Here is a 121,896-nt window from a genome sequence, read left to right as displayed (position 1 = left end):
ATTTATGGAATGCCCTAAACTGAGCTGTCATCATTTTCAGCTTGGAGAAAGGTATTTGGGAGCAGCTCAGCAGCAACAAAAGCATAATGTTAAGATTCCACTACAGTAAACAAAGAGTCCTTTATCTTTCATGACCAACACATGATTGAGATGCCAAGATAAAGAGTATATTTGCAACCACAGTGCTGCATAACTTAGAATATCATCCCACTGCACTGAAATTGAAATTCATAAGTCTTGTTAGCGACCCACACGCCCACCCTCTCTGCTCCCAATTAACTCTTCCTCTGTGTTTTCCATATGGCTGCTGCTGAGTTTCATGTTCACTACAGGCTCATCAACTATTCTGACTGCGGTTGGGAATCATTTGTTTGCCATTGGCCTGTTCCCCTTGGCAACATGCTTCAAAAAAACTCATCACCTTGGAGACTATTCAAAAGAGGCAACGTGAACAAAGAAAGGAGGCGACAAGTCAGTCAAACAAAGTGGCATGGTTACCTTTCCACCTCAGAAACTCACATCTGATAGAGTACCTCCAAAGTATGTCTCCTCTCTTTCAAACAGCTATGAAAGAGGATCTATTCACTTCCAGCATATTCAAATTTTACAGGCCTATTAAGTGCCAGAGTCAGTGAGAAAGAAGCAGCTGCAACATGTGGTCCAATCGCATGTTTATCTGGGCTTGCTTTTAATGGACAGGATGCGTGGACTGTTAACTCGGCCATTAGAGCAGACTGAGAATTGATTGTCCATTGCACTGTGGCTGACCCCATAAGTCACTGCAGGAACACTTTTCAATGTGTTTGTGTGCATGAATGTGTATCGCAAAGATACAGGGACCAATTATAGAAAAAAAAGTAGAGTTAATATTAATATTTTTTTCTCGCAGTTTCACTTAATTTCCAATATTTTAAGTTTCTTCTTGAGGTACATAAACACATACAAATAGATCTGTTTTGTATACCACACACGGCTTTGCCTAACTCACCTAAAATGTGAGTTTGACACCACCATTGTATGAGACTGTATATTTAAACTGTATAATTTTTGTACATGCACAATACAATATAACTGTTTATCTGCCCTACCTTTGATATAAAGCTCCTTTGGAATCCCCTCAATATTAGCAAAATGTCAATAGTTTGATTGGATGATACTGAAAGTTTGACTTTATTCTCAACCTTTCAGTTTAATTCTATAAATGTTATTAAAATGCAAAAACGTATAGACATTTTCATTTTATTCCTTCCCCTTATATGACTCTAAAGCTCAGGCTTGGCTATTGAATAATGTAATAGCCATATCATTAAAAAACGAACTACATAATGTATTTTAAAATGCAAAGGCAGAGGACCTGAAGTATGCATGCCTAGATTATTGAAAAGCTAAAAGTAAAGGCTTTGCAGAATCATGCTGCAGGCTCTGTTGTGTCTGACCACAGGTAAATATAATGGAACTGGACAGAGAGGAGTCCGTTCTTTTGAGAGGAAAGAGCTGAGTCAAGTCAGAATAGTGAGATCAACGCGAAGTGAATCTGACATTCAAAATAAAAGTCACTTTGGAAAAGACTCACATTTAGTGGATGGACATAAAAATCTAAGAATGGGTATACATTTATTTTTACATTCAATACATTATAACTCATTTTAATATCCTGATCATCCTTGTCTTTACAGATGCATGGTAACTAAAGTTCAAGCTCTCCGATTGTGGAAGCACAATTAGTCCACCTACATTTCAGTATCGATTCATTTAACAAATTAAAAAAAAAAATCAGTTAGATGAGATTAGAAAGAATGAGATAAGATTGCACAACACCAGAATTTTAAATTTGACTCAACTGGCGGTATGAGTAAAAACAAACAATATTGATCGCCTACCTTTTTCTATGTCACAGCAGCAGCAGCAACAACAACAACAACAACAACAACAACAAAGACGCGCTAAGATAGATAGATAGATAGATACTTTATTGATCCCAAGGGAAATTCAAGTAAGCACCCAAATGTGTCAACTTTTTTTGTTTGTTTAAAAATGCCTTCGTCATAACCTCACTTAATAATATCAGGGAACGTTTCTTCCTAAATAATGAAGGCCTTTATTTTGAAATGTTCACCGGGCCTTTCCCTCTGTGTCTTCGTCAGCTTCACAGATTGATTCTCTCCTAAAAGTTTGCAGCAGGCGGATATGTGTGTGTCCGCGGGATGTCGACTTGTGTTTGGTGCTTTCACACAGTGAAGTTGTTTTCTGCTGAACAGCGTGGGTGAGTTAACATTTCTGACGTTGTGCATACAAATTCAGGCGGTCAGTGTTGTTTTTATCTGTTTCAGAAGAGTTGACAGTTTGTAGATTTTCGTAAAAAGGCAGAAAAAGAAGCGAGAAGACGAAGCTTGAAGTGTTATTAACGCGATAACTTGCAACAAATCATGTGAATGTATCAGCTCACTTGTTGTTTTGGACATTTCGTCTGGTCCGTAATTCACAAAATATGATTAAACGTACAGCCTACAGTCATGTGAAACATTTAGTCAATGTCAATCCAGGTGAGAGAGCCCATCCTCCCGACAGGTGGAGGCTGTTGAGGCTGCATTAAGCGACATCACCTCAAGCACAAAAGTAAAAGTTGCACCAGGACTCTACGTTTAACTTGTGAAACTAGAGAACACCAAGAACCACAACAGACTCAATAATTGTCTCTGAAAACAGGCCACGGCGCCACATCTATTATGTTACACTGTACACGACTGACATCCAATACTGCTGAGAGGAGAAGAGGAGAGGACGTGAAGGCGTCTGAACGCGAAGGCGTCTCTCTCAGTGTGGAGAGAGCACGTACCGCCGAACTGCGTTCAAAATCCTCTCATTGAAAGTCTTCGTGCTTTTCTGAAAATGCGCTTTGTGAAAATATTTAATTGAAGGTCTTGCATGACTCTCTCCAATCTTCTTTCTTCGGCATGTATCTTACACACCATACAATTATGACTGAGGAAAACTAATGAATAATAGACTTTGAGGCTATCACAACGTGTTTTGACCTTTAGGTTACAGACTGTATTTTGGGGTTGGGCTGTCACAAGCAGCTCCCCAAAAGCTTAAAAACACGGATATTCAAAAATAAGTTCAGCTTTGAGGTTTATTTGACTGCCGAATTTACTGTAAGCTAGTTAAGACGTATTATGAGTATATAAATAATACATATGAATTAACTGCTGCTTTTGATATTGTTGTTGACGAACAATACAACTTAAAAAATGTCGTTTTCCAAATGGTGTTTTTCTTGTTGAATGAAAAAACGTTGTATTTGAAGAAATCTGCTTATTGGCATCGAAGAAAAGTTGAGAAAATGCCAATATTTTTTAAATGTATCTGAAACTGTCTTACCCACACACAAGCAAGCTCATTCATAGTGCATTGTCCAAGGGCTTTTTTTTTCATTTCGTATTTGGCAGGTTGTCTGGTGAATCATCTGCCAATAGAAATAACAAGTGGGTCATTTTGACTGCTACTTGTGTCTAAGCTCCACACTTGGAGGTGCATAGGGAAGCTAATGAGCGACCATTCCCCTCTGCCAAGCCTTCCAGTTGAAAGGTCAACGAACCAAGAGGGATTGTGACAACACTTGAGTTCCTTGTGCTTGATCATTCTTATAATTCTAATTGCAAAAGAGTGGAATGACAGATTTGCTCAGCTTATTCTCTTGAATTTTGCTTCTTTTTTCACTCTGGTTTGTAGCTCATGCCTATGACTCCAATCACAAAGTTACGCCAACTATTGTTTCTTTTCTCCTGGCACATTGTAAACACTGATCTGCTGAGGATGCTGATGTTTTTAAACAACTTTCAAGTGTTCTCACGGGTCTCATCAGGAAACCTTTCCCATTGTCTCTGCTCCTTTAGATGATGTTACTCAAGTTATATCCATCAAGGGAAATTTCTAATTTTTCCACCTGAGTTTCGAAAGTTGTGCGTTTAAAGCTTATGTGCCTTCATGTGATATTTTTTTAATTTTATTTTTTTTTCTGCCTTCCCAACGTCTTAATGAAAACACCACTCTGCCGTCTTCATACAAAGTTCAGTCTAAGTCTTCATGGTGAAGGTCGACTTATCAGCCTGGCCTTTATGTCTGCATAACCTGAGCCAACAAAACACGGAACAGCATTCTCAAACATTCCTCCCTGAGCGAGAACTCTATTCATTGTCTTTTGACGTCAGTGTCCGGTGATGTTCTGGAGGTGGCTATTAGTGTTAACATCTCTTTTGGAAAGAAAATGAAGGAATGTTCCCAGTGAAGTTTAATGAAAATGTCTCCAACCTGTCTGCTGTCTTTGTGCTGGTTATCTTTGGAGAGATTGACTTAAGCTGCAGCTTAACATTGTTTCTACTCCAGCAAACCGCTTGCTTCTCTGGAAATAAGACATCTTATTTCCACTTAAGAAGGTTCATTCTTGTGTGTGTTCGATGACGGTGGTACATTTATTAAAAAAAAAAGATCTTTGGCAACACCAACCTGTAAATTCATTAAAGGGAAAGATAAGGAATGTTAGCATCAGTAGCAACATGTTAAGTGTTTGAAGGCTACTACAAATCCATATCACTGAAGTTCAGATGTCATGGAATAATAATTTACTTTCTAAGGATTGATCAGTATTTGATATTGCTATAACTCTTTATAAAGTACACACTCTAAAAGTCATGGATGAGGAGCAGCCTTCATTCACAATAATATTGATTTATCATCTATGATAATCATTTTTCCAGGCTAGTAACAGATTTTAGTAACAGTCTTTTTTTTCTCATACAGTCGGTAATGTTCCAATACCTAGACTTAAAGTACAGTGTGTAAACTACCACCAGGGGGCTCTCAATCAAAACAATAACAAAAGATTACCTTGAAGCTGGGGAATCATGGGAGTGATTCTCTTTGCTTTAAATGTGTTAAAAGTACTCTGAAGGAAAGAAATGACCGTCTCAAACCAGTGTTAGTTTGGAGCGTATTGTAAATAATATAAATTGTTTATGGTGTGGACCCTCAGCAAGCAGTGGGCCAGTTAAGCGTTACTAGCCAGCAGCTAACAGTCATATCAGCGTTTCCTGTTTCGTGCACTTATGGTGATGAACCTGTTTAATTATAGTTTGACAATATAAGAATAAGTAACAATCTGGTTTTGGCAACTTTTAGATGGGAGCAAAAATCAGCTTTTAAATTTGAAAGAATCCATGATTAAACATTTGTCGTGATAATTATCGATATCAGCTGATATGAAATATTGTGATGACATTTTTAGTTGCCCAGGCCTAACTGTAAACAAGGCAAACGGGCAAAACACACCTGAGTAAGAGAATATGTCTTACCAACAAACTAATGTATCCAAGCATGTTTTTTTTATAATCAAAGCAGCACATACAGCAACAGCATCACGATTGTTTCCATGACAGATACCATGATAGACATTATCATGGTATCTGTCATTGGTAGCAGCGACTACAAGACACTTCCTGTTACAACTATAACATTACAGGTTTTTCTGGCTTAATTTTTGATGAGATTAGATATTCTTGTTTAAGATTCTACCTATTGTACCTTTTAGTGTTTATTGACCCTACTAAGCCCTAAAATCCTAGTTCATTATACATAATATTGGCAACACTTGTACTGTTGACATGTTTGACGTTACATGATTCCTGAAACAGATGTTGCCTATTGATTATAGTATTGTATGATTGGATCAGCTTGCACACTAGAAAAAGCTCTCACAGTGACACGTAGTTAGTCTGTGCTGTCATCTATCCCCCCGCCCAAAAAAAAGAAAGAGATAACAACTCCATACATCTGGACACATAGAATCAAAAGGTATACATTCATGATAGAGGTGATGGTTTTTTCCCCACCCTACAATGTGAACCATCCACTGTGTCGTTGCATGTATTCAGTGCATGTTTGTGTGCACACTCTGAACTGCAGTTCAGTGTACTTGTATGTTGCAAATGTTCCCAGGGTCTCCACCTTCAGTATGTCGGAGTGAGAAACTGCCAGTAGAGGTTAGTTACGTAAGCCTGTTGGGTGTTACATCATTGTTTTGGGGGGCCCGCGGTCTGGAGAGCTTGTTCTGGCTGTAGATGGATCCGATGGGTGCGCTTGCCTCCCACAGACCCCCTCAGCGGAGAAAGTGGTGGGGGAAATTAAGGTGGGTGATGCAGGGAGGCTATTGGAAGCAGATGGTTCTTGAGACTCTCCAGCTGAGAGACGAGGCTCCACCTGTAACACAGTCTTTGCATGTTGTCTATCTTTATCTATCTCTATTTGCTGATTAGCTGACCTGTGTTGGAAGTGTGGTTTGGGTGGGCTTGGTTGCCATGACATTGAAGGAAAACATGCAAAGCAGGAATGATTTATGGGTCTATAATCATCTAAACAACCCCACCTCTTTTGTTCACTGCCAGAAATTAATCTCAATAAAACCCAAAAATATTCATAAAGCACGCTGTGTTAAATACACGTTACAGTAAAACGTGATATAGTTGGAAAAAGAATCTTCCACATTTCTAAGGTCTTGCAGTTTTTTACACTTGAATACATCTGTGTTCTTTAAAAACGGTGACACCATGCAATATAAAGCCCAACAGCCTGGAACAGCATGCTTTTTTAGTGGCTATCTGACCTTCTCCACACAAATGTTTTGTTCCAGATCACTAGTTTGTGAAATGAGGCTCTTGTATTACCCTCCAGTTCTGTTTCCTCTACAATAAGATTCCACAAAGTACTTTTTTAAGAGCGTCTTTGAGGCTCAGTGGTGAAAGGTGTTTACCATCTAAATCAACAGTCTGGCCTCGGATGTGACAGACTCCGTGGCTTTAGGCTCTGGCCCAATCTCGACATCTACCCTCACACACTCATTGAGTGCGTTCCCGTTACGTTTGTGAGGGCTTAGGGCTGACCCACTGTCAAATTGTCAAGTTCTTGGGGATGTCTTGCAAACTTTTTGAGCCCTTCATGCACCCCGTCTGTAATTGGGCATATCCGCAGACTTGCCCACAATTTCAACATGCTCCGAACGCACCGCCACGCAGTAAGTCATTTGTTCCTCCAATGCCGGCGCCATGGTCTGTCTCCGGAGCATGCCAGCAGTGCTCTGCTTCATTTCAAATACGCTAAAAGTTTTTTGGTTTTTTTTCTGACTGGGAACACTGCAGGCACGCATCAAGCTGTACAAAAATGATTTGGACAGGAATCGGAAAGGAAAACGCAAAGAGCATCCAGTCACTTTTAAAAGAAAACATAATATACAGAGTCACGATTGTATTTTTTATCACTTCATCAACTTAAGGTCAAAACAGGCACAAAAAAAAAACTGCAATGCAAATACAGAAAGACAAAGCAACATTTGTCATGTGGTGTATGCACATCTGATCATGGCTGTGCTCATGTTCCAATGGGGGCAGGTCCACGCTGTCCGATGGAGCGAAATCCTAGTGCTGACGGGCCGCTGCACACAAAGAGTACGTGGACCCTGAAGGGGTTAGCGAGAGGGAATTACCTGTAGTTCATGGCAATGTAACGTGAAACATAGGATCCACAGTTTAGGGAGGAAATAGAGATTCAGACTGTCTTTATTTTTTCCAGATTTGTCCTCTTCGAATTGTCTGATAAAGATAATTTAAGATGACACATAGCTTTAGTCGGCCTCTGCTGTTACTTAAAAGGAACTGCACCAAAATGCAGGTACCCATTTATTGAACACTGAAATGAGAAGGGTTTTAAGAAAGCGTTATAGTCGATTTTCAAGCTAAAAGTAAGTGTATAGAGGACCACATATGCCTGTGGTAGATTATTATCAATAAAAAAAAAAAAAAAAAGGAACTAGTAATGTTTTACAGTTTATTTTCATCCCGGGCAATGCACGTAGTGCGCTAACAAAAACAAGTTTGCCAAAAATGAACCAGATTTTGTTCAGATTCCTAGAAATGTTTACAGTGTGCATATTATCGCAATCTGACTCCTACGATTATTAAAAAAAATAATAACGCCCAGTCACAGATCAAAATAACAGATGAGAGTCAAAAAGTATCAAACAGGTTGACTACCAGACTGGAAACAAATGTGTAATAATGGTGGGTTTATGTAAATAAATAATGAACAAAATAGTTGCAGATAAATGTGAATTCGATTTTCTTTTTTGCCAACTATATGAATGCTTGTATTTTCATGACTATTTGAAATACTTAGACATGCTTTTGTATCCTATACAAATGGGCAGTATTTATGTGATGCTGCACAAATAATAAATCCTACATAAGCCAGAACATCGATACGTACCAGAAAGGCAAAGCTGATGTTTGATTAAAGGTAAATTATCGTATCACTGACTGAGGGTTTGTCTGTATTTCTGTGATGTATTGAAGTAACTGTTTGTTACAACAGGGCCTCTTGGTTCACGGACCGTCCTCGCACTAATATGGTCTCATATAGGTCACACACACAATGCTGCAGTGTTGCCCACTAATTGATGGGCCTTTGATTTCTTAATAGCTGAAGTGAAGGTTTGGTCCACTCACTTTTATTCATAGTTTTTACCAGTACGATGCATTTTTGCAGCTGCTGGTGGAAGCAGTCCACTGCAGTTATTTCAAAACAGTTTTTTTCCTTTTTAGTTAATAAGACTGTAAAGGTAGAGTGTTATTAGCACAACATTTAAACAGGGCTCCTCCTCCTGAGCTCATCGCCCCCAGACACACACGCTCGCTGCAGGATGTCGTTCGTACATTTACTGCATGTTGCTACACTGCAAGCTCCAAAAAATCAAGCCAACCACTGGTGTTTGGTACCTTACTGTCTAGAAAGCCAAACAAGGGTTCACCCTTATTTTAAAACCAATTTTATCTGCTTGGCATTTTGACTCCCTATGATTTTATTTTCTCTTATGCTGCTACGTATGTGTCCATCATGCTCACTGGTTTGAATTGCGTCCAGTCATTGAATTGTGTCCCCTCTCTAAACTCTATGCCCTGTCTTTGGCTGAGAAAAACACCCTACTCCCCGCCTAGAAATGTCCCGAGTCAATAAAAAAAAAAACAAGAAAGACATCCAGGCAGAGGACAGGGTCTCTGCAGACAGTCACCACCACACATGTATGGAGACTGATGATTGAATGGCATTACTTTTGTACAAGAAGTCTATAGCTTTTTTTAGTTTGTTTGTTTTTTGGAAAAAGCTACTGACTCGATCTTTAATGCGGATTACAATCAGCCTCAGGTTTATAAATGATGACATTCCCCTTGAGTTCATCCGCCAGATGTTACCCATGTTTGTCAATGTGAAGGGAAAGATGCAGCTCGATGTCCAGCATGCTGATCTCTGCGCTTTGACAACAGAAGGGTTTTGTTGATTTATTATTGTCAAAGAACACAAATGTTAAATGATGCATTTGGATGTCTTTGCACCCTTCCAAGCAATTTCTAAAATCAAATGCAAATAGAATAGAAAGATCTGCCACAGCTTGAATATTAAGCTGAAATAACGAACGGGCCTCAGTGACTCAGTAAATCATTTGTTTTTTAGGATTACGTGGCTTTCAGGGACCAGGAAACTGAAGCAACAAAAGCTTAAACTCTCCTGTCTCAATGGCCGTCTTGTAAGTACATCAGCATAATCCATTTCTTCCTATTGTGAAAAAAGACTCCGCTCTCAAACTTTCTGAATGTTTCATTGGACAGAAAAGAAATCACCTGTAGCCAACAGGACATTGTGTACATTTCTGAGCTGCACGGCACAATGATCGGAGCAGAGGAGAGGATATGAGCTTTTCCTTTCAGGGGTCACCCGGACATGTGGCGACCTTTTATAAGGCCTCTCATCAGACAACAAGGCGATTTAACTACAAGCAACACAACTGAAGTTTGTGCATGTGTGTCTTAATAGACATTATAGAGTTTTGTTTTTTTACATCAGTGGTTACTTTTAAGTGCATTTGGACTCTCTTGATTTCATTTTATGACTAGTTTTTAGTGTGTTTTTATTACTTCTCCAAATGTTTGCTTAAAGTAATGACTTCTTTCTAGTTTAAGTCTTTTTAGAAGGGGTCGTATTATTTTATGATATAATAAAACAACAACCTCAGACCATAAAAACTTTAAAAATAGCTTAATCCCCTCAAATTCCACGTTTAGCAAGTAGTTTCCTATCCTAATGATGTCTGCATCATTACGTCACAAATTTTACCCTGCCAAAAAAACAAAAAAGCAGTTGATGTACATAAGCATTGAACACGTGTTAGTCCTAAAAACTAGCTAGGTTATACATTTAATAGCAGCTAGCTGCTCAAAGCTTCTATTTTCACTGAAAAGGCTCCAAAATGAATAACATTTGTCTTCCAAACACCCTGTAGGAAGAAAAATGCTCAAACTGTGTTTTTTTTTTGTCATTCAGTCGAGTTTGTAGTAAGAATATGAGTGCGACGTAAGAATATCTAAATCTAACCCTATTTACTTAAAGGTCACGTCTTATGCTAACTACACTTTACCCAGGTTTTCTAACACTACTATGTAACATCACTGTTTCTAGTCTGTCTACAAACCTCCAAATGATGAGAAGAGTCCATCCTCTCCATCTTTTGGCTGCTTCACTTTTTAGAAAATGTGTTCTCAAACAAGCTGTTTGGAGATGTTCCCTTTGTGACATCACAAAGGGCAGTAACCACTCCCACATCCAGGTGTTTGTTCAGCCCTCTGAGTCTGCCTCTTCACTGTAAACAATCAGGCATGGTGCAAAAAAAAAAAAATCCAAGCCACCAAAGCTTTTCTGGAGGGGCGTTGTGGAACACAGCTTACTTTCATTTCAAGCTGCAGACGCACAAACAGCCTGTTGTAAGCAGGGCTGAAGGAAAGGGGTTTAAAGGCATGATCAAATACAAGGTCAGAGTCGATTCTGAGCAACAAAACTTCACAGACATGTTTTTGGGCCTGTGCTGTGCTTTCACAATGCGAATACGTAGTGTAAATCCACAGACTGGGATAAGAATATTCTGCAGTTGCAGAATCAATACAAGTACGCAATGGTGGCTGAGCTTAATGGGGCACTGCTGCGAGAAAAGCAGACTGAAAAGGACATATGACAACACTATCTTTTGAAGCTAGTTGAAGACCACCCGTAATGTTTACCATTCATTGTTGCCCATTGTCTATTCAACTACGTCTGCTTCTTCACCCCCTGATGGAGCCCTGAGCTGCACACAGACAGAAACCTCCTCCACTTTATAGCCGGAGCTATTTTCAGCAAGTTTGCAACCATTATACCTGCATTTCTTTTTTGTAACTTTTGTCTCACAACAGAGGCCTTGATGTGGGCAAACTCACTCTGATAACTTTATCTTCTAATATTATAAACAAACCTCTTCACCGGACCTGATGGACACACTTTCTGCTGTTAGTGTCAGATTTCTGTGTGCGTATTACAAACATTAGACCTTAACAGCTGCTGTGTTGACACAATAGGCAGTGTGTTGCCAAGTGTACATAAACACACACACTTTGCACACATACACACACAAATACAAAGGCTTGAGTGGCCTAATTGTGGCAGTGAATGAGAGCCTGAGTGCTTTAGCGGAGATCCTGATGGACTTTGATCTATTCAGCAACATGTTTACTTCACCGACTCCGGATCTCTCACACTGAGAAGCTATGGAGGGTTCTTCATCAATGTTCTTTGTGCTCATCTGAGTATCCAGGCAGTCTACTACACAGTATCTCATGTAGCATTTAGCGTGACTCAAAACAAGGAGTACCTGTACCTGTGGCCTGAGAAATTAAAGTTCTATAGGTTATAAAGCGTGTGTGCGCTGTATGAGGCTATTTATTGTCTCTTTACGTTTGACATGTGAGTATGCTGGATTGTCTTTCATAGCTTTACTTTTTAAATGTAATTTAATCCTGAGCCCCCCCTGAAATCTTCTAGTCTCTATACATATGCAGACACACCTTTAACACACTCAAACGCCCCATACTCAAATCCACCCACATAGATGAATCACATGTGTGCCGTGTGTCTACAGTGCATCCCTTTAAACCAACAATTTCCTGCAATTATCAATAAATCGCTCACTTCGGTGTGTTCGTCACGCTCCTCTGTATGTCACAGCTGGCCCCGGATGAAGCATGTTGCTGTCAGTATATCATTGACATGACTCATACTGAAATGAGATACTCAGAGAGCAGAGTGACATCAAGGTTTTAAAAAGGATTCGCCTGTTCCAAACGTTTCACATTGATTTTATTAGTCATTTCAGATTGACAGATGTCTGGCTTTTAGTCTTGCACTGGGAAACCCCATACATGTTATTCACATGAGTTTAACCTTCCAATAACAAGCTCCACAGCATACCGTTAACCCTATGTGTAATTCCAATAACAGACCCTGATGCAACAGGGCGCATGAGGTCATAATGTCAGACGTTATCAGGTGATCCAGGTGCTGTCATTCTCCTTCATGTCTCTCAGCACTGCACAGAGGTGGCTGATGACTTGGCGCGTAGTCATACTAGAAGGCTGAAGTCTGGCTGTGTCAAGCTGACGGATGAACACACACACACACACACACACACACACACACACACACACACACACACACACACACACACACACACACACACACACACACACACACACACACACACACACACACACACACACACACACACACACACCTGGTGCTGCTCATCATTGTTCTGCTCTGATGCCGCGCTGCACCTTAGAGTTTGCCTTTTATAGAGAAGCATTTTCACAGAATGCCTTGGATGGTTGGAGTGTGTGTGTGTGAGAGAGCATGCACAAGTGTTTGTGTATACAGCCAGCCATGCACTGTTTACTCGTGAGATGACTAAAATGCACAGTCACAAAGCTTCTATATACTACTTTTATTTTATCTAAAATATATCTTATTAGCGTGATGATACATTTCCTTCTGCATGGACTCAACCTGTGATTATCCACAAACACTTAAGACAAGTAAGGCTGGGATCGTTTAAATGCCTCCTAACTAGTCATTGGCCCTTTTTGCTTTTGATGGGTTTTTTGTGTGTATTTTTAAAATGTCGGCCGGCATGATCCCAGTCGTTGTCTTTCTAAGATGTGCTCGCTGTGAAGTTGAGGGTCCCGTGGAGTCGCAGCATTGTACTTAACATTCATCATGGATGCAAATGCTGCTGCATCAGCGCTCTGTGGGGTAAGCTGTTCAGTCAATAACTTGTGAGGCTGAAGGCAGGTTTGATGCCCCCTCTGAACGCTTGGTGTGGCTTTTTATACACTGCTTTAGTTAATTAAAGACTTTCAGTTGTTTTTACACATATTTTCAGCATGTTGGATCTGTTTCAAAGTCATGCTATGTGATGTGTCTCTACATTTTGGCCTCAGATAAATCTGTACATGAAGGTATTTAAAAACCAAGCCTTAAAGTCTGAGTTATATCGCAGCACAAGTTCAGAGTGTTTAACCTCTGACCTTTTGGGAAAACTACCCCTCAAACTGTCACAGGAGCTCTGGCGCACGCTCACTTATCTCCGGCTGGACCTTGACAAATATTTGTCTCTATTTGTCGGTTGCAGCCGTTGGTTTTCTGCCATGTGGGAAAGTAGTTCCCTCTGTCTCTGAGGCCGTTTCTTTTTATGGTTTACTGTCTCTCTGTTTGACTCATTAGGACCTGCGGAAGGAATAAAAAGGAATTCCTCTCTGCTATCTTTGCTGGGTGACTCTCCCCAACCTCCCCCTCCCGTCCTTTCGTCCTCGGCATCATCGTGAGGATTTGCTCCCATTTCTCTTCTCTGCTGTCATAATGTCCGTTAGTGCTGTTACAAACACTCCAGGTGTAATGCTTTTCTCTCTCCCTGATGAATGTTTGGCTCAGATCCTGGTAACCCCCTCCCAGGTGCCAGGATAACTCTCTGAACTGTGCCTGCCTTAACGGGCCAACGCTTGTGTCACCGCCAAGCCCACCCTGTGGATTTGTGGGTCGTGGTTCCTGCTGAGCCACCAGTCCCTTCCAGTCCTCCCCTCCGACAGTTCTCACTCTTCCTCTGCCCTGTTCCTCTGCTATCTCTCTTCATTCCTGCCGTTTTGCAGTGACCGCAGATTCTAACTTTTACTGGAGATCATCTGTTTTACAAACAACAACAGGAAGCGGAGGAGCCATGAAAGGTACAGCCTTTGATCATCCTCATCTCATCTGTGTTTTCATTCTTGTTGTCTGGCTTCAGCTGTGTGATTGCTCTCAGCGGTGGAAGTATCCGCTCTTTAATGTGCTCTGAAAGCCTCTTTATCTGCCCAGGCGCCTGGGTGGCATCCTCTGGTGGGAAAGCTCTGGTTTGTGTAGACGTAAATTAGCCTCCGCTGAGTCGACATGTACTTTATGGAAAAGGTGAAATGTGGAGACAGGAGGACTGAACAGGCTGATAGCCTCAGCCCCTGTACTCCCTCCGTGCTGCTGTCATTGATGGGAGCTGTCAAGATAAGGACCTTGCTATTTCGACAGTGCGTCCATTTAAAAAAAAAAAAAAAGAAGAAAAAAATTAACCTTTTAATGTCTTTTTCTCTTTTTTTACTCTTGTTATCGCTCTTCTACCCACATTTCTTTTTTACTTCTTTCACCCACTAACCTCTTTATCTACCCTCCCCGAAGTCCTTATCTGCTCTCACTCTATTTGTGGCTGCAGAATGACACCTTGAAATGTTGTTTTGCGAGGGCCCGATGAAGTGACGAGAGGAGATATGAGACTTTCAGACGCTTTGATCAAACCACCGTGGCACATCTGGATTCTTACCATTCAGTCTGGGAGAGACGGACTCTGTTTAGGGTACGGACGGGGTGAACATGAATGAAATGTCAAATAGCTCTCATGTCAAGATGTGATTAACAGAACAAACTGGCTTTCACTCTAAGAGAGAACTGCTGGTGTCATACAATGAAACCTCAACCAAATGCCATTTGACTGGTGAATAAATCGAATATGTCGGCGCATCCCTGTGAGAAAATAAGCCGATACCGATAAGCTAATATCTGCCGATATTATCAGATGGCTGTTTAATCGTTAAGGCTCCAATGTGTTGTACAATCCGGACTTCAACTACATGTAAGTTCAAGTTATCACAACTGGCTTATTCAAATAGTCCGGAAGAAGCTAAACAGCCAAATTTATGCCTGTAAAAAGTCCAATCAGTCATGTAAATAGTTTCTGATAAAGTTTAGTTTATTGCTAATTAATTAATTGATTAATTGTTTTGCTGAATTAAACAAAAAAAAAAAAAAAAGAGGGAGCATAAAGTGTGAACCATCTCCTGCACCAAATCGTTAGTATTCAAGTAATGAGATTTACAATTTAAATGAACTCTGTTCAGGCATGGTGCCTTCTGTTTGTCTTTTAACAAACAGAAGGCACGACTTTATGCAACTGAGAGGAAAAAAAAAACAGCAACTTCCAAAGACTCCTGGGAGATTTAAAGATGGATGTACAAACAACATTAATCAGTCATGAAACTGTAAAACTTTACATTAAAACTTGAATATTTCTGCACCAACCACTTTGGAGTTTGCTCTTGTAAAGTTATGATGTTTTCTAAATGGGCATCAATGTGAATATATGTATGTATGATTTATTTAAAAAAAGACAAATAGTTGTCTGTCTCCCGTGTGGCTGCTTCTCACTGTCACGTCTTCTTAAACAGACTTTACTTGTGTCTCTGTTTAATGCTCTGTGTGAATAGCATCTCGTGCTGCTGGAAGCTCTCAGGCCTGAGCGCTCAGTCTGCTCTCTGCTCTGTTTGTCTCAGTAGTTGTTCTAACCCGTGCTTGTTGATGTCAAAGGCTCTGCATGATACGCAGAATATTCCTTTATTAACCAGAGCAGCTGAGTGTGAGTTTGCCTGCGTGGCTGACTCTCTTTTAAGCAGGCACCAACAGAGCGGAGTTAATAGAACACATATTTCCAGTTTTTCTGCATCCTGGGACATTGTTGTGGTCTATCTGCAAGTGTTTATGGAAAAACAGGAGGCGACTTCTTTTGCCCTCACTTCTCTGTGTTGTGCTGACAGTACAGCTCAATCCGGGCGTGTTAGCGTTCAACATTCAGCTAACAGGGAGGCTTAAACGAATTCACATTTGCCCGAACATTTTCCCCTCTGCTAGCTTTGGAAGAGCGAATGTTTCTCCGCTGCTAATTAACTCTGAAGTGGCAGATCCCTGTTGCTTTTTAAAGCGTATTCAAAGTACAAAGACCCCACGCTGGGGGACCCTCAGAGCTTGGCCCAGTCCTGCTTCCTCCAACGTCTAAAGAACAACATCAATCAGTTGTTTTAGGGTTGAACCTTTTCACGCTGCCGTAAACAAATCAGCTGGTGCAATATAGAAAAGAATAAGGTTGTTGAAAAGCAGAACACTGAGGCCAGGGTGAATACAGTGGTTGTGTCTTTGATGCAACACTAGATGGTGCTCTTTCCTATGAACCTGCAAACTAAAGTGGAAGTTAGTGTTTGTCTATTGTGATAGGTTATATTGAGAACAGGCCGAATGATTCTCTAACTCCCTCTAATTCTGTCTCTATCATTCCTTTTGAAACTTAAACAATAATCAACATCATGAGTGAGGCGATTGTTCGTCTGTGTACTTACAACAACTCCGCAATTATGAGCGGTGATATCTTCATTTGATGTCTTACGTGAAAGGATGCACTAAATCCACTACTTTCCTTGAGGTAGACCCTAAACTACCAACAAACCAGTATTTCAAAGTGACTTTGTTGGACTTGATGGCCGTCCTGCATTACGATTATCTTGTCAATGATATGATATGATTTGATTGGAGATAACGATAGGATGCATACTGATTTTTCTTTTCTTTTTTAAATGTTTATTGTTGTTTTCATGAAAATGGAATACAGAACGAATAGAAAAAAAAGGAATCCTCCCAACCCCAAAAACATATAATAAAAAAGAACAGCACATCTAGTAGAAGATTAAAAATACATTTAAAAGAGACTAATAATCAAGTACACAATCTGTATAGTGTAAGAAATAAAATGTGAAATATACAAAGCAAGGTGTGTCACAGAGACCAAGATATTAATCACTTTGTTGAAGCAGTTGAAGTACAGGGCCCCACATTTTTTAAACACATCTACCCTGTCCCCATTATGGAACCTCAGTCTCTCGTATTAGTTGGCATGAGACAAAGGGGGTTGTAGCTCCGAGTATAGTTACAAGTGGATCCGGTGTGCAACATTTCCCATAAGCCATAGAGAAGCAGTGAAAAATACCTTTCAGTATGTGTACAGTTTACTACAAGACCAAAAAGAATGTATTAGGATACCAGTCATGGATTTACACCTGTTACACATAGGTGAAACATCAGGATAGATTTTCTATAGAGTAATAAAGTATGTAAAGTCTGTAAAACTGTATAAGGTAATGTCTAACATTCACAGAGCAATCATGTATACTTTTCAAACATACGTCCCATATCATCTTCCAATTCTGCATTCAGCTTATCTTTCCATGCCTGCTTGACACTTGTTGGATTCAATTGAGTGTTGTTTCGCACAATCCGAAAGAAAAATGAAATTGCCCCTTTAAGAGCGGGGTTAAATTTGTTCATTGTCTCAAGAGCCTGATGGTCTATCTAGATTTCAAAGTTGGGTAAATGTGTCCTGGCATCCTGAATTTTGGATATTTACTCCACATATATATTTTTTTCATCAGTGAAGACAAACAGCAAACAAGTGAATGGAACCTTTAGTGAGACAGACAGACAGATAGATACTTTATTGATCCTGAGGGAAATTCAAGGCATCCAATAGCAGTATACAAGATATTTAACATACAGCAATGCCGGTATGTACATAGTGTAATAGTGCAAAATAAATAAGTGTCAAAAAACTCACAATGTGACACATGATGCTTGAATGCAACAGCCTGTTGATGATCCAAATGGACTGCTTATTGTTTGATATAATTCACCAGAGACACAAGCCTGTAAACTTGATTGGGAATGATTGCATTTATTTATTACATTACCTGCCTGCTTAGAGCGTACAGAGGTTTATTGGTACACACAGATGTACACTAAAGCAGTGTGCTGCTGTCTATGTTTTAAATTACATTACAGATCTGATGTGAACTTCCTCCCCCAGGTTCAAATGAGTGTTTGAACTTAGAATAAATAATGACAGCTCTTCTACCAATGATCAATTATGTTCTGTCATTGCATCGATGCAGAATCATCCACGAGCCCGTCCTAAAGCATTATAGAAAGGATTAAATTCGACAATCCTACTGTCCTTCTTTATCTCGGCTTTCTTTAACCCCTGGGATAATTGGCTCTGATGGCTTTTTATCACTTTGGTCACTGGATTGATCTGGCTCTGACTGATGAAGTGGGAAAGCACCGTTCTAAATTTAACACCAACCCACCCCCCTCAGGTTCATGCCTGCTGTGGATCTCTACAACACATGTGCCTCTAAAGGATGGTTGTAGATAGAAAGCTGGTGGGTGGGGGTGAGCTGGCAGGAGCTGTGGACCTGTCAGTCTATCTTTGTGTCCCAGCAGTCTGTCCCACAAGCCTCCTCAGCTCTGACCTTTTCAGGGACTCGGGAACAAGCAGACTCTGAACAACACGGTTCGGGGTTTTAGAAAAACTTTAAATTGTGTGTACCAACTTGAAACCATTTCAAGACATAGTGCTCATCAGAGGAGAATAAAAGATCTAAAAAGGTATGTTACTTTCATTTAACAATTAGTTTTGTCAGTGAATGACTTTGATAACTTTGGTGACGTTTCTGGGGTTGTTTAGCTGAGATTCAAAGTTTGATTGATTAAGAATTCAAGCTAAAACAGATAACATTCTGATGTTATTAAAAATGTTTATTGGTGTTTTGAGAAACAGCCATTATTTATAACATGGTCATATTTAAATCACAGTCTGATTTATTTTAAAATGTCTAAATTGATACCAAATTTAACTTTATGTTGGATTGTGTATTTTTGCTCTAAACATTGAAATCCATCAAAGCAAACTCCATGTGCCTGTTCTTTGTTGCATGATGAGATATTTACATTTTAAAAAGTATGTTCTAATCACTCGACCAGAGTTGACCCACTGGATAATTGTACCTCCTCCAGTGCATTTATCTGTTTTAACTAGAGTCGGCGAAAGGAATGGTTACAGTGAGATTTTATTTTTGTGCTGCAGAACCCCTCGATGTGTGCTTCATTCAGTGCTGAGTGACGGGGGGGGGGGCGGGGGGGGGGGCGGGGGGTTACAGTTGTTCATTGTGCTGCACCTGCTCTCTCTCAGTCAGGACGCACAGACAGAAATAGAGACTGCCTAACAGGGCGACGCACACAGACACGAAACAAGTTTTTCCATTGATTCAAGCGCTGCACTTAGTAATTACCCAGATCAATGGAGGTTTTAGTCAAATGACAATCTTTACATGATGAAAAATGAAGCCGGAAGTGCAAAATCCTGCAGTTCATCAAGTGTCCACTTGAGGCAGAATCCTCGAAATCCACATACACACCCATTCGTAAAAGATGTTTACAGCCTGGTTAAAAAAACGAACACATGTCATGTGAAGTACATGTCAATCAGCACACACTGGAAGGGAATACAGTTTTGACTGTTTTTTTTTTTGCTTCATTTCAATCTGTTTAACTTTTATGAAGGATAAGTGTTTTTCACAATAAGGCGCAAAGCTGACCTGATTTTCAGATGGGCACAATGTAACGCTTTGTCAATGCTCGAAGTTCAAAACGCTCCTCACCTCCAGCTCTTAGCCTGTCGTTCAGTTGACTGAAGGTTAGGTGACAGATCATTTCCAGCATGGACCAGACCATCCATGGGACTCCAATGCCCCCTATTGTCACAGATGGGTTTGAGTTATTTCCGCTGAAAGATTAAGTGGCCACCATGGACACTTATTTTCTGCAAGATGAAGTGACCTCTGGACCCAAAAAGATATAATACGTAGGAACTCATTTACAAATACCCCTACAACCCTTTCATTTTTGAAGACTACTATCAACAATTTCTGACTGTTATTGATCAATTCCAGGGGGAAAAAACCCTAAATATAATGTCACTGCTTTTTCTTATTACACAGGATAAGTCATTGGTGCATGTACTCTACTACATCATCTAATAATGATGCTCTGAGTGATGGTTTTATTTTTACCAGCTGCTCCAAATATGCATGAGTCCTAGTTCACAGTTGCCTCATTGGCTGAAGTCTGATCTGATTTCCGGCGGTGGTTAGGATTGGCAGTCGAGCAGTGATGTCATTACTGTCTTCTGTTTCATGTTGTCTACTGTCACTACGACTGTGTCACTGTCACTTTTCTCAGCTGTTTGCCATGGTGTCAACTGTCTGTGTCAGGCAGTATCACTGAGATTTAATTGGCTCATATCCAGAGTAAATAATCCCTTCCTGGGGTTGAGAGGAAGTGCACTGTGTTCATGTTTCAGGGGACAGATGTATCTGTGTTGTGTCTGGGTCCAGGTAATCATTTGGAGAACTACAGTCAAGATTGTTTGATTTTCCTTTCGGGGAGTTGCGATGATGCTCTGATGGCTTATTCACCTGTCAAGATGGAGAGTTAGTTTGCTACCAGCTGCTTCTTCAAGGGACCGGTCTCTATGAAAAAGACCTACAGAAGTGTGGTCGCAGCTTTCGGACAGCAAAGATTACATAGGGGAATGGTTGGGCAGCTAATAATGTCCCAGTGATAGCAGCAGGATGACATGAACATGCCTCATGCTGCAGATCAAAGCATTATTTTTAGCAGGACGTCCTCTTGTCAACAGTCATGGTGGACCAAACAAGTTTAATTGGGCTTTGACTGTTGATCGTTCTGCTACTATAGCTGCCCACGCAGTGTCTCATATCAGTTTAACATCGTTCACACTCACTTCTTTTTAATCAAAGTGAGGCATGATGTTTTCCTTTTGCTTGTATCCAAAAAGCCAATATGAAAAGTAAAAGTGGGCGGCTGCATCGGACCATGTAGTAGCAAGATCTAAATGTGTAACTTACTGTATATGTATTTCTGTCCGTTACATTTCATTGTGCATATCCTCACACAGACAATAATAACTAAACATCTTGGCAAAGAATGACATTTTTTGGACAAGCATCATACAACCTTTTCATGCATCTCAAGTTTTCCTTGGACACATGTGAGTCCAGCTCTACTCTTATTTCTCCACCAAGAGAAATACCAAGCCAATTGGCTGCTGATGTAAAACACTGTGTTAAGCTGAGGGGACCTGCAGAGTTAGTGGATTTTTCTCTTTGGCTTCTCACCACTTGTGCTTCACTTTCAAATTAAATCTAATATTTTCTCCGATTGTTAAAATATTAATGAATAATTGCAGCTAATAGCGATGTGTTTGGCTTACTGACCCTAAGGGAGAATGGTTTGAGAACCGATTGGTTTCTGGGTCTTTTTGGAAACGGAATGAAGCTGTGTGGTCGTGGTTCACTTCATACATCATCTGAAAGTAAGGCAACAGGTTTCTTAAAACCATGCAGAAGAACTGAGATCATTTGGCAGCCAATAGGGGCCTCGAGTTTATATTCCAACCTGGCCATATGATAGGTTGTTTTGGCCCAGCTACAGTTCAATCCCAAAGATATTCAGCTTAGAGATATCCTGTTTAACAAAGAGAGCAGCCACATTGGTCAAATTATAACGGAATGTGTTGTTTCCCGATGAATGACAGAAACTAAACAAATGTTAACGCAGGGTAATTAGATCCTTGAAGTCAGCCTGTCTGAAACCCAAATGAGACTTAAGTGTCACCGTCTGCAGCCCACCATGAACTTGCTCCAAGGCTTTATGTACAGTAGTACTCATTGTATAGTAGGAGGCTTAGTCCTTTTGGTCTTACGTGGTGATGGGTCTTAAGTCTATATTTACTCCTCCATGACAGCTTTCCCTTTATTTTAAACCACCAGCCCACGTTTAAAATCTAATTAAAGGTGATTTATGATGAGCCACTAAAAGCACAGAGGACATTCAGCTGCTGTCTCTGCCCTTGCCTCTGACCTTGGACTTGAGCTCTGACACAGTCTCCTTCCAGTACGAATATTCCGCTGATTTCTGCGCTCTTTCTCTGGAAAAAAAAAAAAAAAAAAGTCAACTCCACCAGGAACTGATCTTTGCAGCTACATTTGTTTCAGTTCACCGATGGCAGCCTCTGGTCTGCTGGCTCTCCCTGCACAGTTTTGACTCTTGAGGGAGTGAAATCTTTCCACTTTTTCTGTATCCACTTTAGCTTTCCTTTCCTCCAGGATGACAGTTCTTGGGAAGGTGTCTGCAGCAGGCAGTGACGGAAAAAAAGTTCCCTGGCAAGCGGGAAAGGATGAAGAATTCTGTTGCAGAGGTTTTCTCTCCTGACCAGATGTACTGTGTGTATCATGCTGAAGCACACCCATATGTGTTTATTTAACAGCTGGAGACTCTGTACGAGTGTGCACTGACTTTGGTATATAGCTTTCCCCTGGGATGCATTGGAATCAGATAGTGTAGACGTGTGTTTTAGTATTTTAAGGTGCATCACATGCCTCAAAGGTAACATCACCCTTGAAGAGCAGATGGTGATGAGTTGATTTATATACAAATGAATGCATTTATGTCACTAAAGAGTATACCTGTTCACTCACTCTTAGTTTCTTTAATATTCAGGGGTAGGAAAAGAACAAGTTGTAAACTCAGATATAAAATGGTTAGAACGCAGACAGGTTTAACCCATGCAGAGCTGGCTAAACACTGAAGCTTCTGTGTCATGTCATGGAAACCTGTCTTCACATCAACTCTAGAGAGGAGGGGGTGAGGGGGAGCTTTTGCCCAATGTTTTCAGTTTGGACTGCAGTAACAATTTTAAACCATTAATTTTCAGTGACATGTTGCTCCTTTGACTTTGAAGAAAAACAGGACAAAGTCGTTGACACCACCAACTACACCATGAAACCACAAAGCAGTCATTCATTTGCTTTCTTAAGTTTGAATCGGACTGTGTGAATAATTTTAATGGTAGCATTGGAGCCTTTGACTTCCCAGATTTTTCACTTGTAATACATTTAAAATATTTGATCATGGAATAACTCTTAAAGGTGAGATGTTAAGTTGTTGCACAAAGTTGGCCTCCATCTTTGAATTGGTCTCGCTGAGGTTTCGCTGATTCCAAGGGGCCAAATTTAAACTCTGTGATAGGCCTCGAGCTGCACAGCTGAACCTCTTGGAGTAATGAGTCCCCAACTTAAGACCCCTTCTCTCTGTTTTATTTTGGGAAAGCCATGCTGAGGTATGTGTGTGTTTGATGGTGTTAATGCACTGGACAATGGTCAGAAAAGGTCAGTGTTGTCTCTGTGTATCTATTTGCAGTGGGGCTTTAAAGTTTCAAAGACTAGTCGTAGTTATGAAAGGAAGTTGATAAAGAGGTCTTCAGTTTGAAATCTCTGACCTCCGAGGCCCTGCAGAGGTCAGGGTGCTGCTGATGGCACGTAACCCAAGGATATTTAAGGCAGGGAACTTACTTTAACTTCCACTTTACATTTATAGAAATGAAGATGGACTATTTTATTTTCAGTTCTATTTGAATCTGGTTCCAGGTTACCAACTGAATTTGACATACTGTAACTATGTAGGAGAGTATATTTTGACTCAATGGCAATGACATAGATTGATTAAACAGCACAGCTTTGAATACTAAATCAAACATCTGCTGCCACACAATTCTGCACTTCATCCACTGTGGATCTTCTTGTGCAGTGTTTTGTAGGTGTTTGGATAAAAGGAAAGTAATATTAGCACAGATCGGTTAATACCAAAGTTCAAATATTGACAAGTTAAACCTTAAGGTGCTATATTTACTTAAAAAAATACTGCGTTTGTAGTGATACCACATGGCTGTAGGGTGAACCGTGCCAGTAAGCTGTTGCGAGCTCTCCCTTTTGTGCTCCTCATGCGTGCTCGTACTAACACAAACAAGCATCAACATCGCCCCTGAAACGCTGGATATTTACCAGCATGGTGTTTCCAGAGGAGGTAAGTGGTCAGATGAGAGAGTCTGTGAATGAATCTGTGCGTCTCATTCTCCGTCCTACAAATGACAGTCTCTGCAGGCGCACTGCCTGAGAGCAGGAGTGTGTGCTGAGTTTGTCCGCCTGTGAGAGCTCCTAGGATGGATAGAAGTGTGTGGAAGGCGGCCTCTGGCTGTGCAGGTGAAGACTGGGAGTGTGTGATGAGTTTGTAGTTTGTACTGAGGGGCAGACCTTGATCTTTGAATCGGACCCACTTTATTTTTTATACAGGCAATACAGACGGACAGTGAACATCTACTTTTTCACATCATGTAAACGTTTGCTTATTAGTGGGCAATAAAAATTAAAAAAAATTAAAAATTTATACATTTTAAAAATTACATATATATTTCACTTGTAGCTATATATAAATAATTTGGCCATTAGGTAGTTTGCCTGATGCTGTATCGCTATATACGCAGCAATTTTGAAAGTTAAATATAGCACCTTCAATAGTAGAGCCAGGCGGATTAATCGACCAGCCAATAATATCTGCTGTTAGCATCTAACTAACATTTTTCTTTTTTAACTGTCAGTGTGCTTTATGGATTAAAACAAGCATGATCACTTCCAGACTATCAGGCGGAGATGGTGTTACTTTTTACTGTTGGGAGACGATCTTGTCCTACTTGTACTGTATGCATTTTATCTATACCTAGTTATCCAGCTCTACACGTCAAAGACAGATTCAAGAAAGATGTTGGACAATATGTCTGTATCGGATTTTTGCTCTCCCTAATAGTCAATGTTGGCCAGGCCTTACTTCATAGATTTCCAAATGAATTGGATGGACTGGATTCTGTTGGATCAAATTCTAGTTAAGAGACAGACGTCCAGAAAGTTGTCACGGACATGTTTTTAAGAACATTTTGCTTCTCAACACATCATTTTTACCATTTCAATGTTAAAGGCCACATGAAGAATTTGTTAGCTTCATACTAAAATCCCATTATGCCTTGTAAAAGACATCAAACAACACTGCACATGGAGTTTAATCCTCAGATTTCCTTCCTCCAAACTCCCTTAATGTGTGCATATGAATATCTTTACCTTTCATTCTCTACCCCCCACCCATTTGAATTTATGACCGTGCTGCAGAGGCTCCGGCTCTGTTATGTGTCTGCAGAGACGACACGGCCATGCACACAGGATCTCTGTTGCCAGACTACACAGATATTTTTCCTATGGGACGCCATAAATCTGGACTTTATTTCTAGGATGGCTGTGAAAGAGTGTAGAGCAGGAGACAAGCCCTGCTAATACTTATCTCTCTCAGTCTTTCTTAATATTCTTCTTTATCTCAAAGGTTTTCTGACCAGGAAGGTGAAGCAGCCATTGGGCTCCCTTCTCCCAGCAGACCTGTCGGGATGCCTCTCAGCACTCGAGGTCATTTCAAGGGCAAACATGGACTGTCTGGAAGTGTTTATCTAATTATGACCCACTGACTGGCTGCACATGTGAGCCTGTCCAGCCTGAAAAAGTATCCACTCAGAGTGTGGCTGTGTGAACATCTGGGGGGATGATTAGTGGAGAGGTGTGGCTCTGTTATTATTATTATATGAAACGCACGGGGTCTTGCTCTATAATATTTACATTTCAAATTAATTAATTTTTACAACCGTGTTGGATAATTATTTTTAAAAGTAACTTGGCCAGCGCCATTAAAAGATCAGCGCCATTAAAAAGTTTCAATTTGTTCAACTTGATCTGTAACTCTCGCCCATCTCACAGGGAAACATTTCACATTTTCAACATTTCCTGCAAAGCTTTGATAAATCACCTATACAAATGTTTATCACCAAGAAACATAGATCTGTTCCCTTTATTCTTGATGTGCAAAATCTAAATGTAATATCTGATTGCTGACCAGAACCTGAGCGTCAGACAAACATCAACGGTTGGTGTTTTTTGGCATAATAATGTCATAATTAAAGCTTTTGCTTTCACACCAGCACAAACTATTCTCAACTTTAATCCAAAATTGTTTGTACAGTAATGGTATTTGAAACCTATGTGGACGTCAGTTTAGTTTCCTGGAATGCTCTCCTTCATGGCATAACGCTTCCAGGGACGTGTCCATTTCACCACTGTGTCGAGGTTCACAGTGTGGCAGCAGAGATGGCTTCAATTTCATTCTCACTGACCTTTGATCCAGTTTCTGCTCTCTGTGCTGTCATCCTATTAACCATTTAATGCTGCTTTATGATCAATGTGAAAGTATTTACAGAGGCTGACTTAAATCATCCTCACAGAGTAGATGGTTCCCTTATGGGACAGCTTGTCTCTGTAATAAATTTAAAGACTAAAAGGATAAAAAGCAGTAAGAAATAGATGGTTTGAAACGTGTTTTCTATAGTCAAACTCTTACAAGTTAGATGTGAACGTAAGGCATTAAAGTCCTTAATTATACAATTACTACCAGTACTAACTCTTTTAGTGGGGCGTCCTGCTTGACTCTTTGGCCATGATTTGTAATCACTCTCTATGCAGCACAGCACATGCTCACATTCCTAGTGCATGCTGCAGAACACTTTAATACTCACTCACTATGTAAGCACATGTCTTAGCGTTAAATAAATACCATGTGTAAGTCCCAACTGAAGTTTTTGTGTGCTTTTTTACATGCTTCTCTGTTTACAAGCTCATCTTCTCTGAGGGGCCCAGCATTATTGTCTGAATAAATCCCACAATCCACCTCAGAGATTAGAGAACAGGCACAGTGTTACATCATCACAGGGTCCTGTTGGGTCTTGTCCGTCCGCAGCAGTAAAGACTCATTGCGTTGCTAATAACAGAGTAGAAACTGTCGGGTGGTTTTGTAGGTCTGATGTCATCCCTGCAGAAGATGAGACAAAGAAACAAACATTACACACCGTTCAGACAGCCAGGTGGTGGATGATGGTCGGTGGTGAGGTACAGAGGTGATGATGATGGATTGGATAGTGAGACATGTTGCACTTTGTATCTGATCTAAATTCCTCAGTGTTTGCATTGTACACCTTAAAAGGTGCTTCCCAGAGCTTTTAGCACTACAGCAACACATGTCTAAACATTCAGTGAGTTTGATATGGATTCTGCTTATACCGTTATTAGAATAACTCACTTCAATGCATATGTAACAACATTTAATGGACTGGATTGACATACTAAACTCTCTCTCCAACTGACCTAGAAGACCAGTCCAACATGAGTGTGCTCTGAAAGTTTAATATTTAGGTTAGTCAAGCTTAGGGCCTCACCGATATTGAGATATTAGGAAGCGAAAAAATCAGATACTGATATATTGGCCAATATCTTTGTAAGATCCATCTGTGATCTGTAAAGATAGATTGATATACATTATTATTTATTTTTTATATCTAAAACAAGGAAAAGTGGAAAAACTTAACACAAACAAGATGGTCTGTCAACTGGGAAGTAACTGCATGTACATGCATCACCGCTTGACACTCTGGAGAGTGAGAATGCTTGTAATCCATAAAACACACTGCGGGTTAAACAATAACTGCTAGTTCAATACAATGAAACTCAAATTAAATGCTATTTGGTGAAAAAATCTAGTATGGTCACAGATCTAGCCAGTACCAATAGTCACTAGTGCTAATATTGGCTGATTAAAGGTCTACTCAAATTGTACCTTATGCCTTTAACATCACAACTTCACAGCAGCTCAGGCCTCACTCCTGACAAACTATAAGAGTCTAAGCTAAGGTTATCTAAAATACGTTTTTCCTTGTGTGAGTCTGACAACTTTGAAGTTGAAGTAACAGCACTTTCAGGTTTAAAAAATCACCAAGAAGCCTTCATAAACTAAAAGACCAGATTTGTACAGATGCCTCACATTATCTTTTAATGACACTTAGAATAGCCATCTGACCCTTTCAGATGCACTTCTAATAACTTTCAGCAACTCCAACACTCTTAGTTTAGTTTTTGAGTCCCAGATAAGTAAAAAAATGGGGACGTTAGAAAAAGCCCAGAGATATCCAGTAGATGTCACATAGTCTCGCAAACCAAAACAAAGCTGCCCCTTTAGCGCATTGCTTCGCCTTCTCAGTGTTCTAACTGGTTGCAGCTGTTTCTACAACTTCTCAGTTTAGACTCATGGCCCCCCAAAGTTAAATTAACTCTGATGTAATTTAAGTGTTTTTAAAGAAGAACGTGATTTCTTCAGTTCAGATAGTTGATTGGTTCTCCTTTAGTTGTACTCTTACATCAAAACTCCAACATTATGCCTCTAGATACAGCGTTCTTGAGGGGGCGGGGCCGTTTCTCTTTCCCAGTGTGGTGGCAAGGCTATTGGTTGGACAGGGAGGGGTTGACATGAATGAAACATAAACGAGCTCTGTGAACACAGGGCTGAGAACAACAAACCCAGAGGGACTTTACTCTTTTTTTCTGTTCTGCTTTATTTCCAAGACGGATTCACTTTATATGTAAATGTACTTGGCAATAAAAAAGTTTCTGATTATGGAAAGACAATACTCACCCATATATTTAGTTCATGTCTTCTATATTAATGTTTATATTGTTTCACATTAAACCTTTACCTTTGTAAGTGATGACAGCAAAGTAGTGTAGGAGTTGTTGAAAACATTGAGAGATGAGGGTTGAAAGGATGTTTGAACAATGTATGATTATTGACACATAAATGAGATAAAGGAACTCTTTGTTGTATATTTTGCCTCCTGAACAACTTATTTCTGTTCCTTTGCTGTCAGACTGGCAGCAGCTTGATGAATTAGAGTTCTACCCTTGAAGACTGCTGCTTAAAATAACTCGCTTGAAAGAGTTGCGTGCAGGTAGCGCTCTTCCCATCAAGCCGCCCCAAATGGGAATTGGCAGGTTTGTGATGTATGTGTGTGGTTCACATGCTGTGCAGAATGAGCTCATCTCAGAGAAAGATCCAAACTTGACACCTCCAAAGTTTACACACAGCCCAGACTTCGAATCAGGCTGCATGTGAAGTTTGTGAACACACCTGTGTTGCCCTGTGTTGATATGAGGCTGGACAGATTTACGAGATTTGACAATTATTATGATGTGATAAGCCTGGTCTGTTTTTGAAACAGTCCAACAACCTGGCTTACATTTACAGTATAATAACTTTCAGGGAAGTGCACTGAGATGCATGTAAATCAGGAAAGAATACAAAGCTTCTTCTGATCGTTGTTCCGGTTCTTCTGTAGCCACTAAATTGAGAAATTTGTGACTGCTTCCATCTAATACATCTGTTTAATGTTTCAGAACGGGTGTTTGCCGATGACAGCCTTTGCTCTGGAGGAAGATAAGAAACGCTTGCTGTTTTCCCAACAGTGTCTGAAAAGCAGCGCAGGCTCTTGGCCAGCCTTTCTGCTTCCCCTATCAGTGCAACGACAAGCATGTCATCATCATATAAATCCATAGTTGAGGTGTGCATATTCGTTTTTTTCGTTTAGTTCTTTTTGGCATTCACTTACAGATCAGTCCAACTGGGAAAAAGTTTTATATGCACCGTGACTCACAGGGACTATTGCTGCTTGTTTGCATTGGATGCACACACACTTCTGATGAGTGTGTTAAAAATGGAATAGAGAGGCTGTCAGTAAATCAACGGGTTTTTCCTCGCTCTCCCTACCAGCTGTTTAAGGAGGAAGCAACGTTTGAGCAGATTTTTTTGTTTTTTTGTTCCCCTTGTTACTATTTGCATGCTCTGCCTGTCTTTCTTTTCGTTACTTTATATTACTGTTACTCTCTTGCTTTGTCCCTCCCACCTCCACCCCCAACCCCCCCCCCCCCCCCTCTCTCTCTCTCTCTCCCTCTCTGCATGCTGCTCCTTTCATTTAGTCCCTGCTGAGGGATGACTGGAATTTCTCATCTGGCCGAGAGGGTCATTTTGGCTTTCGCTTCTTCTCCTGCTCACTTCTTTATTTCCACTTTCATGCACTCTTTCTGTGCACGTTCTCTCTCTCTCTCTCTCTCTCTCTCTCTCTCTCTCTCTCTCTCTCTCTCTCTCTCTCTCTCCGTCCCTCCCTCCCTTCCCCCCCTCCTTTTTGTACGCTATGCACCGGTTTCTTTGGCATCCAGTTCATGTGTGTGAGCCAAGGGAAGGAAGCATTCTCCTGGGATTCTCCTAACTATCTCTGTCTCTCTCAAGCACACACGCACACTTCCACTGTTTTTCTTCTCCGCTCTGCCTGCCAGGCTCATTCTTAAGCATGCAGGACACTTTGCTACAGTCTGTAGTAGGGATGGGGCCTAATTTGCATGCTTTTCCTAATGAGCTTAGTGCACGCTGAGCAGCTTTCAACCCTGCAGGTTGCTGTAGTGGGCTCTGGTTAGCCCATAGCGGTTAGCAAGAGGAACTGTAGAAGAGGAGTTAACATCAGAAGGGGCAGAGCTGCAGCCACAGAATCACAGCTCCTCTTATTGCCTACCAGGACCACTTCTACTTCTACCGGCACTGCGGCTGGGACGTTTCTCTCTACTCCCACCCCTCCCTCCCTTTGCCTCTTAAACACTACCTTACTCCCCTCTCTTTCTCTCTGTCTCTCTGTCTCGCAGCACTGACAAATTGCTTTTTGTCAGCTGCATCCTCTTCTAGCCAGCTGACTCTCTTTTTGAAGCCTTCCCTTCCATCTCTGTTGTCTTTTATCTGTCTTTACTATCTATTGACTTTTTTTTTTTTTTGACAAAATGTATCGGAACCCGTGGATCTCGAATTACCTGACTCACGTCAAGTTTTGCAGCCAAGGTAAGAACAGTGACTTGAGGCAGAGCTGTGATTTTGGGTGCAGACTGACTTTATAGGTTACTCTCGGTTGTGGATTTGGGGATCTAAGCTCTTGGAAGTGAGCAGGACACTAACTGCAGACTCCCGTCCTCTCTGCTCACTGTCCTGCTTTGAGGCCAGCTGTCCTTGTGCTGCAGCTGTAGCCTCCAAGGACACTACGCAGCAGAGATAAGGGACTCTAATAGCGCAGTGATCTCTGCTGTTGAGGCAGTTATTTCAAAAGATTCACAGCAACTTGGACTCAGATTTAGGAACATGTTTTGATATACTTCTCAGGCTGCATACTGGACCATAACTTTGATCAAAATACTGGATTTTTTTTATTGACCAACATTTTCTCTTATCCCCATTAACCAGTTAAAACTCAAAACATAACTTTAAGTGTTTGTTTTTTTTAAATACGATTTGAAACTCAGTCAATGTTAAGCCACATGAATTTACAGCATAGTCTTTTTATTTCAACAGAATTGCTGCAATCCATGAAGTTAACCTGTAATGTTGAATTTTATCATCTCTCTCAAATTAGATTTACCCATAGCGAGTTGTTTAACAGTGATAACCTTTTGACAATTAGAAATAGCCAGAGAAGCTAATCTAGCATGTTAGCCTTGTTTTTGATTACTTCTTCTGACAGAGTTGGAACTCCTTCTTGAAACAACAATTCTTGAACACAAAAGAAAGGTGAATGTGATGATCATATGTCCTTATTCTCCCATCATCTAACTGGCTGACAAACAGAGCAGGTCGTCTAACTTTTTCAGAAAGCTAGCTAAAATGTGTAAACGTGCTATTTTGGAGTTTCATACATTGTCAGTTAATAAATACTTCTGGAGATAGCTAAAAATCCTCAGAACAAAACCAGAGTATGTGGAAACAGCTCAGTACAGAGACTTTAAACAGATAGCATGTTTGAGAAGGTACTGTGACTGAGCATATTTGTGTTATGCTAGCTAGCAGTAACAGCTGCAGCACTTTGAGTAGATATAAAGTCAATTAACGTCTAGAAATCCTTTTTTTGTGTAATTGGCTAAAACCCTTCCTTTCCATTTTTTTGTTAGGATGTGGCGTTGTAATTTGGAAGACAATAATATATCACCATGTTATGTTTTTTTGGTACTTTATTGATCCTCAAAGATATATATATATATATTTCATAGTAACTTGCCATTTAGATTATTTTTTGATATATGCCGATGTATATTCATTGGCTAAAATTGCACAATGTATTAGTAACTCATATATTATGTTGAAATATATGCATAAGGGGATCTTTCTGTACTCACAGCATACAAATGTAAATTATTTCAGGTTCATGTTATGCTCATTCCTGTTTTTTAAGTCTTTAATGTCTTTAAAAAAAACCGTATGTAATTAAAATACATCAATAGTTTGCTATGCCTGAAGTGCTATGTTGAATTGTAAAAGCAGATTCAAGCTATTGCATAGCCCTAATGGGATAAATCTTGCAATGATGTAACAGAAGTTACTCATATTTGTATTACTGTTTCAGTGAATGGATCGTCTCATCCAGCACAACCTGTGTATTTAAGGATGATTAAACCCCCCCCCCTGGCTTACGACAGATCCATATCTGTGTCTCAGAATGCCTCTCGTTCCCAAACTGCTTTGTAATATTCCCTGATGAAGAGCTGAGTGTTGAGATACATCTCATCTCAACAGGCTTGGAATCTACAACAGGTGTCTCCCAGTTACAGGCTTTGACACGAGAAGCGAGACCAGTTAAGGATGGACCTTTGTTTGATGGGTTTATTGTGTCAGTGTACTTGTCCTTTGCACCTTGTTTACCCAGAATGGAATTTAAGACTGAGCTGATTCATTGTTAATAGTGTTAAAGGCGTAATTGGCTTATTGTCACATCATTTTGTTAAATCAACTGTTTGTAGACATCTCTTTACATCTCTGATTCTCCATCTGTTTTTTAATGCTTAACTTCTTAAGCCTCTCTCTGTGAGGCTTTGGTTGAGTCAGGGGGAAGGGAGAGTAGGTGGGCAACTGTTGGGTGGGGATGATGAGACTAACACAAGCACGCACACACATGCACATCTAGTGTGATGTAATGCAGATGGTTAAAGAGTTGACACATTTCCTATTGGGCTCACTAATCCCAGGAATTGAAGCTAATCCTTTGTCTCAACTTGGACATATGCTCAGCTCCTGATGCCTTTTTGCTTACCACACTGGCTGTTTTTGTGTGTTAAGACATGGACTAAGTATTCCAGTTTGATAGACAGCCACGCTGGTCTTCTGGCAATGTTTAAGTGTGGTGAGCTCAGCACTCAGTCAATGTCTGATTTGTCAGAGTTGAGGATTCTCAACGACAATTTGTGACTGCCTTCCATTAATTAGATTTTCAAGACATTTGACATTTCAACAAAATCACATTATCTTGTTAGTTTTAAGGTGATCAAGAAAGGCAATGACTTTGTTAACCTATTGATGCGCTTACTCTAGCATCAGCCAGGATCAACAAATTGGGCTGTGTGCTAAACTTGTGGCACACCCTCTGAGGCTAAACAGTAATACATATTTCTATAGTGATTATAATTTAATTTTTTAGTTGCTTGCTTAAAATGATGTTGGTGTTGTAGATAGCTCTGATATAAATTGGAAGAACAAAGAAACAAATGTCTTGCATAATGTTACCAGGCTGGCATATTTACCTCAATCACCTCAAAAACCTCTGCAAAACTCAAGGGAAGTGTTTGGTGAAAGCTGTTGTCTTTTCCATTGTTTGTTCTATTTGTTCCAGTGAATGATTGGATATAATTGCAACAGAGATCTATTTTTACTTATGTACATAAAAGGTCTTAAGATGTGTCAAACTTGAGTTTTAAATGTCCTTTCAAGTCACCTGGTGTATGATCTAGTGTATTGACAGTGTTGTGCATCAAACCTTTGATACCTTCACATGAAAGCTTTTCCTCACTTTAGAGGTTGAATGACACTTCACTGAATCATGAAGTCATTTTATCTTCATGTTTTATCAGTGTAAAGCCGCTTTTTACAGCCTCATCCACACACACAGAGAGCTGAGGAATGCCTGACCCGTTCCCTCCCGGCTATAGCAGCCACAGTGTTTCTGTAGATGACAGCCAGCATCAAAGGCTCTGCCACATCTGTGATCATTGTACAGATTTTAATGCCTGTGTCAGGAATGACAAATGTATTGAGGCACTTTTTGCTTTTAAAGGGGGTCCACCTTGATGGCCCACATGCCACTACGTATAGAGTGTATGAAGTTTAAAAGGAGCACAGGTCTGGGTTTGGTAAATTCTATATCTTGGACCTGAAAATAGCTTCGTACAGCTGTCCCTGAGGGATGATGCCTTTTGCTATGTTCACATTAGCAGCTTTTTAAGCATTTCTTGGACATCTGGTTTTGTTTCACACTCTGACTCACAGCGAAATTCTGGTATTTGTCAACCTGGGTGTTTTTACCTTTATGCATGTGGATGATATACTCATCACCTGTGTTTTAAGAATCTGTAAAACAGACTTCCAAAAAATGTTAGCCTCCTGAGCCTTCAATACCGATGACTTACCCTTTATACTTAAATTGTCCTGGAGTTTGGACAACATTTAACACATCAAATAATCTTTAGTAAATCCTTTGATAGTTGGACATTAAACTACAACAGGTACAGTATATCAGCTGGTAAATGGATCCCCTTTGCTATGCACTTGGCAACAGTAGCTATGTGTTCCAGGGTAAGTAAAAGATTATCATGATCAATGGAAACAAAGGCCAAATAAATGTTACTTAGAAAAATCCCTTTAAATCATATTATATACAAACCTGAACAATTACTATGCCAGACTAAATAAAACTTCTTTTTAGAATTCATAGTGTCGTCTGTGTGGTCATGACCAAGTTGGCCTTAAAATCAAAAGAGACACAATCTCGTTACGCAGCAGATTTGCCAGAATTGTAAATTTACAGGCTGAAACTTAAGACTCATGTCATATATCTTTTCAGTGATTACAGTAACTATATACAGACTGATATAATCCCTCCAAAACATGCTTTGCACCAATTGCAAGACAAACAAACCTAATGTGGAACTAGGTTACATGGAAAGTCTAACCATGACGTACCTAAAGGCAGTAAAACTAAGCCAAGTAGTAGAAGGTTAAAATGAACATTACATGGTTAGTTATGTGTTGAGTTGGTTATCTTTAGTGCATGTAAGGCTCTTTCAAAAACAAGTCAAGTGTTTTTAGTTGCACAAGCGTGGAAGTGTAAATGGGGAAAATGTGCAACCAATCTGAACTGATTTGACCTATTCTTCTGCTCTGAACTTATACAAGTTATCTGAGAGTGCAGAATGAGGATGTGATACTATTTCAGTTAGTTAAGGATCTGTGTTTGCTGGATGAATCTGTGTGCTGATAATATCTGTGTTGTGCTAATCCTTGGATTTCTGTCCAAAGGAAACTCGTTCCGCTCAGATCACCAGGATTATCATTTAAGGCTTGTAAGGAGTAAGTTGTGTTTACCAGTGTATTCCACCCAGCTGAAAAAATACACCACTATCCCCAAACACATTCAGGCACACCGCCCTCTTCAAATAAGCCTTCTTTCTTCTCAAATGATGTTTTGCTTAAGAAGGAGGGACTTAAAGCATCAACCCAAACATCTTTAATCAAAACTAACAGAGCTAGAATAGGCGGTTCGGGGTGGGCCGCCTCAGGGGAGAGGTTAGGTTTTCGGGTGGAGTGGAGGGGGAGTTGGGTGTGGGGTGTCACGCGGCCCTGGGGTGAACTCGTAGAGGATGGAAGTGGGACCACATGTTTGTCCTGAAATTGCACAGCTCTGGCCGCTTGGAGGTCCGAGGGCAGCCAAAACCGCACGTTTGAGGTTTGGAGTCAATGACTGCGGCAGAGGCAATAACACACACATTCCTTTAAGGGATGTTCTGCAGAACTCACATTCCTCACAACACTGTTTACTAAGCTCCATCCCAGTCTCATTTTCTTGATAATGAAGCTGTATTTCTCTTTAGGCAGGTGTTTATGTCACATGTTGCTCTCATTTACTGACCAGCCTTATTCCTAATAAACTACAGGCTTCATAAGGCTGTTTTGTTAGGGCTTGTGTAAATTATTGGATTTACCAAATGGCTTCATGATAGTGTGTTAGCATAGTTTGGAGAATTTAATTAAGTCACATGGCGGCTGATGTCACTCTCAGGGTGAAAAGCTAAAATGCTGAAATCGAACCGATGGTGCTGTATTGCTGTAGTCCAATTTTTAGGTTAATAAAAAGTAGAAATATTACAAATGTGTTGCACCTCATGAGTGAAAGTAAATGTAAAGATAAAGATCTGTGAAAATCCAGATTTAAAAAAATCCAGATGTACATTTGGCTTTATGTCAAAACCACAGCTATTTTTTAGCATTCATCTATCCCTACCTAATCTTGCTATTTGTTTGTCTTTTAGGTAACAATGGGAAAGGTGTGAATTTTTAAAAGCTGTTACAATTTAAGCATCTCTGGGTTTTCCCCATGCACAAATAGTTTCAGACTGTATCAGTAATGAGTAACCATAGCAATGATTACACAATGGAGGCATCCATTTGAACTCATTTCTCCAGGCTGCTGCAAACATTAAACTGCTAAAAAAAACGTAATCTTTGTACGGACATCAATACAGCTGACTTGTCTATAATGTGTTGTTAAACATTTAAGTAAAATTATATTTAGTGTTGCCAACCTGTCACGATATTGTTAGCTTTCAATCTTATTTAAGTATCTTATTGAATTAGATATCTAACCATGCTAGCATCAGGTTTCATGAGCTTTGATCAGATATACCGTAAATTCCGGACTATAAGCCGCTACTTTTTTCTCACACTTCGAGCACTGCGGCTTCTACTCCGGTGCGGCTAATGCATGGATTTTTTATGGGGGACAATGAGCTTCTGCCGCAAAAACATTTGACATCGTCACGTCGGATCTTAATATCAGTCATTTTGCGCTTCATGCACGCACCCTCATGATGGAAAACACACGGAGAAATACATATGATGTAGCTTTCAAGTTAAAGGCGATCGACCTGGCTGTCAAAGAAGCTAACAGAGCTGCTGCACGTTAAGATGACACTGACAGCGACAACAGAGACTGAGGAAGTGAGTAATGAAGTCATTCTGAGGCAGTGAATGGATGGACTTTTTCTTGTGAAATATATTACGGTCATCTTTTTCATCAGCCGTGTTACAGACACCGTCGGCTAGGCTTCGTATTGTAACGGTTCATTTTGTAAAGTCAGTAGTTGATAATGTGTTCATAATTCCGATTATGTGGAGAGTCAGTGAATGCACCAGCGAGAACGTGTTGAGTGGCTGTATGAGAGAACGCTGGGGGAGAGAGTTGGATTGTTACGGCAAGTTATGGTTTTGTTCTCTGCTGTAAACGGCGTGGTCACGGCCGACAGTGATCGGGTTATTAAAAGTTATTATTTGAACGCTCTCGTCGTCCTTTAACGTCCGTACGGACGCTACAGTATTTGCGGATGTTACCGGTAGCCTACGTCTGTGTAAATAGCTCTTGTTATAGCGTGGACACCTGCGGCTTATAATCAAGTGCGGCTTATATATGTACAAATACATTTATTTACTTATTTTTAGCCGGTGCGGCTTATATCCAGGTGCGCTCAATAGTACGGAATTTACGGTATATATTTTTACATCACCAGTTGCCAAGTTGTATCTAATCTTTATTAAACTGGACCAGGGATCTTTTCTATTTGCCAGAGGAACTTATAGGAGTGCGATTAGTACCTCTTTTTATCCAGTATGTTTTTAGTGTGTATGTGATAGTTTTAAATGCAATGTAATGCTTTGGAGTGTACATACTTTGTATGTTAACAACAGCCTGCCCAGGGACTGAAGGTGGAAATTAGCACAAGTTCTACAACCTGGTACAATGCATCTCTCCTTTCTGAGGTTAATGTATATTGTACACTGCCCCTGTTCAAATAAATAAATGAAATGAAATGATTAGATAAAACAGTTCATAAACCAAAGGCATTAACTGAGCTGGGGCCAGTTCAAACTTTAGATTTTTAGAATCAAAGCACATGCTCTTATTTTTACTTTACCAAATGTCCTTGGTATTATTGGTATATCAAAAAAGGAAAAGGTTTGCAAACTGTTCAGCTCCCAATGGGCAAAGTTACTTAACCAGATCAATGTTTTAGATTTTCCCGAGATCTTCAAGATCTTCCTCAGGCCTACTGGAATATGACCCTTCATTATGTCTATCATTGGGAATTATTGTAACCATAATTTCCTGGTTATGTACACATTTGTCAGGATCTTCCAGTTTTCTCGCGTTCTCCTTTTAATAACAGTGCCTGAGCCTCGTACCCTGTCTTTTGTTGGAGGATAATGGTTTCTATGTAAATATGGTTTAGTGATTATGGTTTGTCTGCCTCATCATGCTGTATCTGTATTCATGGAGAGTATAAAAGTGGTTGTCCTGGCATCCTTCCAGCTGCACTGCAACCTTGATGTGTGATCAGACTTCACAGCGCCTGTCTCAGTGACACACACATACAGTCACTCATCTATCAAGCCCTTTAAATATGACCTCATGCACAACACCACAGGCTGATACTTAAGATGGAGACAGCCACTCTCTGGATGGAAGCAGAGTAATGTGCTATGTTTTTGTGGGGGCCTGCAGGGGTGGGAGTTGGAGGGGAGCCAGACTTTAAACTACAGGGGTCCTCTAGTATATGATGTGATTCAGTCTGACAGGCTGATTATTGTTTTCCACATCATTTGTTTTCTCTTTGGAAGTCCACTTAATGAACGTGGTTCTGTGCCAAGGACCTGCACGGGCTGGTAGCGGGCTGGTTAACGTCAAGGTGTTCACTGTGATCTTTGTTTGTTCTAATCTGAAGGTTCTGCTATTCAAGGGTAAAATTAGTTTGTGTAAAATGACTTAATGTTACATTATTTTGTTTCCTCTACAGGACTCGGGAGTGAGACACCCATTAAACTGAGCAATCCCAGATTGCTAAAAAAGAGAGCTTTAAGGTAAGATGTTCTTCTTCTTTTTTTTATGCTAATCTTAATCGATCTCCTGGGGAAGAAAACTCAGAAACAACTTTCACAGTAGTTGTTAAAGCAACAAGCTTAGCCAGTACTGAAAAAATCATGTTAAAGACTGATCCTTTACAGTTTTGTGAATGGATTCTCGGGCTCTGAAGAGAGAGATGTTATGGTCATTTCTGGCAAAGCATCATTGACAATATTACAAAAAAGTTCCCTTTAGTTAAAGCAGACACGTGGAATAATATTCTCACCTGTCAGGCTGTAAGAACACAGGCTGTTTTCTGTTCTTAAAACTTTTTGGTTTTCTATCTCTCTTTCAGTCTTCGGTTGATTTGAGTCAGGTATTAAATTTCTCCTTGCAAAAAAAAAAGAAAAAAAAAAGCAAAGGAATAGTTTTTCTTTTTTGATAGTGTGTATCAATCCCAGGGAATTCAATTACAGCCATTATAGCTTTCGTTTTAGGATGATGTCTGAACATATGTACTCAACCAATTCTTAAAGATATTAGTTACACAGTCAGGGTGTGCCTCAGCTGATCAGTCACACTCAACCAGAAGTTTGGGGTTTTGATCCCCAGGTCCTGCAACCCCATTTTCAAGTTATCGTTGAGCAGGACACTTAACCCTGAGTGGCTCCCACTGCTTTGTCATATGAATGTGCAGGAGTGGAATTACTTACTTCAGATCCGTCACTTTACTTAGCGGCCACAGCCATCAGTGTGTGTATGTATGTGTATATGTGAGCTGCTGTGTAAAAGCACTTAGTCAGAAAAAGCATAAAATAAGCTCAAGTCCATTTAACATTTACATACCAGAATATATACCGTATATATATATATATATATATATATATATATATATATATATAGGAACTTGAGACATTTTTTGATGACCCTTCAGACTTATGGAGTTCCTTAGTGTGTATACAAACAGATATCACGGTATCAGATAAAGCTGTGGTGCCGAAGAGATAAGCACACTTTGCTGCTTGGTAGAGTGAAACTCCCCTGCTGCGGTCTTTGCAGGATTTCTCAGCATCATGCTTTTGGCTGTGTGTCAAATACATCACCAGGTCTCCTTGTTAGCCTCCATTTTCGAAAGGTCACTTTATGGCAGTAAGGATGAAGGTCACTCTGTGAGACTGTGTGAGCGTGGCTATGACTTGAAAATATTGTTTTTTTAAACTAGATTTTTTTGCAGATTTCAGTCACGAGAACAAATGATGTGATGATAGAGAAGGCTGTACAATGTGCAATATTGTTTTCAGAACTTGGATTGTCGGAATGAACTAAACCTCAAAGTCATGTTTTCCCAATTCCTAACATTCAAAATCTTCTTCCAGCTCTCCTCTAGTCTTATTGTTAGTGTGGTTTTTGAATCAAATCCAGAAATGACTCCAGTTAGCCCAGGAGAGAGCAATTTGCTGTAAATCTGTGTGAGGCAGAGGGTGAGGCGGGGTGAAACCTTCTTAGAATTTCTAGATAAATATTTGGGGATTTAAGATTTACAGGTTGAAAACCAAATGTTTTGTTCAGATGAATAATAGCTTGTTGTTCTTAGCATCATCAATAATCCATTTGCTGATTGACCAGATTCTTTGAACATCAGTCAAAGCAGTCAAACTTCCAGCAACATTTTGATTAATTTGGATGATTGTTTGATCAGATTCAGATTCATTCTCTGAGCCTTTTGCAACTGCTTGCATTATAGGCATATAAACAAATCCTGTTTCCCACAGCTCAGACCAGTTTCGATAACAGTTTGCGTTTTTCCTGCAATCCTCAGCTTCCAGAAAGAATTCACCTTTGACGAAAAAGACGACCCAGCCAAAAACACTAAGGATATAGATGTTAGTCTCTTGGCCCATCTTCCGAAAGGTGAGTAAGGGTTTTTTTTCTGCCTCCTCGCAAATGGCCCCTAAAAGAATGTCAAGCTTCCCTGCGTTTTTGAAAGTCACAGTTGTGCAATAGCAGAACTCTTTGCCAGGTGGATCAAAGTCAAGAATTTCATTTAAACCTGTTTTTCTACAACCACAATCCTTGTATATTTTACGACTTGAACAGCTGCAAGGATTCCTTAAAGGTTCCATCTGCTGCAACATGTAGATCAAATAAAAAGATAAGGTCATAGAGAGGTTTTTGGGTCTCTCGAGCCCCACTGAATGGTGAATATAGTAGATTGATGAGCTGTTGAAGTACGTTTTAGATTAGATTATTACGATTTGCAATTATAGCAAAAAGGGAATCTGTGATTGTGAAATTAACCTTGCACGACGACCTCAGATAAATCGGATTGGCTGGATCCATTTTGACTTGGTTTCATTTTCCCCACAAAATTAGATTAGCTAACCTCACACACTTGTCTCTTAAAACCAATATTGTCTCATATCATGATAATTACTTCCTCTTTTAGTCTCTGAATTGAGGAAACGATTTGAAGGAGGAATAACCACAAGCGCAAGTGACTGGGAAATGAACAGGTGAGAAGGGGATGTTTCGAGTATGAAAATACTGTAGGTGTTTTTCATAGGGATAATTCTGATAATAATCATATTCAGAGGTGAAGTACCTTTTGCTTTCTGCTTTGTGTACGTAGAAAGGAACGTATCGCTCGGAGGTTGGAGGGCATAGAGGGCGAGGTGCACCCGTCTCTGCTGCCTAGCTTAGTGGCCAATCGTCTTCTGGAGGAGGACACGCCTCGATACACTCGGGCATCTGACCCCTTTGAGCCCTGTGGTGGTGAGACATTTACAATTTGACTTATTTTTTTATCAAGTCTGTCTTGTACTTCTTAAAGTAAAAATTACGTTTTCTCTTTGTCCTGTAAGTTACAGTACAGCGGTATGGCATGGAGGGATTTGAACCCCAAGAAGTGCAGCTGACTGCTCCAGAGCGACAGTCCAGAGCCCGAGGCAGGCCGGACCCTCAGTCCTCCATCCTCACAGAGCCCGTCTATAACTCAGGCTCCACCAATAACACCCCGGAGCTGGAGTCCAAGGCTGAACGCATCGCCCGCTATAAAGCAGAGCGGCGACGGCAACTGGCTGAGCGCTATGGCATCTCTTTGGATCACGAACCAGACTTGGACGGTCCCTCTCGCTACACTCGCACCCGCAAGGATTCCGACGGGTCAGAGATGAGGGGCAGAGGAGGGTCACTGGGGGAGGAAGGGAGGGATGTCACACTGAGTACTTACACCAGTACTTCTGCCACCAGTCCGAGGGCTGGGCGCACAGCACCACAGCATGTCCAGCCAGACCAGGGTTCTGAGATGGGTCGGACCAGGGTGGACTCGTTCTCAGAGAGGGAGAGATTGATGAATCTGGAGAATCAACGCCGAGCAGCCCCTCCTGAGCCACCATCCTCTTCCTCATACATGGATGTGACAGCAATGTCATCAGCTGTTAGGGTCCCCACCAAGGACTTTCCAGTCACTGGGATACCACCCAGTTCTCCTAAGATGAGCAGGCACCATTCGCTCACCTCACCTAAACATGTTGCATCTCCTGGTGACCTCTTCATTGAGCAGCAGTCCCACAACATCCTCAGCAGACAAGGGTGAGTTGTTTGGATCGTTGTTCATTTTTGGTCTCATCTTGTTCTATCCCTAAAGATGCTCTTGGTATATTGTCAGACTTTTTTTTTTTTTAATTAAAGAAATTGAGTCGATGATGTCTCAAAAAAAAGCTGGCAACATCTTTAAAGGAAGCCATTTCCTTCCAGGTGTTTGGACTTGCTTCCTTTGATATTCATTTAAAGCAGGGTTTGAACGCAGTTTCTATACTGTGTCATTCCCTCGAGTAGATGGAATCACTGTGACAGCATTATTCATCCCACTGACCCTCCCTCCCTCCAGCTCAGTCTCTGTGTCTCTTCACACATCCACATATGTCCAAGGTCGTCCTGTTGGCAGGAGTGTGGTATCATACCAGGTCAGGCAACCTGATCATGTTCTAAAACAATCTCTAAGCATAGACCAACTCCCACTGAGACCTACAACTGGGTTTGCAAAATGCATGAGCAGATAGATACAAAATGTGTTTTTTCTGAATCTATTCTGAAACTTCAGGTGCATCTGTTGAGAATAACACATTGCTGTACTTTCTAAATTCCCAGAGGAAGTCTTGTTGGCCAAGCTGTTGTTATTCTCCTCTTTACGAGGCTGCTTGGCTCAGTGGAAGATCCCACATTCTTAAATATAATTCATCCTCTTTGAGAATTTTACAAATGCTGATCAGAAAACCAAATGCTAAAGTTCCTGAAAGGAAATTCACATTTCATAAAATTGGGTTTATTTTTCCACTATTGACCAAGGTTTCTATGGTTATTTACAACATTGAACTCCCTAAAATGTTTTTTAAGGTGTCCATGGTTGCCGCTTGCACATTGTGAGATTACCAGGCCTTTAGCATTTGTTTACTCATATGTGATTCTATTTACTTAACAAACATGACTGAGGTTAAAAATACCCTTGCGATGGGTTCATTTGGTGGTAGACATAGATAATTTTTTTGCAACACATGGATTAAATCACCCAGAGCTGTTGTCTGTTAAGTATGCAGGTTTAAACTACTTCCTATACACAGTTTCTGATGTAGATCAAGGGTTTCACTCTGTGTACTGTAATGTTGGACACTAAGTATGATCTATTGTTAGGTGAGCAGATCCAGCCATTTATTAGCATCCTTTATAACATCTCTATATAGAATCATGTCTTATGTAATTGGGTGATATCTGAAACGATGATGAGCAACACAAATGAGACCTTAGTTCTTATAGATATATTATTAGGGAACTGTCCTTAAGTTTGCATGGTCCAGTCTGAAATCCAGTTTGAGTGCATTGTGAATTAGGCACTGCTGCAGAGTTAAAGAACTATTGATAGCACAGGTAGAATCAGTGATTAATGTTGTCCTTATATGGGAAAAACGGCTCGTTGGCCCAGTTCTGGTCTTGATCAGGCTTTGGTCCTGTAGCTAATGTTGAAAACAAATGAATGCCTATAACAACGAGACTGCCATAGTGTTCCTGTCTGCATCATTCTCTCTGTGTCCCTCAATAACTCTCTCAGACAGTAAAAGTTTGTGTCCATGAATCAAGAAGGTTGTTTCGTAACTGGGCAGCTCAGTATGACTCTGGGATCAGACCCCTGACCACAGCTGGACTTGATCAGGACCAATAAGGCCTCATGGGGAAAACAAGTACTAAGGAAAGGGTTTTCTTTCTCCAGATGATCTTGACTAAATGTAGAAAATACAGTTTCTACTAAGAGTATTTGTGTATGAATTTGGAGAGCAGTTGAGTTCAAATCTGAACCAAATAAAAATGAGCTGGCTATGAATGCCTGCACAAAAAAACAGATATTTCCATGTTGGCCTTGACCCAATACCAACTATAGGATAACCTGCTCCTTCCAAACCAGCATACATTTATTTAGAAAAAAACCTGTTCTGAATTACTTTGAGAATAACTAATCCTGGCACAAATGTATTTGACCTGAACATATCCAAAAACAGAGACAGAGGGGGTTTAATCATTTATAGGTTAACAAGCAGTCATCTTTAAAGAACTAGCACTTGTTAGTTATTTTTTGGATAAGGGGGAGTTCTTTTTGTCAGTCATTGCTTTTATGGAATTAACATTAAGCACATTTACAGTTCATGTATGTTGATTTTGATGCCTCTCCCAAAACTTCAATAACTATGAATGGTCTCATGTGGTAGCTTAACTTGTATTGTTAGCAGGATCCAGCTGGTGGTGGAGCCCATTCTCATTCAGTTTAAGCTTATTGGGATGTCATTGTTGTTCATTGTTGTTATATGTATGTGCAAGAGATAAGACTCAATCCAGCATTTTACCCGACCCTCCACTCAAATACCTCCCATGGGTTTCCATTGGTGCAGTGCAAGAGGGAAACTGAACAATGATTGGTTCCTCCAGACTGATGCTGAAGGCGACACCCAGTCACTCATCAACTGGCCCTCGAGGTACACCAGAGCTGGTTGTGTCTCATCCCATCATCACCCGCCATGTTTCCATCTGCCAGACTTACCAAAACCCTTCAACCCCAATGAGCAGTGCTTCTTAAACTGTGGGCCAGAACAGAAGCCAAATACTGTTCCCTATGTTGCTATACTAAAGACGCAAATGTTTGAGAAGTTCTGCTTTGAGCTTGAGAGCCATCTTACATCACATTATCATCATCCTGTTCGCCACAAGCGCCTGTTCCTTTTCTTTAAGCCATAACTTAATTTCCCTTCCATGTGTTGCTGTGTTCAGTTTAACCCCAGTGTGAGATGTGTATGTACCTTATTAATGAAGGATAAAACATTGCGAGTAGTCTTTGATCTTACATCAGTTGGTGCAACATTATTGATCTTCTTCTTTACTTTTTATTCAGTCGTCTTCTTCTTTTTTTTTCCACACTCAAAAAAAGAATAAGGTGAGGTATAGGGGCTCTCAAAAAGGGCTTGGTTACATTTCAAATTGTCCAGTAGCAGTGCTTTTACAAAATTATTTTCATCACTGGATGCAAGGTTGCACTTATATCTGAAACACTCTTTGATGGATTTAGCATGATTAAGGTTAGGTGCTTATGTCATGCTTGTGAACTTTAATACAATTCACCCAGTCTACAATGGACCCCTAATGGACTTGTTTTCCCAGAGCACAACTTTGACTAAACCTTACTATTACACATTGCTCACAGTTCATTTCAGGCACGAAATTGTAGTTATCAGAGAGTTTATACAAGTTGAATATCGTTATTTTATCAAGGACACTTAGGACAAATACAAACTCAGTATATCAAATTAATTTCACCACATTATCATAACTGTAAAAAAGGATTATAAACGCGTTATTCCAGTTGATTTGATGTTGGTGGTGATCCATTGCTCTGTCTTTCAGCGACTTGTATAGCAATGCAGTTGCACATCCTAGAAAACTTGCAACATAATGTACCCCTGTCCTCACCAGTAAAGTTCTTAAGGCCTAAGTCTGCAGGTCTAGAGGTTGGACAATTGGAGTCACACTTACACTTACTTACACCTACACTTACTTTGTCTCCACATTCAATCAAAAAAATGTATCAATGCACTTAATCAAGTTTGACCTCCTTGACTTTGGATTTCAAGCAACCTGAAAAGCCCCTGGCAGTTCTGCCCAAATCATTGTCACCTCTTAATATTCTGTAATTTTTGCTTTTTATCTCATAGATCGAATGTCAAACAAGACAAAAATCATTGTGTTCTTTAATTCTAACAAAATCAACTATATTAGTGTAAGGGTTGATTGTTTTGTTCCTTTTTGATCAGACAGATAAAATGATCAATAGCTGTCTTGAGATAAATCTCCTGTCTATTTATGTTTCCCAAATGCTAACCAGCCCTTGTTCTCCCTGAAGAATCAGAGTTAGAGAGAGGCTTTCCAGGGAGGACAATCGCCAGATGAATCCAGAGATTGAAGCCTCATCTTACCGCAGACAGTTTCAACACCAGACCCAAACCTCTAAAAACTACAGTACAGACCGTCCGAGCAACCAGCAAGTTTATTCTCACCCCCACCATCCGCCCCCATCTCAGCCTTCCCGACATGGGCAATCAGGAGGGCAGGAAGTTGGCAGTAATCCCAGTTACCTGTCCATGGCCTCTGGTCCCACATCCAAAGCTGGGCAGCAACATACCCAAGAAGAAGACACCGAAGAGTCAGAGGATGTGAAAACAGAGGGCCTTCTGACAAGTAGAAAAGCAGTGCTGCCTTCCGAGATCCGCCGCAGAGAACGGAGCACTGAGGACCCGCGGAGGGGAAGGAGGGAAGAGGAATTAGAGTTGTCAAGGGTGCATAGTTTAAACCATGCAAGGGAGGCTGAAGCAGAAGATGGACCGAGAGGAAGAGCCAGGAGGCATGAAACAGAGCGTCTGCAGTCATCAGAGGGCAGAAACAGAGAGCAGGAAAATGCCATTTATGTTCAAAAAGGGCTTTCTGCCACCCACATCCAGCCAAGAGTGCCACATCCTGGTCCAGAAGGCTCCAGCACAGCCCTGATCCGCTCAGTATCAGGGGATGCAGGGGATCCTCGAAGGCCAAGTCAGAAAAGGTTGCAGCACCAGGCCTATGACCCCCGAGAGGCCAGAGAGGGTGAAGGTGTCAATAACCAAGAGAGTCACCATGACACTCGGGTATCTGTTGCCCAGCTCAGACACTCCTACATGGAGAGCACCACCACCCCACCAAGCAGGCGCAGGACTGAGCTGTAGGTGGAAACATAAAGTCCCTCCCTGTTGCTACTCATTGGTTGGCTTCTTCAGAGCTCACGCTGATGCTTGGTATCTAACATTGGCTGGCTGCTTCATCACTAACAAGCAACTAATATAGGCATGGACTTGACATTAAAGTATAGTTATATTGTACTACTGCATAGTTTCTAATCTGCATTAATGCAATAATCACTTAACAGTGAGCTTCCATTCATGTTTGTTTTTTGTCTTTATTGGTGCATTGACTTGTTTGGTTACTACCTGGGGACAGGGACTGTGTGCATGTTTTAAATGCTGGTAAATGTGCATGGGCAGTTTTCAAAACCAGGGGTTCTTCCTCTGCTTTTAAAAATGTGTATTTTTCTACTGGTCCCCCTCTCTCTCCCTCATACGATCTATTTTCTCTTTCCTTTGGGTGTCTATCCGTTGGTCCGTCTCCTTGGGTGGCTCACCCAGTGAAGTTGAGTGTGAAAGGGAACTCGTGGGCTACAATGCCCCATGGAGAGGGGAAAGGGGGCGCAGGCCCAGGCAGTATATCTGTCCCGGGGACAGTAGAAAGACATCAGAGAGGTTTAGGACGCAGCCCATCACTTCTGCTGAGCGACAGGAAACTGATAGGTACTGCCCTGGTCGAAGGAACGCATGGCTGAAAGTGCAGAATGCTGGACAAACAATCATGATCATGCATGTCAAGAAATCATCAGGTTTTTTAACTTAAAAATGTTGATGCATAGCACCTTAAGGTTGAAGCATATTTGGGTTTTTTAAACATATTACTAAACCATAATAATCAAATAGTGTATGTCATCTTGCTCAATGGTCCTGTGCTTTAAAATGATGACAATCTAGGTACAGCTGTAGCTTTAGTTTTGCACATAGATTACTCTGCTGTAATAAATAAGCATGTAGTCAAGTTAGACTGTAAATTAAAACTTGTTGAGAATCATTTTACAACATTAATAAAACTTTGATTAAAGCTTCGGCAAGAAATTTTAAGCCATTCACAAAAACGGACTGAAATGATTCCAGATGCGTCCTTTATGAGTTACAAAAGCAGAACGGATTAGCGCATACAGATTGACTATAAAGTTGTCTTTGAAGCCTAAAACTTTGCTACGGGTAGATGACTGCAGAAATAGCCTCACTTCTTAGGAAGAACACAGCATCCAGTGATGCTGCCACAGGGATACCTACATCATCATATTTGAAAGCATTCTAACACCTACCTACTAGGCTGGTGTATTTGACGAGTAGGGAGTCTAAGTAACTCTGTTGTATGTACTGTAGTGAGTTCATAATCAGATTAATAGCATGAGCTGGTTCACAGCTTACCAGGTGCAATGTCTGACACACACACACACACACACACACACACACACACACACACACACACACACACACACACACACACACACACACACACACACACACACACACACACACACACACACACCTAGACAGACAGACAGAGACACACACACACACAGGTATGTACACCCTTCAATCCTCTCGATTTGGCCTCTCGCTCTCACAACATTAGAAAATAAGGAAGCTTAAAGGCCAAAGGTCTTGCTGGCCTTGGCATTGGCCATCACATGTGACCATACCATGAATCAGTCTTTGTTGAGAATCATTCCATGCGACCATGGAGCTGAACAGACTGCTGTAATGCTATCTAATTCTCCAGCTTAGTCTCCTTTACTACAGTGTGCTCTTTTTTTTACATTTCTCGTACTAACACTCGCTGTCACATTTCCCACAGACCAGAACTGACTGATTTTCACTGCTGTGTTTCCTCACCTCTTCTGTGACTGGCTCTCTTCTTTTCCTGTTTTGAATGTCTCACCACCCTTTGACACCACTGATCAGGCATTGTAACAAGAAGACGGCTAGCTTTAGCTCATCTGCTTTTTTTTTGTTCTACTTTTAAAGGTCCTGTGTGAGTTCTGATATTGCTTCCACTGAAGGTAAGTCATTGTATTTTCTCTTTTACTTTTAAAGGACAACTTGAATGTTTGAATATACCTGTAACAGTTAATATATATTGTCAAAATAAAGATTATTTAATTTATAAACAAAGCTGCAATCACACATTTATGCTTTAAAACGCACCGTTAAACTGTTCATGAAGTACTTTAGTTTGTGTACACAAGTGTTGCTGTACTAATTGATTAAGCATGGCTAGCTTAAGTGGTATTATCGGCAGGCCTGTCAGTATTCTTTAGACCAAAGGAACACTTTGCTGGAACGTCCAGTTGCATAATGTTTGAGGGTAAATTTAAAGCAGTAAAAAGTGTGACCCTTGTTAATATACAGATTTTTACGTTTTTAGTTTCATGGTATGAATTTGACTTTTCATCACTCACATTTTTTATTTTCCTTAAATGTAAGGATTTCTGCCCAAACTGACTGGACTGAAAATGTTCCAACCTGCAGGATAGAGTAGAGAAGTAGGCCCATGACTTGACTATGCTAAACACTGAACAATAAAATCTGACCAATAAAAACAGCATCTGTAAGCTGACCACACATTAATTTGTGAATGTTTGTTGTTTCGTTAAAGAATAGACTCGAAGTTGGAGGCAGACTGGCTAATAACTCTTTAACAGGGAATCCCAACAATTGAAAGTGGGGTTTAAGGAGTTATTACTGGAGCTCACAGTAGCATTACAGCACTGCAGCTCCACTGAGGGCAGCTCATCTGCTTCTTATGAGCACACACTCAGCCAGGACTCTTTTTGTACTGAAGAGCACAAGAGTGAGGAGAGCTCAGCGCAGCGGCATCAGTCAAAGGGAATAGTTGTTTGGTGATGTCATGTCATATGTCTTTCAGAAAGTGTGTATGTGTGCGTGCAGCCAGGCCTCTCACACCTGTCTGTGTACTCTCTCCTTTGACGCCAGTCCCAGGTCTTGTGGTTTCTTTTTTCCTGGCTACAAGATGTGTCAGATGTGTTGAACGTGTGGGAAAAATAAAAGTGAACATTCTGACCAAAAGCTTGAAAAGAGAGATTCTACTTTTTCATAATTAATGCAATATATGGAAGACCCAACAAAATCGCCCAAATTTTAACACCAAATTTGCCCATTGGGGGATCAATAAAGTTTATCCTTATCCTTATCCTTAAAATCATTTCCATTCATTGTGACTGAGATACTCTCTTTTTGTACTCTCTGTTTGATATCTGATGTTTTGAAAACATTTTCAAATAGGAGTATGTAATGTGTATGTGTTCATGGGCTTCCTTTTGTCCCTGCAGCTGACGAAGAAAAGATAGACGAACTGGCCAAGATGAGCGTAGCAGCCAAGCGCTCCCTCTTCAGGGTGAGCATCATATTCTGCCTGTTTTTCTCTCTCTTCCTCTTTCTGTTTTTCTACAGATGACATGATTGTTTCAGACACCAAGCTCAGGGAAATATGCTCTCAATCAAGGACACACATTAACATTCTCTATTGTTGTCCTGCCTTTGAGCACTGAGAGTTGAAAACTTGGGAGTTATTCATAATTTGGGCTTACATAAGCGTTCTACTGGAACAAGCCGTTATTGGAGTCCTTTACACTTCCACATCTGTTAACGTGACCTCAAACATGCCCTGCAGTTTCACATGCTGATGCTCAATCCAACAGAGACTCACATTTCCAAACAGCTTTGATTTTGATAGGATGTTAATGTGCTCTCTCACCTGTCTTTAATCGCTCCAGTGTTAAATTCTTGAGCCATATGATGTAAACCAATGTTAAAAGTCTGAAATGTGCCATTGTTTTCAAAATGACTTTTCATTTGTACACTTCTATCCAGGAGTTGGAGAAGAGCATTGATGGAGGAGCACCCAAATTACGGTCCAGGAATGCTGCAGTGGACAGGCGACTAAGACGGACACAAGACCGATCCAGAACTCAGCCGGTCACCACTGAGGAAGTCGTCATTGCTGCAACGTAAGTCGTTGTTTTCTGCCAAAGGTAGAAGTGTTTTCCCCAAATTAGCTGAGTTAAATTGCTTTGAAAGACTGTTAATGCTTTCATTTATGGAGCAACAGACAGAAGGTCAGAATACTTAGCTTGGCATTAACACCGGTAGATTGTAAAGAACAACCCAGACTACGGTTCTTCATGAAATAGAAGACCATCCAACAACAAAATCACTTTTTTGTGAAAAAACCTGAAGGAATTAATGTGTTACATTTTGAAATCCAGCACCACGTTAGAGAAGAGAGACAGCCCCACCCACTCAGGGAAGCTGTGTTTAGAGGCATTTGAGGAAAACAAACATACTTTCCAAAATGAAGGAAATACTTTATATGACCTTAAAAGACAAAACATTAACAACTGAATCAGCCTTGAGATGCATTTCATTACCTGAAGGAGGAAGTGTGGAAACAGGAGGGGAGGGGGGCAGCTAAGGAATGAAGGGAGCATTGTTTTGATTAGAGCCTGACTGATGTGGATATTAGGGAGAGAAAAATCTGATGGCGATGTATCAGCCAATATCTCTCTTTAACTTATCTTTGATCTTTAGGGAAAGATATACTGTACATACATATGTATAAATGTTTGTTTTGTTGATCCTTTAAATACATTAATCAAAACTTTGTGAAAAGGATATATAATGAAGAAAAGATGGCCACTGACTGTAACTGGAAAGTAGCAGCGCATGTATGTGCATCACTGCCTGACACTCAGTGGTGGTCTCACTACATAGTAACCACTATCATCAGTGAGTGAATGGGAAGGTGTGACCTGCGGTGTAAAAGTGCTTTGAGAAGTCAGAAGACTAGAAAAAACACTAAACAAGCTCAAGTCCATTCACCATTTGCCATAGCATGCCTTTAAGAACAAGCTTAGCTATCAGTTTCCTCTTGTCTTCAGTGCTAAGATGAGTTAGCTAGCATTATATCAAAACATCAGAGTGGATTCAATGTTCGGATTGACGTCTTCAAGAGAAAACAAGCTTGTTTGTAGAGATGTACATCAACGTGCATTATGACATGATTCAGAATTTCATATGTGTTATATATTCTAAAATGTTTGTTTTCAGCCAACATCCATCCGTTTAAATTCTGTTCTTCGACATGTATTATACTATAGTATAGATTTAACCTTTCAGTACCTTGAATCATCTCTTTTTATTCTTTCTTCTTTGTGTGTCTTTGTGTGACTTTGTCCCTGTCCTTGGCTACTGCAGCGTCCCCGCTCACGTGCCACACACAGTGTCTGTTCACACCAATGTAGCACGTGTCCCTAGCCCAACCCTAGTTTACAGCACTGTCCCCTCGTACAGGTACAAGACACGATATGAATGCTCACGCTGACCCCCAGAGTGTAACTAACCTCTTCACTGAATGCTGCTCATTCACCACAGCATAGTGTTCGTTCAGAGTGGATATCTCACCAATGGGAATAACCCTTCAGGATTTGAGTCACTGCACGTTCCCAGTGGTGTATAATCCTGATACACAATATGTTTTGAGTTTGGTGCCCTCCTGAGTGATTGCAGAGAACTACATAGATCTGCTATTGAAGGACAGAGAAGGCTTGGATTAACTGACTTGATATTGTGGTTTTGTTTGCAGTGACAATGACTCACTCTGAATGTAAACACTTTTTAAAACTCTTTTATAAAATCTTTATAGGGTGTCATTGGATGCATTTAGGGTCATACAGCTGCCTGCCATGAAGCATGTCACAACTTAGTCTGCATGTGCTTTCTCTATGCTTACCAGAAGTCTCCTACCTCTTTGTCTTTTTGGTGACACCTTGCCCACAGCCTGCAGGCAACTTCACAGCAAAGCTCCTCCGCCCGAGAGCAGGTGCGGGAGATCCGGCATGCTAGGGATACCCAGGAGGTCCAGGTCTCCAAACCAGTTTCTGCGATGGTAGAAAAAGACCATCAAAAGGTCCAGGTGTCTGAACCAGTGTCCACAATGGAGATAAAAGACGAGAAAAAGAGTCAGAGTGATAGTAACAGTAAGGCCCAGGGTCCGGATGAGCCTGATCTCTGCACCCTCAGCCTGGCAGAAAAGATGGCACTGTTCAACCGACTGGCTCAGCCTCCCACCAGGGTGACCCGCACCAGAGGGGACGCACGCCAGCGCAGGGCCAACGCTCGCTACCAGACTCAACCCATCACACTGGGAGATCTGGAGCAGGTAGGAGATCAGATCTTACATTTGTTTTAAAGCAAACTTCTTTTTTGCTTTTAGTTTATTTTGATTCTCTATAAAACAAAAGTTACTCCAACTCTATACATTTCTTCTTGATCCTACTGTGAACCTGCGTTTGTCTCCTCAGTTTATAATGTTTTTTCAACATGAAACATGATTTGTGAGTTGTACATGTCAGAAAATGTCTTCCTTTTTGACTTCTTTAATTTGACATAAAACCAAAAATGTAAAGACTAACATTTAAATTCTACTTAGCTTTAGCATGATGGCTTTCCTTACTCTTGAGAGAAACCAAGTTAGCCAGCAGGACATACAGAATGCAACGGCAAAACAAATGATTTTCTTCTTCAGTTTTTTTTTTTTTTTTTTTTTATGTTGATAGTATTAATAAGAAAAAGTTTATAGTTTAACTTGATCTGAAGGTTCTGGTATTAAGTTTGTAGCATTTGATAGATAAATAGATTTTGGAACCCATCTCAAACATGTTTCAACAGATTCTTGTCCCAAATATAGTTGACTCATTTTGACTTGATTCAAATAAGACAGAAACATCAAACATATTAAGTGCAGGGGACAGAGAGTGAAAGGTCACAAGAAAGTCAAAGTCAGTGTTTATCAATGAGTAAGGAAGTTTTTTCTTGCCACGCTATGACGGATTAAGCTGGGCTCTTGAAAGTAAAGTCCTTTACCTGCTTTTTGTAAAGTGTCTCGAGATAACACCTGTTATGAATTGACGCTATGCAAATAAAGATTGATTGAGATTGATTGATCACATTAGGAAACAATGAATAATAAATATAAAGAAACACTGATAGAAAGCAGCTTTATAGCCATTTTCATCATATTCAAGTTGGAGATGATACTCAATACCCTTCAGGAGAAATATAAAATATGGTTTTATGACATTTATAAATAAAAAATACAAATAAAATGAATACAGTCATTGATTAAAACCATTTTTTCCCATTCTCCTATGTGGTGGTAAATCCTATGAGTTGTCTAAATGTGCGACCAGGGTTCAAATGGATTCCCCACACTCTTCCTACTTTCTGACCTTTCTTTTTTTAAATTAAGGCATACAAAGCCCCAATAGCTGTTGGAGCTATCACTCCAAAGCAATGCACTGAATGAAACTACTGTATATAACGTTTTAGCAACAAAAGAAAGAAAGTAAGATGCGTATAGAATAAAGAATATTTTAAATTTTAAGGTAAAATAAAAACATCTTAGACGTTTTGAGTAAAAAATTTCTGCTCAGAGAAAGAAAAGCTGAGTCATGCATCAAAGCATGTGCGTGTTTCTGCTCCAGGAGTCTTCAGACATAGACTTCAGTGATGAACAGGAGCTCTGTGACAGCCCCGTAGAGCACCTACAAGTAAGGTTCACGTGAACAGTCACCGTGCATTTGCCTGACACAGCTGGAGTGCTCTTCTCAGAAATGACCGAATACATTTCTGTGAACATTACGTCGATGTTTGGCATCTCATATCCGTGTTGTGTGATTTCATTATGGATGTACAGTGCATGGCCCAGCTTCTGAGTAAGATGTGACTCAGCTCTGTTTATCCTGTTGTGTCAGTGAGAAGACTGTGATTTGTAGATGGATCATTTATGTCAGGAAAGCTCGATGGCTTTGAAGACGCCTCAGGGTTGAAGGAAAACAAAGGCACTTTATTCTAATACACCACCCCATGTAATGACAGCAGCTTTCCGTTATGGACTTGTTTGAGGCACCATAATAGTGAAAATTGAGGCATAAAGAAAAAAGAATAAAGGGAATTACTCTCAGATTAGAAGATTTTTCTCCGCAGTGTTTTCCATGGATTTTTGTCGTTGCTTCACTCAGCAAAAGTGTCAGGACAGGGCAGATCTTTCAGTTGAAACAATTGTTTTAAGTTTGGGAAGTGTGTAGTTACAGCTACAGCTGGATGCATTGTGTGCAGGGGGGAGGCTGCTGGCATGGCTTTGTGATGTGGGCTGCAACTGACCGGGCAGATAGGCTGCCCTTTGATGCTCAGGAAGTGCAGTGAGTCAGACAGGCAGTGATTAGTCAGCGTCATTCTCTGTATTTTGTGTGTGTGAGTACTTTGCCCAACCTTTTTTTTAGCCTTTGTAGCAAACGGACCCACTTCTCTCATTCTCTGTCTCTCTCTTTCGTCCCCTCCTGCTTCACAGCTTCAAAATGGTACTTCCTCCGGGTACAGACACCTCCCTACCTCATCATCCTCCTCTGCTCTGAAAGCTGGAGGCACCGTCTCCACTGACCACGCTGGAGACCTCCACATAACCACAGTAGCACCGCGAGTAGAACCTCTCCTTCCTAGTTCTGACAGGCCTCTGCCTCCTCGCCAGCCAGACATCCCAGCACTGAGATCCCAGGAGTCAACAGATCACCACAGGTCCAGGACTTTATCTGTGGGTGAAGACAGAGCGAATCTGGGAGGAGGAAAGAGGAAACTTCCTTCTCCTGAGCGGGCAGTAAGGCAGGCCTCTCTGCCCCAGCCTCAGATTGGAAGAGAGAGGAGAGAGGAGGGGGAAGAAGAGCAGCGGCTAACCACTGTGGGTGGAGAGAAAGCTGTGCAGAGCTCGGACAGCCGCATATTCCACGAGTGGCAAGAGTCATATCAGAGAGAGGCAGACAGCCAGAGGAACAGAGCTGTCAGTGGAGGTAAGAGCAGCATCGAGTGGTCTAAGAAGCTATGTTTTAGTATTGCTTTCTCTTCCTTTGCTTTGCCTTGTTTAAATAAACATATTTAAAGGTGATGTATAACTTTTACACAGTTTAAACAAACTCACTAAAAACACACTTTATTTTTACAAATTTAGTTTGGGACAAACTACTGTGGTTATTTAGAGGCTGTTGGATTCACATGTTTGTAGTGTGATTATATTTAGAGGCTGAATGTTAAACAAACCTTTAAGAAGGTGTGCCCTCTTAAAATGCTTAAAGATTTAAGCATGGTAAACATGGTACTAAATATTAAACCTGCCAAAAAGCTTGATAACATTTTCATAATTGCTTCATCTTTTGACATCAAGTAAGGAAACAGATGAGGGCATACAAAAACATGTCAAACATAGGTGTTAAGTAACTACTGTGTGCCTGCTAGTTACCACAGTGTTAGCATACACATTTTAACATACTGTACAGGGTTAAAACCTGGCTTTTATATGTTTTAGTAAAAAAGTTATAAACATTCTGTAATTCCTAGTTATGAGCTAAAAAAAAAAAAATAAATACGTATAACATGATAAATGCAGCTGCTGGATGTGACTGTATGAGCAATGTTGTTATACTGGCATGCTATCATTTAGCATTTTAAGAGTCAGATTTTTCATGTTGCCAGTTTATCCAAATAAGAAGTTAAATTTTACAAAAACTTAAAAATGTTAAATATCTGCTAAAGCTACCGATGTTGGCATTGTAGTTGACTTCTTAATATTATGCTAGCAGTTAGCATTTTGAACAGTTTAATCCAAGTATTTAGCAAAGATAAGGTAACAAGGGTTGTTTTTCTTTGTCGTTTTGGATTAACAGAAGAAATAAAGATGATTTACTTTTATTGATCCCTGTAGGGGAAATTCTGTTTTTACACTTGTTAATTCCACTGTTAATCATTCAGCACACGCCTAGGCTGATATATACAGTACACATGCTTAAAGATAGGATGTGCTTGAAGTATTAAAGTATTGAAATATCTATATATAAGTTTTAAGATTCAGATTCAGCAATCGTTTCTAATTCAACCACATTTCCTGTCTGTATGTTGTCTGAAGAAATGTTCATGTCAGAGCAGCAGTCACTTTAAGCTAACAATCTGTATCAGTCTGTTCAATTTGTTCTGTAGCAGTGAGAGTTCAGAAATCAGTTAATGTCTGGTTCTGTAGTAAAATGCTGCATGAAAAGATACGGGCAATATTGCCGTGACAAGTGAGCCAAAGTGTAAATTATTTGATTGCTGCTGTTAAAGTGTCTCTTACAGGCAGATGAGAGCCTCTTAGTGAGCATGAACAATGTTTTCTCCTCTGCCGTTGTCTGCTGCTTACTGTCAGACAAACTTGATTTGCTGTGTTATTTAGAGGAGTTTACCCTCAGAGCTTGACAAATGGATCAGCCTGCAGAATGCATTGTTAATCCTGTTTCACACATGTTTTTCTTCTTTACTTCACATAAGCATCGTTATTGTGCTTTTTAAAATCAAGTTCACCATGGAAACCATGGAAATAATTGTGTCTGAGTTATTGATTTTTCTCACTCAGTTATCTCTGCTCATGATCACAGAGCTGCATGAGTCCAGTGTGGTGACACCCAGAGCAGCAGTGTGTCAGCTTCCTCCAGTGGCAGACAGTCAAGCAGACAACAGCGGACATACAGCCGGCCTAGTGGAGCCTGTCGAGGGAGACGAGCTGAGCGACATGATGATGGCCAAACACATGTCCATCAGAGACAGGTGAGGCTGCTGCTTTTGTCATGCATTTCTTTTATTATAAAAGTTTTTGCTTACTTACTATATGTATGATCATTATGTATGTTTTTGTTTAATCTGAGCGCCTACATTTTTTTTCATTATGCATCAGTTACTGAATAAAGCTGTAAACAGATGATAAAAACATGATGAAGAAGAGCCCCTTTCCTCCTGTAGTTTAAATGTGGGTTAGTTGGAGCTAGAGAATGACATAATAAGGACAAAACGGACTAAGTAGGTTATTAGGGTTTTCTATTCTCAGTCTCTGCTGCTACACTGCTGGATGGTGTGTTTTAATCGTTTGTTGACATCAAAGAAGCTCTGTGGAACAGAAACCCACATCGTATGCCATTTTTTGCTTTCAAACAATAAAAAACAGGAATAAGTTGAAACCAGAAAATTTCCAGAAATATACCTGATGAAACAGTCTGATCAAACAGCTCAGAAAGCTTGATTTGTTACTTAATCACCCACCATGATGTTTAATTCACTCAAATGAATTTGTTTATAACTTTATTCTTTATAACTGAGGCTAAGTATTGGATTCCCAGATGAATGAAATGATTACATAAGTGTCTTGTTATGTCATGTTTTGTGTACAGGCACAGAAGGCTCATTTAAGTGAGAAACATGCAGACAGCATCCACGCTCTAAATTGATTGATGACATAATAGATGCTAGATGGGCATTTAAACTGCTGTTGGAGGATTTGTGTTGCTGAGTTTAGTCTGCTAGTTGTAGAAACTGTCCCCTCTCTACCAAATATTTCAAAGGATAAAGGATACAGCTATAGGGATATATTGTCAGTGTTCCCGTTACTGGTGTCATTGTAAAGCCTGGGGGACAGAACATGTCCTCTCTTTGGGTTACATAGGGTGTGAGAGGGGCACTGCCAACACTGTGACCGCTCTGTTAAGGGTCCTGTGTACTTCCTACTCGGGGATCTCATAAATTGAACCTCTGTTCTTGTCAGTGGTGCTTCAGTTGGTGATATCCTTTTAAGTATAATCAAAGTTTTCCAAAGATCCTATATTCAGAGGGTTGTTTCTCTTGACAGTTGCATTTTTAATTAGCTTTAGTCCCTTTTCACTCTCTTTGGCCTACTTTAGCTGAGCTTTAGCTTAAACAGATGCAAGCACCTTTATTGCTTTAACCCTTTGTTTAAACTAAAGCCTGTCTGACAGTTTCTCAGCACACAGCTTGCTGCCTGATTTCTCTAAGGGATCTTTTTTTAAATGTAAAGCTTTAATGTAAAGCTTTCACTGACCTTGTTGAAACCTGAGCAATTAATCTTTTTTTTTTTTTTTTCCCAATGTTGGCTTTAGTGTTGTGATAGTTCAGGTCAAAGCAGAATAATCTAAAGGATGTTGAAACAAGATGCAAAAGCATTGATCAAAGTTGTGTGTGTATTCAGTTCAGGTAACATTTGTTATTGTCTTAACTAGGGCCTGACTGATACAGGACTTTTGGAGCCGATATCGATTTGGGAGCGAGAAAAATAAATCCTACATCAACCGATATCTTTCTTTGAGCTATGTTCGATAGATAGATTTCCAAATAGGCATTTATTGCATTAATCAACTGCAGTTATCAAACATTGTGAAAAGATATAACAAACACTTGACTGGCAAGTAAATGTAAAATAGATACGTCACTACTTGTCCCTCTGGAGGTTGATAATTCATACACTGTAGCACAATCTGCTGGTGAGAGCCAGGAAGATAACTTAATGAGTGAGTAAGTGTTTCTGATTCTGATTCTTCCTTTTCCTTCTCAGAGTGGCTTTGTTGAAGAAGAGCGGCGAGCAGGACTGGAGGAGCAGGATCAATAAGAAACAGGATGTGGCAAAGGTTGCTGTGGGTGACCAGAACGCTCAGCTAAGGGAGTTGGAGCAAAGCCTCAAGAAGGTAAACTCCTGATCTGCACACTCACTGCTGACTGACCTGTGTATGGCTGTTATCTATAATGTCTGTTATATGCAACTGATCTCATCTTTCTACTTGCCCCTCTTTGCCTATGAATCTTGAATGCACCACTTTACAGCTGAAGTGAAATATCTGAAACGTAGAACTTTGATTCGATCCAAAGTGAAGGGATTTGACTTCAAGTATTTCTGATCTGTCTCTGAATCAGGATGTTTTTGTGATGTTTTCATCTTGTAACTCGAGATTAAGGAATTTGGAGAAAAGAGATGGAGTAATGAGGTTTGCTGTCCAAGCCTGCAGAAAAATCATGGCTACAGTTGTGTATATTTCTAAACAGAGAGGTTGTGTATTGTCCACGTCTGGGTCTTTTCATGTCTTTGTCTGCTTCCTCTTTTTGTGTCATAAACGCTGCTGCATGTACTTGGACCACGTTAATTGACATTCATGTCAGTCATGGCAGCAGAAAAGACACTCTTATCTCTGGATGTTAACTCTATTTTATACTTCACATCATTAATGCTGAAGTGTGGGGGTACCAGGATTTTAAATTAAATCACAAAGTTCGATTGAAAAGTACTTTTTCATATTTGTGTGTATGAGACATAAACAATATATAACTATAACTGTATCATTAATGTACTTTTAGATTGGAAGTACTGTATTACATTCAAAAGTGGAAATAAATATAACTCAAATTTAGACTCTTCAGCACAATGAATAAAATACTTTTAAAATGTGCACCCTTAAGTTAAAAATTAAGTTTGAAATGGGCTATTTTACTTTGTTTTAATTTTAAAGGACATATATTATACTACTCTCCAACAAGTATGATAAAGTCTCAGAGCTCCCAAATAACATGTCTGCAAAGTTTCTTGCTCAAAAATCAACCCTGATCCCCTATTTCATCAACCCCTCTATTTCAGCCCTGCTCAGAACAGGCTGTTTGTGTGTCTGTGGCTTTAAGAGTGACAGAGCTGTGTCTGACCACACCCATCCAGAAGGACTGGCGTGGGCTTTTTTGCACCATGCTCCATTGTTTACAGGGAGAAGGCAGACTCAGAGGGCAGAACAAACCGAGCTGTTTGAGTGTCACCCACCTGAGGGAGGAGTTACTGCCTTGTGTGATGTCACAAAGGGAACATCTCCAAACGGCCTGTTTGAGAATACATTTTCTGAAAAGTGGAGCAGGTAAAAGACGGAGAGGATGGACTTTCTTATAATTAGGCAGGTTTGAAGGCAAACAGATGAAAAATGCACTTCACCATGTTAGAAAAAAACATGGTGAAGTGTATTTTGCATAAATGTTACCTTTAATTAGTAAAATGTTAACATCTAATGCGTCATGCCATACATTAGACACGTTTGCAGGTTAATTTTCAGGATCATCGTCCTTTGCTTATTGTCAGATTGATTATTAGAGGTCATACAGTGACATTAATGTGAGACTTTATCACAACCAGTTAAAAAATCTGCAGTGCAAATATTTTTGTGTCATAATACACAAAATACACAAAAAAACACTTATTTGATTAAACATTAAATTGTGATGTTTGTTAAGTATTTGCCGGTCTTCCTTATGATGTAATTGAACCTTAATATAAGCAGACACATTTAAAAATGAACTTTTGATATCATTAATTGATTAACAACTAATACTTCAAAATGTAAATTAAATAATCTGCACAAAGATATAAAAGTTATCTCACTGAGAGAAGTCTGTTTCTTGAACTTTTTCAATCCTGAGTGTGATGAGTCAGAGTCGTAGATGACTGTTGACTGAAGTGTAGCTCATTTTTTGTCTTGTTTCAGTCTTTCTTTCTGAACTCAACATTACATGTAACCTTTCGCGCTCCTGCTCGCCGTTGTCTCTGTTTGCATGTGTTTTGATACTAATAAACCTCATTTCATCCTCTGCATGTTGACTGTGTTTCTGTGTGGGCTTGTTTTTGAAGGAAAGCGGGGGTTGGGGACAGTACAGGTACCTCTCTGTTTAGAAATATTTTTTATTATTCTCACAGTCCGTCCACGTCAGCTAGAGTGTTTTTGTTTCCAGCTGCTTATCAAAGTTTGTTCAGCTCAGCTCGACAATCGGTTCATGTGAGGTCAGGTCTGATGGTGTGATCGATGATGCAATGCTGTGTTTTCTACAAACTGTTTGAATTTTTTCCGACATGACTTTTTTTTATCAAATAAGGAAATAAAAAGTTTTTTCATGTAGTTTAAGTGACAGCCAAGGTCATGGGGAAGAAACGTTGATGTTGTTGATCTACTTTTTTATCCTCCTATTATTCAGAGCAAGTGGACAGGATTCAGTCAACTTCCTGTTATAGATCAAAGAAAAGCAAAGCTCAAGATGATCTCAGCAGATATGCAAGTCTGAAGAGTCAAACAAGAGTCAACAGCAGAGTGAATACAGAGTCCCTGTTGTCCCATGTATAAATACAGGATTTATTACAGGTGCAAAACAAGTGATGATGACGTTTAATCACACTTCAATTCAGTTTAAATGTATAACTCTTGATTTTTATATTTATTTTTTACATGTCAAGATTATTTGCAGATCAGTTTTGACTCCTAGAGAGAACTTTATCACCAGTTATTTGATGCTTTTAGTCAAAAAACTAACAGAAGACAGAAGGGTTGACGATGTTTTGTACGCAGGCATATGAAAGGAGCTGGTTTTATGGCCCTCTTAAAATATCACAATGTTTTACAAAACAATTTCAATGTAACAGCTGTTTCATGAAATACTGCCTGATTCCCTCGTGGGGTGCTGTGGCTCAGTGGAGTCTCTCAACCAGAATGTGGGGGGTTTGATAATCAACTCCTGCAGCCACGTTTGGTGTACCCTACTTTGTTTGTGGCGTATGAATGTGTATGATTGGGAATAGTTCATTCTGATGGTCTCACTACATAGCAGCCTCTGCCACCAGTGTGTGAATGGAGAGGTGTGACCTGAAGTGTAAACGTGAACTGAGTAGTCAAAAGACTAGAAAAACACTTTATCTATAGGACATACCTAACTCTTTATATATCCTGCAATAGTTAACATTCAGCTACTTACAGAGCTTCAAGAGGAGAGGAAACGTTAAAGAAGTCCAAATTCTCGATTAAAATATTTCTTACAGGCATAAATGTTGTTTATGTGAATTTGGCCATGATATTGTTACTTACGGGACAACGGAGCCTTTAGAAAACTTGTCCCTTCTCTTCTGCGGCTGCTTGTCTGTAGGACGATGAAGCTCTGATGATGATCGATGAATTTGCTGTGTCCGACGAGCTTTGGGTAAGGCCAGTGTGCAAATTACGTTTGGTGGTGGTGTTGGTGGTTTTGTTCCCCCTTAAAATCCTGGTGATGGTGTTGTTCTTTGGTGTGTGTTTCTGTAATCGTCCCACCTCTACTTATTGGCTCCCACAAGTACCTCAGGGATGCCCGTACCTGGTAGAGTACCATATATTAGGAAAACTGCCAAAAAGGAAGAAAATAACCTCGAAGATGAAAATAACTGCCTGCCTACTCATGACATGAACAGAACTAAAGCACGAACGATGTGTATTTTGAGGGCCAATATCGATATTAGGAACAGAAAAGATAAAGATAAAGCTATATCTTTTCTGGACCTACGTGCGATCTTTAGAGAGATTTAAATATGCCTTTCTTTTTTTTACGTTGATCCCTTAAATGCAGTTATCAAACAAAGACAAGATGGAAAATAACTGTGCTTGTACATGCATCAGTGCCTGACACTCTGGAGAATGAGAATGCTTGTTGTAATCCATAAAGCACGCTGCTTGTGTCAACCAGAAAGATAAATGCAAACAATAATAATAAAATATACAATACATATAATGAAACTAAAATGAAATGATATTTAAATGTTGAATAAATGTAGTAATGTCGGTGCATATCTGAGATAAAATGCGCTAACACAATAGTGACTTGATATGCTAATATCTGCCAATATTATCGGCAGGTCGATTTATCAGTCGAGCTCTAAATATACCTTCCTCCATCAGAGTACAGTAAATACATCAGATGTTTGCACTTCAATGATCTCGATGTCTAAAAAGGAATAATGCTGCACAGGCTGATGCCGTCATTTTCCTTATTAACATTTGTTAAACACTTGATCATACACTTCCCAAGCCAAGCAGAGATAACATTCAATTCAATTCAAAAAACTTTATTTGTCCCTGGGGGGCAATTCAACGGCAGCTATACTAAAACATTTAACCAAGACAGAGTCAACAAGTAATGAAGTGTCACAGAATAATAAGTGTCAAGATGCTCAGTGTCCTGCACACCAAATAAACTGATCACATGTGTGACATATTTAGAGGATCTAATACAAAACCTTTTATTGCTTGTTGAGATTAGACTTTTTAATTTGGATCACATCGCCTCAATATTTCTACGATCGGTGACAGGAACACTGCAGCTGCTGCACACTTGTTAATATCCTCTGTGTTTGTATTTTCCATGGCCATAACTCTGTAGGAGCCCGTCTTTGCCTCCGCTCTCTCTTCTCCTCCTGAGCCTCCTTTCCTTACTCCTTCCCCTGATGACTCAGCCAGCCAGGTGAGAAGTGGCCTCATGTCTTGCTGCTTGCATTTCCAGCCCCATCGCTTACATAGCCATCTCACATGCTTCCCTCACTAAGCTCTGAACTGATGAATGTTAAAAGGCAACGTCTATTATTTGAAATAAACTCAGATATTTATGAAAGGAATCTGTCAAGAAAGTAAGATGTCCAAAAGAGCTGTGTGATTCTTTGGCACTACACTCCTCCTCATCAAAAGCTCTTAAAGCCCCAAACTTCACTTCCTGTCACAGAAGTAATGCTCCCTCAGCGGCAGCTGTGCTTGCAAAACAATCATTGCAGAATGTGCACATTATGAAGAGGATTTCTTCACCGTCCGTCACAGCCACCCTTCACGTGTTTCATGTTTCCCCAGTCTGAAGTTTCATAAAATCTGCATGGCAACCCACTGCAGCTTCCAATGCTTGATCAGATCATGTTCGACCTTTCATCCAACCGCTTCTCTTAATCTTGATCCTTTCTTACCTTCCTCATTATCCATCTGTCTGAATGTGAAGACCATCAGATCTCCCAGGCCCTCGCAGGTGGATGAGAGACACCCCTGGAGAAGGAAGGTGACCCTGTCAATACCCTAAACAGTGCTTTGGCAAACCCCCCTCAAACCTCCCTTCTCAGTAAAAGCACTTAAGGACAGAACACGGTTTCAGCCCCCTAAAATTTGCATCAAATACTTGTGGTCTAGTTGGTAACTAAAAGATATTAGCTGGAAATTTTCTTATCTTCACTTTCTGAACTCTTCACTTTCTTTTATGTATTTTTATTTAACTTCATAAGTGACAGCACAACATTGCTGAAATCACGCTCAAACTCTTTAATTCTCTACAGTTTGGTAAACTGCGTGTTTTCAGTATAACTGAGATGAGTTGGCTTCTTGTCTATCATTTTCCCTTCGTCTTGTTTTGCTTGGCTCCTTTGTCTTGTTTGTGAATGTTCTTCTGGCTAAAGTGAAATTCCACATTTTGTTGTTTGCTGCTCTCTCTTGTTTTGTTGCACTTTATGTATGATACATTTATAAAAGCAGTAATTTTAGCTACATGCCTAATTGAGTAAGTATTATCCACTTCTGGTAATGTCATTTGAGAAAATCATATTTGGAGCAACTGATAATGTCTGACCTTGAAGAAGTACCTTAAAGTGAACTATCCCTTTAATTTGAGTCCAGCAGAAGTATTACATGTTGCTGAATGTCACTACTTTCGACCCTTCTCTCTCTTTTTAGAGGATAGCTGACTCTGAGATGGAGTGCCAGAGCATGGAGGCTCACATGTCCATTCAGGAGAGGAAACAGCTCATCGTGTCCCAAGAGGAGTCCTGGAAGAGTAAAGGCCACGGGGCCGCCAATGACTCCACGCAGTTCACCGTGGCTGCACGCATGGTGAAGAAAGGTGAAGAATCTAAACGCACAAACTCTCTCTACAATCCTCTTCCTCCGTGTCTTGTGCAACTCAACATGTATGATCCAAATTCTGAATGATTACTCTGATTACACAGCCTTAAGTCCACACTTCAGTGTCAGCTCTCCGCTCTGAACCTGCTAAAGCCCCATTCACAACTCGCAGTGAGGAGAAAATGATTCTCCTCTTCCCTTCGTCAGACTCAGACGCACTCGGTCAGACACTCAACTGAAGCAGAAAATAATTTTATGCTTGGATATTTTCCTCATTAGCATCAGGTCCAACCGGAGGGGGCAGCTGGCGGAAGGTTTCACTCATGTCTTGGGAGAATTGAGGCACTTTAAGAAAGATTCTGGCGACATATAAAGTGTCATGAGGAGGAGTAGCATCAGAAACGGCAGCTTCAAAAGCAAATAAAAAGAGGCTCTGTTCCTTCGGCAGCCCTTGAAGCCACTGTTGTTTGCGTCAGATCCACTACTGTTTAATGCGTTTTACTTGTTGATTTCTGTGTAAGCAAACACTTTAAAAAAAATATGTGGGCCTATTGTGAGTGTGCCCTTAAGCCAGTCTGTGGCAACAACATACATTTTGAGTTGATGTGCTTTGATTGGGTTTATTTGGGTTGCAGCTATTAGACAACTGAAACATTTGGAACATTCCCAAAACTCTTTAACCCCTAATTATGTAAATAAAAGGGCTCACACACAGACACCCCTTAACTGTGAAGATTTGTTTTAATTATCTTAAGGATATGCATCACTATTCTACAGAATACTGTGCCATGCTAATCAAAGGTATCTTCATGGAAATTGGTTTGCTGCTGGAGATGTGCAAAACACTAACAACCCTTCTGGAAAATCCACAAACATTTCCTACAGAAATGCATAAAAGCTCTGCAAATGATCATCCAGCATTTAGGGAAAAGTGCAGCGTGCGAAGAACAGGAAGATATTATACGTAACTTTTATTTAGAATCTAGATGCAGGTAGAAAAGAGACCAGAGGCCTCTCCTTACTGCTGGCCTGAGTTTAAGAAGATTAAACTCTGTAAAACGAGCAGAAGACAAGGTGCTGTTTGCCACAGGAGCAGCACCCCCTTTTAATCCTGATAAAAAAATATTTGATTATTATTAAACGGATTGCTGCCAGATAGGGACTGTACACATTCAATTTGAATAATCCCTTCTGAAAATTGACATGTTGCATCATAATTTGTCAGATTTGAAAGCTCTTGTGTTTTAGTGATACAGGAGTGTATCACAAATGGAACTTCTTTTTTTTACCTCTAAAGTTGGCTTAGGTTAAAATGTAAGTATAGCAGCTTGTTAAAAAATATAATTAATGTTATATCATAATTACCAGCTCACTTTATTTGAATACCAATGTACAGATTTTGCAGATGACCTATGTTGTTCCTAAATTTGCACACAATGAACGTGGATGCTTTTTGTGTCATGAAATGAGTATTTCTATCTATGTTCATACTTCAGGGTTAACCTCCCCGTCTCAGCCAGCTTCATCCAAACCCAAGAACAGCAGCCTGGCGATCTCCAAACCACAGGAAGGTCAGTTTGATGCTCCTCTGTGACAACCTTCAATGTTCCTTTTCTGTCTCTTAACATCCTGCTCTAGCCTCTGCTGACCCGTTTTGTCAAACTGCTGTCACATTGAGCTGTTCCCTGTTCACTTCATTTAGCTGTGTCACTGAGAAGTGAAGGGCGCGGCCGCTCCAACTGCTCGAGACATAAAAGCACTAAGAACAAAGTCTGTAAAAAGTTATTTACTGTAATATTGTTTTGTCACTAAGATGGTCCCCTTTGCATCACGGCGTCTTACTCTCAGCTGTTGTGGCGACTGTTTGTTAATGCTAAATTAATGAATTATTTTTATTATTCAGGTTCAGATGTTGAGCACAGATGTGTAATAATCTTCTTTTCTTGTTTTTCAAAAGACATGGAGGAGATGTCTGATTTCGAAGGTGTTTTTCCTTTTTTTTTCTTTCATTGTTGCACTGAATGTAATGTTCACCATCGTCACCCAGCGACATTCTTCACCATCACTAATGTAGCTTGTGTTGCTGTGACTCTTCTATTAGCTTCAAAGGCTAATAGAAGAAACCCCATTAGATATTATCTTGTGGTACATAAAAAGCATGTGTGAAGAACTTTCGTGGCAGTGAACAAACGTGTGCAAGTGATGTTAAATATGTTGATAGTTAAAATCATTGTGACTGTATGAATCTGCTCATGAACAACTCAACAAGTGAACCTCAGACTGCCTGCTTGCATCAGAGGTGGGACCTGTACTCAAATTAAACAGAGTAAATGCAGGGCTCTAACAGCTGTATGTTTGTACCGCCTTGCAGAGATCAAGGCCATACCTGACCTGAACCTGGAGTCGGACATGAAGCTGGATAAACTGGAGTCATTCCTCGGCAAGCTCAACAGTAAAGGTTAGTTGTGTTTGAAGTGCTGTCTGTAGAAACAGACCTCCAAACTGGAAACAGCTCGAGAAAACAGTCAGTTCTTCATGGTAAGCATATGATCAGTTATAGAGTCAGACACAACATTAAGTCTCGTACTTTACCTAGCCCTAGCTTGAGTTCAAATGCAGAATGCAGCGTTCTAGTTCTATTAAATTTATTTGAGATGACAGAAACTCCTCCTGTTAAGAGGATGCTATTTCATACATAATTTAATTACGTTTTTTTCTAAGTGGTAACCTCCAGTGTTCAAAAATGAATCTAATACAGAAGTGCAAAATCCTACAGTTTCATCAAGTGTCCACTTAAGGCTAACTGCAGAAGCACCAGAAGTCCCTCCACATTCAAAAAAAAAAAAAAAAAGTATTACAGCTGAAAATGAACATGTTCACAGCTTGGTACAAAAACAAAATAGGTCTTATTAGTCCAATCAGTCATCTTCCGTAACGTGTTTTTCACTCAAATTCTGTGAGGCCATTTTTAATGTTTGTAGGACAGGTTTGGAATTTAAATGCAGTTCAAGCTCAGGTGGAGACTTTTTATCCAAGTTGAAATGAAAGGCAACAATGCCTAAAAGATGGAGACAACAGATATACTTGATACAAACTTCAACTGCAATCAATGTGGAGATAGGTGTATATGTAGAGCATGTTTACTAGTTACAGGTGAGTTTTTCCATCATAAATAGATCTTTTTTTTTTCTTCTTTTTGTGGCACAATGCGTGAACTGTTAAGAGTTACAGAGTCTCACACAGCCTCATATTTTCTTGTCCCAGTGTCTGGACTGCCAGAAGCAACCATCACAGTAACAGAGAAGAAAGTAAAGGAAGTGATGGCATTAGAAGATGAAACTTTCTCTAAGTTTTACCGTCAAGTCGAGGAACTCCCCGTCACCACCAACAAGGTGGAGATAGACGACGACTTTGATGACATCTTTGGCCCCCAGGTGCCAAAGTAAGCTCTTCCAGCCAGTCAAAGAAATGAATGAATCATTGTAAGACTGTACTGTTCTTTCTCTGTGCACCTCACCCACCTTAAACTCTTACGTCTCCACAGGCTGACCTCAGAGATGGTACAACACAAGCGAGCGGTGCGCCCGGCACGTAACGTCCAGTCATCGAGGAACCCTCTTAAGATGCTAGCTGCCAGGGAGGACATCAGATACGAGTACACGGAGCAGAGGCTCAACATTGGCCTGCTGGAGAGCAAGAGGATGAAGGCTGAGAAGAGTGAGTGACCAGAAAGCTGCAACAAAGGATGGGCTCCTGTTTCAGAAATTAATTAGAAAAACTTGCTCAATTTAAAATTTAGTATCATTTTGTAATGATTGACTAAAGAGTTTGTATATGAGCTTGTATACTTTAATCCAGGCATCCATGCAATGACAAACATCTTTACATTTTATAAAGATCCTGCTTTGGACCTGTCTTTGTAGTATTGGAAAAGAGATTTCTTCACCTTTTGACTGAAGAGGGCTCGTTCCTGACAGACAGTTAAACATCACTGATATTATAAACAACATATGTTGTCTCTTCATGCTGTAAACTTACTAGGTTAAGCTGCTTTGGGACTAACATTGAGCGACATCAAGAACTGGAGTCTGTTTTCGGTCGTCGTGTAGTGCACTCCTTAGTTTAGCTGCAGCTTGTTGTGAAAGTGACTTAACAGAATGCACATGTCAATGTCATGTTCCTCCCATAACTTGCACCATAACAGCTCCAATAACAAACCCTTAAACTGGCCTTGGGGGCTGTCTGGGTTTTTTCAGCAGTCATATAGAGACCTTTAGTGTCAGTCTTGAAAGGTCATTAACACTTGAGCTGTGTACACTGTACAGTATGTGGGTCAGGGGTTAATACACAGAGCAAATGCTATGATGATATTTGTCTCATGTTCCCCCTCTGTGCTCTGTATTTTTTTTCCCTGCAGTGAGTAAAAACTCGGGGCTCTCGGATGTGGCTCTGGCCGGTTTGGCCAGCAAGGAGAACTTCAGCAACGTCAACCTGCGCAGCGTCAACATCTCTGAGCAGATGTCCAATAACAGCGCCGTGCCGTACAAGAAACTCATGCTCTTACAGGTCAAAGGTAAGAGGAGTTAACTGGCTGCTCTGACTACACACGTTCACCCACATAGGTTGTTTTGCTATAGCACCGAAATTCCAAATGATTATAGTAAAAATTGTCATAGACGTTATACCAGATTCCAAGCGGTACATGCAGCTACTGCTACAGCTGTAGCTGCATGTGTGCCTCTTTATACACAATACACCTGGGAAATATACTAAAGAGCATGTCAAACCAGAAAATATGGGAACAGAATATGGGAACTTCAAATCATGCCTGATACTCCATCCATTTTTTCTTTTCCCGTTCCGGGTCATGGGGGGCTGGAGCCAATCCCAGCTCTCATTGGGCAAGAGGCAGGGTGTAATTCACTCCATTGTTTTGTAGAGACACAAAACAAATACCATAGAGCTACAGAGCCAATAAGCCAGCGTCTCCACCGCAGCTACATTCTGGGGTTTATGGGAACAGAAAAAAGAACTACACTAGCTGCTGTTCTGAACACAAAGCTTCAGAGGATGCTGCTTCAAGGGAGTCTGCCTTTTTAGAGGATATCTAAAAGAGGAGACAAGTCTATTTTGGTGGCTTTGCACCTCCTCCACACGTCTGCCGGTGACAGCTGGGGCTCTAAATCATTCTCCCCCGGTCACCACACACTATCCTGGGCTGATCTTTTCCTCCATAGCGCATGCAACATAATCCTGAGAAAATCCACAACACCAGGGGTACTGCTTTGTCCCAGCCTGACAGCTCTGAGTGGAGCAGAGGTTTTAGAAGAGCTTCTGCTTGGACACTGTCATTTGAAACATTTATGATTTAATGTAGCAGTTTTAAAGACGAAGGGATGAGGACCTACTGTAACATGGCCAACACATGTACAGGCATGCACAGGGTCAAATGTTCACCACTGACACATAGTTGACACAACACCCATAGCATGATAACCCAGGCATGTTGACAGTGATAATCAGAGCTGCCACTGATATGCCACCTGTTTGTCTGTGTTTTGTTTTTTTTAATGCCCATTTAAACACCAGGCCGACGGCACGTCCAGACCAGGCTAGTGGAGCCCAGAGCGTCCTCACTGAACAGCGGTGATTGTTTCCTGCTCATTACGCCGCACCACTGCTTCGTTTGGACCGGAGAGTTCGCAAATGTCATCGAGAAGAACAAGGTGTGGATAATGAGAAGTTCAACGTGGCACATGAACACAGAGAAAGGAGTTTGGGTAGACTGGCGGAGTATGTAGCGTGTAGTTATCTAGGTCACACTTCACGCTCAGGATGTAAACAAAGCCTGAGAGGAAGCAAGCGTTGACACAGCACAGGAAGAAGTGTGTGTTGTTAGAAAGGAAAGCGATGAGTGTGTCTGTGTGTGTTCGTCTGTGGGTTGTTGCAGGAAACAGAAACAAAACAAGGCTATTGTTCAAAGCCCAGATTGGGCCGATGACCTTTAATCAACTCAACAGAGCACTGGCCCCTAAAAGGAAAACTCTGATCCCTGGCCCACATTATACATGGGGATCAGTTCAGTAAAAGTTGCTGACAATTCAGTTTGAATCTTAAAAAATGCATGGATGTTTCTTCATATATGTTTTAAGACTGAACAGTATGCAATATGTCTTTGTTTACCAGGATACCTGTGTTTTTAAAAACAATTTCACAAACCCGTCAGTATACAGTATAAAATTAACATCATTTTCTGGCTTTCTTTCAGGCCGCAGAGTTAGCAAACTTTATCCAGAGCAAGCGAGATTTGGGTTGTCGTGCCAACTCCGTCCAGGTCATCGAGGAGGCCGTCAACACTCAAAGTCAAGCTGCAAAGGATTTCTGGAAGATTGTTGGAGGGCAGTCGAGCTTTCAGTGTAAGGATTGTTAAACCCAGCCTCCAGGAAATGGTCTGTTTGAACAAAAAGATGATACCCTTTCCTTCCTCTTGTAGCTGCAGGAACTCCAGATGAAGACGAGTTGTATGAGGGAGCCATCGTGGAGACAAACTGTATTTACCGCCTGATGGATGACAAACTGGTGCCAGATGATGATTTCTGGGCCAAGATGCCGCGTTGTTCTCTGCTCAACCCCAAGGAGGTCAGACAACCGGGAAATCTCTCAAATTGCTTAGAAAAATGTAACATTATATTTGGCTGAATAGGAACACTTTAATGTTTTTACACAGGGATTAAAGTCACTATGTCAAGGATTCATAAGTGATTCCTTTAGTGTCACTCAGCGGTCACGTAATAATAAGGCTCTGGGAGAAAGCAATGTCTCCTGTTCCGGCTGGGTTTAAGAAAAGCATCCGTGTTCTGTTCTGTTCTGTGCAGGTTTTGGTGTTTGATTTTGGCAGTGAGATGTACATCTGGCATGGAAAGGAAGTGACGCTGGCACAGAGGAAGGTGGCCTTCCAGCTGGCCAAGCACCTGTGGAACGGCACCTTTGACTACACAAACTGTGACATCAACCCACTCGACCCTGGAGAGTGTAACCCACTCATTCCCAAGTATGAAAACCTAACGTAGAGGACACATCTTTGATGTCATGCAGCATGTCATTGGATATCCATTTTCACATAGTTTTCTATTTTTTGGGGGGCGACTGTAGTCAAGTGGTAGACTGATGTGTCCTTGGAAAAGACACTTTCTATGAAGTTGCTGCCCCTGCTGCATCAACGGCATTAAAATGTGTATGAATGAGATGAATTACTCTTGATGGGACACTTTACATCGCAGCTTCTGCCAGCTGTGTGTGAATGGGTAGTCAGAAAACTAAACAGTCAATTTTCCATTCCTCTTCACAAAATCATCGCAAAACATTGTGTCTTGACTTTTGTTGCAGCCCATCAGATTTCACAAAGTTGAAGTGAATGGACACTTGTTAAAGAGATTCATGGTGATGTAATGAAAGAAAAAGGGTTGACATTTCACATGATGCACATAACTGTTCAAATGCCACAAGTGAAGAATCTTTATATTATGGAAAAGACAGACTGACAGAGGAAAGGGGAGACTTCCAAATGTAGCTGCTAAGACTGCTAAAAGATAAAGTCAATGCCGACATGTTTCTCACCCAGTGGTCTAAGTCCTCTTGACACCACTCATGGGGAGCTAATCCCACTGCTGTGGTGTTTAAATGTACACCAGTGTAAGTCCAGTGTTATTGACTTAATGTATCCTCTCACCTGTAGAAAAGGTCAGGGCCGACCTGACTGGGCCGTGTTTGGCAGACTGACTCAACACAATGAAACCACTTTGTTCAAAGAGAAATTCCTGGACTGGAGTGATTCCAGAAAAACACCCAGTCCTACAAGGAACGCCAATGATCAAGTCGCTGATCAAAAGGTATCAAAATGTTCCCCATGTACAGCGTAGAGAGCAGACGTTCTCTCTCCTACATCGTCTTTATTCCTCATCTTTGTCTGCATCTCTCACAGGAGCAGTCAGCCTCTGATCAGCCACACGCGTTGGATGCCTCCCTGATGCTGCCCCTCCAGCAGGGCCCCATCTGCACCAAACTGGACGGGTTCAATGTGGGGCGGGGCTACGGCCTGGTGGAGGCAGAGGACTGGAGGAGCTACGAGATCAGCACCCTGGGCGTGGAGGTTTGGCACATCCTTGAGTTCGACTACAGCCGCCTGCCACGGCAGAGCATCGGCCAGTTTCATGAGGGGGACACGTACGTGATGAAGTGGAAATACATGGTCAGCGCTGCAGGTAGGCATCCCCTGTCGTTGAACTTTTTCAAATTTGTGCAACAAGTTTCATACAAATTCATCCCGTGTTTTTATAGTTAATGAGATAGACTTCACCTGAATCTTAAAACCTAAAAGTGAGGAATCACATCACTTATTGTCTTAAGTTTAGGGAACAAATATTCCTTTTACCAGCGCTCTCAGACTGTGTGTCGAAATATTTCACGCAGTAAAATCATGTAGTTTGCCTTTAAGACCATCAAATTCAGATTACATAATTTACATAAGCAAAACTACATTTCTGTTGGGCAGTGGGCCCATCAGAGAATAAACCTTCATAGAGTCTCATCCTCAAAGCCATAACACAATGTTAACACATGTTTTATAGATCAAGAACTATGCAAGCCCAACTTGATATCTTGTTCTTCTCTGAGTCTTCTTACTTACTCCAAATACGTCTATCAGCCTTTCTTCCTCTGTCCTCTGCCTGCTTGCATGCAGCTCTAAATTGTTCACCTGGACCTGTAACCACTGAGATGCACAGTACAGTGAGGGGACTACATTAATCCTTGCATACCTCACACACACAACACAACCAATGCAGCCATGTTCAGTCAGTAGCTATTGGTCATTCCTATTCAACACCAAGAGCACTATGTCAACAGAGCAGCTTTTTCAATGTTGTTACTTGCAGCACTGTACAAGGCAAAAGTGTTTGTACTCTACCTTTGTTTTCTGACCTGCACTGTCCTGTTCTGGTTTCTACGCAAATATTCAAAAATGTTTTTTTTTCTTTTTCTTCAGTTGGAAGGAGACAGAACCCAGAGCAGCAGAAGACAGCGGGGCCCGGGAAGGAGAAGTGCTGCTACTTCTTTTGGCAGGGCCGGAACTCCACCGTCAACGAGAAAGGAACATCCGCACTGATGACAGTGGAGCTGGACGAGGAGCGGGGAGCACAGGTAATGTAAAGACTGTGTCGTCTGTTTATTAGAATACTAATGATTCTCTGTCAGTCCACGTATAGCATGTACAGTATGGTCGTGTGAGCTTCATGTCTTGTGTTCCTTTCATCTGTTCTCTCCAGGTTCAGGTCCTGCAGGGTAAAGAGCCTCCGTGTTTCCTGCAGTGCTTCAAAGGAGGGATGGTTGTCCACTCAGGGAGGAGGGAAGAGGAGGAGAACTCGCAAAGTAAGCACAAATTACTGCCTTAAAAATGTAAGTGGTCTATCAGCTCAAACACAGTTTGTTCACTGGTGCTCATTTTCTGCACAGGCGAGATCAGCAACTTGTCTGTTCAACAGTTTTTCAATCCTGACAATTAAAAATGACTCACTCTGATTTCTCAGCTCTTTTTTGCAGCAGTCACACAAACCTGACGTCATCCAACATAATGAGTGAATCATTACTTAGGCAGATGGGTGAAGCTTAAAGAAAAGAATTGTGAATAAGAATAAAAAAACATATTGTGTCGTAAACAATAGAGCTAATCTCTTTAGAACCTCAGTTGGCCGCTTCTTTGTGTCTCAATTGTTTACTCTCATTATCCTCACGTCTCACTCTGCCTATGTTCCCACTAGATGACTGGCGCCTGTACTGCGTGCGTGGGGAGGTGGAGGTGGAGGGCCACCTGCTGGAGGTGGCCTGTCACTGCAGCAGCCTGCGCTCCAGGGTCTCCATGGTGCTGCTGAGCGTCAGCCAGGCTCTCATCTACCTGTGGCACGGCTGCAAAACCCAAGCACACTCAAAGGAGGTGGCACGCACGGCTGCCTACAAAATCAAAGAGCAGTGAGTGGAAGATTTATTTTTTCTGTTTTTAAGAGTCAAAAGAAAATGGAGGTAAAAATTCAAAGCAGAGGGATTTTTTGTTCCAACAAATAAGCAAAAGCAGCCCCGGATAGCTTTCTGATGAATCTTGGAAAATGTGTCTCTTAGTTCTACGATGTCTTTCACACGTCTTTAAGGACTGACTCATGCATTTGAGAGCTTGGACCATTATTTAAAATGACTTGTCTGTATACAGCTGTCCTCTGGAAGCAGGCCTTCACAGCAGCAGCAAGGTTACAATCCGGGAATTTGACGAGGGAGCAGAGCCTGCGGGATTCTGGGAACCACTTGGGAGGAGAGACAGAAAAACCTATGACTGCATGCTACAAGGTTAGCGAACCAAAATCAATGTAACCTTAAGTCAGATGAAAACTGTTTATTTAACGTTGAATGTGCTGTTCATCGTGTGACTATAAGTGTCCTTTTTGTGTTGTTTGACTTGGAACCCTCAGACCCGGGAAGATTTAACTTCACGCCTCGTCTGTACCAGCTGAGCAGCAGCTCAGGGGAGTTTTCAGCTGTGGAGTTTCTGTATCCTGCTAGAGAACCCAAAAAGGTCAACTCCATGCCTTTCCTGCAGGAGGACCTCTATGCAGCTTCACAACCAGGTACACAACTCCATTCATCTTAATGTGCACAGCAAACTGTCAAGAGTTTATTCTAACCAGAGACTGTATGGATGATCTTTTTTTCTAAAGCACACAAAAATGCCGAAATACTCCCATGTGTTGCAAGATCCCATACGTTAACAGAGCTGTCAATCACACTGTTAACCCTCCTTTTTCTAACGCATCAAGTAACTAAACTTTCCAAAAATTAACAGTTGGAAATAATAATCAGCCTGATAAGACCAACTATAGTGACAGAAATGTCTGTAAAGTGTGAATATGAAAAACGCAGGCTTTATTGTCTATGCCTCAGCCAGTCAGTAGGGGGAGCTCCAAATATTTTCATTTTACTTTTATGGGCTATTTTATGTCATCTTGAGGTTTTGATTCCAACACTGGAAAATTGTCTCCAACATCAACAATTCTCGTAAACGTTTTGAGTATAAGGTCAGCTTAGACCTAAAGCCATCTCCTGATCATTAATGGAAAATGAATGCTGAAGATGTCCTGTTGTTTTCTTATCTTCAGCCCTGTTCCTGGTGGACAACCACCATGAGGTGTATCTGTGGCAGGGCTGGTGGCCTCAGGACAGTGAAAGCACCGGCTCGGCCAGGATGCGCTGGGACTCCGACAGGAAGTGTGCCATGGAGACTGTGCTGCAGTACTGTAAAGGTATTTTGCTTTTATTAATCTTCTGTTCCTCTTCTTATTGTCTGTTCCAAAAGTCAGAATGAAACTAGGAAGAAAAAAAAACGTTTAAATATGCTGCTCCCTTTACTCCCTTTACCTAAATGACATGGAGGCAGAGACATCTGGCTGTAGATCTTCTCCCTGATATGTTTGTGTGGATGACCCTGACAAACATTTGCTTTTCAGATCTGTTATTTGTCTTTTAATTGCCTAAGGATGTATTTTTGCATTTGTATGGCTCTTAAAAAGGAGTTTTTTTAATCTCTGGGACTTTTTTTCTTTCCTTGTTGAGTAAAAGTAACATTCTATTTTTTCACACAAATCCAATTGTTGCTGCTTTCAGTGGACAACGCTGAAATAACCATGACATTGAGTAAAGTGAATTAGGGTTCAATAGTTTTGTTTCTGTTTTGCCTCCACAGAAAAGAACGAGAAGAAGCCTCCCAAAGCGTATCTGATCCACGCTGGTCTGGAGCCGCTCACCTTCACCAACATGTTCCCCAGCTGGGAGCATCGAGAGGACATCGCTGAGATCACAGAGAGGGTGTGTGCAGCTAATCACGTTAACTGATTACATACAGCTACATCATCTGATATGACCCAATATTGCTGACAGAGTCTCGCTGTAGCCATTAGTGAAGACTTATTTTCTGAATCCAAAACCGACCAGCCCAGGTGTTAGTGTTCAGCCCTCAGGGGATCTCCTTATTTCATTTGTTTTCTGCTTTCAAACTCTCTAGCTGACACTATATGTTGTACATGTCGGTGTTGTCAGGAGGCAGAGGTGTGTAACCAGATTATCTTGGTCGAGGACGTGTTAGCCCGGCTGTGTAAGACCATGTACCCCCTGTCTGATATTTTGGCCCGACCGCTGCCAGAGGGAGTGGACCCTCTTCGCCTGGAGGTCTACCTGTCTGATGAGGACTTTGAGGTAAGCATCAAATACACAATTTTCTGCACATTTTAATGATAAAACTAGTGTTTTAAAAAATAACAGTATTTGAGATGGCTTAGCAGTTAGGTTGTGCCCCATGTATGAAGGCTACAGTCCTCTAGGCAGATGCAGATCAGGTTCAAGTCCGGCCTGTTGCTCCTTTTCTGCATCTCATTCTCACTCCCCCTTTCCTGGTTTCAGATTCTATCCACGGTCCTGTCAAATAAAGAATAAAGGCAAAAAGCCTTAAAATAAGTCTTTCAGAAGAAGTGTTATTGCCATTAAATCAAAAAAGGATACTCTCATTATGTCCATTAATGTCGGACATATTGTTTTGTTCAGACTGAAGTCTTTATTTATTTTTCTTTTTTTCTCTCATTATATCTGACAGAGCAGCTGCTCTGACATCGTCATCAAATCTGTCTCTGACTCAAAACTTTGTGACGCTTTTAGGCTCATGTCTCTTTTTACACTTTCTTTTCAAAGTTTCTTTCATTATGTTTTACTTTCTTGTCTTTTCCTAACTTAACTCTTTCATTCATCCACCCTGCAGGGTGTAGGGGCTTATGGGAAGGTGAGTCCTCTGACTTGAGCATGGAAGGTGTTGGACTTGTTGGTGCTCTCGTTGCACAGCATCCACACTCCACTTCTTAACAAAATCAGTTTGTTTTTCTGTGCACTCTATCTAATCAGTGATTTGATATCCTCTCTGGTGAATCATCTCACACACAAGGCCATCAACCACCAGGCCTCCTCCTCACTGATCTCTTCCACCGTCACACTCCTTCCTGTAGCCTCCGTTCTGACAATGCCAACATCCTTTCTCCACCAAACAGAACTTTGGGGGGGCAGAGCCTTCTCCAGTGCTGCCCCCTCTCTCTGGAACTCACTCCCACACATATTCAAGACTGCACTGACCCATCCACATTCAGATCATTACTAAAAACTCTCCTTTTTGAATGAGCTTTAATGTCTGAGTGTGCTGTGTGTTCTTTAAATGTGTGGGTAATATATCATGTCTATATGACCTGTGTGTAAAGTTGTGATGATTGCTAGTTTTCTCTTCTCATGTTGTCTTGATCCTTCTGCTTAATAAATAATAATATTATTATGTCTTCAGCATGTAGTTCACACATTATCTACAAGCTAGTGTGGACACACACTGAAAGCTGTTTGTATGAGTTCAGTTAAAACTTTACGGGAGGTGTGAGCTGGAGAAAGAAGGCTGTGTTGTGATTTTCACTGATGCATGACTTTGCTGACATCCCTCACAGTGCCAGTGTCAGGATTTTATCGCTTTGAATTTCTGGACAGAAAAAGTTCAATGGTGATCGTGACTACTTTATCCTGACTGTGTGGACGATCTCTCTCCCACAGAAAGCCCTGGAGATGAGCAGAGAGGAGTACGGGGGTTTGCCTGCCTGGAAGCAGGTGAACTTGAAGAAGGCGAAAGGACTTTTCTAACATAGAGCTGAACTGAAGATACAAGGAAGGGGAGGGGGAAGCTACCAGAAGATTGTTTTGTCTTCTCTTTTGTTTACGTCCAGAGACTCAGCGGAGGCCCAGCCTGAGTTTGCTCTTTAGTGGAGGAATGAGGACAAAAAGGGGAGGAGTGAAGGAGATGTGGAGGAGGTGATCGATGAGTGAGGGAGCTGCACCAGCATGTTGCGCAGCAGATTTCCTTTCAATCTGCTCTCATGTTGGTATATTGGTTTTATATGTGGGAGATGAGTATAAGTGGATGTACCTCTGAATGAAGGTGTCAATAGTTTGTCTTGAAAGTCATACTCTTGTTAATGTTTGTACATATGTAACATACGCAGGACAGACAGTGCTCTCACACTGTCTGCCAATCTGTCAGAGTGAGAGAGCAGGCCGGTCAGCCTGTTGAACACACTCTACATCTATGCTTGTGCATTAAAAAATAATTTATATTTATATCAGATCCATATAGCAATTCAAATAAGAAAAGCTACCTGAATATTCACTGAGCTAGAAATGAATGAATCACGTGTAAATTCATGTGGAGGAGGTTTTGTGTGGATCTGAACTGGATATCACAGATCTCTTCTCTCTCTTGCTGTACAGTTCACCGTTTGCCATTTACAGATGTAATGATGCAGCTTTATCTGGATGTAGTGTCATTATTGTTTCAGACAGAAGAAAGGATGCTCAATAAAAGGTAAAGATAGTTATATGAATTGTATGTGATTTTCAAAGTCCGCCAGTGTATAGTGCCTTGCTTTGTGTACAGTTTATATAAAGATTCTAGTCTGCATTTTGAAGACTTTTTGTCATATAAAGAAATGTTAGAGAAATAAACCAGGAGAGTTGGATATCAGAATGTCTTTTTTCTTGTGTTGGTGTCTTTATGAAACTCTTTAACCTCAATACAAAATGTTCTTACAATAACAAACTATAAACGCATCCTATGTTAAATCCTATACATCGTATACATACAAAAGGACAACACAAGTACATACATTAAAAATGCTACTTTTACATATGGTTTACAAATGTGTAAATATTCATTTGCACAAATTATATTTAATCTATTTATGAACAAATTAATCAATTATTAAAGATCTTAAATTTGAAGATTCTTTGTATCAACACTAACAATCCAGTAGAGGGCAGTATAATCCTGATTTGTGTATACTGTGCTGGTGCAGGAACGCAGATTAAGGACAGGAAAGTCTCTAAGAGCAGAACAGATGATTGTAGCTTTTCTCCAAACTATGTATCTTTTTTCCCAGCTTGAATCAATTTTTTTAAGTCCTGAGAATTTAACTTCAGACGTGTTTATCATAGAATTAAAGAGATGGACACACACTTGAGTGTATTTGTACAGTAACCTATATTTTTGTACATTCACAGTGTGATAATGCTACTTTTGCTATTATCACATTTTGAATTTCAGGCTTTTAAAAGCAATACATTTCAAATTTTACAATTGCTGCTTATCAAAGATTCTTTGATGCAGTAGTTCAAGTTAAAATGACAGAGTTCTTAGAGTGTTGTATCTCAACTTCATTCATGTAGAAGGAATAGCTCTTAAACCATAGCTACAAGCTCCTGTTACAGCTCCTTTAGTTTTTGCGTCTGTACATCACAAGATGTGTGTGGTAAGATTTATTTTTGGGGCTTGACAGAGTGCAAAATGAGGGGGAGAGAGAGTGGGAAATGACGATGGAAAAGAACTACAGGTCAGATTTGAACCACTTAGCCTCTGGCAACCCGTTAAACATGTTTTAATTAAACAGCAGTGACGTAGACTTTAGTTATTAGTTTTTAAAGTATAAAGATTTGTGTATGAAGTTAATAACTAACAAACAATAATAAGTTGCTCAGTCACTTTAGACGACCAATTGATCAACCTTTGTATGTACAGTATGTCATTGAGGGGCGACCTCTGTTTACAATGATATCGAGTCAGTAGTGAAATACATTTGCAGAGATTGAGATGACATAAGAAGGAGTGATCAATTAAAGGCCATAACAATCATTAAGCTGGAGGTTTATTCTGATTTAAATGTCAAACGATAACAGGTAACATAAGATAAGATGTATAAAATAAAATCTTTAAATGTCCAGAAATATTCAAAGACAAATGTAAACGCTTGGGAACGTGAGGGCAAATCTATCTGTATAAATAATCATTTTAATTTATACTTTATTAATCCCACATTAATCCAAATTCAGTTTACACTCTGTCTAATGAACATGAACCGTATAGATACACATTCATGCACAAACAGGATACTAGTGAGGGTGCTGCCCACAGTGAGCTCCAGAGCAGTTTTGGGGTTCAGTGTCTTGCTCAAGGGCACCTCGGCAGTGCTCAGGAAGTGGACTGGCACCTCTCCAGCTACCAAACCAATTTCTGGACTTGGGGTCCGTGCAGGGCTTGAGCCGACGACCTTCCGGTTCCCAACCCAAGTCCCTATAGACTGAGCTACTGCCGCCCCCACAGGCAGAGCATTGAGCCTGCTAACCACACTGGGCTGGTCACGACAGAATTTCTTTCCTGCTGGTCTTTTATTAACCTTTCCGTCAGGGACTATGATCCCCACCTCTCTTCTAAGGTTCTATTTGTGTAGTAAAGGCCTCACATCCAGGCCACAGATGGCAGCTTTAAATTCCTGTTCAATTCTCCATTACCTACACACACACAGAAACACACAGGTGAAGGCTCCAATCAGCCGTCCAACCTGTCAAATATCACAGCCTCATTTTTCCAGGCTGTCCTCCAACTTAGCACTCTCTCTCTCTCACACACACACAGTCTGAAAGTCTCTCAGATGTTCTCAATATCAGCCGTTGGCCTGCACTGAGGAACAAGAGCAATTAGAGGGGAATTTCATGCAATCACAGTAGAACAATATACACAGCAGGTTTCTGTTCATCCAACTGTTGCTCAATGTTTTAACAGCCTCACTGACAGGCTGCCCTGAAACAGCAACAAGAGGAAGAAGAAGTTGCTGCCTGTTCCAAAAAGTGGTTGGCAAGCCTGAGCGTGGGTCTCGCTGTTTTTCATCTGCTCGCCCTCTCTTGCATGCTAAGTTGTTCGTTGCTGAGTCTGTGCTGGATTATTCTGTTACACATCGTCCTCTGAACTCCTCTGGCCTGCGAAGAGTTTGATGTGTGACACCGTGCGTATCCGCCTACCCGCTCCTCCACACCCACTCAGTGCAACAAGCTGCAACCACCCCCCACCCAGCCCCTCTCCACCACCTCCATTCTCTATATCCAGAAAGACAGTAGGATGTACAGTACGTGTCTGTGCACATGAAGACACACACACACACTCTGTAAGGGGTGTGTAGAATCGGAGCCTGTTTTGACTCAGAGCCCAGTTTCTGTGTTGAGCTCCAGAAAGCTTTTCTTTTGATAGAATCCCTTTATACGATGCAGACACATGAATGCAAAACACACCGACACACACACATTCACACCTGTGTCGTACTGTACTGTAGTACTCACAGAAGCTATGAATAGTAAATGCTGTGAAGACAAGAAGAGAAAGCAAAAGTAAAGCTAAATGATAAGAACTGCAAAGATAGGTTTGAGTAATCGAGTCCTAATATACAAATATATTTTGCTGTCTCCACCTAAACACAATTTGGGGAAAAAATATTTTTGGGTTTTCAAAGGGACATCTGCTTTCATCAGCAATATTTTCCATTTGCCATCAATTTCCTTTAGGAGGTAAAATTTTGTTACTTGGTTGTGTTTGGTTAGTGCTCCATGTACAGAGGCTTAAGTCCTCGAGAGCAGCCGGATCAGGTTCATATCCGACCTTTCGTTCCAATCTCTCTCCCCTGGTTTCTGACTTTATCCACTGTCCTATCTCTAGAATAAAGGCATGGAAAAACCCCAAAATACATCTTTGAAAACAAAGATCACTTGGTGAAAATATTTTTAGAATCACGTAGTAAACGTGTATGTGTACATTTTCATAGCTCGAAAGCATATTTATAAAAACTGGTATCATTGAGACATCCTTTATTCAAAGTTCTCCCACTCCTTTGTAATTCTATAAGATATATTAGTAAGGCCTAATCATTTATACAGGACATTTGCAAGAAAAGTCACTGTGCAGGCCCACATGCACACATATAAACTACCTAAATGTGTGAAACAGTTTTCGGATCTGAATGCACTGCACCTACATTACAGTTGTGTAAAGCACCTTTTTTAGTTTTTCTAACCCCACGTGCTTTAATCTGCATGTCACATTTGCCCTTTCACACTCACATTCATTCAACTGTCTGCAGAGGCTGCAGTGCAAGTTGTGAACTTGATCATCAGGACCCAATATCATTGCAGGTAACTTTCCTGATGATGTGCACATGCAGAATTCAGGAGCAGGAAATCAGACTGCGTCTCTTTAAAATAATTAAAGACCCCTTCCACCTCCTGAGCCCTTGCAGACCCCAAGAGATTTAAGAGCGCCGTCACACCGGTCCAAATTTGAACAAGATTGGAACTAGATTGTTTGGCTCTATGAAGCTCTAATAAATGACCCAGGTGACATCATCTGATAATCCTGTTGATGTCATTAGTAGTATCTCTTCAGACTTTAATGTAAGGTAAGTTACTCTCCAGTTTGCATTGCTGTTCACAACATGATTGCGCCCTACTTCCAAGTCTCTCCCTGCAGCACTCCCAGGATCTCTGGGACATATAACCCCCTGCCCTGTAACAATTCTTGGATGGGCTTCATAGGGCGTGAGAGTGTGTGTTCCTATGCTTCAAAAAGAGACAACTGAGATTGTTGTCTCCCCTGAGTGTTGCCTCCTGAGCGTCTCTCTTTGGAGGTTTACTGGGCATGTCAAACTGGGACACTGAGGCAGGCCCAGAGCTGGCCAGAGGTATATTATATCTTATCTGGCCTGGGACAATTTGGGATCCCCAAGGAGGAGCTGACAGATAGTGTGGAGAGGGGGGGACTTGTTTAGCCTGCTGCCACCAGGACTTGGGCCCCAGTGAAGTGGAAGAGGGGACGGATGTGGTTGACGGAGTTACACTTACTGAGACCTAAGTGTTGAAATTGAGGGATTGCACATTAGCGTAATATAAAGGTGATATACAACGATCAGTCATGACAGGTAAAGTGAATAACAGGTAAAGTAGTGAAATGGGCAGCCAAGACTCATTGATGCACAAGGAGAGTGAACGCTGGTCCGTTTGGTCCGAACCAACAAAAGAGCGATTGAAGATTACTGGATATGCTTCTGCTGGTTCTGATAGAAAGGTGTATGAACACACTGTGCCTTGACAGGTCAGAGCTGGAAAGGAGGACCTACACAATATCAAGCAGGTGCTGAGAGAAATGTAGTGCTATGAAATAATGCAATCAGAGCTGCTTATTCATTTCATTATTTCTAAAGCAGCGTTTTCATAACATCGAATCACGTCTTTAGCTGATGTAATGGATATGAATTCTTAATGATGCCATTAAATATGAATGGAAGTCGGACACAAACATCACATGCTCCATCAGTATGTGACAGAACGTCACTTACTGATGGAGTCGCTAAGTCGCTGAGTGATTTTGAAGCTCAGATGCAGAGCTGTAAAAAAAGGTGAAACTGTAATGTTTGTGATTAATTATTAGATTATGCAGAGGGTAATTAAAATATCAGTCAATATTTACCGGGCCATATGCCACGGGTGCTGTGCAGCAGTGAATGTTAATAACCCATACAGGGGGTGAAAGGCCCCTCTGGCAGGTATCTTCCTAATGCTCTTAACCATCTGTCGCCGCTCAGCCCACTTCCACACTCGCACAATGTTTTGTTTATGATAACAGTGTTAATTCAACACAGGCTTAGGTGCAAAGTGGCACAGTTGAGCTTTAGCACCATTTACTCCACAATATTTGCATTTGGCGGCGTGCCGGCCCAACGCCACCTCCTCCTCCCCTCTCCTCATCTCCTCCTCTCCTCCATCCTCCCAGGATGACAAGCAGCAAACAATAAGAGTCCAAATAAGGCTTAGCTCATATTCTTCTGCACGCTGTTTCCTTTTTGTTCTCAGTTTCTATTTATGTGTGGATTATCACTGGATTCCACATCACAATGGAGCTCTATGTTAACTTTTCTCTTCTCCTGCTCTCCTTCACTGACTCATCTCCTCTTCTCGTTCCTCTCATCTCATATTATGTCGTACTTTCCTCATCTCCTCTCCTGATCCTTTTCCTCCTTCTGAATTCTTTCGTCTGCTTTACTTATTCCCTAACCTTTCCTGATTCCTCCTCATTTTCTTTCCTCTCATATTTTTTCTCTTCTTATTTGTCACCTATCTTTGTTTTCCATTTTAACTCCTTTTTCTCTCTTCTCCTATTTTCAATTCTTCTTTACTCTACTCTCATGATCTGTATCTTCTCCTTCGTATCCCTTTTTCCATCTCCTTTCCTCTTTTTCTTCCTCTTCTGCCCCCCCTCTTGTCTTCTTTACTTATTCTTCCCATCTCCTCATTCCTTTTGTGTTTCCACCTTCTTCTGCTGTATTGATTCCTATTTTGTACACCTCTCTTCTCATCACTTCCACATCCTCTCCTCATTTATTTCTTCTCTTCTCCTTAAACCTCAGCCTTCTTGTCTCCCTCTGGTGCAGTGGTGGCTGAAGAAGTGGGTATCCTCTTAATTTTCCCCAAAATGGTTTATAGGTGACCTGTTCAGCAGAGGAAAACTGCCTTTTTTGTAAACGGTGACTGTTCATGCACATTCAGTTAATACATAATCAATAATACTAATACTGCATTGCATTAATACTAATCAATCAGAGACAGTGGGTCATACCTTAACCATTCTTGGAAAAAAATGCAATCACTCACCAGTGTGAATCAGAGGAGATATAGAAGTGGGTATACTCTATGGAGACTGAAAAATAAGTGGGTATACTGCATCCCTATACCGGCATATACCCTGCACTAAACCACCGCTGATTCCTCTCATTGATCTCTTCTCCTTTCCTGTCCTTCACAGTTTTATCTTTGCTTCTCATCTGTATTCTGTTCTCCCCGTTTCTATTTTCCTTTCCTTATTCCTCTACTTTCTTCATTTCTCTTGTTTCCTGATTATTTTCCCTTAATTTTTGACTCCTCTCCACTTCTCTCCTCTCGTCTCGTCTCCTCTCGTGTTTTCCATCTTCTCTTCTTTTATCTCATCTGCTTTCCCCTATTCTCCCCACCTTTCCTAATTTCTTTCCTCTTCTCTCTTTTTTCATTCCTTTACTCCCCACCCCGACTCATTCCTTCTCCTCAACTTCTTCAGGTAGGAAAAAAGCTCTAAGCTCCACACTTCCTGTCCAAAATCTAAGAAAGCCACTTCAAAGATTCTGGCCAGGGATGATTTATGGGAAACGAATTTCAGACAGACGACTTTTTTTCTCTCTTTTCTGGTGCCCTGGGCTCTTAGTGGTAAGCTCTGCTTGTTAACCCAGATTTAGATCTCTACGCTGTTGGAGCCCATTAAAGCTGTGTGGATTTATATATAATGTGGCGCATAGCCACGCGCCTCAGGTCCCCTCGCTCTGAGTCTCAGCTCTGTCTGCCGTCCAATTCAGACCTGGACTGTCACTCTTAAAGCTGGATGGAGGCTCTGCTTCGCTCCACCCCACCCAAGGCCCATCAGCTCTGTTAGACCACACAGTACAGGGTGAGCTCCACTAAAGTTCAGGTTTTATTACTCAGGTTTATGAGGAAATTAACCTTAAGATTGGGGGGAAAGGAAGAAAGTTGGAGGTAAGTTGTGGTCAGGGCTGCAACTGAGGTCTATTTTCTTTGACATAATGATCTTAAACGTGTAGCTTTTTCCAGAGCTATAAAATCCACCTCTGACTATGACGAACGTTGCTTTCACCTTGCCAGATTCTGAAAAATACAAATTATTTTTGAACAAAATGTTCTAATTTTGTGTCTGCTTGAAAAACCTTACATAACATTCTAACATTTTAAACAAAAAACAGCACTTTCAAAAGCTCTTCTTCCAAATATTAGAGTCCAATATTGGTCTTGTTAAAAATAAAAGTAATGTGTAGACGTCATTGTGATGTTATTTTTAAAAGACATATCTAAAACAGGCTGGATGGCTTTCATTTAACAGGGTCATAATTTCTAAACAGCTTTTAGCTTCATGTCTTAGGATTCTCCTATAAAGTGGTGCATTAAAATGGAACCAATTACATGCAGTGAAATGCATCAATACAACTCTATAATTCAAGTTATTAGTCGCTCATGACTCATTCATGTCGTTAATTTACTCTTCTTGTTAAATTCTTTGTTCTCCCTTGGATACAAGCTGTATCTCTGCATGTTCAGCTGACTTGCTGTGCACCAAAGAGAACGCTTTCTAGGTTAGGCCGACCTTAATTGATTTAATTCAATGTAAATGTAACAACTAAGCACACTCTCCTCTTATAATTAGTGCCAAATGAAACAGTCCTTCAGAAGACACGTCAGTCGATTTATTTAGACCTCTTCAAAATTTCCAAAAACACTCATGTATTAAAGACAATGAAAGTATCTGCTTAGATAACGTCAGAATGAGGTTGGAAATTTTGCAGAAAAACAAGCGAGTAACACAAAGATGTCACACTTAACCATGACCCTATGTACTTTTGGCTTTTCTAGTCTTCACTAGTACTTTTACTCCACCGGTCACACCTTCCGATTTGCACACTGATGGCAGAGGTTGCTATGTAAAGTGTCCATCAGTATTAACTTTCGCTGACGAAGCAGTGGGAGCAATTTAGGGTTTATGTGTCGTAATAATAATAATAATACTAATACTACTATTACATTTTATTTGTTTAACACTTTACATTTGTAAATCTCAAAGTGCTTACAGCGTTTAAAATACTAAAGGAATTGTTAAAACATACAAGAGAGAAAATTAACAGAAGACCTTTTCAAAAAGATATGTCTTTAGGCTTTGATTAAAAGCAGCTGCAGTCTGTGGGGCCTTAGTGTCTTGCTCAGGGACACATCAGACACCTGTCCACAGGAGTTAGGGATCAAACACAATGCCTTCCTGATGATAATTGACCATCTGAGCCTCTACCACCTCAGCCACCCAAATAAGCTATAACAGCAGTGGTAGTGAGGTGCTTATTCTACCTCTCTCTCAAAGGTAAAGCAGTGGTCACAGACATCTTTTCAGGTGGATGTATTTTCTTGGACTTAAGGAACAAAGAAGAGGCAAAAGATGGGGGATCCCTTGCCTCTTCTTTGTTCCTTGAGACAATAACTTGTCTTTATTCTTCCGCGTCATTAACTTTTAGAAACATTTTGTTTTTTTATGTTGAAGGTGTGATGCTTGTGTCTGAGACTCATAAAGCTTTACAGCAGCTGTTTTCCAGTAGATAGCTTGTTGCTCTCTAGCTCGTCTCTCTGTAAGCCTCCACCAGCTAAGCACACCTAAAATGTTTGCTTGATGCTCTCCCTCGACTTCTGTCCTATGAGGTGCAGTTCTGCACAGAACGTCTAATATGACACTAACTCTCTTACTCTTTGTGAGCTCTCCCTCCTTCCTTCCTCAGCACCTGGTCGTGACGCCACCTATAACATTTCCAAGCAGAGGTGGTTTGCAACCACACAGGATGTGGAGGAGCTTTTCCTGCACTGTTTCAAACAGGCCACAGTTTTCTTCTGAGCCAAACCACCATGCCAGATTGGCTGAGCTTGTAAAGGTAGCACACATGGCCCTGATGAAAAATTCAACCTCATCTAAGCAACCTCTGATAGGATACAGCTCTCACATGCCTTGGGAGAATACCATCTAAAAGCAGTGATTGATTTTCTGTTCAGGAGTCCTTATTTTCATCTCTAAACAAACTTACTTACTTTATCATAGTTAAATAAATGTCTGTTGAGTCTCTCTTTTTTTGCCAAATTAAAGACAGAATAGTGATTTAGTGAACGGGCTGATAAAGCCCTTACATTTACAGTATACTTAATTATCATCAACTGAGAGCTGAGCAGCTATTAACCGAGTGATGTCCATCCCAGAGCAGAGAAAGAGCATGAGTATCATTAGAATAAGTTGATGGAAGCAGAGTACGACATTCTCCATTCATAGTTTATACAGTATCTGTCTGCATCTTTCTCTTGGCATGGCCCCAAATCAAAGGTTGCAGCAATTTAACATGAACTGTTTTATTCGCTCAATGTGGACAGGGGCATCTCCAGGATTTCTGGGCCCTGTGAGAAGAATTATATTGGGCCCCTCCATCACTTCCTCAGTCAATGCTGAGATATTGCTATAACCATAACTCCATTACACAATTGGTTTTCCTTCCAGGCTCTGAGTAATTTCCTCTGCAAAGTTGGTGTGAATGGTGGGAGAGCACATTTGATATATTAAAACTACATTTGGAGCAGGTGGTAGTGATGACCTTTAGTTCCTCTGACTCTCAGACAGACAGTTGCGATCTCTGTTCATGTAATGAAACTGCTTTGTTAGTTTTCTGTCAACAATACATTGTTCTCTGCTCTTTTGTTGATATTGTGACTAGGTTAAAGGGCCTTACGTAAGTTTTAAAAATATTGTGTTTCTAGCGACACCACAGACTGCTGGGCTAACTGCACTAGCATCCTGTTGCATACATGAGTGAGTGTCTTCATCGGCCGCAAATTCACAAGTGAAGCTATCTCTGGGTCAGTGTTCACCAAACTGATCGAAGCTCCCTTCATTCCTGTGTTCCCGTGCTTCTACAGATAAAACCTTTTTCGGTTTCTTTCAGTGCTTACGTGGAGTCTGCGGAAGGAGTCTGTGTTGTGCTAGAGGTCAGTCGTTTATTTGTAAAAACAGATTCCATCTTAGTTTCATTCTCCATTCAGTCAGGCACAACTGACTGTGTTGAGGAAGACGTCAAGAACGCACATAGAGCGTCACTTCCCCCAGCTTTCGCGGAAAATCGAACCCGGGTTTGTCCAAAATATTAAATATTATACAGGCTACACAGATAGACAGTGAACGTCTAATTTTTAACTATCTAATTAAATTTTCTCTTACTAATGGGTGATATATTTTAAATATGTGACAAAGTTGCATATAGCCCCTTTCAATGACAGGTAGCATTCATTTGAAGGCAAAAAATTGTCATGGTGTCATCATTTTATATTGCTTTTTTCATACCATTTCTACATCGTTTCATCTACATGTGCACAAGAAAGCCTTCGTCCTCTAAAAACAAACATGTACTGGCTTAAATGTGTAAGTTGAATGCAGCACTCTATCTCTGGGTCACATTATTCCTCCATCTCTAGTTGAGTACAGCAACAGCTGTACTTCAAGATTCTGCCAATCACTGAATCAGTCAAAAGTATCTTAACCTTTTAGTGGAGCTCCCCTACTACGCACTTCACCATTAGGTGTCACTCTGAGTTTGTGTGTGTGTGTTAGTGTGTGTACTTCTGAGTGTGCATCACCCTTCAATCGAAGGCTTTGGACCAGAGTCAAGAGACTGCCCTCCCACCGCCACCTGGCATCATTAGAGGCTCTGATCCTCTAATCAACAGCAACAAACACCCCTCTCCCTCCTCCATCCAGGGACCTAGCCCAGGGCCTGGCTGCCTGCTGTGGAGAGAGAACTGGAGTATGGTTTTGGGTGGTGGGGGTGAGGGTGCTACTAACCAGGTGGGTGATGATGAGTACAGACAGCATGCTGGGTGGCGGTGAAAGCATTTAAAGAAGATTTAGAGAATTGTGCTGCAGTTCCACTCACCTACGAGACACTTGTGCTTGTTTTTCCGTTCACCAGCTCACTGCAGAAGTTATTTTCTGCCCGACCAGCCAGAGGTGGATTTTTGGATTTTGTAAAGCAGGAAGGGGTTGCTTGTGTCATCAAGGAAACATATGCAGGTCAGAACATAAATGACTTGACATCAAACGTTTTGGTTGTGTGTTTGCAGGGAAAAGAGGAGGGTCAGGTGTATAATTGTAGACGCAGAGGGATCCTAACAAAAACTCAAAAAGCCATAACCAAGTAGAGAGAGTGACTCAGCCTCGGGACTCGCTGTTTTGCTCTCCAAAACCCAAAGCTGAGATGGAAAAAACACTGCTTCTCTCTTTAGTTCAACTCCAAATGGGATGTGTGTTATCCCGCTCCAACTGTTCACTCCGAGTGCAAAGAGTGATGAAGAGACAACATGAAAACTCTGCGGCTCCTGACAGCACATTTCCATCACTATTATGGCACAGTTCACCCTCAGGTAACACACACACATGTACACACATCAGCACACTGCAGGGAAAGATGAAGCCTACAAACATCTGGCTGCTGTCTGAATCAAAATTAATGGTTAATAAAGAAGGCTAATGAGGCTAATAACTTCAGGTTCCAAAAGCTAAATGAAATTAAAAGATGAGAAGAGGATCAACAGACTCTGCTTTTCTGTCGGACAGATAAAATGTTTGACCTGGACTTTTCCGAGAGAGATGACTATTAAACATGGCCAACGAGACTGTGGATGTAAAGTTTTACAAATTTGAAGATGGATTTAACTGTTCTGAGTTGCTGCAACAAGGATTATGTAACACACTTTACGATTAACAGCGACTTTTCCGTCCTGGACCAAGTGTCGTTCTTGAGATGATGAGATGATGGTAATGTCAATCATTCATTCGCTCGGTCCAGGAATTTTGTCCAGTTCAAAAGACTCACAATTATTAAATGGATCGCCTTCATTTTTAAACAAATCAATCATCCACAAAGAAAAGCCCTTTAGTGACTGTGGTGATCCATCGTCTTTTTCTCTAACTTCATTGTCAGGTTTTTGGTATTTGCTTGAAATGTCTCAACAACCAAATGACAACAGCATTTCAATCCCACTCAGCTGAACTTTTAGTGCTTTTAACAAATAAAAACTTTACTCTGCTTGTTCCCCAATATAAAGTTTGTGTATTGTCTGTTTGAGGTGATGCCTTAGAAGCTAATTTTCTGTAGTTAATAACATAACATGAAAAGTGTAGCGGCTCTGTATTAATTTATGCTGGGATTTTCAGGAATAGAGAAGAGGGGGGTGGGGGGGCTGAAATGATAGACGATGATACTGTAAAGTTCAAGTTAAGAAGAATGATGTGTTCATCAAAAACCTACAGGTAACTTCTGTATGTTCCTGTCTAACTTGCAAACGCGGCTGAGGTCCAGATTTTGTTTTGGTTTTTATGTATGAAGTGCTAGATGACTTTTACTTTGACAAATACTTACACAGAAATACTACTAAGTCACAGCTAGACCTACACTGGCACTTGCCACTGTCACTAAGTATGTGACAAATAAACATCTTGAGTCTTGGTTTTGCTGTCATAATCACCACACTGTACTATCCCTTCTTAAAACAACAACCAGAAAAGGGTCATGGTCCAGTTGTGGATGCCTTTGTGTCATCCAAGACTGGCTTGGTGTAATGATTTCTCTACTCCACTTACATGTGCCAAAAACTGACATGATCATTCATTTTAAAAAGGTCCCCACCAAGCCATACACCAACTGGTGTTATGTCTGCTCTCAATTGTGAACATCTATAACAAGGACTGTTCTTTTTAAGAAAAAAATCAAAATTTTAATGTTCCTTCTGAGCTGACAACTTTCTTTTATAAAAGTTTTATTAAATTGGTTTTGTATATTTGCATCACTGCAGATTTAGGAGACTAGCAAGCAGCAGAATTTCAGGTCCTGAAATGCCATTCAATAATTCAAGGTTTGTTATCTCTGATCACTCACTTCAACAGTGAGTTTAACCTTTTACTCTAAAGTCGTTGTTTTAGAGGTTTTGTAAGGAAGACCAAAAAGTCTCCATGTCTCATTTGTACCAAGTGCAATTAATATGTTAAACAACAATTAGCCCTTTGGTTGCTCTTTTTGCACTTGAATTGCACATTTTCACACCTCGACTTTGCTCTGATTTTATTACAATGATTTGTTTGGTTTTGTATTTTGTTGTTTTAACTGATTTTTGTTATGGTTTATGTTTTATAGTGATGTTGTCGTACTGTTTCTTGTCTTCAGTGTGCTTCAGCTGCAACAGAAATCCCCTTGAGGGACAATAAAGAATCTGATTCTGAATCTGTAAACTGTAAAAGTAAGATCACTGTTTGACCTTTTGTCACAGAAAATTAATCACAATCTGCATCATGTTTACATTTTCATACTGTTTGCCATTCATACAAGTGCTTAAACACAATAATGTTGTACTAAATCATTTATCTCCTCCCTGAACTGCTAGCTTATCGTGGTGGGGGAGTTTGATTACTCGAATGATCCTAGGAGCTATGTTATCAGGGGCTTTATGCCCCCAGTAGGATAACCCATGGGCCATGGCAAACTGGTCCTAGGTGACAGCCAGGCACAGCCCAAAAGGACAACACGGGCCCGTCCTCCTGTGGACTCACCACCCACAGAGGAAGTTGAAGGGGTCGGGTGCATTGTGGATTGGGCAGCAGTCGACAGAAAAAAGAAAAAATGGCACATACAAAGAAATTAGAGCAGACAACCTCTTCATTGACAGTTTAACCACCAAACCTTGGGGCCTTGGCAAACCGAACCCCGGCTCACCTCCAGGCACTGCTCTGGAACCCAGCTCCTCGAGTGGGGCTGGACTCTTCACATCTCTGGAGTTGCCCACGGTGAGAGGCGGCAGGCTGGTGTGGGCTTGCTCATAGCCCAACAGCTCGGTCACCATGTGTTGGAGTTTACCTAGGTGAACAAGAGGGTCACGTGCCTACACCTTCGGGTAGGGACAGGTCTCTCACTCTTGTCTCGGCCTACTGACCGAACAGCAGTGTGGAGTACCCAGCATTCTTGGATCCCTGAAAGGGGTGCTGGACAGTGCTCCGACTGGGGACTCCATTGTTCTACTGGGGGACTTCAAGGACCACTTGTACAACGACAGTGAAACTTGGAGGGGGGTGATTGGAATGAACAGCCTCCCCGACCCAAGTGATGTTCTGTTATTGGACTTCTGTGTTTGTCCATTACGAACACCATTTTCGAGCACAGAGATGTCCACAAGTGTTTAGTTTAGTTTATTTGTTTATTTGAGCAGTTGAAATTCTGTTCAAAAGGAGTGGGCTGAAGCAGAAGCCCACCCCCCCGGTTTGCAAGCTCCTCGGTGGCAAGGCACTGGGGGTGGATGAGATTCGCCCTGAGTATCTTAAGTGTCTGGATGTGCAAGAGCTGTCATGGTTGACACGTCTCTGTAATCTGTAATCTGTAATCGTGTGGAGGTCGTGGACAGTGCCTCAGGACTGGCAAACTGGGGTGATGGTCCCTCTTTTCAAGAAGGAGGATCTGAGGGTGTGTTTAAACTATCGTGGAATCACACTCCTCAGTCTTCCTGGGAACATGGGCTTTGTGGATATGGAGAAGGTGTTTGACCGTGTCCCCCGTGACATCCTTTGGGGGGTGCTCTGAGAGTATGGGGTCCAGGGCCCTTTTCTAAGGGCGGTCCAGTCCCTGTATCACTGGAGCAGGGGCCTGGTTCGCATTGCCGGCAGTAAGTCAGACCGATTCCCGGTGTGCGTGGGCCTCTGACAAGGCTGCCCTTTATCACCGGTTCTGTTCATAACTTTTATGGACAGAATTTCTAGGTGCAGCCAGGGGCTGGAGGGGGTCCGGTTTGAGGACCACAGGATCTCATCTCTGCTTTTTCCGGATGATTTGGTCTTGTTGGCTCCATCGAACCTTGACCTCCAGCGCGCACAGGGGCGGTTCGCTGCCGAGTGTGAGGCAGCTTGGATGAGGATCAGCATCTCTAAATCTGAGGCCATGGTTCTCGACCAGAAAAAGTTGGTTTGTCCTCTCCGGGTAGGTGGGGAGCCCCTTCCCAGGTAGATGAGGGTCCTGTTCATGACTGGGGGGAGGATGGAGTGTATGGTCGACAGACGGATAGGTGCAGCATCTGCAGTCATGTGGTCACTGTATCGGTCTGTCGTGGTGAAGAAGGAGCTAAGTCAAAAGGCGAAGCTCTCGATTTACCAGTCAATCTTCGTTCCTACCCTCGCCTATGGTCATGAGCTTTGGGTCCTGACTGAAAGAACAAGATCCTGGATACAACTGGCTGAATCGGGCTTCCTCTGTAGGGTGGCTGGGCGCACCCTTAGAGATAGGCTGAGGAGCTCGGCCAACAGGGAGGAGCTCGGAGTAGAGCCGGTTTATGATTCACTAGGTGCATATAGCTTTGTAGTTATATATTATATTTATACTCTATTACTGCACTATAGTTGTGTTACGTCTGTTCATTACTACTTTACATATATGCATCATGTCTGATAACATCTTAGTCCGATTACTGTCCACTTATATCTTCTCTGGCACTACAGTTCTGTTTACATCTGTTTCAATAGTCTATTAGTCAATATATGTATCATATACATCCGCTCATATGTCTGCTCTCATCTGTTACATGCATGCCCTTTTACATCTCACGTCGTCGCTGTCCTCTGAATCTAACTCTGTGACTTGTGTTTTTCAACTTGTACTAACATCTAGACACTTCACTCCCTGCTGTTCTGCGTATCTAACTCTGTGATTGTATTCTAACCTGTACTAACACCCTTAACACTTATTCTTCTTTGACACTTTATTCTTTGTTTATTGGTTAATTGTTAGTATAGTTGCACTATCATTATCTGCTGCTCTGTGTGCCCTTGAATTGCCCCCCGGGGACAAATAACGTTTTTTGAATTGAATTGAATTGCTTCTCTTTCACATCTAGAGGATTCAGCAGAGGTGGCTCGGGCATTTGATCCGGATGCCCCCTGGACGCCTCCCATGGGAGGTGTTCCGGGCATGGTCTCTCGGAGGAGGCCACGGGGTAGATCCAGGACTCGCTCTTGGATGGCCTGGGAACGTCTCGGGGTCCCACCGGAGAGGTGGAGGAATTCCCTGGGGTGAGGGAAGTCTGGGCATGTCTGTTTTGACTGCGCCTCCACGACCCAGCCCCGGATAAGCGGCAGAAAATGGATGGATAAATCATATATCAGCTCTACACTTCTTGTAGGCTTAAATAAACTTTGCAGGGCTGGAATAGTGTAGAATCAACTGTTCAGTTCACATGTTTATAAAATATTCAATGAATGCATTCATTTATGTGTATAAGACCCAAAAAGGACAAGCAGACTTGGTAAGAATCACAAAGTTCTCCAGACCACCTTGCCATGGTGCTTACTATTAAAGCATTTTTTACTTTTACTAATATCATGGACGCATTACATAAAGGAAGTAAATGTGTGTGAGTTTGTGTTGGTTGAGTGTCTAGCTTCTGTTGCATTTGAAGGTATTTAAATCCCTTGAAAATGATACATTAAGAGAGCAAATTCTAGAGCTCACTATTTTCTAAACCCTGATTATGGACCTGTGTGTGTCGCAAGGCAGAAGGTTTTAATCAAGTGCATATTCTTTTAAGCATGTTTTTATTCATTTTTTTACCTTATGCATACCTTTTTCTTTTTTTTCTTTTTTTTTTTTTTTCATATACTTTATTAATCCCGCGAGGGGAAATTCGGTTTTCACTCTGCATTTAATGGAGAGGTCTCAGAGTGAGGGGGCTGCCCACAGAGGGCGCCCCAGAGCGGTTGTTGGGGTTCGGTGCCTTGCTCAAGGGCACCTCGGCAGTGCTCAGGAAGTGGACTGGCACCTCTCCAGCTACCAGACCAATTTCCGGACTTGGTCCGTGCCGGGACTTGAACCGGCGACCCTCCGGTTCCCAACCCAAGTCCCTACAGACTGAGCTACTGCTGCCCCCGTGCCACACACACCTTATGTTGTGTTTATGAACATTCTGTTTTTGTGCATGTTTTTATTATACGTGATTCTACCTCTGCCTTGAGAGAAAGATTACGCACTTGTGTAGAGTTGGATTGACATTCATTCGGCCAATGAGTGGCAAAGGACAGAGACCCCTGGGCCAATCGGTGGCTGGTGACGGGGTTAAAGTTCAATACAGGGGATGAGGTGATGAGCAACCGAGCACACAACGGGAGACAGCAGGACACGGATGGAGGGAGATGGAATGGACAAAGACGAGGACAGAGATGACGACGAGGACAAAGACGGGAGCGACCGGGCACGCAGCAGGAGACAACAGGAAACAGACAAAGAAAGATGGACAGGATTCAGGTGGAGTGCAACGATGGAGTGCGAACACGACGCAAACAGGGCGGCAGAGACAGAGACAGTTCCCTTTGGGAACAATCTGGTTTGAGTGCAGTGGTATCTCGTGTGTGTGTATGTGGAAACAGTGCTGGCGCATCTTTCTTGTGTTGACAGTGACATTCGGCAATGCGTGAGGAAGGAGGGCTAGGCTAGAGGCGTGGGTGGCCGCAGACAATCACAGAGAAAGTGCTCAAATAATTGTTGTCAGTGCTGCTCTCAACCCGATAATTCATCATTTGTGCATCATAACTTTTACACTTTTTTAATCACCACTACTCATCCTTTACCGTACATTGCATGTGCAAACATAATTGACAACTTTTCAGTACCATTCCTTCATCTGGCAAACTTATTAAACAGGCAGGACTAAAGGTAAGCTGCTACATCATCATGAATCAGTAATTATTTTTTACTTATTTATTTTCATTTTTATAGTGTCAAATTCCTCCAAAAGAGGATAGTCAGAGCTGGCCAAAAATGAAGGAGACAAGAGCTGTGCAGTGACGTCTCTTAACCAAACACTTCATTTCACCACATTAGTTTGTACATTCGTCATAGATCATATTCACCATCTATAGTATGAAATGGTGGTGTACTCTGTGTTCTATGTGGTTCATATCCTCTGAGCTAACGTGTCCTTGCCCATCCTCTTGCCCTGCCTCTATCTTTCCATAATTTGGCATGCAATTACAAAGTTCTCATCATTGCAGATCTTCTCCCATATAAATGATTACATTTTCAGTAAACCTAGACAGTCAGAAGAAAGAAAACCAATGCATATTAGGATTTTAAAATACATAAAAGAGCTGTTTGAAGCAATATACAAATAACAAACAGTACAGGACCTTAAAATCTAAATGTACTGTATCTGCCAATTAACTGCTCACATTATTACAGTTTTCTTTGCAGCATTATTTTCTTATGAGAAAAAATAATCATAATCAGTTTCTCAAAAGCATCTTCATTATTTTCTAGTTTTTCCACATTTCTGCTCTTGGAGCTTATTAAGAACATGCAGAGGTTTTTGATCTGGTAGAATCATTAATCTATCATCAATCTCTTAATGAGGTTCGACATAGAATGTTGAGAATCTGATAATATAGTAAGCTGATGATTGACTTTTAGTTATCTTAATGGTCCTTATCAAGTTACATCTGTCCTTTTATTCCCCATTTACCCACCCATTGTATTCTTTAAAAGATATACATGAACTCTAATCAAATCCTGATTGTGTCCACTCCCCTGCTGGCCTCATTGACCTCTTCCTCTGACCACACCTCAGATCTGCTCTGTGTTCTGCTCTGAGTGCTGAAGTACCCTGTTGTGTTCACTGTTTATGTGGCCTTCACACAGCCCGATCACTGCTGTGATTTATCCTCTAAACCTGCCGCCAGAACACATAAATATATATTTAAAACCTGTAAACTCCCACCATCCATTAAAATGATTCAAGTCCCTATTTTGGTTAGCTGTGCCCTCCCACCACAACTGGCTTTGATTTGTCGGAGCAAACCAGGAGCAGGTGATGTTTCTTGCTCTTTTCGAGGGTTGCTTTAAATCCAAACCAGGAATAAGAAATTCTGATGAACTCTGCCAAGAACCTAAAACCCACTCAGGTCTTGGTCAGGACGGGCAGACCTGGACTTTCAAAGGAGAATAGATACCTCTCAGAGCTGTCACTCTTCTGTCTCCTTTCTTCACCCTGAGCTGAATGTTACAGCCCACAGTTGTTTTATTACCACCTTGTAAGCACTAATTCAGCCAGAGATGCAAAATGATGCAAGCCAAAGCAATCGGCTGAGTGTGGGTCGCTTTCATCGCAATTCCATTTAGCAGAGAGCTGTGATCCTGCGCTGTCAGCTTAAGAAAAGCTCAGCAGTGGAGGCACAGTCGAGATATTTGGATTGAGACACAAAGAAACCTATACTTATCTTCGACCAGTTCTAAAAGTTAACAATAATAGAACTGCAGCTAAAAATGATAGCCATTGAAAGTGAATAGTTGACCACATTCAGAAAATCTTTTAGGCACTTGTCATTTACATTAGTTGGCAATGCCATTTTTTTCTTTTTTTGTAGCCTAAATTGACAATACTTTTCCTAATAGGTCAAGTTCAGAGACTTACATTTGCTAAGTACCTCCTAACTGTATATCATCCACAGTCTTTGTAAGGCACAGCTTAAAGCCTTATTATGAGTTATATATATTTACCAATAAAAATTAACCAAGGCACTTAAACCTTTTTTTATGAGGCAGTAAACACATTGATTTCTTGCTGTTAAGTTGGATATTTTAACATGGGGTTGTAAAATGACTCACTCGAAGACATTGCTGCTTGGTTCTATTGCAGCTTATTGCTTTGCTATTCTTTTGTGTGTTGACAAACTCTGGGGTTGAAAAATTAAGTCAATGCCAAAGTGCAAAATACTGCAGTTCCTTGATTGTCAACTTGAGGTTGCCCGAGAAGTCCCATTAACACCCATGTTAAAATGTAAACATAACAGTAGATTACAGTAAAAATAAATCTATTAACAACCTGGTTTGAAAAGAAATGTTGGTCTGAATAGCTGATGTTTTCATTGGAAAACACTGTTGTAGGGTACTCATTGGTTTTGCCTTTATTCAAACCTAATGTTATGCATAATTGAGGGCGTGGCTGAGGTGGCATAAAAGCCTGCCTCAGCTTCTTATATGTCTGTTTTGTATTTGACTGAAAGTCAATTTGAGACAGCTTTTCCTGTAATCGATCCCAATCAATGTGCTTCAAACTCTTTTTCAGAAGCCATTGGATGATGTCACTGAGACTATATGTTTTATACTGTCTATAGTTTGAACTAACCATACAGTTGCTTGGAAATGTCAGACATATATGAAGTATAGAAGATCCTAAAAAACAGTTTTAATTATAACTCTTTAAAAGCTTAGATATTATATTTCTTCATTAAATGTTTGGAATCAAAATGCAGTCTTTACAGGGACGTACAGCAGATCAAACATTCTTGCTTTGAATAGAGATACCAATAAAAAAGTGTATGATTTTTCTATGAGCATGACTTTATAACTTTATGAATAAATCCAATAATGCACTTATGTAAATGTTTGGAAATACCTGACACAGATACACCTACCAACAGCTTATCATGCAACCTATATATAAAGCAGAGTAAATTAAATCCTGAAACATGTCCGGAGGGGATCTTTAATGTGAGCTGCTCACCTTGTATTTTAAGTCCGTCTAAACCGAGACATCCTGTTTCACAGGAAGGTGTCGCTCACAAATCATCCTGTTTGCAGGAACCAGGAATCTGGCCAGTATCAACATCTATCCATACCTATACATTTTCTAAACCTTTTACATCAGGGAGTTTTTGTGATTTCTGAACTGGTTTTCTAATCTTATTTGTTAATTAACTGCCAATGAATTCTTTGTTAGATGTGTCCCTGAGAGAAGCTCTGGTGATGCATCAGATACTGTAAATCCTTCTCTGCTTTGTTATAAAGGGACTAAGACACAGGGATACATTTACACAAACATGTCAAGCAGCACAAGGAATGTTAAATCAAGGATGACAGAAAAAAGTCCTCCAGCGATAGAAGCAACAGCACACCAGAATTAACACAAGCATCATTCCAGTCGTGAAGCCTGTTCTCCACTTTATTGGTATTTTTAAGTCAGGATAAACCTGAGGAATGGAACAACCATTATGACAAACAATGATTCTGTTTTTTCTGGCAGGGAGTGGATTTTTTTCAGGGAGAAAGAGAAGAAAAAGAGAAGAAAAAAGAGGGGAAAGAAAACAACTGCGGCTGCTCTTCTGGCAGGGACGTGAGATGCGGTGGTGGTAGGGAGCCGAGAGTGCTGCTCGTGCCAGCACATCCACATGTCATCTCTGTTTAGACACACCTTGGAGAATGTGACCTCTTTCCAAGCCTGACCTGGCAAGGGGTCCACGGCAGAGGGAGGAAAAGCACCGGATTGAGGCTAACCTGCTCCAAAGAGAGCTGCCTCCCACCGTGTCCATGCATGCATATGTGTGCACATGACTCACTTCATGGACGGTATGTTTGCATTTGCGCGCAGGGTTGCAGATTAATGACGTGGGATCTGGCACGTACAGCACACACACTGGCTCTATTACTTTATTGTGAACCATTCGTGGGCCATGTCATGGGGTCATATTCGCTGTTAGCTTAAAAAACATTTCTTTCTGCCAAATTAGACTTATATTTCCATAATTATGATGCATGTTTGAGCACAAGGGCGACATGAGTGAACACACCCTTGCCAGTGGTAAAATTCTTCATGGGGAACCATGTCAGAAATTACTCATCCCAAAAGCGGATTTGAAATGGCAGATCTGCTACAAGAGGGACACCCATAATGTCCTGAGGGGGGATGAGCAGACGGACGGGCAAAAAGGCATCACCTGTGTATGGGGATTAGCAGGCCGCCAGCCACAAAAAGTACGCACACAGCAGAATCATCCTCCTTCCTACCGTTTGGCCTCTGGCAGTGAGGGATAACTGAATTACAGTAGCAGAAAAAAGCTAATCTCACTTCCTCTGTGGGGGTCGCATGTGTGTGCTCTTGTATGGCTGTCTGTGGGGTGTTGTGACTGTTTGTTTGAGACGGCCGTGTGCATTAGTTTAGGCTCAGCATGGATTTTGGAAAGCAAGTAATCCTGACAGAGAGAGTGTGTTCACTAGATGAAGATGAAGGCTCACATCCAACTGTCCTAAAGAGAGCAGAAGGTGAGGAGTTAAAGGAGTTAAAGAAGGGAGCAGCGTGCAATCATCTGTGTGTGTGTGTGTGTGTGTGTGTGTGTGTTTGACAACCTGTTAATGCACACGAGCCATCATCCAATACAGGGCTGAGTCAACTATCATTTGTAAAGCATCCACAGATTTCTAAGGCACAGATGTAAACAATCCATAAAATAAATTAAAAAGACAGAAAATGTTAAAATGTTTATTCTAATTTTAAACAGATTTTTGTTGCATATATAGTTGTTCTGCTTCATGCACTGTTCACTAGCAGATTTTGCTTAAGTTGTCATGGAAACAATGAATTATTTGCAACAAAACAGTTCATCAATACAAAGTCAAGTACAATGATCGGCAGTGATAGCTGCTCGGTTATGAAGATGTAAGGCTTATGTAGAAGGTTCTTGAACCTTCAGCTATTCTTATGGCCAGCAGAGGACCATTCCATTGGATAGAGATAAGAAAATTAGCAACTTGATTTTCTACCTCAGTAAATATTTTCATAAGGAGTTCATGGTCTCAATAACTTGTATTGGAGTAACCTCCAATACCTCATGATGATCATTTTGTATGGTTCCATGGTTCCAATAATAGTACCATTTGGGGCAACCATTTGGGGCAACTCAATTGGAGGGTTAGTTGTTCTGCAGCTCCTTATGTCAATGTGTCCTTGGACAAGACTCGGAATCCTTAAATTTCTCAGTGTTTGCACTGACTTGCACTGACTTATTTTGTGTTTTTCAGACAGGGAGCAGCACACACCTTATTACTGATACAATAGAAGACACAATGGCAGTTGGTGAATCTGCATATCCTGCAACACCCATTGTCTCTCAAAGTCTTGATAAAAAAAAGAAAACATGAATGGAAACAACTGAGCCCTTAAAACTCCAAATCATCACAGTCGAAATATAAATATTAAATAATATGTGATCTTGTTTTATTGTCATAAATCATAAGCAGAAAGCATATTCCTGAAATGTCTGTTTAATGTAAATCCATTGCATGTGACTGCTCTGTAAAACAACAAATCAAATTATTTCGATAATGAAACTAAAGGGTCATGTGTTCGGCCTGTGCTTTACCATGGGCTGGGTCTGTGGTTCCTCTGGTTTCACATCAAAGCAAAAAAATGTCTGGAAGTGTTTCATTAAAGCAGAGGCATAGAGTACTTAAGATTACAAAAAGGAATTTCAATACTGATACAATGCTATTATTGCAGTAATAAGTTGCATTTTGGAGCTACAACAAACAAGGAGACCTTTCATTACCTCCTCAGCCTCATCTTGGAGCCTGAACAGCACAGTGTTCCTGTTTCCCATCTGCTCCAGCAGCATGTCATACCCGGCTGACTGGGTTAGGCTGGAGCCCAGGTTATCATCCAAACATTGAAGAAACGTAACATGAGTTTGTGTGTGGTGTTCCTCCACAGTTTGTTGCAGTTATATTATGGGTTCAGTTTGTGATGTGGCAGTGATAAAGAGGTAGAACACGTCACTGTTTTCCCACACAGAGAACTTGGACTGTGTGTTTGTCTATGTGTGTGTGTTTACATCTGTGTGAACATTGTAAGCGGTGATGTTTGCTGCTAAATGTCAGCAGCTGGCGGATCATGGACGTGACTGAACGGCACAGAGTTCCCTCCTGCATGCCAAACTGTTTGGTTGGCAGAGATACAGTTGGCTGCCGATTTGACCATCTGACTTCTGGAATGTTCCGATACAATAAGATGAGGATTAAACACTGAAAACTGAGCAGAAATTTGATCATAGCTGCAAGAAAGCCAGGTTATCAGGTTATTTCAGATTTTTAAAACACATTACCACAAATGTCTTTTGTGACTATGGACTGAGAGAAATTTTACTGCTTAAGAATCTTGAAATAAGATAAACTTAAGTGTTTTGTTATGTTTCACTGGCATCTATTTTTACTAGTAACTAGCAACTTGTGCCTTACTTTTTTGCATTTATTAATTAAATAAGAAGTTTATATGGACTTGTCATCTTACCCCGAGTTATCTCCTGTTTGTCATCTTCTCCGTTTGTTCCTGTCAGTCTGCGTTTGTCTGTGTGTCAGGCTTGGCTCATATAATTCTTCCTCTTTGTTTCCTGATCAAACCTCTAAACCTCCTTACTGCACTCCAGCTTCCCATTGACCATTAAGCCTCCAGTGTGTAAAAACCCTGGTCTTTCATCCACACTTCACCAGCTTGTCTGCTCACCAACAGTGAAGTTCTCTTGAGGAGTTTCACTTGTAACACTTGTCGGCTTGGGGATAGAACCCCCCACCTACAGTCTGAGTTAATCAAACTCTTAGATTATGATGCTATGCCTCTATGGAGAGAACCACATTTAGACGGACTCACAATGGATGCATCATTTCACACTTCAGAGAGTGCAAGATGGACTAAACAGTTTGTCTCTTGTCCGCTTTGTATTCTAATAAGTGTGCAAGTCCTTTACTGCTGAACCTAAAATTTGATCGTGACTACCAGAGAAGAAGATTCAAATGTTTCAAATTTGAAAACTCTTGACTGCTCAGCTCGCACGTCTAAAGTCCTTATGACACCGCTGATCTCATTAAATTTGTTATCCTTAACCAGTTCCTTTTCTAAATGAATGAATGAATGAATTAAAAGTGTTTCTGCCATCGTAGTGCTATCTCTATAATTAAAACACTTAAGATGAGACTCAGACTCCTTTTCATTCACATCATAAAGAAAGCAGAAATAGTGAAAGAATTCTTTGCTATTTATTCTACATCATCTTCATCTGTTTGTTTGTTTTTTAAATTTTGTTTAAAGTAAGCCCTTTTTTTAACATCCACAGCTCCTTCCTTTTAGGTTTATAGAGAAGCCTTCGGTGTTTTTCAAAACGTCCAGATTGAAGGCAGAAATCACCAAAGGAATAGAAAGCACGATAAAACCATCCTCTTAATCTTACCTTGAAAGCCAGGACAGAGGGGAGCCTCCCCTCGCGAGGAGAAACAGGCGGATTATTTCCATTTGAAAGAACATGCCAAATTACACAAACGTGGTCTTAGCCACTCTTTTCAAAAGTGGCAACAGATGGAGGCCGGTCGGCGTTGTGAGTGTGTTGGAGTTGACGGTCCGCTGCTGCTGTGTTTCCTGTGTCTGCTGCTGTTTATCAGCACGCACAGGTAGTCCAAGAATCCATTATACAGAGCACAGATCTCATTCAAGCGACTCAAAGAGAGATGGCTGCCCAGGTGTGCGCTGTCTTTCACAGCTTTTCTTTTTAACTTCCTGTTTTGAATACAGACTGTGGACTTCAAATGTAGCAGCTGCTGAATAACTTATCTCTGCAGGAGTTTGGAACAAAGTGCAGAAAAGTGATTAAACGGCAGAGAAAGGAAGCTGGGAGCTAGGTGAGTGTTGCTGGAGATAAATGAAAGCTGAAGGTTTATTTTAGCTGCTGGCCAAACACATCTGAGAGCTCAAGTGTTAAACTGACTAAAAACACATAAGCATGTTTCTTCTTTAACCATGAATCCCAAATAACTTTTGAAACTTGATTTTGATTTAGCTTGTGAAAGTAACATTTGCTCTTATATCTGGCCTTTTTGTCATTTCAAATAGGAGGGGCGGTCAGTAAGAACATATATTCAAGTCCCATTTCAGACCAAATTTGGACATTGGTCTGGTAGCTGAGAAGTGTCCGATCACTTCCTGAGCTGCTGAGGTGAGGTGGTCGGTGCCTTTAAGCAAGTGACCACGTTTAACATAAATATGTAGAAATCCCCTATCATGTTGTTGATGGACTTTCTTCTTTTTGTAGGTCACATAGGAGCTGTTATAAACGTGTTTATGTTTCATAACCAGCTAAAAAAACCTTTTTACTGGATCTTTAAGCAACAGTTGGTGGTTTAGCTTGGGTTTATGTTGAGAGCAATGGTTATAATGTTGAACAATTCAGTACTTTTTTTTTTTTTTTAATTATCACATATGGGTTTCCATATAAACCAGAAAAAGAGTAATGTTGACGTTACCCTCACATCCAATCATTAATAATGGTATATTAAGATACAGATTTGCCAAAATAAAACATAAATGTAATATTGTTTTGCCCGGATCAAAGGAATATGTGTCTGAACTTCATACTGAATCTAGGAATGCTCATGAACAGTGAATATTATCAGGATGGTCTCAAGTTTGAAAACAGGAAACTGCCAATCAAATATGCTTTGATTTAAATTACGTGTTGGTGTTGTAAATTTCTCCGCTTGAGAGATGAATAAAGAAATTTCTTATCTTATCTGATGTCTTTTACATTGTTGGTGGGGGGGGGGGGGGGAAGCGTGCTATGCTATTGGGAAACTAGCAATAGACATGGCTGACCAAATAACACCAGAGCATCTGAAGTATGCCAGTCTAAGAAATGTAGTTTTACATTTTTCTTTCACTGGTTTGTTGATGCTTGGTGTGCTACTTGAGTACAGACTAGTGTATATACACTCTGAAGAAAGTTGTTGAAAAAATATATATACAATATTTATGTGTCCAAAGCCTTTGATAATTCTATAAATAAATCATAAACTGTTCATGAAATTACACAACAGACACCAAACACCTTATTTGAAAAGTATATTGCATTTCTGGTATTTGCAGCAATCCATAAGTTTCAGTGACTTATGTGGTCCAAGAAGGTGGAATTCTGTCCCCATTTCTTTTTAATTTGTATATCCGATCTCTTTGAACAGCTTAAATCTTGTTAGGCTGGATGGGAGATATACTTGTTAGCCACCTCGTGTATGATGATGGCTTAGTAATCTTGTCACATTCTTGTGCTGGCCAACTTCTAAGAATCTGCTCAAGTTATGGTGTGCAGTCTGACAGAAAATATAGTAGTTAAAGGAGAGTCATCATGGTAGTAAAATCCAAAGACCATCAAAATGTCCTTATTTCTTTATTGCTGGTTAAGCCCTTAGTGTGGTGGATGACATCAAATATATGGGAAATATTATGACTTGGGTGATGATGTGCTCAAGCTAAAATTCTTTCACCCAAATGTCTTATGTGCACAGACAAAGTTAAAAAAGAGCTTTCTAGAACTTACTGAATTCTGCTGAATAGTGCAGGATGGTGCACTTACAATAAGTTAAAATGAAAAAGTTATTATTTACAGGTGGCATATCATGATGCATTTAGAATATTTCTCAAATATATATGACTTGGACCTACTGTAGGGGTCTGAAATAAAGTGAACAGTTGATCAAACCAACAAGACAGACAAGGATAACATGCATGACCTAGCAAAGGTTTAAACAGTATTCTTAGTTATATTATTTACAGACCCAAAATGAATTAGTTTTTATTTATCTACACATAAAGTGTGTGTGTGTGTGTGTGTGTGTGTGTGTGTGTGTGTGTGTGTGTGTGTGTGTGTGTGTGTGTGTACGTAAACAATTTAACTAAGAATATTGTCTAGAACTTTTTTTGTAAACTGACAAAAAAAAGACTTATTTATTGATTGATTAATTGTTTGATTATAATGATACTGTGTCTCATGCCCTTACTTGGGTTTTTCCTTTATAGTACAGCTGCAGAAATAAGAGCTAATCTTCCTTGACCATGATTTTACTTACAGTGGGCGCCTTTGGTTCAGTTGTAGAGTTGGTCATCTCTGAACAAGCAGTAGCTTGTCACTATCTTTGTATTCTAACCTCTCCTTTTGAGCTCTCTTAGGTTCCTTGAGCTCTCTTAGTTCCTTGGGACTGTTGGTGAGGATGGCATGCCCAAACAACCCCCCCCCCCCTCCCCCTGAGGATGGCCTGCCCAGACCCCCCCCCCCAACCTATCCCATCCTATTCTTCTTTCTGCATCTTGTCCCATCTCCCCCATCCCATTTTCAAGCCCAGCACAGTTTAGCAGATGGCTGTTCCGTCATGGGCCCGGGTCTGCTGAAGATTTCTGCCTGTTAAAAGGAAGTTTTTTCTTGCCACGCTATGACGGATTAAGCTGGGCTCTTGTAATATAGCCATCAGTAAGGTCCTTTACCTGCTTTTTGTAAACATAACAATGAGCATGGTCTTGTTACCTGCCCTTTTGTTAATGTTAACAGACAAACAGTAAGGTCCTTTACCTGCTTTTGTAAAGTGTCTTGAGATAACGCCTGTTATGAATTGACGCTATATAAATAAAGATTGATTGATTGATTGATTGAACTGGAAGGTCAGGGGTTTTGATCCCCAGAATCTGCAGCTGCATAAATCCTTGAGCAACACACTTGACCCCAAATTGCTACCGCTGCCATGAATATGTATAAATGGGATTAATTAAGTCTAATCGGCACTTTACATTGTAGCCTCTGATATCAGTGTGTGGATGTGTGGGTTTCACCTGAGGTGTAAAAGCGCTTTGGGTGGTCAGAGGACTGAAAAAGTGCTATACAAACTCAAGTCTATTTAACATTTACTGCAAGTAAGCAACTCACCTAAACTCACACCAGCTCTTCCTCACTGGTCACTTGTTTGTGTGAATTGAGGAATCTTTTCAATCCAAAAAGCTCCTCACAAGGTTGCTTTAATGAATAGGCCTAATTTATCTCTGTCCAAATGGATGATTGTGAGAAAATGTGGGAGAAAAGCTCTCAAAAAGTGGAATTACCAGCCTACTTTGAGCTGCAAATCAGTTGCTTGCAATGCACATTGATATAGGTAAGTAGGAGTATTCTTGCAGGTTAATTTGCTTTTAATAAGTCCATGCTATAACAGTGGAGGGAAGAGTTTGGCTGTGTTCAGCTTTATACTTGATTGCAATTACACAAGACTGGTTGAAAACAAATGATTGGATGAGGACTTTTTTCACTGATCAAAGTAACACAGATTTCTACATTAACTTATAGTTTGTTCTCCTGGTCTAAGGTAGGCCAGTCATCGGGAGTCGGAGTGTTTGTAAAGAGATGCCACTTTACACTTCCTGGTTTTAATTATTACACACACACACACATACACAAAGCTCCCTCTTATTTGCCCTCCATCCATTCAATCCACCACCTCGGATGAAGAAGCAATCAGGAGCTCATGGCAGACAAGAGGCCATTTACCCAGGTGAGGAGCAGGAAGATGGGGGCCACTTCAAGAGATGCATACAGTAGCGTAGCCTAAGGGTGCCAATCAATCATCTCCAATCAGGGAACACCCCTAAGAGGTCTCAGAGCAACATTTTCATCCCTGCTTTTGTCTGATACGTCATGTTTCAGAAGTAAAACCAACTTAGATAACAAGAATCTTATGCATAATTTTTGCTTTTATAACTTTTGGGTCTCACTTGACGAGCAAATGATGCAGTAAGAGCTTTCCGACAGAGCTGCCGGGAGCCACATCAGTACCACCAGGCCCTGATGGTGAAGATAAAACCCAGAAGAGGATACTTCTCTTCCCCCTTTCTCCTCTGACTGTGGCATTCACCAGAAGAGGAAAGAAGAAAAGAAGGGGAAAAAAAGACAGGCATTAAAGTCGATCCCTCTGTGAATAAAGCAGCTTCTGAAACCAATTTTGGGTGAAAAGAGACAGAGTCAGCATGACTGTGGTTCCTTAAACCAGGCAGGTACAGGCAGATAATCAGGAAGAGGAGAAGCCCGGTTGAGCGATCAAAGATAGTGCGAAAAAGAGGAGGAGAAGAAGAAGAAGGGGAAACTGTTGAATTAGTTTTGAGGGGTATTTTCCACAGTGTCTAACCTCAGACGGTGTTCTGCCAGCTCTGACTGCATGCAGCCACACATACATGCAGTAAACTGAGCAGCACACACACCAAAGCTCAACAGGGCATTTTCTCCGGAGTCAGGGAGACTTTCTATTTGCAACAAGACAAACTTCCTGGATAGTGGAAACAAAAGCTCTGTGAGCCTTTTTGAATGCATTTTTTCACTGAATTTCTATGTACTGTTGAGATTTGAAATGATCAAATCAAAGCAGGCTACTGACTAGAAGAGCTGGATCCAGAATGGCCTGTGTCTGCTTGAATCCAGTTAAATGTGTCTGATCTAATTTCAATGAGAAATGAGGCACCTCTGAACCCTAAGTGGAGCTGCTGACCCAGAACTACCATATGGCTCCGCAGCACCTCTGGCCGAATGTGTGTTTGTGTGTGTGTGTGTGTGTGTGTGTGTGTGTGCGTGCGTGCGTGTGTGTGTGTGTGTGTGTGTGTGTGTGTGTGTGTGTGTGTGTGTGTGCGTGCGTGTGTGTGTGTGTCCGTGTGTGTGTGCGTGTGTGTGTGTGTGCGTGTGTGTGTGTGTGTGTGTGTGTGTGGACAGACTATATAACAGCTGTCTCTGCAGAGCTCTCTGGGGAATAACTGACCTTATGCTGCTCAGGTGATCTAAACACTTTTTTTCTCCCGTTTTTTAAAGCCAACATATTCCTGCAGCCCCATCTGAGATGTTGGCATGTTTTGACTAAATAATCTAATTACTTTGCTGTCTAATTGTAAGCCTATTATTCATGCAACCAAAAACACATATCAGAATCATTTAAAACCTGCCTTCCATTTTTCTTGTGGCAATAAAAACATAGTTTCAAAGGGAAAAAAAGTAATTTGAATTAATATTAGATATGATAAAAATCCCCTCGCCCCCGTTTTATTGTATGATATACTGTGGCTGTCTGCATTAAAAGATTACTAGCATTGTGATTAACGTCAGAAATTAATTAATCACATTTACCACGTGCCATTTTATTTCTGTCAACGCACCATATCACCCACTGTATCGTCTTCCTGCAGCCAGATTCATGTTAATATACAACACCACAGCACCTTTAAAAAGCTCATTCATCATAAAGATCAGTTGATGAGTGAACATCAATCTTCACCTTGTGATCTGGGATTCTCTATTTTTTTTCTGCTGTTTTCTCATGTTCTTCATGTTTTGTTGTGATCAAATAAGGATACTTGCTGGAAGTAATTCTATTTGTGTTTTTGTTGCTGTTACAACAGATTTGTAAACCTTCAAGTTAAAAGAGAAAGCAAAGATTGACTTTAAATTAACAAACAGGCCACATCTAACCTTAACCCCCAAAAGACCAGCAACCATGACTCATCTCTTTTCTTTGATATGAAGAAACATTTAACAGAAGGATGAAAACATTTTCATTGCACTGCAGGAACATTTCAGCGCTTGCATGGGCTTCCCGCAACTCCCCCCACCCCCCATACTGTACTACACATGCTCCCACTAACTATACACGTACTCACATGATAGATGTTTGCATCCACGTTAATGCAAACATAAGTATCTGTGCGTTAAGAATGTATTCATGTGCTTAGTAGATATACTGTATATGTGACAGAAGTATGTATGAGTATATGTGTGTATGTGAAAGCAAAGGCCTTTTGTTGCCTATGTGGTTTCCTATACACATTTAAACCAACACGGTGTCGTGATCTATTCCTCTGTTTTCTATGTTCTATTCCTTCCTGCTGATTTCCTATCCCCCTTGTGCTTTTCAAAGGATAACTATGAAAGTACACTTGCTTCGAGACCTGTAACACACAGTGCTGTGAGATACCATGGTTATACTGTATGTTAACAAAGAATAATTACTTAGATGAAGCCCAATGGGGAAATAAGGAAAACTCTTGCCTGAATATTTAATATAATTATGTGAATTGCTTTGTAAATCAAGATAGGGAGGATATTTTTTACAGCATTGTGATCTCTTATGTATGTATAGTTATAAATATAAATACTTCCCCACCTGCAAAAAAAAAATTTGTATTGATTTTTCGTTTTTGTTTTAATCTGTCACCAAACAGTATCTCCTCTTTAAGGCCTTGCGATACATTTGCTCTTCCTGCTGGTACGTGGTTTGTGATTTGTCACCACATGGTGTCTCTGTGGTGCAGCCAGAGAGGCGTGAAGAACGACCAAGAGAACTGTAACTGTAACCTCCTTCATCACCGACCAGAGTCTGTCCATCAAAAAAAGAACATAAGGGGTTAACTGGATAAAACTGTATGAACTTATCTACAGCTGTGACAAAATAAAAGGCAGCTTAGTTTTTCACTCTCAAGTGTGATTTAGGAATGTGATCCCAGTTTCCCAGCCTGGTAGAAAACAGGTGCTCTCACCAGTTGTTCCTTTGTCCCAATACTGTTTTCGCAGATTAAAAGTGTAGCCAGCACCTGTTGCCTTTCTGCAGCGAATGTGAAAAAAACAGAAGAGGAATGGGAAATTGTTTTATGAATGTTTCACCAGATGAGCAAAAAATATTGTTCAATAAAAGATAAATAATAAGGATGTTCTTGTATACGTGCACATTATGTCTTGTCATACAATTTAAAAAGTTTGAAAAACGAAAGACTGATATGTTGCTCTTCCTTTTAGCTTCTCTGATACATTCCTGACTGATTATTACTTAAGCTTTCATTACTTTTATGCATTTTGTGTCATAAAGTCTTATATTTGTTTACTAGTTTATTTTATATTTTCCTTCAATTGTGTTTCTCGCTCCACGTGTGTAAAATTCCTGACTCTAGTATTTTGTCTATCCTGTTTAATTTTGTAGTTCTTTCTTCCAGTGTGTAGTTTTGCTTCCTCCCTTTGTGTCCCTTCCCTCCTCAGTGATTGTGTGCCTGCCTTGATTGTTTTCACCTGTGACATGTAGTTTCAACAGTTTTTTTTATTACCCTGCCTATTGAGTCTCTGGTTGTGTCTGAAATCAAGCCGTCCTTCCTCATTCACTATAGGGAGTTACATGTAGTAGACTATATAGTGCACTGCACTCATTCATTAAATTCAAACAACATATCAGACACTAATCGCTCCCTTGCTGCCCACCAACAGTGAGGTCATTGCTGTCACACAGCTAAAATGAAAGCTTAGCCTCTGATCAATAACGTTAAATAATGGCATAACTTTCAGTGGTAACTTAAATAGTGTAATGTTGAGTGTATTTTTTCAAATAGTATAAAGGTTAAAGTCATATCAAATATTTATTTTCTCCGTCTGAGAAATGTTTTTGTTGCATTATACAACAAAAAAGACCTGCCAAATATTCCTTATATTGCATTCCAAAACTATTTCTTTCTTGTACACAATGAAAGGTGTTTTTGAACCAAAAGTCCTCTATTAGTGATTACACGTGATTAGTGATTACAGACTATAATCTCTAGCCTGTTGATCTTCGGGATCAACTTACTCTGATGAAAATCTTTGATTCTTTAGTAAAACCTCTCATCTGTATTTTCTATCTAGTGAATGTTGTGTGATTTTGGACACAGCTTCTGTAATGCTTCCATGTGTCTTGTTCAAATTAATATTTTCTATTGGTTCCTTCTGTGTGTTATTATTATTCTCCTGTGTTTTGACTTTAGTTTAGACATTGGTCTTTGGTTTTTGGAAAAGGAAGTAGGTTTCTGTTTTATCGTCTTTCTTAAAAAAAAAACAAAAAAAAACGTTTTTGTTCTGCACATGGGTCCTCTATCTGTAGTTCAGTTTTAAACCGGTGACATTTTGATCATACCATTATCTACTGTTGACTTTTATTGTTCTAATATTTTATTGTTGTTTTATTCATTTAAACTTGTACCAATACAGTTTCTGACACATCTGACTTAAATAAAGCACTTTGAATGACCTCAACGTGTAATATGAATCAAGAGTCCCAACTTAAAAAATGATTAAAAGGTTACTGTTATTGCCAAGCAAAAAAAAACCAAAAACACAAAAAACAGCTGTTTCAAACTTGTGCTTTCAATTCATTACATTCAGAATTTTCATTTTCTCTCTATCATTAGAATCACAGTCATGACTCTTTGCTGCATTTTCCCAGAAGAAAATACGACTCAGCAGGTTTTGACTATTCCAATCAGCAGTAGACTTTTGTCAGCCGTTTGGGATCTAGAATGACAACATTTTTAATTGTCAGGTATTGATGTGGAAATCATAATCACAAGTCATTATTTAAATGTGGTAATCTGTTGGATGTTCAAAGGTGCAGGCAGAAAACCCGAGGTGACAGAGCCTTGGCTGTGGCTGCTCCTACTCTGTGGAACAGTCTACCTGTAAATATAAGAACTGCCCCAACCATTGACAATCATTGCTTAGAACCCTCTATGCCCTGGCTTTTAATACAAGCTATGCTCAACATTTTCATTCACGCTCCTATTTATTGTATCTTTATTGTGTTTTACTTTTGTTGTCTATATAGTGTGCTTTTTTGCTTGTTCAGCACTTTAATCAACCTAAGTTGTTTTAAATATGCTATAGAATAAAGATTGGTTGATTGATTGATTGTTTGTTTTTCTAAACAACACTTAAAAACCACCTTTGTTTCATTGCAAAATCCTACTATATTACAGCTTTAAAGGAATATCTAAAAACAGTCTGCAAGAAAAAAGTGAAAAAAAAACAGCTTTATAAAAATGTAGATCTATTCAAGGGTATTTATATAACTTCTCCTTCCTGAGTGTCTTGAAATGAGATGTGCTAACTAATTTAGTTAGTACGTCTTAATTCAAAACATTTAAAAGGTAACCTTTTTTCACTCCATAGACATTTTCACTGAATGCCAGTTATAGTATGCAGGCCTTATTTTTTCACTTTTCAGGTGAATGTGGCTATACACCTGCCAATATTTTAATGGTACTGTATGTCCTTGCATAGCAAGAATCCTTGTGATATCAGGACAGGATTTCTAGGTGGGGTGGATCCTGGGTGATCATGGGTGTTACTCTGGCCACAGCTGTGCAAAGCTGTCGAGAGGCTCTGATGTCATGGATAATGGGAGTCCACAGGGATGCAGGGATGGAGGGAGGAGAGAGGGGCAGAAACCAGATCCATGCCCTGTACTGTGCTCTATGTGCTGCTCAGACTGAGGGTTAATGTGGAGCCACCTGCTGCACACACACACCGCACATCTGATACCGCCACACAAACAGACAGAGAACAAAGGTAGCTGTTCCCTCTCTTACATTTTGTATTCGATAAATGTCAATTATATAGAAAATAAAAACATTAACTGTGTTTCTAATTCTGCATGTGTGAGTGCAAGAGGACACAGGAAGAAAGGAAGGAGGCTGACCGTTTCAGTGACTTAATACCTCTTGATATTTCATGGCTGGGGGAATGTGGCGGCACTCCCTGCTTTATGGAGCTGGCCTGGATTATTTAGTTGGATGGAGTCCTGCCCAGAGGAACAGCAGAATGATGTCATAGAGCACACACACGCACACACACACACTCATACACACACTTACAAGCATTTTCTGTTCGTCCTCAAACTCAAGCTGTGGACTCCAAAGTTGAAGTGTTGTTCTGGTTTGCTGTGCAGTTTTTGAGGGGGTTATTTACGGAGCAGGATGCTGGGTAATTGGGAAGGTGAGCAGAGAAAAGGTGGGTGGGGTTTCCTAATAAGAGTCTGGGTTGATTTCACAGAGGGGTTGGGGGGGGGGGGGGGGGGGACGCTGGGGAACAGATGTGTGTTTGAGGAGTGAGATGAGAGGCTGAGGTGGGTGTTTTCAGGGGGCTCTTGAGTTTGCCAGTAAGCTGACCTCACGGGGCATAGGGCTGTGCAGATGTGTGTGTTGTTCGCTCACATGCATGTTTGTTCGTGCATGTGTGTTCAGTCTGCTCAACTCAATGTCTGGCTTCAGTCTTAATGGATAAAATCAGGTTCTTCCCCTCCTCCTCCACCTTCCTCCCTGCTGCTCACAGAGGAGCGTGTTAGCATGCGAGGCCTTAGCTTTCCTCCTTCATATAAGAACCTAAATATGGAAACAGTGATTGGAAATTGTTTAGACAACCTGAAATGGTTTATCCTGGGGTTGTGCACAGCTCGCAGATCAAAGCAGAGGAAACATGAATCATAGAGAGTTTCTGTACGGAAAAAAAACCCTTTGCCTTTCTTTCCTTTTGACATACACATGGGCAGGAATAAGAATGTTGAAGAACACAAAGAGAAAGAGGCAGAGACATGAAGAGAAGAGTTCAATGGTGCAGACTTGTCTGTTTGATCACATTGTGTGTGACAACACAATGGATGTGATTTCACTCCCATCGGTTAATTGTCTAGGATTAATAAAACAGTTACCTAGAGTTACTTCTGAAACAACCTGCAAAGAAAAACTAGTCTTCACCTTTCCTTCGCTTCTTTTTTTTTATGCCTCCTCTCCATGAAAAAGAACTCCACACTCTCCTGGGGAGCTGCATCTATCACAGGTTCAGTGATAACTGATCCACCGTCGAAAGAGCCTCTCTCTCTTCCAGCCATCTCTGCTTACTCTCCCCGGGGACAGGCTTGGAGAAACAGCACACGGCACAGATTTAAACTACAGAATGACACCATTTAGCCCCTGTAGACTTACCTCACCGGCCTGTCTCGTGCTGACTAAATAACTCCATGCTTTCTTACTCTTCCTTCTCAAATAAAAATTGTTACAGGCTGTGATTACATTTTTAACATGGTCAATTGCCCTCCTAATACAGTATGTGCCTTTCTGACAGTAGTGATGTGGTTAAGTGTAGAGGTCCTGGGGTCAGGGGATATTCTTTTATCTCCTCCTTATTGGCTCCAGTTTGATCAGCAGAAGCACTATGTCTTGTCATCCATCAAAAAAAGAGTATTCAAAAAAGAAATGCAGATTAAATAAATACAGGAAAACTGTTGGTACTGCAAAAACAAACAAACAAACAAAAAAACATTAGAATGCTCTTCTCTCCATCCTGTCAGGACGACATGAGCAGCTGACTCACACGTTTCAGGGAAGCGGAGCAATGTTGATGTCATCTTGACGGACAGTACCGTCCAGTAAACGCAGTGGGGATGGCGTCAGAGCTTGGAAGCATCACTCAGGGCTGACAGAGGTGCGAGGTGATGTCAACGTGTGATGAAATCATTATGCAGGCACATCTTCCAGTGTGTGATGTCAGCACAGTGCTGGCATGACTGAGCACCGTGTAGCTGTTTCCCCTCTGTTACTGCATAAACACGGGGTGAAACTAGAAAAGGAATGATGTAATTATGTGGTGTTTTTATCCATTACAAGTGGTAAATTCTCACCATCAGTCTGCCTTCATAAGGGCCTCATATCATAGGACACATTGGATTTATCAATAAACACACCGAAAGGGGGACCTGGCCAATACAATAACTGAATATAATGGCAAGATTTTCCTAACACTGCTTATAGTAGCTTCTTAAAACATAAATCTTCCAATGAGTTGTCTAGATGGCATTAAAGACACTCACATTTTGTGAGTCAAATCTCTGCATTAATGCAAAGATGCATCAGTGCAAAAAAATGTCAGTGAAGAAGCATAACAGTCTGTACACTTTATAAAAAGGATAACTATAGAGTCTCCTTTATTTACTGAATTTACTTCTTTTACCAGAAGCCTTTTATCCTCCAGGTAACTAACGAGGACTAGAACGACTTGAATATTAAAAAACGTGCAACAAATTAAGAAACAATATAAATTATAAAACATATGAGACGACTGAGGTCCTTTGGACTGTTATGGACATTTTATGACTCTGTGGTTGCGTCTGCACTTTTCTATGCAGTGGTCTGCTGTAGAGGAGGGAGCACAGAGAGAGACAGGAAGAGACTGAACAGACTGGTCAGGAGGGCCGGTTCAGTCCTGGACTGTCCTCAGGACTCTGTAGAGGAGGTGGCTGATTGGAGGAGTCTAGTGAAGCTGACATCCATCATGGACAATCCTTCTCACCCCCCCACTGTGGGGTCTCTGAGCAGCTCCTTCAGCAGCAGACTGAGACACCCACCCTGCAAGACTGATTCATTCATCCCATCTGCAGTCAGACTGTTTAACAGCATCACCACATGACTGTGTTATAATCATCTTTATCGGTAATGTTACACACTGTGTGTCTTTTAATCCCTGATCTGTCTTTCCACGAGCGAAAGTGTACATAGTGTTTATGCCTTGTGTTATTTAAGTCTATTGTATTTTTCTTTAACCCCTTTATTTAATTAATGTAAACTGGCTCATAGCTGTTCTTTTTTTCTTTTTGCTATTTGATGCTGTTTATATTCCCTCTTTTACTGTTTTTGGAGTTATTGTAACACCCAAATTTCCCCCATTGGGGGATCAGTAAAGTTTATCCTTATCTTTATATGGCTGTGCCGGTAGAGGTTAGTAGAGGTTAGTTCCATGTACAGAGGCTACAGTCCTCAAAGATGGCAGCCCTAGTTAAAAGATGACCTCTGGATTCTATCCTGCATGTCCTCTCAAGGCATACATAGCATCAAATGAACCCCTAAGCTCACACATTATTCTCTTTTTCAAGAAGTTTCAGCGCTCCCCAGAACATGTCTGTGAAGTGTTTTGTTAACAATCACTCTGATCCTGTATTTGAGCATGCCATAAACCCCTATATTTTTGTGTATCTATATTTCTGTATCTGTGGCTTTAAGATACAGTTACAATGAATGAGTTGTGTTTGACCACATCCCTCTCTGGTAGGTCAGGTGACTTGGGATTTCTTGCACCATGTCCTATTGTTTACAGTGAGAGGGCAGACCAAACACCTTGCTGTGGGAGTGTCACCTACCTGGAGAGGCATTATTTCCCTTTGTGATGTCATGAAGGGAAAATCTCCAAACCCATTTTCTGAAAAGTGGAGCAGGCAAAAGACAGAAGATGAAAGTTTGTTATCAATGGGGGGTTTGTAGAGACATATATGAGTATTCGAAAACCATGGTGAAGTGTATTTTGCATTATAGTTGACCTTTAAAGCAATTAAACAACTAAATGTGCTGCAAATAAAGGAAAAGTGTTGCAATGTATTGCAATTTATTGTTTAAGATAAGATAAGATAATCCTTTATTCATCTTGCAAATGGATAAATTTACAGTCTTACAGCAGCAAAGCAGGATAGCAGAAAAAAATCACAAAATATAAAAATCAAAAAATAGCTACAAAGAGCCATAACTTAAAGAATTAAGTCGGTATAAACTGAATGAACACTATCATGCACACAGTGCATATAAGGATGGACAGGTTATTGCACAAGTGGTCCCATAAATTATTATTGCACTGCAAATCAAATAAAAATACAAATAAGATCCGGTGACATCAAATAACTTTATGTGCAATAATGTGAACATGTGAAAGCAGTATACTGCAGTTTGAAGTTGATGTTTTTATTAATCACAACATTTCGACCAGAGGTCTTCTTCGGGGGATTCGCATATAACTGCCTTCTTTTTTCAGCAGTATCGTTTGACAACAGAAAGTAACGTTAAATAACAGTAACTTGGACATTTTGACATCAGGGATGAGAGAGCTGAGCAGGTTTTCTGTCAAACCTGCTGCCTGAAACTATTCACTAGTCTTTCTGGCTCTGTTGCTAAACCACCCCAATGGCACAGGTCATTTCTGGTTTTGTATCGTCAGCAGGTTGGAGCTATAAAGCCTGCTGGGGGAAATATGACTGAATGAAAGAATGAATGACCAAGTTATACATTGTAGACAGTAACAAGAGTCCTATGGCTGCTCTCACTGAACCCTAATAATTTTAAAATCCAGCAATCTGAATCAGGCACAGCACATAATCTGCTATTCCCAGATTCAGTGGTAGTTACTTAAACTGGTGACTTGCTCCCAGTATGTCACAAAATCTAAGAAGACAAGGGAATCAATTCCTTCTATGGGTTTCTCCAGCTTAGTTGTGTTTTACGTTAAATACAACAGAGTCTGTTTGGTGCTCAGAAGCCAGTGAGGGCCCATCTTGAAAATACTTCAAGAGAAATAGGTATTCAATATTCGGAAAAAAATGCAGATTCCTGGAGGAGAATATTTCAGTGTTCAGTCATAAATAACATAATGCTACACAGAACTGCTCTTGAGGGACCTGTAGCACGAAGACATCACGCAGTGTCCTCCATGAAAATAGAAAACAATTATTCAAGGTGGCTATCATGCAGCACATGCTGGCTTTACTCCTGAAATCGGTTTGCCCTCCTCAGACAAACCCTCTCTGTGATCTGACCATATCGTGTGTCGCTTTAAATATACCTCTGCGGATGGTTCATTTCATGGTCACTTGAACATACAAGGCATGCAGGATTTAGCACCTGATTGTGTCACTTCCTATGCAGCTCATGTGAAGCAGGTTGAGGTCTGGAGGCTTAGAAGAATTTCTCCTTTGTGTCCTCATGGCCAGCAGCTTGGTGGCTGAGCCTCTTGAATTCTTGGCCCTGACCCTGGGCAGGTGTGCAGACCAGTCAACCCCCTCTCACACATGCACACACTTTACTCACACACCTATCACACACAAGAACATTCAGAGAGGTTCTCAGGTTCCTCTGAAATGAGAGACTGGCAAAAGATCTATCAACAGAAATATCAGGAGGTAATGACATACTTAACTGCCTAGTGTGTGAGCACATGCGTGTGTGCTGATACATGAATGCGTTTTGTGCTCAATTCATGTGCACAAATTCAGCCAGGATAACCCCCCCCCCCCCCCCCCCCCCCAACACACACACACACACACACACCTCATCCCTCCCCCTCCCATCTCTCCTCAGCCACTCGACAACTTTTGCCTCGCCTCATTTGCTTCCTGGTGAAGGGGCTGATTAAATATTTAAAGTATGGAGTACTTTCCTTTGGCATCAGGTGTAACTCACTCCTGTAATCTCAGATAGCTGGGTGCACCGTGCGGTAATTACAGTCGAGTTAGCCGTGTGAGGCGGAGAGACTCTACGACAGGCAAGGCTTTGTTGTTTATGTCTGTGTACAAGTTTATAGACCTGTTCTCGCTTACATGTGTGCCTGTGTGCAGGCATGTGGCCTTTGTGCATCTATTCTCATAGAATTATGATGCTGTTGTTTTGAGACGCATGAGGGCATGTAATGAGGGTGTGAACATTAGGAAAGCATTAAAATCAGTTTATTTTTATTCCACTATATCTTCTAAGATGTGAAATACAAGTACCATTTTCTAGCAATGCATCTTTCATAAAGGAGCTACTACCTACTGCCTCCACTCACTAAATCACAAAACCTTGCAGCAATTTTAAAATCAAATTATTCGAGTGTCCCTGAAGCAGCTAACATGTGGAGGCGGGGCATAACATTGTAAATGTCATGTTAATGAAAACAAAGCTATTTTATATTCTAAATAGCCTGACTCATTGCATGCTTTTTTTAGTGAACTAAACTTTGAACTATTAGTTATAGCAGCGGTTCCCAAACTTTTCAGCTAAAGCCTTCAAAATAAGGGAGCCAGATACTGGGTACCCCCACTGTTCCAGGAAGTATATATATGGAGTGTTTCATATGGTTATTGCTACTGCTAACAGGAGGACATAAGTGAAGCTGTGTTTCCGCAGAAGTTTTGCCAATAGATGTGCCTAAACATGCCAAGACATCTGGAAAACACACACCCAAAAAGAAGCATAATATGGGACATTTAAAACT

At 40.8% G+C, this 121,896-nt stretch overlaps 1 protein-coding gene across 18 annotated transcripts; it reads left to right on the top strand.

The window, feature by feature from the left end:
- The first annotated feature begins 2,154 nt into the window (after positions 1–2,154).
- svila (supervillin a) lies at positions 2,155–80,417 on the top strand. Of its 18 annotated transcripts, none has more exons than XM_079360829.1 (43): positions 2,155–2,263; positions 38,892–38,955; positions 40,758–40,849; positions 41,385–41,451; positions 41,568–41,710; positions 41,800–42,529; positions 44,875–44,958; positions 46,377–47,225; positions 47,686–47,847; positions 49,162–49,196; positions 50,487–50,551; positions 51,028–51,164; positions 52,411–52,506; positions 52,993–53,374; positions 55,565–56,057; positions 57,672–57,840; positions 59,633–59,762; positions 63,013–63,066; positions 64,279–64,359; positions 64,879–64,935; positions 65,601–65,766; positions 67,265–67,339; positions 67,726–67,752; positions 68,140–68,226; positions 69,033–69,210; positions 69,313–69,485; positions 70,186–70,341; positions 71,358–71,494; positions 72,037–72,184; positions 72,262–72,407; positions 72,644–72,819; positions 73,504–73,657; positions 73,750–74,029; positions 74,812–74,966; positions 75,092–75,194; positions 75,584–75,791; positions 76,027–76,160; positions 76,283–76,438; positions 76,967–77,110; positions 77,551–77,672; positions 77,904–78,059; positions 78,616–78,636; positions 79,440–80,417. In XM_079360829.1, exons 4-43 carry the CDS (start codon positions 41,444–41,446, stop codon positions 79,524–79,526), a joined length of 6,864 nt encoding a protein of 2,287 aa, XP_079216955.1. In that variant the 5' UTR covers positions 2,155–2,263; positions 38,892–38,955; positions 40,758–40,849; positions 41,385–41,443; the 3' UTR covers positions 79,527–80,417. The 18 variants fall into 18 exon arrangements, with proteins under 18 accessions (XP_079216955.1, XP_079216960.1, XP_079216950.1 ...); XM_079360834.1 differs by lacking the exon at positions 2,155–2,263 and adding an exon at positions 30,395–30,852 and having other exon boundaries at positions 41,806–42,529; XM_079360824.1 differs by lacking the exon at positions 2,155–2,263 and adding an exon at positions 30,397–30,852.
- Positions 80,418–121,896: the final 41,479 nt, after the last annotated feature.

Source organism: Symphodus melops, assembly GCF_947650265.1.
Source record: "Symphodus melops genome assembly, chromosome: 14".
Lineage (NCBI taxonomy): Eukaryota > Metazoa > Chordata > Actinopteri > Labriformes > Labridae > Symphodus > Symphodus melops.
This window is presented reverse-complemented; position numbering and strand designations above follow the sequence as displayed.

Coding starts and splice junctions, on each gene's coding strand:
- svila (XM_079360824.1), top strand. CDS start 30,795: ATGTATCGGAACCCGTGGATCTCGAATTACCTGACTCACGTCAAGTTT. Junction 42,530..44,874: donor AACATCCTCAGCAGACAAGG/GTGAGTTGTTTG, acceptor CCATTGGTGCAG/TGCAAGAGGGAAACTGAACA. Junction 47,226..47,685: donor AGCAGGCGCAGGACTGAGCT/GTAGGTGGAAAC, acceptor TGGCTCACCCAG/TGAAGTTGAGTGTGAAAGGG.